Raw genomic sequence first — 139877 nt, 5'->3', positions numbered from 1 at the left:
AAACTGTTCCCACAAGTTGTCGTGTGTGTGTGTGTGTGTGTGTGTGTGTGTGTGTGTGTGTAGATGACAACTTGCAGGAGCCAGTTTTGTCCCTTCATCATGTAGCTCTTGGGGAGTTGTCAGGCTTGTGGCAAGCATCTTTACCTGCTGAGCCATCTTGCAGGGCCCTAAAAACTAATTCTTCACGTGCAACCATGCACCTGCCTTCCTAGGCTCTGAAGCCTCTCAGTCCGTCAGTGACCATAGGTCATGTCCCTTGGCTCTTTCTGCCCCTTCTCTCCGTTGCCCCTAAGATCCTAGATTATAGTGGCTGATCCCCTCCCTCAGAGCCAGACCTTCCTGAGCCGCTGTCTCTGCCTTTCACCAGTGTCCTCACTAGCCTGGGCACTACAGACTGTTTCTTCTGCTGTCACTGGTTTCCCTTAACCTGCTACTTGCCCACATAGGAAGTCTTGAGAACCTGTTCTCCTTATCTACCACAACCTTTAAACCTGGCTGCTGCTTGCCCTCCCTTGGCAAATCTGCACACACCCAGGGTTTAGCTACCAGGTGTCTTACCTGATGCAGAGCTTCCTCCTGTTGGTACAGCTGTTTCCAGCCTCTCCTTACATCAGGTGCTCAATAATTGCCTGGCCAACCAAACCAAAATAACATGAAAGCAAGTTGCTCAAGAACAACCAGGAGTCAGTATGCAACTCCGTTGCCAGAGTGTTTACCTAGCATTCATGAAGCCCTGGGTTCTGTCCTCAGACCACAGAAGCCAGGTGTGGGAGTGCATGCTTGTTATCCCAACATTCAAGATCATCTTTGGCTTCATATTAAGTTTGATGCCTAGGTGACATGACACCCTGTCTCAAAAAAAAAAAAAAATTGTCAAAAGAAGAGGAAGAAGAAGAAGAGGGAGAAGAAGGCAAAGAAGAAGAAACACAGTGTGCCTAAGAAGCAGAGGCAAGTAGATCTCTGTGAGTTCAAGGCCATCTAGGGGTACACAGTGAGACCTTGTCTCAAAAACAAAACAAAACAAAGGAGAAAGAGAAGGTAGGAATGACCAGTTCCTTTCTATACTCCAGGTTTGACACTCTGAATCTGAGAGGGCTGGGAAGCCAGACCAGAAATAAATGCTCTTGCTAAACTGCATACATGACTGTTGGCTTTCTCAGACTCTAGCAGAATCCAAAGCAAAATTTTGATAAATCGTGTCCAACTTGCAGGTTGCATTTGCTAAAGAACGCCCTCTTCTGGCCCCTGAGGGTACTGTACACAGAGACAAACATTCATTCATGTAAACTAAAAATAAATAAATCTTTTTTTTTTAAAGACAGAAAATGAAAAGATCATCGCTGAAATGAAGTCACTGAGCTAAACTGTGGGCTTGGACTTGAATCTCCAGGGAAGGGAAACTTCCACCAATCACAGCAAATCTGACATGCAAATGAGGGTTAATATTTGCACCAATCACAGCATTGCCTCTTTAACCAGCAGTTATCTTGGTAGGCTATTAGGAAAGTACCTCAGGCATCAGTGGAAATAGTTGCAGGGCCATCTAGAGTTCAAATAAACTACTGATAACAAAAGGTCCAGTACCTTTTGAAATATTTCTTGCTGTGGCTGCTCCTTCAGGCATAGAAACAATCAACAGCTATCACTGGGCTGGCAAGATGGCTTGGAGTAAGAGGGCTTGCTGCAAGCTTAATTACCTGAGCTGAATCCCCAGGGCCCACATAATGAAGGGAGAACTAATTGCAAATTGTTCTCAGCCCTTCACACGTGTGCCATGGCACATGTTGCCCCCACCTCATCACACACACACACACACACACACACACACACACACACACACCATCATTATGTCACTTTCTTAAGCTGTCTGGATTTCTGCTGCTGTCTTAAGTGGAACCTGTCTGTCTGACTGACAGTTCTTTAATTCAAGGCAGCCAGGGCTGCACATGAAAGTCCAGAAGCTGCCTAGTCTGGACTCAATTTGCCCCATCCCCAACTTCTTTGCTTATTTACAGTTGAATAACCAGGAACACTAACAATACTTTACAAGAACTAATTGTAAATATTAATAATAAGTCTGGGGGGGTTGGCCAATCCAAGGCTGGGGATGTAACTCCAGACTCTGTGGTGTGTGTGTGTGTGTGTGTGTGTGTAGTAAGCATTTCACTGACTGGGTTATTTCCAAGCACTTCACTAACTGGGCTATCTATCCAGCCCGATATCCCCAACTCCATAATTGAATTCTTCAGATTTCTTCTTAATGGCAAACAAGAAGCACTGTAAATCCAGAAAGATTGCCAAAGACAAAAGTCTGTAAGAAACTGAGTCCTGCTCTCCAGCACCCACATAAATGCCAGGCAGATATGGGGGAGCTTGGGAAGTGGAGGTAGTGGATCCCCTTAGCAAGCTGGTGGGCTAGACTAGCCAAATCAGCAAGCCCTGGGTTCAAGTGAGATGCATTATAATATATAACTTGTAAAGTAATCTAGGAGGCCCTAGACATCAATATCTGGCCTCACAGCACACACATGTACATGCACATACAAACACACATAATAATATTTTTTTTTTAAAAAAGAGGAGGAAGAGGAAAGAAAAGAAGTGGTGGGATTGCTCAGCAGTTAAAGGAGCTTGTCACCAATCCAGACAACTCGATCCAATCCTGGGGACCCTCATGTTGGAAGGAGAGAATGTATCTGATTGGATGTCCTCACACACATCCACAAAGAAATGTACTTTTAAAGATTTGTTTTTGTTATTTCAAGTGTGTGTGTGTGTGTGTGTGTGTGTGTGTGTGTGTGTGTGTGAAGGTGCTCTCAGAGGTCAGAGGTGTCAGATCTAGAGCTGGAGTTACAGGCTATTGTGAGCCTTGGGTTGTGGGTGCTGGGGGTTGAAACCAGGTCTTCTGAAGAAAGCAAGTGCTCTTAACCACTGAGTCATTTCTCCAGCCATAGTGTAATTTTGGGGTGGGGAGTGGGGAAGGTGTTTCAAGACAGGGTTTCTCTTAGCCGGTGGCCCTGGCTATCCTGGAACTCACACTGTAGACCAGGCTGGCCCTCAAACTCACAGAGATCCACCTGCCTCTGCCTCCAAAGTGCTGTGATTACAGGCATGCACCACTACCGCCCGGCTCCTACGGTAATTTTTAATAAAAATTAATAGATTTGGGGTTGGGGATTTAGCTCACTGGTAGAGCGCTTGCCTAGCAAGCGCAAGGCCCTGGGTTCTGTCCTCAGCTCTGGAAAAAAAATAAAATAAAATAACAGATTTTTTTTTATGATTTATTTTTATTTAAAATGTGCGTGTTAGTTTGTGTGTATGTGCACATGAGTGCAGGTGCCCTCAAAGGCCAGAGGCATCGAATCCCCTGGAGCTAGTATTACAGGCATTGGAAGCTGCCCGATGTAAGTGCTGGGAAATGAACTTGGGTCCTATATAGGAGAAGCACGCGTTCATAACCACAGAGATTTTAACAATGCCTACTACCCTCACAATGCCCCAGGAGGGATACCCTTGTTGTCTTAGTAGGGTAGGGGGAAAAAAAGACAATCCTTACAATGGAGTGTCATTTCAAAACTTAAAAAAGGAAGTCGCTGGCATCCGGGCCGAAACACTGGAGACAGAAATTGAGGAGCACTCTAGGTCCTCAGTTAGCAACCCATGCAGGATGTAGGGTCCGGTTGCTCCTGGCTGCTGGGCCTTTAAGGGGAGTGACAGGGGGCGTGGCCCCAGCCGCGCCCGCTCTCCCAGGCTGCCCTGCGCGCACGACGGCAGTTCGGCCACGTCCCTGGCCACGTCGCGCCCGCTCCCGCCATCTTTCACCGGTTCCTCTCTGTGGGGCTGTCGCCGCGTCCTGAGTCGCTGCTGAGCTCCCGGGCCGCCGCGCCGCGCCAACCGCCGCCGCTATGAACATCTTCCGGCTAACTGGGGACCTGTCCCACCTGGCGGCCATCGTCATCCTACTGCTGAAGATCTGGAAGACGCGCTCCTGTGCGGGTGAGCGGTCGCCGGGGCGAGGCGCTAGGGGCAGGACCGCACCGAAGGACCCATTCGGCCCTCGGTCGCTCAGAGGCTTGCGCGGGGCTCGCGATGGTCAGACACACCCACCTCGGCCGGCCCGGCGGGCATTGAACCCCTCAGGGTGGGGTGTCGGTCGCAGCCCTGGGCCCCCGATCTGCGCTTGGTCCGCTCGGGAACTTGATCCGTCCGGGTGCAAAGCCCTACCGCAGCTGCCCCCCTCCCCACCCCCCAGGTCCTGCTGGATCTGAAAAGTTTAGGACGGGGTGTGTGGGGTTCTAGTAGGCGTGTCCCTCTCTTTGTGCTTTTGAGGTCTTCTATGAGTCCCCAGGAATCAATGGGAAACTTGCTCGAGGAGGATGGGTAGGACTGCGGGCGAGCAGGGCCTGACGTGGCAGCCAGGCCACCCGCGAAGGTGGGGCCGGCTGGAGGGAGAGGGCATCCTGCTATTCATCCTGTTCTTTTTAAGGACTGGAGCAGGGGATGGGGTATGGGAGGCAGGATGGTGTCATGTCAGGCCTGTGCTTACAGTGAAGTGGGCTGCACTCAAGTCTTAGGGTCCCGAATCTCACCCATCATAAAGAGATGTGAGTCTTTTGAGTTACTTGGCAGTTTCATGCTACCTTGAGAAGCGAGCTGTTTTTTTCATTCTTGAGTGTGGCCATCCATTAACTGGTTCCCTTAAAGGCTGCAAGCGCTGGGTACCACTGAGGTCTCCTCTGTGTTCTCATCTACTTTCCTGGCTCCACGTCACTAGTGAGTTGGCCCTGTCCCTCCCTCCAAGTACATGCATATTTCATTCGAGTATTGCAGAGAGGCAGTAGAGTGAACTTTCCCCGCACAGTAGCTGTGAATTTCTGCATTTCATTAAATCTTAAGTTTTAGATAATTTCTTGGTGAATGTGATGGTGCTTGCCTGTAATCCCAGCACTTGAGAGGTGGAAGCCTGAGGATCAGGAATTCAAAATCATCATGGACTATATGAGACCCCTTCTCCAAAACCAACCTCTCCCCGAAAACCCAAAATGTATTCTTACAATACATTCTTAAAATACTGTCCTTAAACTTAATGATATGGCCCCCAATGAAATAACTGTGTAAACTCAAATTTAATTTTTTTCAGAGACAGCAGAAGATAGGAGTCCTAGAGGGCCTGGGTGACAGAGACGCCACCTATCTGGTTTATGAATAAACACCTCTTCATCTAAGTTAACACCACCCCTTTGACTCAGCTGTCTGAAGGTCTCATCTCTCTTCCTGAACATAGTTGAGATCCAGGAAGTAAGCACAACCAAAAAAGACCTTTGATCAATCAAAGTGAATGTTACAAAATCCTGTACTGAAAACATCTCGTCTGACTTGGAGGTGACCTGAGAGGCTTGATGGCATGATTTGTGATGAAAGCAGATTAATGGCTGTGATTGTGATAGGTGTGCATTCAGTAGTCAGCGTAGTGTTTTCTATGGCTCATCTCAGGCAGTCCTTAAAATAACCATGTAGCAGGTCCCCATGTGGGAAGCGGGGGAACTGAGTCTTAGAGAGGGAAGCACAGTTAGGATGGAGCCAGGATCGCAACATAAACAGTAGTTCGTAATTTGGAGTTTAAATTAGCATTTGCTTTGTCCTACACAGTTTTAATTATTAATTTTTTATGTGCATATGTGTGTGCCTGAGTGTTTACCACAAGTGTTCAGAAGCCCTTGGAGACAGAAGAGAGTGTCAGGTCCTCTGGAACTGAAGTTCCAGGCAGTTATAAGCCACCAAGTTGTTGCTGAAAACTGTACCTAGATTCTCTGCGAGAGCAGCACATGCTCTTAACCATTGAGCTGTCTCTCCCACCCCCATAAGTACAATTCTCAAGGGAACCTTGAGTAACAAGGAAAAGGAACGGGATGCTATTTAATATCCATTGTTTTCCTGGGAGATGAGAGCATTAATGAGAACAAAGTGTTCCAGCTGCAGTGCCAAGATAAGGTAAGTGGGCAAGCTTGGTTCAGGGGTGTTTCCTAAGGAGCCATGGACATCATTAAACCATCCTTACTCCTGGACTCAAGGTCCTCTTCATTCTGCTATATAAAATTTTCTGGCCTCTCGAAAATGAAAATCACCAAGATCATTTATTATGCATTAAACACTGACTTATCCTAGCTGCTCTGTTATTCAGTTGTCTGGCAACTTTTGAGAGAGGAAGAACTTGATCAGAGTTTCTCAGATATCTGGAACCTGAGCCCATCCATGCAGGTAGTGGTTCTCAGCTTGAAAATTAGAGCTCATTGTAGGATTTCAATACCAGTGCTAAACATTCCAGCAACTCCTGAATCACAGGACATTTTTTCCTAAGGGGAGGATGAAGCAGGTTAGTAAATGGGACATTCTGGTTTTCAGGTATTCAGAAAACTTTGAATCCTCTTGCTTCAGCCTCCCAAGAGCTAGGATTGCAGGTATATCAGCACTCAGGCAGATAGAGGGGAGCAGTGAGCTGATCTTGCTTGAGTGTAAATTCTGTGGCTGCATCTGTTGTCACTACATGTACATGGGTAAATGAAGTGTAGAGAGTGTCTTGTGTTCCTGAACTGCCAGGCATCTTGATGGATGGTCAAGTTGTCTCTCAGATTGTCACTATTTCCCCTAAGCCCTCATCTAGAGTACCTTGGGAGAAGAAGCTGTAATATTTACTTATCTATGGTGCTGGAGTTTGAACCCAGGACCTCGCTGAAGTCAAGCAAGTGCTCTACCAACTGAGCCAAATCCACATCCCAAAGCTGTGTTTTTAGGTGAAGTGCTTTCTAGCTAAGTTTCCCTAAGCCGATAATCACTATCAGTGTTGAGCACGAAGTTTCAATGACTGGTGGAGTCCTGAGATGAGTGACCTCCAGCCTGCCTCCTTTGTTTACTCCTTTCCTCCTAGCCATTGTGTAGTTTATAAACTTTTCAACCTATCAAATTTGACAGGTGCAACTGTCGTTATATTTCACATAACCAAATAGTTTGTTTGAAGCAATAATAAATTGTGCATGCTGGTCAAGCTCTCTACTACTGGGCTGTATCCCCCAGTGGTAACGTTTATATTTGTTGTTGACACTGAATATTTGAAGATTTTGCATCACATTCCTAGCTTCCTCTTAGAGCTGTTTCCTTTGTTCCTTTGTGGGCTGGTCTCTCAGTAGTCATGCCATACATTGATTGACCACTCTGTGTGTACAGCACCTGGACAACTCAGCAGCAGATGGCAGCAAAGTCTCCACTCTCCAGCTGCAATGGCAGAAAGAACCCTTGGTTCCATCTCTGCATCTTATGAACTGTGTGAGACAGAGCATGTTGTAATCCTGGCATTCTGGAAGTAGACATAGGAGGACTAGGCGTTCAAAGCCATGTTTGGCTATGAAGAATCTCGAGAGAATAAAAAGGATGCTGCAGTGGGAGAATGCTTATCTAGCATGTGTGAGGCCTGGGTTTGAGCCTTAACATTACACAAAGAAAGGTGCAGGTCAGGTGAGATGGCAAATCATGTGTGAAGAGTTATAGACATGGATGTCAAGCCATCAGGGCAATAACTTCTGTGAATGTGAAGTGGAAGGAGAGACCCCCAAGGAAACCTCCTGGGACTTCCAACAAGGAGTATAGAGACTGCTGAGGGAAGAGTGCTTAGGTAGCCAAAGATAGCCTTGAACTTACTTTCTGCCTCCACCTCAGAGTGCTAGAGTCACAGGTAGATGTTGTCATGCCCGGTTTATGGAGTGCTGGACTTTGTGCTTGCCAGCCAAGCACTCTATCACTGAGCCACATCTCTAGCCACAAAACACTGTAAATAGAGATGTTTGTGTAGAATTTACAACGAAAACTATAAACAGGCTGGAGAGATGGCTTGTCACTCACTTGCTGCTGTTCAGTTTTCAGCGGCCATATTGGATGGCTCCAGGGGATCTGATGCCCTCTTCTGTCCGCACACATAAGTAGAATCTAGAAAATAAAAATAAGTAGAAAATATAAACATCTATTTAAAAAATTCATGCAAAAATTTTAAATTATTCAAATAGTCTCATAAATTAATGCCCACACTGAACATTGTGAAGACATGAAACAGGATGGAACCAGACATGTGTATTCTTAGAAGGAAAAGGTGATTCCAAGACATGCCTTCAAAACACAAGGTTACTTTAAAGGATAAAAATGTGTGTGTTACACATACAAACACAAATGGAAAGAGAACTTTAAGGGCTGGAGATGTGGCTCAGCAGTTAAGAGCACCTGCTGCTCTTGCAGAGGATTTGGGTTCGCTCCCCGGCATCTACCTGGGGCTAACAATGATCTGTAACTCCAGTTCCAGGACCTCTTGACTACTCCACAGGCACCAGGCACACCAATGGTTCACATACTTGCATGCAGCTAGACACTCATACACATAAAACTCAGTGGGTGCGTTTTTTTCGTTTGTTTGTTTTATTTTTACACAGTTACACTTTAAATGGAGATGGGAGGGCTCTTTATATTTTTGGTTGTGAGCCCCGCCTTTAATGGCTGAGCCATCTCTCTAGGCCATGGGAGGGCTCTTTAAAAGAGTGGGACTGGAGGGGCTGCAGAGATGGCTCAGAGGTTAAGAGCACTGGCTGCTCTTCCAGAGGTCCTGAGTTCAGTTCCCAGCAACCACATGGTGGCTCACAACCATCTGTAACGAGATCTGATGCCTTCTTCTGGCGGACAGAGATACATGCAGACAGAACACTATATACATAATAAATAAAACTTTTTTTTTTTTTTTTTTTTTTTTAAGAGTGGGACTGGAGAGGTGGCTGACATTGAGAGCACTTCCTGCTTTTCTAGAGGACTCTGGTTTGGGTCTGATAGCTTCTTCTGACTTCTGCAGGTACCTGCACTCACAAAGACATGCATAATTAAAAGTAATGAAGATAAATCTTTTCAAAGGGAGAGAAGAACTTATACTCATTCTGTATATTTTAGCCAATCTGAAAAATTTTTAAGAATTGGCATGTATTTTTTTAATATTAACTATTTCTCACGTGTTCATAGCATATGCTATAAAGCACTTTCCTCCATCTTTTCAGCATTCCAACAAGTTGGTGTAATCTGTGTTTGACAAGCTCAGAGAATGGAATTAGGATAGCATATAATAGATGTGGCTAGGGCTGGAGAGATGGCTCAGGTTAAGAGCACTGCTTGTTCTTCCAGAGGTCCTGAGTTCAATTCCTAGCAACCACATGGTGGCTCACAACCATCCGTAATGATATCTGTTGCCGTCTTCTGGCCTACAGGCATACATGCAGATAGAACACTGCATACACAATAAATAAATAAATAAAAAATAAGTATGGCCTTACACAGCACCTCAACTGAGTTTGATCCTAGACCCTCTGGTTCTAAAACTACCTCCCTTCCTGCTGAGACTCTAACCAAGAGCTATGCTAGGTAGTGTACCAGTGAGCTACACTCCCTGCCCTTGGGTTTTTTGAGACAAGATCCTGCCGTGTAGCCCAAGCTGGCTTTAAACTCTGACTCCTGTCTCAGTTTCCTGATTATAGATAGGCTGGGATTACAGGCTTCTGCCATGCCTGGCTGTGAGGCTGTTCCTAAGTATTGAGTTGTGGAGTCCAGGGGAAGGTCGTGAGTTTTAAAAAGAACACACCAAGCTGGGTGTGATGGTGCACATTTGTAATTCCAGCACTTTGAGAGCTGGAGGCAAGAGGATGAGGAGTTCAAGGTCAGCTTGGGCTATTTGTCCTCACCAAAAGAAAAAGTTTTATTTTGTTTTAATTTAGAGTATCTAGATCCTTTCTGAGACTCTCAGGAGTGCAGTCTTTCCCGGTGGCCTGACCCACAGTGCTTGGCAGTATCCCTGCTGTTAGTAGAATCTCCCTTATTTGGATAGGCTTCTTCTGTTCTGTAAACAAGTAGGAATGTCAGAAACCCAACTTTGAACTTCGCTGTAATTTAAAGTCCTGTAAACTCAAGTGTGGAGATGTGGGCTTTTCGTAAACCTTATTGAGCTCTGTGGAGAAAGACAAGAATGAGCAATACTCATTTGAAGAGTTGCTCTTAAATGTGGCTGTCAGATGCATTAGCTACCAGGGTGTCAGTCTGAAAGTGCTGACAGTGAGTGCTCTGTGAGTGCTTGGTACGTGATCACCTTGCAACTTTTTGATCCAAGATCAGGTTGGTATTGCTGGAGATTGTAGCTCAGTAGCAAGGTGCTTGCTCAACATGAGACCCCCAGGAGCAGGAAGGCAGGTAGACAGACAGACTTGATGACTGACGCCTAGCACTGCAGATCCATCCATAGACAGATTCCATCCCACCCTTACCTTCAGGTGATTCTTGCCCATCCCTCCTGCCTTTTGCTTCCTTCTGTGAGATGAGACCTTTCAGTGGTAAAGAGAAAAGCTGTAACTTGCTAGTCAAGCTTCAGGCCAGGGAGAATGGTTGCCACATCCTGTAAGCATCCAAGATTGCCAGATGGTAGTTCCTGTGTGGATTCTGTAACTCCAGTTCAGGGACTCTGACTGCTTCTGGCCTCTACAGGCACCAGGCACACATGTGGTGTACATACATACATCGCACATACCACCTGGCTTCTCCTTTGCCCAATGCTCACTCAGGGAGAATCTCACCCTTTGGCTTGCAGAGCATGGAGCACATTATTTTTTTACTGTTGTAGAAACACGGTAGGACTCCATTTCTGAAAATTTCATCCAGAATAGCACACAACGAGACTGCCTCATGACATGAAGAGGAAATGAATTCCATTTTTTTTTTTTTTTTGAGCATGTATTTTTCTGGTCTAGTGCACAGCACAGGAAACACTAAATGGAATGAGGCACAACTTCCACAAGAGAGTTCTGTGTCTGTTGGAGGTTTTGGAGGGTACTGGAACCAGATCATCGGAGTTGTGAGTGTGAGGCCAAAGGGCAGTCTCAGGTGTCGTTGCCTTCCACGTTGTTTGAGCTTCTTTCTCCTTGTTCTCCATAAGTCAGGCTAGCTAGTCTATGAGCCTCCAGGCATTCTCCTGTCTCTACTTCCCATCTTCGAGTAGAAGTGTTGTGATCACAAATGCCTGCTACTGTTCCTGCCTTTCGTGGGTTCTGGGGGGTCCTGTCACTTGTGTGGTTCATCTGTTGAGCCAGCTTCCACACTGTGGGGAAGCCAGGGTAGCAGCTAGCATAAGGTGCCTGATGAATAAACCCTCAGCACTGAGGCCGGTGTCTCCAAGTGGAGGTGGTCAGAGTCTGATGGCAGTCACCTTCCAGTTGTCAGAAATTGCTCAGTCTGCCACATCCTGAGATTCAATTCACACAGCCATGTGGGCAGATGTACGTCTCCCCTGCTCTGCAGGTGGAAACACGGTGTCAAGGTGTGTCAGTTTTTATTTTGTCTCCCTGTGTAGCCCAGGCAGGCCTGGATCTCAGTCTTCCTGCTTCAGCTTTCCAAGTGTTGGGAATTCAGGCATGTGCTAGGCATATGAAGATAAAGAAGATGTGATGCTGAGTAGCAAGCAGTGAGCTGTTGGAGCGCCATCCTTGGAGGATACACATCTTGGTGTATAGGTGGTAGTGTGACAAAGTTACTTCCTAGATTCATCCACCAGAGAGGACCAGTTAGGAGAGCCAAAAAGGGATGTTAGGAGAAAGAAGAACTTTATTTTCTCTAATTTAATGAGCTGTCCCCAGGCCTGGCCCTTTAACCCCAAGTACTCTCTCCCTGTCTGCGTACTTGCTGTCCAGGGTAATCTCAGCAGCCAAATTCTTCCCCAGGGCTGTTCTAACTCTCACCTTTTGTTTCTTCAGGCATTTCTGGGAAAAGCCAGCTTCTGTTTGCACTGGTCTTCACAACTCGTTACCTGGATCTTTTTACTTCATTCATTTCACTATATAATACATCTATGAAGGTATGGTATGACATCAGCTCCAGTGCATTTATTCACCATGTGTACACCCGTGGGAACTATTAGCTTTTTTTTTTTTTTTTAAATTTAAAATCTCCAAGAATAATAGATACCCTATTCTTTTAAAAATATTTCATTTTCAATGTGTGTATATATAAATGCAGGCAAGCACATGCTGTGGTGCCTGTGTGGCAGCCAGAAGACAGTTTTGGGAATAAGATCTCTCCTTCCACCCAACTCAGGTTGTCAGGCTCAATTGGCAAGGGCTTTTTACCTGCTGAGCCATTCTGCTGGTGTGTGTGTGTGTCTGTCTGCCTGTGTCTGTCTGCCTGTCTCTGTAGAGGTTTGAACTTTCAGTTAGAGTCACCCCATTGCAGTCTCTCGTCCCCCTTCTGCTAGTCCCCTCCTCTTCCCAACCAGCTCCCCTCTGCTTTCTTGTCTTTTTGCTTTATTATTGATTTTGTAGTGCTGGGAATTGACTCATGCTCTTTAAGCACTTTACAGCATTGTTCAGAGAATGTGGTTTAGGGCGTCTTGATAAATATAGGTTAAAGTGGGCATGCAGTATTTGGGTTTATGGTCTTTACTAAAAAAAACAATTTTGAGAACCAGTGAGGTGGCTCAGTGGATAAGGAGACTTGCCAGCAACCTGACAACTTGAGTTCAATCCTGGAGACTCATATGGTAGAAGAAGAGAACCAACTCCCACAAATTGTCCTCACACACACACACACACACATCTATCATATAAATAAGTGGTTAAAAAATTAAGGGGAAGCCGAGTGGTGGTGGCACACGCCTTTAATCCCAGCACTAGGGAGGCAGAGGCAGGTGGATCTCTGAGTTCCAGGCCAGCCTGGTCTACAGAGTGAGTTCCAGGAAAGACGCAAAGCTACACAGAGAAACCCTGTCTCGAAAAACAAAACAAACAAAAGGGGGGCTGGGGAAGCAAGTTTGAGTCACCTATAGTCATTTTGTTCTGAACTCTGGTAATCAGGAAATATTTGGCTGCCTTAAAAATGGCTAGGTTGGGCTGGTAGATGACTCAGTCTGTACAATGCTTCCATGTCATCGTGAGGACCTTAGTTTGATCCTCAGCACCCATGTAAGTTGGGTGTGGTGGCACTCACTTGTAATATCTGCTCTAGGGAGATAGAGACAGGAGGATCCCCAGGGCTCAGAGTCCTGCCAGCCCAGCCTAATTGCTGAGCCCTTTGTCTCAAAGACACCTTAGTTAGAGCGATGTCTCAGCAGTTAGGAACACAGACTGGTCTTGCAGAGAAACTGAGTTTGGTTCCCAGCACCCACATTAAGAGGCTCACAACCGTCTGTAGCTTCAGGGGATATGGCTTTTTTGTGGCTTCTGTTAGGTGTCCCTATACATGTCATATACTTGCACAGACATACACATAAATTAAAATAACTCAAACACCCAAGGTTGACTTCTATCCTGCACATACACAGGAACACAAACCTGGATGAATGCATATATACAGACAGAATGACTAGGATTCTGCTTATCGTCTCAGTAAGATAAAACTGCAGGTACTGGGCGTAGAAGAGTCAGAATCTGCTCTTCCTACTGAGTCCCATCTCTCAGCACAGTGTTCTGCTTGCTTGCTTATAGAGCCAGAGCCCAGCTGTAGGTCACAGGCAGGACCCTGAGAACCTCCCAGCTACAGTAAGCCTGGACTAGGGATGGTCCAGAGGGGGTGCAGTGTGAGTGCACCTACTTGTGTGCTTTCCTTATTAACACATGCGTAGGGTGTAAAACAACAATTTGAATACATGCTGACTATTTACAAACGTAAATACATAATGAGGGGCTGGGAACTGTTTAGTGTCATTGTGGGTTTTTAAACTATGTAAGGGCTTGGTGATTACCCTCATCATAAGTCATTTGCTCCAATGGTTTCCTAATTAAGTTTCTTAAGTTGTATTTCCTCAGGAGAAGGAGTAACAAGGCAGTGTGGTCCTATTCTAGCCATCTCTATTCAGGATTGAGATCTGTGTTTTATTTTTAGGCCTGAGTGTCTGCAGTTTACAGATTGATATAATTTCAGAAGACTAGGCTTTTCCTTGGGGCTGGGCGACCTTTTAAAGATGAAAGAACATAGGACTCATTTGTGAGCCCTTGAACAGCTCTGTTGCTGTGTACCCAAAATTGCTGTCTTTTAGAGGCACAAGTGTTTTACAAATTAGCTTTCAGGGGCTGGGGAGACGGCTCAGCAGTTAAGAGCATTTGCTGCTCTTGCATAAGACCAGAGTTCAGTACCCAGCACCCATCCCTTTTCTGGCCTTTGTAGATATACAAACATGCACATACATATATACATAAATCAAAAATAAAGTAAATTTTGGAGCTGGAGAGATGGCTCATCAATAAAGATGTTGAGTTCATACTGCTTTTAAAAAATTTAGATTTGTTGGGTGGCAGTGGTACACACCTTTGATCCCAGCACTTGGGAGGCAGAGGCAGGTGGATTTCTGAGTTCAAGGCCAGCCTGGTTTACAAAGTGAGTTCCAAGACTACCAGGACTAATACACAGAGAAACCTGGTCTCAAAAAACCAAAATATATATGTGTGTGTGTGTGTGTGTGTGTGTGTGTGTGTGTGTGTGTATTTATTATTATTCTATGTTGTTTTGTCTGCATTTATGTATGTACACCACATGTGTGCCTAGTACCCATGAGATCAGAAGAAGGCATTGGACCCCCTGGGTCTGAAGTTACAGACAGTGGTGAGCTGCCATGTAGGTGCTGGGAATTGAACCCGGGTCCTCTGCAAGAGCAGCCAGTGCTCTTAACAGCTTCTCAACTCATGCTGCTCTTGCAGAGGACACCAGTTCAGTTCTCAGCACCCACATCATGTTGCCTGTAACTCTAATTCCAGGAAATCCAGTACCTTCCAGTCTGCAGGCACCATACTCAAGTGCACAAACCCATAGCCAGACACAAAACAATTAAAATAAAATCTGCTTAAAAATAATAGTAAGGGCTGGAGAGATGGCTCAGTGGATTAGATCCCTTGTTGTCCTTGCAGAGGACCTGACGCCTATAACTCCAGTTCCAGGAACTTCAATCCATTCTGCTCTTGGAGGGCACCAGACAAGCATATGGTGTACATATATACATGCAGGCAAAACATTCACAAAATAATTTTAAAATCTTAAAATAGTAATCTTAAACAAACAAAACTAACTTTTGGCTTATACTACCAGACTGAATTTCATAGCAACAATATGAATAATTATTGTTAAAGTAAACCAATGTTTTGCATTTTTTTAATGTTTTATTTATGTTGTGTATATTTGTGAGTATACGTGTGTGGGTGCAGGATCCAAGTGTGGGGGTCAGGATGCTTTAAGGAGTTGGTTCTCTCCTTTCAGCATGTATGTCCCAGAGATTGACCCCAAGTGCCTTTACCCACTGAGCCATCTTTCTGGCCCCAAACAAAGAAGTGCAGTTTAAGTAAATGCCACTGGGGCAAAAGTTGAACCTGGATTTCAGTGCTTATCTTATCTTTACAAAAAAGCTAGCCAAAGAAGGGTTAGACGGAAGTCCTTGGTCCAGAGCTGCAGTGAACTTCGAATCCTTTCCCCTCTAAAACTGCTGTGTTGTAGTTTAAGATGAGATTAAAAGCCTATTTCTCTGGATTTTCCTACAGTTTTAAAACATATGCTTAACATTGATCCAACACCCTAAGTATAAATGCAAGAAAAATGAAACTTACATTCACACAAAGGCTGTAACCCAATTCATAGCAGCTAATCACCATCTTCCAACTGGAAACAAGACACTTGTCTTTAACTGTGAGTGAGTAAGCAGATTGTGATGTACCTGTACATTAGCTCTCTGCTCAGCACAAAGGAGGAAATGGGCCAGAGATAATGGCTCAGTGGATAAGAGTACTTGCTGCTCAATTGTGATGCCTGGAGTTCAAGTCCCAGCACCCACATTTGGCAGGTTTACGACAAGCTTTACAACAGGCTGTAACTCCCGATTCAAGAGATCTGATACCCTCTTCTGGTCTCCATGGGTACATGTGCACACATACACATACATAAATAAATTTTTTTTTTGATCTCTAAAAATTGGGGAAATTACTAACATATATAGCAACTTTGGCTGGCTCTCAGACATACTGTGCCATCTGAAGATGCCAGGTGCAAAATGCAATGTGTTGTTTGACTTCACTCACGTGGCATTCCAGAAAAGGCATAACTGGAAACAGAACAAGAAGGGCAAAATGAGCCTGGAGGGGCTTAACTAGAAAGAGGCAGCAGGTGAGATTTGAGTGATAGAACTGTCCTGTGTCCTGCTTGTGGTGGCTGTGTGACTAAGGAGTTTATACCAACCAGAAGTAGTCTGAGTGTCGAGAGGGAGAGGTTTAAGGTTGACTGTATGGCGGTGTCATAGTGTTTAGAAACGGTTGCAGTGTGCTCCTAACGTGGTGTCTCTCCTTTGCCTAGCTTATCTACATTGCCTGTTCCTATGCCACAGTGTACCTGATCTACATGAAATTTAAGGCCACCTATGATGGAAATCACGATACCTTCCGAGTGGAGTTTCTAGTAGTTCCTGTGGGAGGCCTCTCATTTCTAGTCAATCATGACTTCTCTCCTCTTGAGGTTGGTTAAGGGTATTTAGTGGTCACATCTGGTTCTGTTAACAGAAAATGGATTCTTGTTGGTTTGTTTTCTTCCTTTGATTTGCTGTTTGACAGACTTCTGGTACAAAATACACTGTTGTAACTAGATTGGTATATGGGAATTATACCACCCAGTACTTGGGTGTCTTCTGACAAATTAAACTTGGTGTTGTGCCAGGCAGCGGTGACACACACCTTTAATCCCAGGAGAGGCAGGAGGATCTCTGTGAGTTCGAGGCCAGCCTGGGCTACAAGTGAGTTCCAGGAAAGGTGCAAAACTACACAGAGAAACCCTGTCTTGAAAAACAAAACAAGGGTTGGGGATTTAGCTCAGTCATAGAGCCCTGGGTTGGATCTTCAGCTCCAAAAAAAAAAAAAAAAGAAAGAAAAACAAACAAAAAACCGTGGTGTTGTGGTACATGCCTGTCAGCCCAACACCTGGGAGGTGGAGGCAGGAGGATCAGGAGTCAAGGTCATCCTCAGCTACATAGTGAGTTTGAGACCAATGTGAGCTATATAAGACCTTATCTCAATAAAGGAAAGTGGGGGATATCTGTTAGAAAGTGTGGAGCACCTGTGTTTGAGCTCCAGAACCCACATGAAAAATGGAGGTGCAGTAGTGCATATAATCCCAAGTGTTAGGAAGGGGAGATAATAGATTGTTGGGGCTCACTGGTGAACCAGCCCAGCTTATGTACAAGACTAGTGAGAGACCCTGCCTCAAAAAAGAGGTGGATGGCACCTAAGGAATGACACCTGAAGCTGTGCTGTTCTCCAGCACTACACACACACACACACACACACACACACACACACACACACACACACACATACACGGGGGTGGGGGGGTGCAGAAGCTCCTTGACTTCTGACAGAGGTATGACCATTTATTGACCAACTCATTGCTAGTTAAAAAAAATGCTGGGCTGTGGTGGTACATGCCTTCAGTTCCAGCACTTGGGAGGAAGAGGCAAGTGAATCTGAGTTCGAGACCAGCTGGTCTATAGAGTGAGTTCCAGGACAGCCAGGACTTACACAGAGAAACCCTGTCTTGAAAACCCAAAAAGAAAAGAAAAGGAAAAACATTTAATATAACTAGCTTACCAACCCAGCACGTTATAGACTATTGTTTCCTATCAGTGCTGACAAAGTGCTGTGACTGAGTGGGATTTACAGCTCTGCTCCTGCCCAGAATCATAGTACATCCTACTAGCCAAACATGAAAATTTAAGTATGGTTTTTATTGCATGTGTGTTGCTTTCAATCTGTTGGAAAGTTGAAGAATTATAAGGCAAAGCCATCTATAGTGGAAAAATACGGTTAGTGGAAGAAAGCAAGGTGGGTTGGGGACTCTGGATTTGGAGTGGGATGAGCCCACACAGTAACACCTTCCATGTGGATTCAAGACATGACAGTTCCCTTACCCAGCTCATCCTAGGCAGCTCATCCAACCTCTTAAGTGGTGTTTGCCGGTCTGTGTTCTGTGTGGTGTCTGGTTGCTCCTCCCAGCTGAAGTCAGCCTCCGTCTTTCAGATCTTATGGACCTTCTCCATCTACCTGGAATCAGTGGCGATCCTTCCACAGCTCTTTATGATCAGCAAGACCGGTGAGGCTGAGACTATCACCACCCACTACCTCTTCTTCCTGGGCCTCTACCGTGCTCTGTACCTCGTCAACTGGATCTGGCGCTTCTACTTCGAGGGTTTCTTTGATCTCATTGCTGTGGTGGCTGGTGTTGTCCAGACCATTCTCTACTGCGACTTCTTTTACTTATACATTACAAAAGGTATGTCATGTCTGGCCTTTAGTTCACAGTTGCAGATTCTGTCAAGGGCTTGCTTGCCTGGCTCCCTTGAGACAGGGTTTCTTTGTGAAACAGTCCTGGCTGTCCTGGAACTCACTCTGTAGCCCAGGCTGGCCTCGAACTCACAGAGATCCTCCTGCCTCTGCCTCCTGAGTGCTGGGATTAAAGGTGAGCGCCACCACCGCCTAGCCTGGCTTTTTTGTTTGTTTGTTTGTTTTTGTTTTTTTTATTGATGTTATTTCCTATATGAGACAAGAACTAGAGAGAAGGAAACTGAACTTGTCCACACAGTGACCTCTTGTTTCTGTTCTTTTCCATCAAATCCCAGTTCTCAAGGGAAAGAAGCTCAGTCTGCCAGCGTAAGTGCCAAAAACCATCAGCAGCCTCTGTCCTTCAGGGTGCTGGGACAGGATTCTCACCACAGCGAGGGTGCGGGATGCTCAGTGCAGAGAAGCAGAGACGGCTCCTCCTGTTGCAGCCGCTCCCTGGTGGCTCTGCAGGGATGCAGAGGAAGAGACCGGAGGCTCTGTCCACTGCATCCTGCCTTATCTTTTTTATTACTATGTACAAAGAGTTTTTACACAAAGAAACTTAATGCTGTGTTAATAAATTCAATGTGTAGATGAATTGGGGCAGTTCCAAAAGTGACAATTTTGTACGGAAGAAGTACAAGCCTTTTTTATTTTTTGAAAATTCGTTGAGATGGTCGATTCTTTGTGTCTTCAGTGGAATTATACTCCTTGACACTTGGTAGATTATTCAAGCATCTGTCAAATTTCCATGCTATTTATTTTATTTCTTTTTTTTTTTTTTTTTGGTTTTGTTTGTTTTTTTGTTTTTTGTTGTTTCTGCTAAGACATAAGTTTTGTTTTTCTGAAATCTGAGACACTGTGTTCCATTTGGTGTTTCTGCCCAAATCAGTCCTCAGTGCCCTGGAAATCCTTCCCCAGACATCAAAACACTACATACACTTCAGCTCTGGGAGGATGGCTGGCAAGTCCTACAATTTTCATTATCAAAACTTGAGGTTCCCAGTGGAAACAGTGTCAGCTAATGCTACCAAACACTCACCCTTCATCCCTGCTAAGACATGGCAGCTTGTGTTTATCCAGAGGGTGTCCAGAGCCCACTGCACCCAGAGGTTCTCAGTCTCCTACTTCTGAATATGGAGAGTGTCGGAGGTGACAGCTCTTTTGGATGGAGGACTCTGCTCCTCTGAGGAATGGAACACAGATGGCTACCTGTCACTTTTAGTCACAAATTCGAAGGATCACTACAACCATGTCAGATTTAAATGTTCTTTTTCATAACACTTTTGGTGATAAAGTGATTGACAATCTTTTCAGTTGGCAACATCAATTACCATTTCTTACATTCTTTTTAGTTTTTTTTTTAAACTGGGCTCTTGCATGACCTATCTTGTGTTAACATCCTAAATAAACATTTTATTAAACAGAACGTGTGGCCTTTTCTATAAATTAGGCTTCTGAACTCTCACGCAGTTCTACAAGGGCCTGGAGACATGGCTCTGTGGTTAAGCACTTGCTGTTCTTGCAGATTTCAGTTCCCAGCACCCACATGATGGTTCACAGCCATCTATAACTCCAGTTCTGGGGCATCTAACACTGTTTTCTGGGCCCCAAGAGCACATAACATGCAGGTATACATCTTCACACACACATAAAAACTAATAATCTGGACATCTTCCTGTGTTTTATGGGAAAAGTAGGGGTTTTTTTTATCATTGGGTTGTTTTTTTTTACTTGAATGTATGACTATTTGATACACCAGAAATATTAGAAGTATTGAATAATTATAATACGCTGGCTGCAAGAACGGAGTAGCTTTGCTTCCTGCAATTTAAAGTGGCTTGTGGAAGACGAAGGCTGGAAGGGTTGTTTTTATTTACTCTGGGGTCTCTATACCTAAGCAGTGTAACTGTCGGCTTGCCTCCTACAGTCCATGTGACTTTGCTCCTGTGCCTGTGTTTTTGCTTTCCCGTTAATGCCCTCTCTCCCAGCATTTTAGACTTGTTTAGTTTCTTGGTCCTGCTTTCATCCTTCTTAAACAATTCTGTCGGTGAGTTGGAATCAGGTCTGTTTGTCTGCCCACACTGGGGGGAAGGTATTGGGGAGCTCACACCTGGATTTCACATGTAAATGAGACGCTGGCTGCAGTTAGGCACACTGCATGGAGCAAGGATCTGAAGCAGGTTGCCAGCACCTTGCTCATGCTACCCTAGTAGAATAAGATTGGCTGTGGTGTTACCTACCATGTGTTTGTGGTCTGCTAGGGTGACATCTTGCTGAGACCAGCACCTGCATCAGAGTGCAGAGCCCTGGCCTTGTGGCATGTTTACACAGCATGGTTTCCTAGTTAACTTTGCTTCCTGAGTAAAGGTTATCAGCTAACATGTTCTCATTGAGATTTATGGGGTACTGTTGAGACGGGGTCTCACTATGTAGACCAGGCTGACTGAACTCACAAAGATGTGCCTGACTCGCTTTCAAGTCCTAGGATTAAAGATAAGTGCCACTATGCCCAGCCCAATATAAAAGTTTTGGGTTTTGACAGTTTTTAATTTAAAATATTGCTCATTGGAACCCCACATAAGAAAAGTGTAAAGTTTTGGACTCAGGCTCATGTGGAGTCTAGCAACTCAAGGCAGAGGATTTTCTATGAATCTCAATTTTGCTCAGTTCTATAAAGACTCAATCTGCAGGATTACAGAGTTTTAAGGAGTCCCCTGGGCCAGCAAGATAAGGCTTAGTGGACAAAACTTTTTGCAGTCACATCTGATGATCCGAATTCACTCCCTGGATCCAACCACATGATGGAGTTTTCCTCTGGCTTCAACACAAGTGCCATGGTGTATCCATGTCCCTCCACCTCTAAAAATGTTTAAAGGACCCCCTGATGGTGAAGCTTCTGATGCAGACCTTGGTATTCTTTGTTTTGGTTTGCTATTTGGTTTGTTGAGACAGGGTTCCTCTGTGTAGCCCTGGCCATCCTGGAACTTGCTCTGTAGACCAGACTGGCCTCAAACTGCGTGCCACCACTGTCCAGCTGAACTTGGCATCCTTAAGAGATGACCTGCAAACTCTCCCCTTTGTTCTTTAGGGACAGCTGCCCTGAAAGCTTTCTGGGAATTGGTATTGCCAGGAGCCTCTCTGGCCCAGATGACAATTGTTAGTTTTGCTAGAAGGTTCAGCATCCTTGTTAGAAACATGTATAGGACTGTGAGATGGCTCAGTAGGCAGAGGTATTTGCTGCATAAATTTGGTGGCTTGAGTTTAATACCTCCGACCTATGTAAAGGTGAAAGGAGAGAACCAACTCCACAAATTGTCCTCTGACCTCTACGTATATGCTATGATGTATGGACAGACAATACCCCCAACACAACAATAAAATACTTAAAATCATATGTATAGGTGTGTGGGTGTATGTGGGTCTCTGCAGAGGCCAGAGACATAAATGCCTTTGGAGCTAGAGTTACAGGGACTGTAAAATGACTGATGTGGGTGCTGGGAATTGAACTCAGAACTTTTTCAAAAGCAGTAGCACTCTTAATCGCTAAGCCTGGAGATGTAACTGTCTTGTTAAATAAGAAACACAGATCCAATTGCAGAGTTAAAAGCCACGAGGTCAGAGCAAGAGCTGAAAACCTTACCCTTCACAGCTTATGCTGTGTTTCCTCTCCGCAAGAGAGCTACTTCTGTGTGTTTTTGTCTTTTTATAGACTTTCTGTTCTGCTTTCTCATTGGTTGTAAACCCAGCCACATGACCTCCTCGTCACTGCCTGTCTGTACAGACCTCCAGGTCTTCTACGGTTGGTATTGAGATTAAAGGTGTGTGTCGCCATGCTGGCTGTATCCTTGAACACACAGACATCTGCCTAGCTCTGCCTCCCAAGTGCTGGGATTAAAGGCATGCACCACCACCGCCCAGCTGCTATGGCTTGCTCTGACCCCAAGGCAACTTTATTAACATACAAATAAAATCACATTTTACAAATATAGTATCACCACACTAAGCCATCTCTTCATCCCCAAATAAATAAAACTTTGAAAAGGAATAGATATATAGAAATGGATTCTTGGGGACCTTCCCAAACCATCGCTCAGGTTTTATGAATAGTGGAAACTCCATGTGGAGTTTTGTTTTGTTTTTCCGCCACCTAGTGGTCAGTTTTGGAATTCCCATGTAGCCTGAGCTCTGAATCGTCCTTTGCTCTCCTGTTTGGGTTAACCTCTGTAGTGTGGAATCCTATATACATGTTTCTCTTTTGTTTTGTTTTGAGACCAGATCTCTTTGTATCCCTAGATGGCCTGGAACTCCCTATGTAGACCAAACTTTTCTGGAATTCATAGAAATCTGCCTGTCTCTGCCTCCAAAGTGCTGGGATTAAAGAAAGGCCTGGTTCATAATTCCAATTTCTTATCCCTGCAATTTAAAAGCTAAGTGAAGCTATGACCCTCATCCTAGCTACACCAGTGTCTGAGGCAGGAATAAATAAATTGAAGTCTATCCTTAAAAAACCTAGTGAGATCCTATCTTTAAAAGTAAAACATGGGGCTGGGGAGATGGCCCAGAGAGTAAACTGAATTTGAGTTCCTAGCACCCACCTGAAAATTGGGTGTGCGCCTGTAACTCCAGCACTGTTGAGTAGAGAGATTTATCTGGGAGCTTGCTAGCAAGCAGCCTAGCTTTAAAAAAAAAAAAAAAAAAAAAAAAAAGAGCTTGAAGTCAGTGAGAGACCATGTCTCAAACAATAAGGTGTTAGGAAGCAGTGCTGGAGAGATGGCTCAGTGGTTAAGAACACTAGCCTCTCTCCCAAGGGCCCAGGTTCAATTCCCAGTACCCACATAGCAGCTCACAATTGTCTGTAACTCCAGTTCTAAGAGATCCAACACTTCTTCTGGCTTCCAAGGGCACAAAGCCCACATTTATGGAGACAAAACACCCATGTACATAAAATGAATTAACTTTAAAAATTAAGTGTGGTGGCACATGCCTTTAGTCAAACATTCAGGAGGCAGAAGCACTCTGAGTTTGAGGCTAGCCTGGTCTATAGAGACAGCCAGGGCTACACAGAGAAAACCTGTCTCAAAATAGACAGACAGACAGATAGATAAATGAAGTAGAGAGTAATGGAGACCCAAAGTTGACCTCTGGATTACACACACATGGGCTAAGACTGTAACTCAATGGTGGATCACTTGCTTAGTATACACAAGGTCCTGGGTTCTATCTTCTGAATTGGGAGAGGAAGAAAAAGGAACAGAAGCATGGACAGGAAGTGGGGGAGGGAGAAAAGCAAACTGCAGCATAACACAACACACACACATACACACACACACACACACACACACACACACACCTGTGTGTGATAATATGATTTTCCAAATCTGCCTGAGTTTTGTCTAAGACATCCTGTTTCATTCTAGGCAAACACCACAATACATGTCAGTACACTGAAATAGAAAGAAAATCCAAACTTGTTTATGCATTAAGTTCCTGTGACCATGTGTCTGCAATAAGGAAACCAGAGTACCCCCGAACTAAAGGAGTAGTTTATTATCTCCTTTAAAGGCGGAGGACTGAGCCTACCAGGACTTTAAAGAATGCTGAAGCCAGGCATGTTGGCACAGCACTATGAGACAGACAGGTGGATCTCTAAGCTGGAAGCTAGCCTGGTATACATAATGAGTTCCAGGCCAGCTAGGGTGACATAGTAAGACCCCGTCTCAAACAAAACAAAACAAAAACCAACTATTTGGGCTGGCAAGATACAACTAAATAAATGTTATCAAACAAAACTCGCCCGTGAAAACACATCTTACTAGAAATAAGTAAAAAGGAAAAAAAGCCTATTCAAATTCTTGAATAATTACCTTGCAAAAGAAATGGACATGCATACACACCACTCCACCATAGGCAACAGTGGTAAAAGTTAAGTGCAAAGATACTAGTTTTATCCAAGATACAGATAGGATTTTATTTGAATCAAAAGAAATTCAAGCCCTACATAGACAAATGGAAGAGGGGGAATCAATCAGTCTGGGGAAATGACAGATTAAAGGACACTTTCTGACTAGTAAGATGGCTCAGTGCTTGAAGTATTTGCTGAACAAGCCATGAGGATCTGAGTTTGGTCCCCCAGAACCACATTAAAGTCTGGCATGGGGATGTGTTCCTATAACCACAGCTCTGTGGGGTAGAGACAGATGGACTCTGGAGACTCACTGTCCAGCCAGTATAGCCTAAATGGAGTTCCAGGTTCAGTGGCTGTGGTAGTTTGAATGTCATTGGCCCCATAATCTCATAGGGAGTGGCACTATTAGGAGATGTGGCCTTGTTGGAAGAAGTGTGTCACTGTGGGGGTGGGCTTTGGGGTCTCCTATATGCTTGGGATACTGCCCAGTATGTCAGATGACTTCCTGTTGCCTGCAAGATGTAGAACTCTCAGCTACTAGCACCACACCTGCCTGTATGCCACTATGCTTCCCGTCATGATGATATTGGACTGAACCTCTGCAACTGTAAATGAGCCACCCCATTGAAATGTTTTCTTTATAGAAGTTGTTGTGGTCATGGTGTCTCTTCACAGCAATAGAAACCCTGACTAAAACAGTGGGAGACCCTGTCTCAGAAAGTGAGGTGGAAAGTGAAAAGGGAAGACACCTAATGTCATCTTCTGGTTTCTACTCATGTCTACAGTGGCAAGTGCCTCTGCATCCATGCATACAAGAGTGAGTGAGAGCCAGGCGGTGGTGACACACGCCTTTAATCCCAGGTCTCGGGAGGCAGAGGCAGGCGGATCTTTGTGAGTTTGAGGCCAGCCTGGCCTACAGAGTGAGTTCCAGGAAAGGCACCAAGCTACATAGAGAAACCCTGTCTAAAAAAAAGAGTGAGTGAGTGTGAACATGTGTGTGTCTGTGCACACAAAAGGATCAGTTTCTCCAATCTCCAAGGTAATATCAGATGCAGGTGAGTTGCCAAGAAAACTTACTGTAAATTTGCAAGTAAGTGTCAGGGCCAGAGGCTATCCTAAAAGGAGGAACAAGGAAAGATATCAAAGATCTCTCCTTTTCCCCAAATCCACAAGGAAGCAAACAACCGGTTGTTTTTATTGTTAAATCTGCATCCCAGGTCCTTAAGTGCCAGGCACCTTCTCTGTATTAAATGTTTCCATTATCATTCAAAAAAAAAAAAAAAAAAAGTAAAGGGCTGGCACAGAGACACACATGGGGTCCCAGGAAGCCAAGATGGAAGGAGCTTGAGTGAGACCCTGTCTCAAGACAATAACAACAAAATCCAATTTTCCCTGATGGACAGTGTAGGGGTGCATGGCAACAACCAGGGAGAAAAGGAGGGGACTTGAGGCCGGGCAGTGGTGGTGCACGCCTGTAATCCCAGCATTCGGGAGGTGGAGGCAGAGGCAGGAGGATCTCTGTGAGTTCGAGGACAGTCTGGTCTACACAGCAAGTTCCAGGACAGCTGGGGCTACACAGAGGAACCCTGTCTCAAAAAACAAACAACAACAACAAAAACAAAACAGAGCAATATAGGAGAGAAAGCATTTATTTTATTTTAGCTCATAGTTCCAGGAAATTGATCATTGAAGTGCAAACAGCTGATCACACGGTACCCACAGTCAAGGAGCAGCCTCTGCCTGGGCAATGGCACTGCCCACAGGTGGGCAGGTCTCCCCACCTCATATGATATAATCAAGGTAACTGCCCACAGACATGGCCACAGGCCAACTTTACTGTAATAGGATCCCTGACCTTAGTAGATCCTGAACCTTAGCACAACTGGCTCCATGATGGAAATGCCATTCAGGCTGTAAAATAAAACTCAGCATGTAGACAGCACCACCTGCCAAAAATGAAAACAAAGACCTAACCCATCAAAGTCCACAGTTCTGGGAAAGTCTCTAATGTACTAACCTTGCTTTTTGACTTCTGTAGTTCTGCTTCTGGCTAACTATTCTTGTTAACTGAAGTATGTGAATCCAGAACACATTTTCATTTTACTTACTTACTATTTGTTTATTTATTTTGTGCTTAAAAACTCATCCTGAGAAAAGCCAGAGGCTACACTGGGATCCTGACCATCCAGTGTAGTCACCAGCCGGCTAATAAAGACTTTCAATTGGCTTAAACCATGTCTGAGCAGTCTCCTCTCTTGACTACCCCACAGCATTTCTGGAGGTTCCACAATAATCAGGTGGTGTATATGTTCTTTTCTTTGTCTATCAGCAAGAGGGTTTAGTGACAGCTATCCTCTTAGGCCTCTCCCTTGTATAAGATGTCACGAAACTCTGGGCAAACTATAGTAGCAAGAACAGTGTGAGGAAATAATGTTTGCTCTTAAGATTTGCAGAACTGAAAAGCATCTTGACAATGGCCAACAGTGCCTGGATTTCCAGAGAAGCAGATGAAATCAACTTGTATTGCAAAATGTGAGCCCAGAGGGAGGTGGCACCAGTACATGAAGTCAGTCCTGGCATGCCAAAGAGTGATGAGGAGTATTATTCTCAGGAAAAGCATCCTCCAGGGAGCAAAGGAATAGCAACATGAATGCTAACAGATGCTTCCTAGGAAGGAGCTACTCATCAAGGCCAGGTTTCTTTTTTTTTTCTTTTTTTGAGCTGAGGATGGAACCCAGGGCCTTGCGCTTGCTAGGCAAGTGCTCTACCACTGAGCTAAATCCCCAACCCGAGGTCAGGTTTCTGAATACGCTATTATCCTCCCACCAGCCTGGGAACACCCATCACTGCTTATATAAAATACTCCTAAATTTGTTGGACTTTGTTTTCAGATTTCTGAGACAAAGTCTCAAGTAGCTCAGGCTAGCCATGAATTTACAATGTAGCTGAGAATGATCTTGACTTTCTGAACCTCTTGTCTTTACCTCCCAACAACTGGGATCACAGGCATGTCTGATCACCTCTGGTTTACTCAGTAACTGGGGTTGGAAACCAAGGCTTTGTGCATGCTAGGCAAGCACTCTGCCAACTGAGTTACATCTCCAGCCTCAGGATGGTCATTTTGACAACTCCTCCATCTTCTCAATTAATTTGAAGTCCAGATTTTAAAATTAATCTCCCTTGCCTCAACACCATCTCTCAATTTATCAGCCTGCCAGGTAGCACTCAACTGGGCTAGTGAGAGATTCAGCACAATAAGGAAACCAGAGTTAGGAAAAGGACCCCAAGATGTGCTATTTATTAGATAAGGGACTCACAGAAGGCTTATTTAAAATAATGACATTACATCTGAGACCTGAACGAAGAGATATAGAAATGCCTGTAGGTAGCAGGAGATAAAGTGGTAAAGTGCTGGCCTAGCAAATGAGGCTTAAATTTAATCCCCAGAACCAACATTTAAAAAAGGGTGTGGGGTGGGGGGCGGACAAAAGAAACAAAGATCTGTAAGAGCAGCATCTCCATTAGTGGAAACAGAAAATATTAAAATTGGGGGGTGAGGGGCTAAGGAGATGGCTCAGGAGTTAAAGCGCTTGCTGCATTAGTGTGAGGACTAAAATCCAGCTCCCCAGAAACCCAAGAAAATGTAGGATGGGCGTGGCAACATACCTGTAATTACAACCCAAGAAGGGGAAATCAGAAGATCCGCACAGCAAGCTGGCTACCAAGACTAGACATATCAGCAAGCTCTGTATTGGATTGAGAGACCCAGCCTCAGTAAACAAAGTGGAAGAGGGTATGATTCTTTTCATCAACCTCAGACCGCCATATGTGTGGGCACATATGCACTAGCATCTACTACACGTGCAACCACCCCACACACATGCAAAAACATGCACACCACCGACACACGAAAAATTGGGGAACTAGAGCCGGGCGGTGGTGGCGCACGCCTTTAGTAAGCTACACAGAGAAACCCTGTCTCAAAAAAAAAAAAAAAAAAAAAAAGGGGGGGGGGAACTAAATTGGACCTGATGTGACGGGGTTGCGGGGGGGGGGTGGGGTGTGACGGGGAACACAGGCATGGATTACAAACTTTTGAAGACTCCGCGAGAGAAATCTCTGAGAAGAGTTAAATGTACTTTATGTCCAAGAGCAGCCTTGCAAGTCTTAGGCATAATTTGGACTAGGTTTGACGGGTCACCTAGGTCACGCGAGGGGACTGTGGGGCAGAAACGGGAACGAGTAAGAGTGAGACCAGCCAGGGGAAGGAATGAAGGTGGCTAGACCACGGTGTGTAGAAGGGAGAACGTGGAGGTGCCAAAAGGAGCCAAACCTTATCTCGCCAACTGCTAGGTGGCGTTTCAGACTTGAACTCAGTAAGTCTTGAGTCCTAAGGGACCACAAGTGACAATAAAGTCGTCGCTAGCGTGGAAGATTCAGAGACCCAAGCATAAGTCCGCGCCTCGCCATTAGTAGCCACGGCTCTGTGGAGAAAAGCATTCTTCCCAGGTCTTTCGAATCCTTATCTATTAAACAGAAATGACCACATCGGCGTGGACTTCAAACACCGGGGACCCTTCTCAAGCTAAGGCTAAGACTTGAGAAGGCGGCAGACTGCAGCGCCGCTAGTCAATGCGCGTGCTCAGGCCTCGGGCCAGAGGGCGCCTGCGCGAGCCTTTACTTAAGCGTGCGCCTGCGCGCAGCTGGGGGCCAGTCCGCCGGCGGAGTCAGAAGGGCGCGTGCGACTTGCGGCGGCGCGGTGGGAGGTGCACCATGCCAGGGATGGTGCTGTTTGGCCGGCGCTGGTCCCTGGCCAGCGACGACCTGGTGTTTCCAGGGTCTTTCGAGCTGTTCCTTCGTGTGCTGTCGTAAGTGAGGCTGCCGTGAGGGCGGGGAGGGCGCACTGTGGCTGGAGAAGGCGACAAAAGTCGCCCTTCCTTGGTGCTTAGCGGCAGCCGCGCCTGCTGAGCACGGTCTGTCTGCACCTAGAACGTAGGTGCAGACGCTTTGTGCATTTGACAGGTGTCCCGGACCTTCAGCGCCGCAGGGCACGAGCGCTAGGGTGCGGCGCCAAGCCCTGGCACTAGGAGCGTGATGGAAGCGGGAACATCCAAAAAAGCCATAGCCTCCAGGTCTCTCCTTTCTGGAGCCCAGCTTTAGAACTTTGCATCACTCCCGTCTTTTTTGCTGGGCGGGTAGCGAAGTACCTGTCTCTGCAAAAATTGCAATTTCAGAGCAATTCACAGAAACCAGTGTAATATAGGTTGGTTTTGCTTAGTGGGAAACGGCACTACTGCGTGAAGTCAGCTCCTGGCATGCCTGGCAACGTGGAATAGCGTTCTTCGGAAAAAGCATTCTCAATGGGGAAAGGAATGGGAACTCTTTCTAGGAACTATCTGCTTCTCAGAGCCGGGTTTGTTTGTTTGTTATGTGTTGTTTGTTGTTTTTCAGCTCATTTTGCCATTATTTCCTGACAGGGAGCCCTGGTGTTTGCAAGACTGACAGAAAAAGTTATCTAGGGGCCGGGGGGTGTAACTCATTTTTGTAGAGTGCTCATCTAGCATGAATGAGGCCCTTGCCTGGATCCCCAGCAGCACACAAAAGTGGTGGTGGCGGTGCACCCCTGTATTTCCATAACTAGGGGAGTGGCAGCAAAAGGATCATCAGTTCAAATCCATCCTTGGATGTGTATTGAGTTGGAGGACAACTGGGCTGCACAAGACCCTATCAAAAAAAAAGAAAAAAAAAGAAAAGCTACCAGTCCTACATCTTCACTTTTTCCCTCTAGTGCTTGAGCCCAGAGCCTCATGCATGCTAGGCAAATGCTTTACAACGGAGCTAAATCCCCATCACCTCAAATGACACCTCTTAGGGCTTTGGATTTTGAATTTTTAATAGGACAGTCTTGGACAGCAAGATAGCTCAGTGGGTAAAGGTGCTTGCTGCCAAGCCCAGTGACCTGAGTTGTACCCCCAGGACTCCACATGGTGGAAGGAGAAAACTGACTCCTTCATATTGCCCTCTGACCTCTCTCTGCAGGCATGCCATGACACACTCCTCCCCAAATAAACAAATCAGTAAATAAATATGACTTTAAAAAGTGGGCCTTCTTGCTAAGTGGTGCCTGCCTTCTCTAGGGTAAGTCAGAATCATCGTTCCCTTCTGGAGGTCTGGGCTATCTGTCATTGTTCACTGCTGAATTACAGAATGTCATCAGGAGCCTGCAGGACTTCTCCTTTTGAATTTATCAGTTATCTTCACAATTTGCTTCGTGCTTACTTAGTTTTGAATTACAGTAGGCTACACTACACATGTACAAACCCTTCTGTGAATAGTTTAGTAAACATATAGTTTGTTGGCTTACCACTCACATGATTCTAAGTCATGATGGGTATTTTCCCACAGAATCAATGATGGTTATTTTCCCACAGACCCTTATATATGCTTGCCTAGGCTTTGTTTAGTGATAGGGTCTCCTACGTCTCTTGCTTGCCTCAAACTCCACTGTGTGTGTGTGTGTGTGTGTGATCTTAAACCTCTCATCCTCCTGTCTCCACCTCCCCAGTGCTGGGATTACAGGTGTGCACACAGTTTGTATAGCACTGGGCATCGAACCTGAGGGCTCCTGCATATCAGGTAAACACCCTACCAACTGAGCTATATCTCCAGCCTGTTTGTCTTTTAAGTGGGGGCTCCTTGTGCAGCTTACAGTTCCTGGAATTCATACATAGCCCAGGCTCAGGCTGGCCTCTAATTTTTGATCTTCCTGCCTCTGCCTCTCAGGTACTGAGATTAAAGGTGTGCACTGCCATGCCCAGTACATGAATTGCAGCAGGTAGAAAGTAAGAACAGAAACCTGCACGTGTGCCACCAGTCTGGCTCTGGCTAGACTTTTTATGGATGAAAATTACATTCCACATTGAACCTTAACCTTGTTTTTGGAGAATATTAACTCCCTTTATTTCTTCATATCATTGTTTTATGAAGCCACTTTCATCTTTGTCCACAGGTGGATTGCCAGTCTGACTTTGTATCTCGTGCATAGAAGGCAGCTAGACTGTCCTGGTGGAGTCCTGCTCAGCACTTACTTGATTGTGCTCCTTATTCTCCTGGCCGTGATCATATGCATCGTGTTGGCCATGGTGTGTGTCAGCGTGAGAGGTAAAGAGCCACGGTTTCTGTGTGAAACCTGGTTTTTATCTTTTTTTTTTTTTTTAAGATTTATTTATTTATTATGTATACAGAAGAGGGCACCTGATCTCATTACAGATGGTTGTAAGCCACCATGTGGTTGCTGGGAATTGAACTCGGGGCCTCTGGAGGAACAGCCAGTGCTCTTAACCTCTGAGCCATCTCTCCAGCCCCCTGGTTTTTATCTTAACAGCCGTATTGCAATACCATTGTCATGCCATACAGTTCACCCACTTAGAGTGTGTTCATTGGTTCTTTCTGCCCTTCTAAATTGCATGTGGGTGTGGGTGTGTGTATGGACAAACACAAGCTTGTAAGTGTCTGCTGTGGTCGGAAGTGGGCATTGGATTGGATCGCCTGGACCTGGAGTTGAGGTGGTAGTGACCTACTCCACACAGGTGGTAGGAACAGGAACAACTCTTCACCACTAAGTCCTCTTCCCAGCCCCACACTACAGTTCTTACTGTTTCCATAGTTGAAAAGCTATCACTTCAGTTGACATCAGAACATTTTCTTGTCTGTGTGTACGTGGTATATATACAAAATTGTGTGGGCATCTGCAGAGGTTGATGCCATTAGCTGCCTCCCTGAATCACTCTTCACCTTATTTTTTGAGGTAGGGTGTTGTCAAAATTCCTTTTCTAGGGCAAAGTTTACCCCACCTCCCAAGGTCTCAACAACAAAGCAAGGCATGATTTTGCTTTTCTTCTTGGTGGGGCTGTCTCCACTCCTGGCCAAGATGAGCCACACAGAGGAATTTGACCTGAGGAAGCCCTGATGTCTGTCCTACCCCTGCATGCCCAGTATTAGTTGATACAGGTCTGTTCAACCAGGTTGAATTGGACTTTCTGTTATTTGTGACTTGAGCTGTTCTCACTGGAACCCAAAACAGTATTTTATGAAAACATATTAAATTGAGCATGTCAGTACAGGCCTGTAACCCCAGTTTCCCAGGGGACTGAGGCAGAAGGATGGCAAGTTCAAAGCTTACCTGAGTCTTTAGACCCCTGATCCTGTTTGAAAACAGAAAAGGGGGCAGTGATATGGGACAGCAGGTAAAGGCACCTGTTGCCAAGCCTGATGACCTGAGGTCCATCTCTGAGTCCCACATCTTAGGAGGAAAGAACTGACTTCTAAAAGTTGTCCTCTGATCTCAGTATGTGTGTGTGACACATGTGCACATATCTGTCTGTCTATCTATCTCAATTTTTTGAAGAGGCTGGAGAGATGGCTCAGCACTTACCGCTCTTAAAGAAGAGTTTCTAGCACCTCCATGAGGTGGCTCATAACCACCTGTAACAATTCCTGGGGCTCTGATGTCATCTGCTGGTCTCCACTGGCATTGCATGCACACAGTGCACATAGAGGCGGCACAAATGCAAGCATAAAAATGAAATTGAGGGTTGGGGATTTAGCTCAGTGGTAGAGCGCTAGCCTAGCAAGCACAAGGCCCTGGGTTCGATCCTCAGCTAAAAAAGAAAAAAAGAAAGAAATTGAAAAAATGTTTAGCTGAGCTGTGATGGCACACCTCAAATCCCAGCACTTGGGAGGCAGGGACAGGTGGAACCCTGAGTTTGAGGCCTGTCTGCCGAGCTAGTCCCAGCACAACCAGGACTACACAGAGAAACTCTGTCTCAAAAAACAAAAAAAGTTCAGAACTGGGGATAAGCTCAGTAGCCTTAGTACCCCTCTCCCAAATAGTTACTTTAACTGCCACATGGTTATAAAGAACACACGTTTTGCTTGAAAGTGCTAGCCAGCATGCTGACCCACACTTGTAGTTGCTGCAGGTTGTAAGTATCAGCTGTCTTCTATGAATTTCTTGTGCACTCATATACTATTAGGCCTTAAGGACAAACCGTATAAGCTTTTCAAACCTACTGCTTATCTGGACTAGGTGACACCCCTACAGCCTAGAAGACAGGAGGACTGTAGATGCACAGTTTTGTTTCTTGTGCAATTGAAGCTCAGACCTTCCTTCCCCAGACTGGCCAAACAGCATTGCAGAGCAATTGACACAGGACAACCGGGTGCAGTGAAGGCTGGGGCAGGATTCCTGGGCTGGGCAGAGTCCATGGCCAGAGAAGAAAGAACAGGGCAGAGTTTTGGGGATAGTAGGATTAGGTCAGATCAAGAGAGGAAGAAAGGAAGGAGTGAGCATGCACGGAGAAATGGAGGACAAAGATGAGATCAATAGCAGAAGAGCTTAGTCAGGGCCATGAGAGGGCAGGAAAAGAAGGGACAGAGAGGAACTGAGCGTCAGGACGGAACTGAAGCTGTGTAGAAAGAATTTTGTCTTAGAGAAATAAAATAAATTGACAAAAGAGCATGGTGTACATAGATTCTTTTCCCTCAGATACCCCACCCTCACCCTAACCCCCACCAGACATAGCATCTTCCCCAGGACCCTGGGAGGGATTTTCTCAAGGCAGGCCCTTGGGAAAATTTTTGTTATGTAGTCTAAGCACTTAGCCAGAGGCAGGAGGATTGCTGTAAGTTTGAGGCTAGAGCTACATAGTAAAATCCTGTCTCAAAAACTTAAATAAATTAATTAAATCAATGTAATGGGTAAGATTTTTGGCTAACAAAATGACTCAGTAGGTAAAGGTGCTTGTAGCCGGGACTGGTGACTGGGTTCATGCCCTGTGACCTACATAGTGGAAGGAGAGAACCTATTCCCACAAGTTGACCTCCGACCTCACAAGCGTGTGATAGTACACATCATTAAAATAAATGTTTAAAGAAAAAGAAAAAACTTCTTTTTTTTTTTTTTTTTTTTTTTTTTGGTTTTTCGAGACAGGGTTTCTCTGTAGCTTTAGAGCCTGTCCTGGAACTTGCTTTGTAGACCAGGCTGGCCTCAAACTCAAGAGATCCACCTGCTTCTGCCTCCCAAATACTGGGATTAAAGGCATGCGCCACCACTGTCCAGAAAGAAAAACTTCTTAAAGGGGTGTTATATGTTGGGCACAGTGGCTCGCAACTTTAAATCTAGCCTCAGAGAGGTAGAGGCAGGTGATTTTATTGAGTTTGAGGCCACCCTGGTCTAAATAGCAAATTTCAGACCAGCCAGGGCTACATGGTAAGACCCTGTCTCAAAATGTATATACAAATTTTAATGAAGAAAAAATTTGCCGGGCGGTGGTGGCGCACACCTTTAATCCCAGCACTCGGGAGGCAGAGCCAGGCGGATCTCTGTGAGTTCAAGGCCAGCCTGGGCTACCAAGTGAGTTCCACACATTAAACTAAGCACATCATTGTATTAGGAGGTGGAATGAATGGGCAACTTGTTTTTTTGTTTTTTTGTTTTTTGGGTTGTTTTTTTTTTTTTTTTTTTGGGTGGGGATGTATTAACCAAATTTTGGGGGAGGTCAGTGTGACAGTGCATGTGTATTAATCAGTTTTTACCTGTACATTTGCATATACACACAGAAGTGCTTGTGATCTTCCTTGTAGTATGCTTTGTAGAAAGAAGAGCCAAGATGATTCTTTTCCATAGTCATAGATATGGTGGCATAGTTAAGAACAGTTTTACTTTTGTTGTGGTGTTTTCTTTGCTTTTTCAGAATATTTCTATGTAGCCCAGGCTGGCCCAAACTCACGATGCTGTTCCTGCTTCCCAATTGAGGGCTAGGATGAAAGGCTTGCACCTCCACACTTAATTCTGTATTTGATTGAAGAACTTCCCCTCATGAAATCCCACAGTGGCTACTAAATGGGGGGATAAGTGGGGGTGGTCTGTATTCAAGGCTGCTGTGTCTTTTGTTTGTTTGGTTTTTGTTTTTATTTTTTTCAAGACAGGGTTTCTCTGTGTAGCTTGGAGCCTATCCTAGATCTCTCTGTAGACCATGCTGGACTCTAACTCACAGAGATCTGCCTGCCTCTGCCTCCAAGTGCTGGGATTAAAGGTGTGCGCTACCATGGCCCGGCCCAAGGCTGCTGTGTCTTAACAGAACCCTTCCCATGTGAGGACTGACATCTGCCTTGTCTAGATAGGGTCCTCTGTCTCTCTGTGTCTTAAGAGCTCATAGCTCAACTTCCGTATCAGAGAAGATGGCTGCAGTGGCTAAGGTGTCTGTCATTCATAAACCTGTGGCATAGACCTTCTCTTTGTTGCTCTTATGCATGTCCCACTCAATGAAGGACCTTAGGTCACTTTAGGAAGTCCTTGTTGAAGATAGCTCAATATGGTGGTGTCTCTGAAGGTGAGTGAGGGTCATCAAATTAGATTATCTGCTGAGGTAACCGGGTCCCTACCAGCCTTTTTATCTTGAGAAAAAAAGTAAATATGGAAAAGTATTTTTCTAGCTAAGCATGGGTGGTGCACATCTTCACTTCCAGCACTCTGGAGGCACAGGCAGGCAGATCTCTCGTGAGTTCGTGGCCAGCCTGATCTACATATGTAATGAAACCTTGTCTAAAAAAAAAAAATTGTGTTTTTCTAAAATCTGAACCAGATGAGGCCATCAACATTCCATTACAGGGTGGAGAGGGACTCATGAGGCCCCCACCTTTAGCTCAGAGACCACTGGCAGTTAATGGTTCCTGAGGGAGAGGGAGTAATTTTTCTTCAGTGATGTAGCCTCGGGTAAATTGCCCGTGTTCCAGGGAATAACTCCGCCTATGCACAGGCAGTCACCCTAATCAAACTCAGTGAATCACAGGGAAGAAACAAGAGTAAAGATAGGAAACTGGGAGGGACTTCTCAGGAAGAGGGGTTCCCGGGGGAGTGGGGGACTAGGGAGGGGCAATGACTAAAATGTACCACATATATACATGACATTGTCAAAGAATTTAAAACAGCATTTCTCTAGGTACATGCGGCCTCTGTCAATATCTCCTTCATTTTCTGAGAACTTCCACACATTCCATCTAAAGAGATGTCTGTCTGTGTATTTGGTAACTGTTGTGTCCGACGCTTTGTGTGGAAGTCCCAATCACTAATGTTGCTGACCACCACGTTAGAATGTGTCTGTATTTAGTGTCCTCCTACCAGCGCAGTGGAGGTCTGGGTTTCCGTTTTTTCAGGGTCTCAGCCACTGTTACTTAGTAACAGGCTTCCTTTGTTTCTCAGAGAGAAAGTGAGAGAACTGTCAGTGAGCCAGATGGCTCAGCAGGTAAAGGTGCTGCTTTGCCAAGCCTGGCGACCTGAGTTTGATCCCACATGATGAATGGAGGAAACTGACTCCAGCTGGTGTCCCCTGACCTCCTCTTTTGTGCCATTGCACACATGTGCTCACACACAATAAATACGTGTAAATAAAAATTTAAAGATTAACATGTAAATGCCAAGCAGGAGGCTTTAACGCCTAATTTAATTGTTTTTCCTTGTTTGAGACAGGGTTTCTCCATGTAACCCCAACTGGCATGAAATTTGCTATGTAGTCCAGGCTGTCCTTGTACTTAAGAGATGTGCCTGTCTCTGACTTTCAAATTCAGGGATTAAAGGTGTGTGCTATCATGTCCAGGACTAAAGATTTATTTTTAATTTTAATTATGTAATGTGTCTGTGTGGAGGAATGCTACATCTGTGGGAGTACCCGTATAGGGCAGAAGGGGGCATTGGGTCCCCTGGAGCTGGAGTTCAGTGAGGTTGTGAGGTTGGTGCTGGGATCCAAACTCAGGTTCTTTGGAAGAACAGAAGTGCTCTTCCCCACTGAGCACTAGCATTTTAAATCACTGTCTTTGTCTCCATCATGTGCCTATAATCCCAGTGCTGAAAGAGTGGAGACAGGCAGATACCTGGAGTTCACTGGCCAGCCAGCCTAGTGAGTTAATAAGGAGAGAGAGCCCCTCAAAAACTAAAGCTTGGAAGGGCTGAGGAAATGGCCCAGAGGTTAAGATCCTGCATTCTCTTGCAGAGGATCCCAGTTCAGTTCCCAGCTCTTACATTGGGCAGCTCACAACTGCCTGCAGCTTCAGGTTAAGAGGGGATCCAAAGCCTCTGGCTTTCCCATGTGTACCTATACCACATGCCACCCCCCACTCCCATACAGACACATACACATAATTAAAAATAAAATATCACCTTTTATAAAACAATATACATACACTATACACACACCACACATATATAAAATAAACACACACACACACACAACACATACACATATCTATTAAGCCTTGGTTTCTTCTTTTATAAAATGAGATAATCACTCGCCCATAATTTGTAAGGATAAAGTTTTTAGTGGTACTGAGTGTTTGGTAAAGTGTTCAGTAGACAGGAAGCTTATTTTCCTGGCTTTTAGAATCTGGGTGACTCTCTCCCTTCCTGCCTGGGACAGTCCTCTTGCATGCCTGTTGCTCCTGTATAATTACCCAGAGTACCACTTTTGGTTCTCAGAAGTATTCCAGTTTGGGCAGTAATTATGTAGTCCTTCCTAGACAGAGCCCAGAAATAGTTTTAACTCTGAGTGTGTCTAAGAGATGGATCTGCAGCTTCTGCCATGCTTCCCATCCTTCACCTTGTCACTTGCTTCCTCTTCTTTTCTGTTTTGCTCCCTCCCCCTTTGGTTTTTTTGAGACAAGGTTTCTCTGTGCAGTCCTGGCTGTCCTGGAACTCACTCTGTAGCCCAGGCTGGCCTCGAACTCACAGAGATCTGCCTGCCTCTGCCTCTGAGTGCTGGGATTGAAGAAGTGCACCACCACTGGCTTTGTCACTGGCTTTCTAATTTAGGCACATGTTGCCAAGTATAAGGAGTCCAATGGTGGGTAGAACAGAATGCAAAGATGTTCAGTAGTGATATTCTTTTCTATTTAAGATGTATTTTCTGGTGCCGGGCGGTGGTGGTGCACGCCTTTAATTCCCAGCACTCGGGAGGCAGAGGCAGGCGGATCTTTGTGAGTTCGAGGCCAGCCTGGGCTACAGAGCGAGATCCAGGAAAGGTGCAAAACTACACAGGGAAACCCTGTCTCGAAAACAAACAAACAAACAAACAAAAGGTGTATTTTCTGTTTAAATTATGTGCATGTGGCTGGGTGTGGTATATGTATAACTGCAGGTACCCATGAGGGCTATAGGGGTCAGATCCGCTGAGGCTGGAGTTATTTATATGGGGTTGTGAACTGCCTGATGTAGGTGTTGGGAACCAATTTCAGATCCTTTACAAGAGCAGTACCTGATCTTACTGCTGAGCAGTCTTTCCAGCCCTATAGCTGTACTCTGTGTGTGTACACATACGTGTGTGTGTGTGTGTGTGTGTGTGTGTATACACGTACTTACTTGTGTACATGTGTATAAGTGTCATGTGGAGGTCTTCAGTCACTCCCCACCTTACCTGTTGAGACTGGGTCTCAGTGACCCTACAGCTCATTGATTCAGCTAGGCTGGTTGGCCAGCAGGCTCCAAGGATCCACCTACCTCCACTCCCACCAGCCCTCAGGTTACAGACACATACCACCTTTTTCTCTCAGCTTTCATGTAGATGCTGGGGATCTGAACTCAGGTCCTCATACTTCTGTGGAAGGCACTTCTGTCAGCCGAGCCATCTCTCCAGCCCCTGGTAGCTGCATTCTTGTGGACAGGCAGCTCTGCATCTTAGGAGGCTCGTGAGCAGTTCATTCTTTTCTGTGTTTCAGGAACCATTTGTAACCCTGGACCTCGGAAGTCTATGGCTAAGCTGCTTTATGTCCGCCTGGCGCTCTTCCTGCCAGAGATGGTCTGGGCTTCTCTAGGGGCCTTCTGGGTGGCAAAAGGTATCCAATGTGACAAGACTGTTGTGATTGGCATCATCACCACCGTCATAGTCAGGTGAGGTCCTTCCTCCTCTTGGCTTCTCTCAGGTGTGTTTCTGAGCATTACAACACCCTGATGTCCTGTGGACTTTCTAGCATAGAGTGGGATCTGAGTAATTTGTGAAGACTTAGAGATGTTTCTTCCTGCTTACATTTGTGAGTGCTCACTTCTTCCCAGTCCTCACTTTTCTGCAAGTTCCCTCTCTCATAAGAAGGAAGAGGGACTGGAGAGACGGCTCAGCGCTTAAAGCACTTGTCAAGCTATTGCAAGGACCAGAGTTCAGTTCCTAGCACCCATGTCAAAAACCAGGCCTCCCATGTACACCTTTAACCCAAGCTCCAAGGACAATGGAGACTGGAAGGTCACTGGGACTTCCTGCCTTCCAGCCTAGCCCAGAAAACATGAGCCCCGGGTTCAGAGAAAGAGATTCCCCCTTAAAGGAATAAGTGGGAATTGATCAAGTAGAATACCTTCTGTCATGTACTTATGTATTCAACAGACAGTTAGCAACTGGCCTGAAGACAGCCGCCAAGAGTGTTGAGTTGAGAAGAGCCCTGGCTACTTATCAATTCATGTATACACAAATAAAATAAATAAATAAATTCTTTAAGAAGATGAGGGGGGACTAGAGAGCACTTGCTGCTCTTGAGACACCTCAGTTTGGTTCCCAGCACCCACATCAGAAGGCTCACAGCTACCTGTAATTCCAGCTGTCGGGGATCTGATGCTCTCTTTTGGCTTTCAGGGACACCTGTGTCCACATGCATATACACACAGACATACGCGTATGCATAATATAAAAATAAATAAATCTTACTGAGAGAAAGAGAAGCTAAAAGCCAAAGGAAGGGTGGAGGTTAAAGGTGAAATGAGAAACAGTGTCAGGAACTGAGATGGTGTATTTGTTTGAGACAGGGTTTTTCTGTGTAGCCCTGGCTGTCCTAGAACTCACTCTGTAGCCCAGGCTGGCCTTGAACTCAGAGATCCATCTGCTTCTGCCTCCCCAATGCTGGGATCCAAGGCATGTGCCACCACTGTCTGGCAGTCTAATAAGGTTTATAGTGCGGTTTTCACATCTTCTTTACTAAAGGTTTTTAATTTTGTCCTTTACTGTCTGAGCCATCTCACCACTAAGCTAAAGATCTTGACAATAGTCTACTTTGTCCCTTTTTGTTATGAATAAGGAGATGGAAGCTGGTGCTACCATCCCTGAGGCACACAGGCAGGGACAGCAGAGTCTGCATCATTGTAGTGGAGAACACACAGAGCCTTGCCACACCCTGGGCAGTGGAGAAATAGTTTAGGCTGAGGAAATGATGCAGTTGGTAAAGCCTGCCATAAGAACATTAGGGCCTGGGTTCAGATCCCCTACACTTTGGGTGGTGGACATAGGCAGCCTCGCCCATCAGTGGGCTCTATGCTCAGTCAGAGCTCTGTATTAGTGGAGAATGATCAAGGAAGAACCTCACCCCCCCCCCAAGTTGACTTCTGACCTCTACACACACAACTCACACACACACACACATATCCACACGAACACATATATACACCACACACAATTAGAAATAGTTAAATGTGGGACAGGGAACACCTATCAGAGTGTTTGATAAGGTAGAAATTCTTTTTGTTTTACTACGAAGAACCTCAGGCACCTGTCGGGCACCTGGAGAACTAGTTCTAGTGAATTCTGTCCAGGCTGCGATGCTGCCCACCATTCATCCCTTTGTTTTTTTTCTGGGCTTTCCTTAGAACTCTCTGGTCTTTGTGGGAGTTAGGTTAGCTATGGATTCATGAGGAACTTTCTGTTTTATTTATGTAGTTAGTCGTATGTATGTACGCGTGTGCATGACATGGTATATGTTGGAGATCAGCGGATAACTTGCAAGAGTGTATTTTCTCCTTGTATGTGTAGACCCTAGAGATCAAATCCAGGTCTTCAGGCTTGGCCAAAAGCACCTTCACTTCCTCAGTCATCTCGCTGACCCTTGGAGGGAACTTTCTAGAAGAAAATGGCTTGTCTCAAGTTCTGAGGTCTGCTTCTCCTTCAGCAGTACAGAAACAGGGCTTAGTTTGTGTGTTTGGAGGGGGCTCAGGCCACCCAGCCTTCCCAGTCACCAAGCCTTTCCCATGCTTTATTCTTTGTAGTTGGATTGTCATGGCAGCCACCATGGTCACCATCATCTTTGTCTTTGACCCGCTGGGCGGGAAGATGTCTTCACATCCCCCAGGCTGCCCCGAACACCTGGATAGTAACAACTCCAGCCGGTTATTGACTGGCCTGAAGACAGCTGCCAAGAGCGTGTGGGAGACCAGAGTGATGGTCTGCTGCTGCTGCGTGGAGCAGGATGATAACAACGCGAGAGTTGCTTTTTCCAGCGCGGCCGACCTTTTCTCGACCTACTTCTCTGTAAGCGGAAGGGATCTGCTGTGGTCTCTTTCTGTTTCTGTAAATGCTTCCATGGGAAGATGAGCACTCTGCACAAAGTCACGTGAGCCACCTAACGTGGCTTTGAGGACCTAGACCCTTTGGGCAGGGGTTTTAGGAGTACACTGCCTGGGTGGGCTTGGCAGGCAGCAGTTATGGCCTGCAAGGTTGGCCAAGGTTTTTCTGCCCCTTGTTTGTTTTGCTTTGTTGAGATGCAGTCTCTTGTAACCCAGGCTGGCCTGAAACTGACTGTGTAGCCAAGGGTGACCTTGAACTTCTGATCCTCCTTCAACTACCTCTTCAGTGCTGGGGTTACACGCATGTACCACCACGCCCAGTTTATTTGGTGCTAAAATGGAACCCAAGGCTTCATGCATCTCGGGAGGCATGTGCTGTACTAGCTAAGCCCCAGCCCAGCTCTCAGCTCCTTTCTCAATGTCTAGGTGTGTCCTTTCATTGACGCTGGTCCATTATAGTCCAGCCTGTGCATTGATTTTTTAAGGGACTAAATAGCATAATGTGTATATTAGGAAAGAATCTGTCTCCTCCATCCAGCTCGGTCAGCAGCTAGACATGTACAGAGGGAGTATCAGAAAGGAATTTCTCAGTTTAGCAAGATGGCTCAGCAGGTAAGGACAGTTGCTGCCAAGACTGATGACCTGAGTTCAATCCTGAGGACCCGCATAAGTAGAAGGGCGGGGCCATTTCCTGCAAATTGTCCTATAACCTCTACACACGCACACACACACACGCGCGCACGCACACGCACACGCACGCACGCACGCACACGCACACGCATGCACGCACGCACGCACACAAAATGTAAAGAGTAAATATTTCTTAACTACTTTCCATGACTAGTGACTGAAGTACAGAGGGAGTCACTGTTCTAGGAAGTGGCCCCAGGACTTGGATTTGCTCATTCTTGCACCTCTCTGTGTTCGTTTGTGTAACGATGTGTTGTAACTACCATTATTTTTGGTATTGAAACCAAGAAGATTCCTTTCAACATCCTGTGCACCTTCCTGTCCCTCTTTCCATCTCTCTTGGCCGCACAGTGGTGGCCTTCTATGGGGATTCAAGAAGTATGCCCTGTAAAACTTTAAGTTGTTTTTATTTTTATTACTTGCATCTGTGTGAGTGTATGCTGCCTGCATGCAGGTACCCCAAGGAGGCCAGAAGAGGGTATCAGCTCCTCTGGAGCTGGAGTTACATGGAGTTACATGGAGTTGTGATGGGGTTACCTAGAGTTACCTGATGGGGGTGCTGGGAACTGAATTTCAGTCCTCTGCGAGAGCAACAAGCACTCTTACCCACTGAGCCATCTTTCCGGCTATGTTCCAGAATTTTACAGGAGTGCTTCAACCCAATCTCAAGATATCTAGGAGAAGAGAAGGTACCTAGTCACTACCTGTCTCCTGCAGCTGAGACTGACCTTGAATTCCTGGTCCTTTTGCCTGTCTCCTGAGTGTGGAGATCCCAGGTGTGCTCTACCAAGCTAGGTTTTTTTGTTATTGATGTTGTTTTGAGACAGGGTTTCTGTGTAGTCCTGGCTGTCGACCCACCTGGCCTCGAACTTGGAGATCCACCTGCCTCTGTCTCCCCAGTGCCAGGATTAAAGGCATGTAGTGCCGCCGCCGCCGCCACCACACCACCACCACCACCGCCTGGCTCCAAGACAGGTTTTATGCAGGGCTGGTGGTGGATCATAGATATCTCTTTGTCTGTCATTAGGCCCAGTGGTCCTTCCTGTGGGCTACAAGTGTCTGCTGATGATGGGAAATTTTAGTTTCTTTCATTTTTAATTATACTTATTTTGTGTATGTGGGTAAATGTATGACATATGTGGAGGCCAGAGGACAACTTGCAGGACTTGGTTCTCTCCTTCTACTCTGTGTGTTCCAGGGATCAGACTCAGGTCATCAGGCTTGATAGCAAGTGCCTTTACCCACTGAGGCATTCATCTGTGGCCTGCTGACTTGCCCGCCTGCCCTCCCTCCTTTCCTTCCTTTCTTTTTGACACAAGGACTCATTGAATAGCTCAGGCTAGTCCTGAACTTGCCATCCTCATGCCTTAGCTGTCTGGGTCTTACAGTTTTGAGCATGTGCCACCAGGCTCAGCTGGTAGAGGATTTCTGACTTCAGTATTTGTCCACCCGGGAAGTCTCATTAGTGCTTTACTGGTTTCTGATTTTTTTCTTGGTACAATGTACCCAGTAATCATATATGCTCAACCTCATGAATCTGCCACAAAGTGTGTATCAATGCAAGCTTCACATCAACTTAAGAAATGAGAATGCCAGGCGTGGCGGTGTACACCTTTAATCCCAACACTCCTATGGTAAGATGGAAGCTCATAGACTAGCTAGCCTGGAATACACAGTTCAGCAAGTATAAGAGAGACCTTGCCTCAAAACAAGCTGGGTGTGGTCCCACATATACTTAGGAAGTGGAGGCAGGAGGATCTGGAATTCCAGATCATCTTTAACTACTTAGTGAGCTGGAGGCCATCCTATGCTGCGAAAGATTGTCTTAGATAAACAAAAATTAATAAATGCCTTTTTCTATGTAATGTACCTGTATACTTGCATATCTGCCTGTGAACTCTATTCAACTGAATGCTAAGGGGTTTCTGGGCAGTCTGATGGGTTTTACGGCAGGCCATTGTGCTTTCCCATCCAGGACACAGACCTGGTGCCCAGTGATATTGCAGCAGGCTTCACCCTTCTCCACCAGCAACAGGACAATATCAACAACAGCCTGGAACCTCGGGAAGTCGTCACCCACTTTCCAGGGCAGTCTCAGGTAATGACAGAAAAAACCTCTGATGTTCTTGTGCTTCTATGTAGGTCTTCAGAGTCATACAGCTAAAGCTGGGCATGGAACTCTCAGGAGGATGAAGCAGGAGGATTGTGAGTAGGAGACTAGCCTGGGCTATATAGTGAGTCCCAGGCTAGAAATAGACCCTGTGTAAGAGAAGAGAAGGAGAGGGAAAGGGGGAGGAATGAGAGAGACAGACAGACAGACAGACAGACGGGAACAGAGAGAAGAGAATAGAGAAGTAGCCAAGAACAGTTTCAGTAGCCTTTGAACTGAAACCCAACTTTCTCACTTAGATTCCAGGTACAGGAAGCCCACTTCCATCTTATTGTCTAGGTTACACTGTAGGAAATTTAATATTTGGTTCTATGTTCCAGAAGAATTCCTTCCAGGGTGGGGTCACATCAGAATGTGTTTTCTTCTCTAGATCTAGGAAACAGAAACAGTTCAAGCTTTGCTTGTTGAAATTTTTCCTGCCATGGGTCTTTATGGTTTCCAAAGAGGACGTCCCGCCAGGCCTGGCAAGCTGCTGTTTGAGCAGTAGGGCAGAGGCAGTAGGGTTGTGAGTTCCAGGCCACCCCAGGTTACACAGTAGAAGGGACAAAACTAACTCACTCTTCTTTCCTTCCCCTTTTTTCCTTCCGTTTCCCTTCCCCCCTTCCTCCCTCTGTCTCTGTCTTCCTCCTTCCCTTCTTGCATTGCTGGGTGCGGAACTCAGAGCCTTGTACATACTAGGCATATTTATACCACTGAGCCGTGTCCCCAGACCCTTGAAAACAAACAACAACAAAAATAAAAATAACACAGAGAAGCCATACTGTGTGTCCCCTCTGCCTTTGCCATGGCGTCCAGGCAGCAACTGCACCCATGATGCTGGGATTCCTCCAGGCAGGAATCCATTTCTTAGTTACTTTTCTGTTGCTGGGATAATATAGTAGGACCAAGGCAACTTATGAAAGAAAGCATTTATTTGGGGCTTACACTTGTCGAGGTCTAGAGCTCATGACTGTCAGCAGCAGGCAGGCAAGCATGGTACTGGAGTAGTGGCTGAGAGCTCACATCTTGAGACACAGCCATAAGGCAAGAGAGCTACTGGGAGACTCATATCTTCTGAAACCTCAAAGTCCTCCCCAGTGACGCTCCTCCTCCAGATGTTGACAGCACCCATGTTTCCAGGTGGAAAGCCATGAAGCACTCCAGGCAGGAAGCTCCCACAGGAGCCAGAAGACTCACCAGGGGTCCCTGCCTTCCTCCCTCACCACATTTCCGGTGGAGTCCACCAGGAACTATTTAAAAACCAGCTTTTCAGAAGCAGGTGGATCTGAGGCCAGCCAGAGATACATACCAAGACCTTGTCTCAAGAAACAAAAGTGCTAGATGTGGTGGTGCAGCCTTTGATCTCAGCACTCAGGAGGCAGAGGTGGGTGGATCTCTCTGAGTTCTAGGCTAGCCTAGTCTATATAGCAAGTTCCAGAACAGGACAGGCAGGGGTACACAGAGAGGCCCTGTCTTTAAAACAAAACAAACAAACAAAGAACAATTTTTCCCCTATAAGAGGCTGGAGAGACAGCTCAGCTGTCAGGTACTTACCACACAGGTGTGCGGGCTGAAGTTTGGGTCCCCAGAACCCATGTCAGTGCTGGGTGGGTGTGGTGGCTCATCTGTGATTCTAGTTTTGCGAGGTGAAGATAGGGGTGAGTATCCTTGAGCAAACTGGCTAGGGAGACTACTCAAATCAGTGACCTTTGGGTTTGAATCAAAGACCCTGCCTGGGTGAATAAGGTGTGAGAGTGTAGAAGATTCTTGATGTAAACCTTGGGCCTACACATGCACACAGATGCACACACAAGTGGCCACACCCTTATGAACACACATGCACGCAGGTACCCCACAGATATACATAGAGAAGGAGTCTTTTTGAGAGTCAAGGTAAAGAGCAGGAAGGGTTAGAAGTTAGAGTTCAGGATTAAGGTCTTAGTGTGGGGGTAGGTGGCCCAGTGGGCTAACTGAGTTCAGATTCACAGAATTCACATAAAGCAGGACTCTGTATGGAGCGCTTCTGAAATCCTGGGGTTCCTACAGCAGGTTGGAGACAGGAGACTGTGAGAGGCTGGAGGACCAGCTAGCTGGGGGGATCCAGCAAACATGATTTTTCCAACAAGGTAGGAGGTGGGGACAGACACCTGAGGCTCGTGCTGTGGGACACATGTGCCCACCCTGAGTGCACACACACAGATCTTTGTGTTCATCCTTTCCATGGCTGTCTCACACAAAAAGGCTTTTTTCCACCTCTCCCCCAGGAGGCCGACTTGGATGCAGAAGTGGAAAATTGTCATCACTACATGCCGTTTGCAGCAGCCGCCTATGGATGGCCCCTCTACATCTACAGAAACCCGTTCACGGGGCTGTGCAGGATCGGTGGCGGCTGGTAGGTCGGCATAGTGCAATGCTTTCATGAAGTTTCTTCTCTAAAAGAAAAAAAAATCTACATTCAAGAATAGGAAGAAGTCCTAAGTCCTTTATCTAGAATCTGCCTAGAGGTGTGACTCACCATGTCCTGTGTCCTCAGACTTCATACTTTAATCTCTAATTTTTTTTTTTTTTTTTTTTTAAAAGACAAGGTCTCACTATTTTGCCCCGGCTGGCCTGAAGGAAATTCGTTATGTAGACCATGCTGGCCTCAAACTTACCAAGATGGCTGCCTCTGCCTCCCAAGTGCTGGGAGTAAAGGCATGGGTTGCCACAACTGGCACTCACAACTTTAAAAAAATTTTTACTGACACCAACTGACCCAGAACAGCACTCAGAACCACATACAGATGTTACCAACCTATATCTACATGTTGCTCCCAACATTTATGAGATAGTCATTGTTTAAGGTCACTCTCAACCTGTTGGCTGCTTCAGCAAATGGTTACCACAGCACACATGGAAGAGTAAATAGTTTAAGAGTGGAACTATGCATTTACTTAGGTTGTAGAAGCTGTTACATGGAAAATACAAGACATATTAAGGTTAGTTCTCTTAAGGGCAGGCTGAGTACACAGAGGGACAGCAGGTTGAGCACTGGGATTAAAGGCATGCGCTACCATGCCCAGCTTTTCAGGGCATATTATTAACTTGATTGCAAGGTCTGGAAAATGTTCACTCTCGAAGGCAAGAGGGATTTTTTTTTTAAAGATTTATTTATTTATTATGTATACAGCATGTATGACTGCAGGCCAAAAGAGGGCACCAGCTCTCATTACAGATGGCTGTGAGCCACCATGTGGTTGCTGGGAATTGAACTCAGGACCTCTGGAAGAGCAGTCAGTGCTCTTAACCTCTGAGCCATCTCTCCAGCCCCAGCAAAAGGGATTTTAAGAAAAATATATTATCACACTCTGCGTGGGTCCTGGGAATCAAACTCGGATCATCAGGCTTGGCGGCAAGTACCTTTCTCATGATTCTCTCTCTATCTGTTAACAACTTGGCTGAATTTCCTCAGGACATTCATTTGCAGTAAAATCATAAAAATTAAAAATATTGCCATTGATTATTAACTAGCTGGTAACTTGTATTTGAATTCTTCTTATCCCAATAATGTGTGTGTGTGTAATATATGAGAGTGGTGCATGTCCAAATGTGTATGATGTGTGTGCACATGCCTGTGTGTGGGTTCGGGGGCCAGAGGAGGGTGTCGGTGACCTGCTCTACTTCTCTCCACTTTATTTTCTTAGAATAGGGTCTCTCCCTGAACCTGGAGCCATCACCTCATAGTGCTGGGTTACAGGCACTTTCACAGCCACACCTGGCATGTTGCATGGACTCTGTGAATTCGAACTCTGGTCCTCTTGCTTGTACAGCAAGCACTCTTTACCCACTGAACCGCCTCATTAGCCCTACTTTTCTTTTTTCTTGCTGCTAGAACCCAGGGCCTTGCACATGCTAAGATGGAATCCCCGCATTAAGCTGAGTCCTCAGCCACCAGGTCCAGATTTAGCATCCCTTTGTTCTTTGACTAGAGTGGGTGGGAACTTGGCTGTTTTTCTCAAATCACTGTTTCTTCTGCTGTACAGCGAACTTCAGTTGCCTGCTCCTTGCTATCGGTTCCCACTCGTGCTTCTTGCTTCATTCACAGCCGTGGTTCATTGCTGTCATTTCTATAATTAGTATCTGGTATTCACATGCCCCGACCTGACTACACAGGCTGGTTCCTGTTCCTGTGTCCTTTTGATGGGTCCCTGTCACTCTGAGCACTTCCCTAGTTGCTTGTTTTAGAGTTGGTTTTTGTTTTTTTTTTTTGGTTTTGTTTTTGTTCTGTTTTGTTTTTTGTTGGGTTTTTTTTTTTTTTTGGTGGTTTTAAGATGGAATTTCATGTAGCCAAGGATAACCTTGAACTCCTGATCCTCCTGCCTCCACCTCCAAGTGCTAGGATTACAAATGTGTGCCACCACATATGGCCTCTTCCTGCATTTCTGATGAGAATTTTTCAAGTTTTATTTATCATTAACATGTGCCAGAGACATGTGGAGGTCAAAAGACAGCATTCAGGAGTTGGCTCACTCCCTTCCCATGGGTTCTGGGATTGAACTCATGTGAAATCACTCAACAAGCACCTTTACCCACTGAGCCATCTTGGCTTTTATGGAAGCTTCCTGATGAAAGGAATTGAAACTATATCCTGTGCTTGCCCTGGAGTGGTTTCTGCCCTTCACCTTGCAATGCTAATTACAAAAGATCTAAGTGCTAGGTGTGTCTGTCCCTCTGTGGTGCTGCAGCCTTCAGGACTTCCTGATGGACAGTTTGACAGTTCAAGAAAAAAAAATTTAATTATGTTTTGTTTGTTTGTTTTGTGTGCATGTGTGTGTATGTGGATGTCAGAGCTTTCAGGAGTTTATCTTGTAGATCCTTCTATCATGTAGATCCCGTCCTAGGGATCAAACTCCAGTCATGAGGCTTGCCAGCAGGTGCCTTAACCTGCTAAACCATTTCCCTGGCCCCAGCCACAGATTTTTGCATGACGTTTCCCATATCATATTTCTGTTACTTTTCACTCTCTGAAGCTCTCAAACCCAGCCACAGGGCAGTTTGTTTTCACACTCAGTCCCCAGTGCTTCTGACTTTGGTATCCTTGCGTCTTATACAAGGTCAGTGAGTAAAGTGCTCGACATTCAAGTATCAGTCCTTGAGTTCAAAGCCCCAGCATCCACATAGAAAAGCTTGTTCAGACTCTGCCTATGTCCCCTGTGGTGGGGTTGAGGGAGAGACAGGAGGATCCCTGGGGCTTGCTGGCTTCCAGCCTTGCTCCAGTTCAGTGAGACACCCTGTCTCAAAGGAATTAATGCAGAATGACAGAGTAGGAAATCCCATGTCCTCAGGCCTCCATGGATGCATGCGTACACACACACACACACACACACACACACACACACACACACACACACACACACAGACGTATGCATGAATGAGTGAGTGAATGAAAGTCAAGAATGTAGCTCAGTGAAAGTGTTTGCCCCATTGCAAGACCATGGATTCCATCCTCTGCTACTCAAGAGAAACCATTAGAATGGCTCAGAAATAGTTGTCCCCTCCTGAATTTTCTAGTTCAATCCTGTAGTGGGGGTCACTGTGCGCTGGGGGGGGGGGGCTCAGACTGCCAGTCACCTCTTTGTCTCCCCTTTAGTTGCAGAAGTACAGAAATAGAATATGATGCAGTCGAAGGGGACCAGCACCACTGCCATTTTGCCTCCATCCTGAAGACGACTGGGCTGCAGTACAGGGACTTCATTCACATCAGCTTTCATGACAAGGTATTGTCTCAGATACGGTGTGTCTAGACGTGGGTCCTAGAGTCCTTTGAGATCTAGTGGTAGGAGGGTGTGTGTGTGTGTGTGTGTGTGTGTGTGTACACATGCATGCATGTGTGCATATGGGTCCTGGATATTGAACTCAGCTTATCAGGCTCAGCAGTGAATGTCTCAATCACTGAACCATCTTGCTAATCCCCATCCTTCTTTTTACTTTTTATTTTGAGATGCCCTCAAAAGTTGCCATGCTGGCCTAGAACTTAGTCTGTGACCCTTGAATTTGTTTTCCTTCTGTCTTAGCCTCAGCTTCTTAAACAACTGGGAATACCAGTCTGTACCACAGCCTGGAATGGATTATTCTTCATAGACGTCACCCTCTATGAGTACACACACACACACCCCTACCTACACACCTACCAACTTCAGGTCTGTGGTTAGTGTTGCTTGGCAGCTCTCTAACCTATTTTCTACTCTAAAACCAATTTGCTGTTTTGGTAGAATGCAACTGTTTCAGACTCTGTGGCCCACAGAAGCTCTTGGCAGAACTTTTAAGATTTCTGTGAGATGGCTCAGTGGGTAAAGGTGTCTGCCTCCAAGACAAGTTCAATCCCTGGGACCCATACAATAGAAGGAGACTGAGCTCTCTCAAGTTGTCTTCTAATTTCTTCACACATGCTGTGACGTGTGTACACACACACACACACACACACACACACACACACACTCTTCACATAGAATAAATGAATAATTTAAAGAAAACAGAAAACCTCCTGAAGTTGCCAAGTGTAGTGGTGTGAGCCTGTAATCCTAGCACTTGGGAGGCTAAGGCGGGAGGGCAGAGGGAGATGCTCTGTGACCCGTGGAGTCAGGCCTTGTGCTGGTCTCTTCTCTCCTAGGTGTATGAGCTGCCCTTCATAGTGGTTCTGGATCACAGGAAGGAGGCCGTTGTGGTCGCCGTGAGAGGGACCATGTCTCTCCAGGTAATGCTGCTGTGTGTGACAGATTCAGATCTGGGCATTGAGTCAGAGCAGAGAATGGGACATGGCAGAGGAGGGGGGGAGGAGGGGGGGGGGGGCTCAGAGGAAAGCTTCGTTAGCAACAGAGAAAGCCACTGTGTGAGGCAGCCGAGGAAAGCCCTGAAGCCAGGAAGCGAGTGTGGGCTGTGAACGCGGACTTAATGAAACATGGGGGGTGGTTCCCAGTTAACTACCAGCTGTTGGCAGCAGAGGTGCCAACACATTCCAAGACAGGCTCAAGGGATACCTTCTTGGGTCACCTCCTGCTGACCCTCCTTAGATGTGCCCAGATGTGTCCCGAGCCTAGGAAGCCTCTGATTTCTGTACCCAGATTAGTAAGATCAGTCTTTCGTCAGAAGACACACTAAGCCATGTATGGTGGTACACTCCTGTGTTTCCACCTCTCTGGAGGCTTGGGAGATGGACCAATGATAAAGTGCTTTGAGGGCAAGGGTGGGGACCTGCATACAATCCCTAGAACCCACATAAAAACCAGGGGCAGTAGCACATCTGTGACCCCAGCTCTCCTACAGCAAAATGGGAGATGAAAACAGGAGAGAGAATCTTTGGAGTCCCAAGAGCCAGATAGCTTGGCGTCTCCATCAGCCAACAAGAGACCCTGCCTCAAACAAGGTGGAGGTAAAGGCTGACATCTGAGTGGTTCTCTGATCCAACCGCCATACCTGGGCCATGGCACACATGCACCTGCATTCATACACACAAATGTGCACATGCACACATACACACAAAAATTAAAAAAAAAAAAAAACAGTCACATACTGTCAAGTTCCTTCTAGGGGTTCTCTTCAAGCCCTCCCTTCCTCCAGGCACCATGTGCTTCTCGGGGTACAGTGAGCCCCTTGTTCACCTCCAGCCCTCTCCCGCCTCCACTTCTTGTCCAGTTCTCTTCCTTCTTTGAACATCTGCTTTCTGGTTTCTTCTCTGCCACCCCTCGCTCTCACTTCCCAGTTCTTCCTTGTGTGTCTGAGAAGGGCCAGTGTTACTGCTGAGCATGCAGGACAGGCGTCTAGTCCAGCTACTTTGAAGGCTGAAACAAGTTTAGGGCCAGCCTGAGCAATTTAGACCCTTTATCAAGGGCTCAGCCCAAGAACACGGGCTGTTCTTTCAGAGGATCTATTCCCTGCACCTACACAGCAGCCCACAGCCATCTGTGACTCTATTTCCAGGGCATCCGGCACCTTTTTCTGGTCTTTGGGTATCAGGCACAGACATATATGTAAGCAAATACTCATACACATAAAATAATAATAAAGTGGGCTGTGGGGTGGACACGGTAGTGTCACAACTTTAATTCTAGCCCTTAGGAGACAGCGATAGGCAGGTCTCTGAGAGTTAGAAGCCATCCTGGTCTACACAGTGAGTTCCAGGCCAGTCAAGGCTCCATAGTGAGAGCTAGTTTAAGATTCCTGGGCATATAATGCAGCAGGGGAGCACGTGCATAGCATCTCCCTTTCAGAGGCTGTGGGTATAACTCAAGGTAGAGCACTAAACATGCCAGGCAGAAGGCCTGAGTTCAGTCCTTAGTGGTATCCATCACTCCTTGATCAGTCATCACCTTAGATCTCACAGCCTCAGGCTCTTTGGCCGTTTCTTCCTTTCCCGGCCTTTGTTCTGACTGGTTTGCTCCCTGCACCAAGAGAAAGGTTCCCATCACCGCAGTCCCTATCTGTGCTCTTCTCATCGTCCTAGTCAGTCCATTTCTTTCCTGTGTTGTCCCCAAGTGCCCCCAAGTGCTGGAATATAAGCTGCACTCAATGCCACCTGCTCTGCTCTGCCCTCTATGCTGTGCACAGTCTCAGCTTCCCCTCCTCTAGAAACCTCCAGTGCACACAGCTTTCCTCAGTGTGCTTGTTCCCTGTCAGTCTCGTGGATGCTCTATGACTTGTCTGTCACAGCACTAAGTATGCCAGGTGTCCTCAGGAAATCTCCTGAGGGTCTTTTTATCATGTAGGAGTAAGCCGGGCATGGTGGTACATGCCTCCGGTCCCAGGATGGAAGGTAGAACCAAGAGGAATTCAAAGCTAGCCTGGGCTATACTGTGAGACCCTGTTTCAAAAAGAAACCAAAATAGTATGGAGCCCAGGAAGGTGCTTGTCCCCCGAAAGGATGGTTATTCTGCTTTCCTTCAGGTTCAGGCCGCCACTCATCCTAACCCTCCTACCAGCATCATTGGTGTGTAGTGAGCCATTGAATGTGGGTTCCCTTTTTTCAAACCCCAGTGTGTGCTCTGGGCTGGAGAGGTCCTTAGATTGCAGTGTGCAAAACAAAGGTGTTTCTAGATGTCCCTCCCATCATGGCCATTCCCGCTTGGCACCTAGCTGGCTTCCTACTTCAGCTGTGTTCTCTGTGGAGGCTGGACACATCTCTCAGCATTCTGACTGCACTGCCTGCTATTGCATAGAGTGTCCTGGCCTTCAGTCCCAACACATGTGGCCATTGTGCAGTTCCACAGGCTGACATTGCTGTCTCCACATTCACAGGATGTCCTGACTGACCTGTCTGCAGAGAGTGAGAACCTCGAGCTGGATATTGAGCTACGGGACTGTATGGCCCACAAGGTATGCTTGTATTGAGAGAGGGAACATCTCAAATAGATGGGGTAATGTGGCTGAAGCCACAAGATGGACTGTCATATCAAACACTTGAAGTGGGCTGTCTTCCCTTCCCTCATTGGTTTTTGTTTGTTTGTTTTTTCAAAACAAGGTTTCTCTGTGTAGTTTCGGTGTCTGCCCTGGATCTTGCTCTGTGGAACTGGCTGACCTCGAACTCACAGAGATCTGCCTGCCTCTGCCTGCAGAGTGCTGGGATTACAGGCGTGCCACTGCCTGGCTCCTCGTTTTGTTTTTGTTTTTGTTGTTGTTGTTGTTTTTCAAGACAGGTTTTCTCTGTGTAGACTTGACTGTCCTGGAATTTACTCTGTAGACTAGGCTGGCCTATAACTCATTTTTAGCTAAGGATAACCTTGAACTTTCTGATCCTCTTGCCTCCACCATCTGAATACTGAGATGACAGGTTAGGGATCAAATCTAGGGTTTGAGGCATGCTACACAAGCATTCCATTAACTGAGCTCTATCCCCAGCCACTTTCCCCTCTAATTAAAGTTTAATATCTTAGTGGGGAAATGCTCAGTCCAGCACAGAGCAGCAGAGCAAGAGCTCTGGCCTTGTGGGCGGCATAGGCTGGACAGCTCACTTCCTACAAGTTCTCTGTGGATGTGGCCAGAGCCTAGTTCTCTGTTTCTCTCTTCCTGTTCTGTGGGGGTGAGTGGGGCAGAGTTCCTCCTGGGAAGAGGAAAAACCCACCTCAAATGGGTGTGTGTGTGTGTGTGAAATGGTTTTTAAACATTGTAAAGTAAGTATAATAACTCCAGACGTGGAGAGTCTTAGGTTGGAGGATCATGAATTTCAGGCTGGATTTGGCTACACAGCGAGGTCCAGGCCATTGTGAGCTATGTAGTGAGACTTTCTCTCAACAAACGAAAAACCAGGACAGATGGGAAGATAGATGCATGGATGATGATGGATGGATAGATGGGTGGATTGGTGGATGATAGATGGATGTGTAACATTTACCATTTTAACCATTTGTGGTGGTTCGATTCAGGTCCATCATGTGTTTGTACAGTATTGTGTGCTCATCTTTTCTATCTGTAACCTAAGTTTTGATGAGCCCTGATGTTGGCTCTGGGCTTATTAAACACTAATGGCCCCAGTCCCAACTCTGATAGCCTCTGTTCTATCCTCTCCCTGTGAGCTTGCTTCTTCTAGTATTCATTGTTGTGTGTATGTGTTCCTATATGTGTACATGATCACATGTGTATATGTGCACATGAAGGTGAGAGGTAGATTTTGTTTGTCTTTTCCAATTGCTTTCCACCTTATTTTTTGAGATGGGGTCTCCCTAAACCTAGATTGGGCGTTTAAATCAGTTTAGTTGAATGGGGCCAGGGAAATGGCTCAGCAGGGAAAGTGCTTGCCAGGCAAGCGTGAGGATCTAAATTTGGATCTCTGGCACTCATGTATAAAAGCTGGGCATGGCAGGGTGCATCTGTAATATCAGCACTGAGTGGGTAGAAGCAGGCTGATTCTGGGGTGTGCTGGCTGGCCAGCCTGGTTTAAATAGCAAGTGGGTACCTGTATTGTCAGCTGTGGGAAAACAGAGACAGGAGAATCTGCAGAAGCTGTAGGGCCAGCTAGCCCAGTGTAGACAGGCAAACAACATGAAACCGTTTCAAAGTAAGAGGCAAGGAAGTATAAAATGGTCTCCCAGACACTTCAGCAAAGTTGAGGTAGCATACCTGCACCTGTTTGCTGTTGCAAGTGTGAGTCCACAACTCACATACATGAACGCTAACACACACACACACACACACACACACACACACACACACACACACACGGTAGCCTTCAGAGCTGTGCCCATTAATGGTATGTTATTTTGAACAATCGTGTTAGCAACTGTTTATGGCAACAAATATCACTAAGGCAGAGCTGGGGTGTGGCTCAGTCAGTAGAGTGTTTGCTTAGCATGCATGAAACCCTAGGTTCAGTGCCCAGCATCACATGACCTGCACATGCTGGTGCACACCTGTAATCCCAGCACTCAGGAGGCCGAAGCTTAAGGCTACATGGAGTGAGTTAGAGGCTGGCTTGTACTATATAAGCAAGTCTCCCACAAATAAATAAATAAATAAATAAATAAATAAATAAATAAGAAAATCCTCCTTTTTCCCATTTTGCTATCTTTCATAACTCATTTCAATCTTGCTGTAGTTCTCAAAATAGTGTCTTTCTAAAAGGTATTTTTATTTCTGTGTGCACACATGGCTGCTTTTCTGTATGGATACCATGTGTTTGCAGTGACCACAGAAGCCAGAAGAGGGCATCAGATCCCTTGGAATTGGAGCTACAGGCTCCAATTGTTATGGGAGTTGGAAATTGAAACTAGTTTCTCTCTGCAAATGCTCTTAACCACTGAGCCACCTCTCCAGCCCCCAAAGTAGTTTCTTACATTCTTCCATATCTTTGTTAACACTACCAGCAAAGTTTTATTTGCTGCTAGATGGGCAACTAGACTTTAACAGAACCCTCTGGAAACAGTTCTCTTTGGTTCTCCTGCATAAACATCAACCTCATGTGGTGGAGCATACATTACAGCATCTGCCTTTCCAACACAAGAGTAAGCCACAGGGCTGGAGAGACTGCTCAGCAGTTATGAACACTAGAAGTAAACCACAAAACCAGAGCTCTTGGACCACTGTTTGGGGATCTTTCATTAACACATAACCTGTAAGTGTACCCCACTTTGAGAATGTTCTCTTCACTTATCAGCTGTCGCTTGAAAAGCTCAAAACACGAATTGACGACTTTCTCAACTTTCTCAAGTCTGCTTTCTTTGGTTCATGATCTTTCCATTTGAAGAAGGGACTCACCTCTTACAACTCAGAACTGTGTGTTTTAAATTGTGTGTGTGTGTGTGTGAGAGAGAGAGAGACAGACAGACAGACAGATGATGTACATTCCAGAGAAGAACTGGCAGTCAGTTCTCTCCTTCCAGCACTTGGGTCTCAAGAATCAAATTCATGTTGTCAGGCTCAGTAGCAGGCACCTTTTTCCACTGTCCCAATGTGACTGTCCCTAAAGGGTGTGTTTTAGTATCTTTATAAAGGGTCATCTGGGCACGGTGGCACAGCACTTGGGAGGCTGAGGCAGGAGGACCAAAAGTGCAAGGCTTGGGGCTGGAAGGGTGGCTCAGTGTGAAGAGCTTGGCATCCCCTGCACCCTTGAAGGAGCCGGTTATGTGACCCCAGTGACAGGCAGACCCCTGGGGCTCACTAGCTAGCCAGTGTAGCAGAGTCAGCATGTTCCAGGTTCAGTGGAAGACTCTGTCTTGAAATATAAGGTAGAGAGCAAAGTAGCCAGAGTTGACCTCTGACCACATGTGCACACACAAGTGACTAAACTCACATATCTGTACATACACCACACACACACACACACACACACACACACACACACACACACAAAGTGCAAGGCCTGGCTGTCTTACATATCAAATTGAGAACCAGACTTGGTAACTTAAAGGCCATCTCAAAAAAAGAATAATTTTTTAGAAGACATATTTATGTTTATGTGTCTGTGTGCACATGTCCATGGAGACCAGAAGAGGGCAACAGATCCCTTGAAGCTGGTGCCTGTGAGCTGCCCGATGTGGGTGCTGGGAACTGAACTTTGGTCCTCTGACCCATTTCTCCAGCCCATAAAAATAAGTTCTAAAGGGTCTGGTGTGACTCAGTGGTAGATTGCTTGTCCAGCTTACATTAGGTTCAGTCCTTGGTCCTGCAGTGTAGTGCAACTATAGACTAGTACACAGCACTACACAGATATGCCTGCTACATAGTTGGATGTTCCTGGTGACACCCACTTCATGGCAGCCAGCCTCTGGACCACAGGCCAAGAATGTATCAGTGAACAGTAAGGCCAGAGACCCTGTCTTCCAAGCCTTGCTGATCCCACCCCATCTGTGTACCTCCAGGGAATTGCTCAAGCAGCCAGATACATTTACCGCAGACTGGTCAGTGACGGGATTCTGAGTCAAGCCTTCAGTGTCGCTCCGGTGAGATGGCTTGTTTTCTATTTTCTGTTCCTGTCACGTTCTATCTGTTCTCCTGGGCCTCAACTCCCTCTGCCCTCTATACCCTAGGAGTACCGGCTTGTTCTGGTGGGGCACAGCCTAGGAGCTGGAGCTGCAGCCCTGTTAGCCATCATGCTTCGGGGGGCCTACCCACAAGTCCGTGCTTATGCCTTCTCCCCGCCCAGGGGCCTGCTGAGGTAAGGCTTCACTCTCCTGCAGGACGAGTCAAGCAGCTGCTCTCTTCATTTACATCATTTAATTCTCTCTCCTCCTTAGAAGTTTGTTTTGAAACACTGTAGTGATGAGATGTGGTCCGGTTGGTAGCTCACCTAGCATGCATGAAGTCCGGGGTAGCCCGTGCCTGTCATCCCAGCTCTGGAGAAGCTGTGTTGAGAGGATTACAAGGTGAAGGTTCTCTTTGGCTACACAGTGGGTTAGACGCCCCCTGAGCCACATGAAACCCTTGTCAGAAGGGAAAAGAAATACTATGTAGTTGAAGGAAGACTATGTAAATTGAACACAGTAGTGCATGCCTGTGATGCAAGCACTCAGGAGGTAGAGGCAAGAGAACCATAGTCCTTACCAGTGTCTGGCCAATAGCTCTAATTTCCTAAACAGCCCAGGCTGGCCTGGAACTTGCTATGGAGCTGAGGGAGACATTGAACTGATTCTCGTGCCTCGGCTTCCAAAATATCTGGGATTATAAACCTGACTAAATAATAGAATTCTAACTTTTTTTGTTGATGTTGTTTAGTTTGTTTTTAAAAGATCTTTTTTGTTATTATGTGTGTGTGTGTACACATGTGTGCAGGTACCTATAGAGGATAGAGGCCCTGGGATACCCTAGAACTGGATTGCAGCAGTTGTGAGCTGCCCAACCTGGGTTCTTCTGGAAGAACAGCATGTGCTTTTAACTGTTGAGGCATCTCTCCAGCCCTGAAGGTGGTTTTTAAAGACACTTTATTTTAGGACTAGGAGTGTAGTTGAGTGGCCAAGCACTTGTCTACCATGTGTGAAGTGCTGGGTTCAGTTCCCAGTACAACTTAAAGAAAAAGAAACTTCAAACTATATTTTATTTATACGAATGTATAGTATGAGTGTCTATAATGTGAGTGTCTACCAAGTATGTGCAGGTGTCTGTGGAAGCCAGAAGAGGGCATCCGTTTTTTCTGCAGCCACCCACTCTTAAGCACTGAGCATTTCTCTGGCCTCAAACTTTCCCATTTTTTTTTTTTTAAGTTTTAATCGCATTTCTTTGTACGAGTGTGCATGCATATGTGTGGTGTGGCTGTGGTATGGTACACATGTGGTATGGTACACATGTGGTATGGTACATGTGGAGGACAGTTTGAAGGTGTTGGTTCTCTTCTTCCACTATCTGGGCACCAGGGTTGAACTCAGATCATCAGGCTTGGTAGTGGGAGTTTCACCCTGCTGAGTCCTTTTGTAACAGAATTCCCACACAGTCTGTGCTCACCATGTGAGCCTCCCCTGCTGCCTGCCACCTCCCCCCACCACAGCTGTACACTTCTTATCCCTGATGGGCCTCCAGTGACACACGGCTGTCACCTAGTGTCATCATATGTATGGGCTTCACTTGGACTGTGCACATTCTCTGGGGTTGAACAAACAGGACATTTGTTTTTATGAGTTGGAAAACTCTTTTCCTTGCTAGTTGAGCATGTTGACTGAATTATGCTATGCAAACTTTTGCCTTGATTATGAAAGAAATTTGTGCCACAACAAAAAAGACTAAAACAAATTAAGGATTAAAAAAATTGAAGGTAAAAACAAAAAAAAAAATCTATATATATATATCTATATATTTTTTATATATCCATATATTTATATATCCATATCTATACATACATATATATCTATACATACATATATATATATATATATATATATCCATCAGAAAATTTGAACAATACAGAAAACAGATCAAAGATCTTTTGTTTTGATTACTGTTTTTGAGACAGGGTCTCACTATGTAGCCCTTGCTAAAACTTGAACTCACAGACATCAGCCTGCCTCTGCCTCCTGAGTTCTGGGATTAAAGCTGTATCATTGCACCATCACACCTGGCAAAAGCTCTTTCCTTTTGTGGTATGGTGGATTAGCATGGGGCCTTAAGTATTCTATCAGTAAGCCACACCCAAAGACCCTAAATAAAGTTCTGTTTGTTTATTTTTTAATGAAACAGCCTTAGCCCAGAACTTAGGAGTCTGAGACAGATTCTTACAAATTTGAGGCCAGCCTGGGGTATGCACACAGTGAATACCAGTCCAGCTTGAACTACATAGCAAGACTGTTTCAAAAATACAAAAATAAAAACCCCAAACAAAAGCAGAGAAGATAACTGGACACGGTCACATATATATCTGTTGTCCTAGCTGGGTACAGTCTGAGGCAAGAGCCCACAAGTTCAAAAAAAGTCTGGGCATGATAGGGAGTACCCCTCCCAAGAAGGAGAAAAAAAAGTATGCTGTAGTTTGTAAACTTCAGTTTAGCCAGTTTCAACCCTCTATCAGTGTACAGCTCTTTCTGTGCCTTCCTTACCTCCCCTGTAGTGTCTGTACATACACACAAGCAGGCATTCGCAAAAGCTAGCTTTAAAGCTGAGATATAGCACTTCATCTGTAAATAACACATCTAAAGATAGAGCACGTTAAATCTTTAATTTCTGGATAGATAATAACTGATCACATTTTCCCAACTGATTCCTAACATTCCCCAGTTTGTCTACATGAGGATCCAGGTGCCATTCATTGGATCTAACATTGGATATGCCAGATTTGCCTTATAATTGTCTTCATGGTTTTTCTCCCAACTCTTTTCAAAACAAAAGTATTACTAGTGTATGAGTGCCAGTGCGCGAGCACACATCATGGTGTCATTTGGAAGTCAGACAACTTTCAGGAGTCAGTTCTCTCTACCATTTTGAGGCAAGGTCTCCTGATTATTCTGCACTGGTCTCTGGTCTCTGCCTCCCATCTCACAGTAGGAGCACTGGGATTATACATACATGCTACTACATCCAGTGTTTCCCTTTTATTTCTTGAAGAAGCCAGGTAATTTGTTGAGAAGAGTTTGTCACATCCTGGGTTTGTGCTGCTGTTTTCTTGTGTCACTGAACGTGTTTCTCGCCATGACCTGCAGAGCTCTGACCTGACTGGGGGCAATGGGGAATGAGAAAGCACAGACGCATGTATAGAAAAACTGGGATTAGGTGGGCTGTGTGCTCTGATGGAGATGCACCAGCATTCCTGACACATTGACTGTAACAGCTGAATGAAAAGACAGGTTTATTATATACAGCTCAAGGGGAGGTTAATGCATCTCAGTAGGGGGTCTTTGTAGGGGAGCAGTCTCAGGCTAGTCATCCAGAAGAGGAAGCTCTCTCTGTTCCATATTTTGTTGCACACACTGTCAACATTCCCATCCCATGGGCCTGAGGCATGGGGTCCTTTACATGATTGTGTTCATGTCCACAATACTCATTCAATCTGGACTTCATTTGCTCCCCACACTGTGTCCACCAACATAGTTTAATTTCACTGAAAATGGAAAGGGGCTGGAGAGATGGCTCTTACAGCTCCGTCATGAGGACCAGAGTTCAGACCCAAGCATGTAATCAGACAGCACTCGACTACCCCTAACTCCAGCTCTAGGGGATCTGATGCCCTCTTTTGGTCTCCGTGGACACTTAAACATGTGTATATACATAGATACATAAAATCTTAAAAAATTAAAAGAAAGTTGTAACAATTACTGAAGATTAGATCTGATTCAAAGTGGATGGTTTTAGCAATATATACTTCCTGTTGGCCATGCTCACGCCAGACTTTGTCACCGTCTCACTCCTTAGTGTTAGCAGTGACAGTCATTGACTTGGATGGACTTTCAGAGGTTAGGGGGTGGAAAGAGGGTTTCTTTTCCTTCTGCACTGATTAGCTGAAAATAACAAAGAACTTGACAAGTATCTGCTTGGGGTGAGGTAGAATTCATGCCAGAAAAATAGAGATGCAGAAATATTGTAGGTTTGCTTTTTGGTTTTGAGACAGTCTCACAGTGTAGCTGAGCCTGACCTAGATCTCATCATGTAGCCCAGGCTAGCCTCAGACTCTTGATGCTCTTCCCACCTCAGCCTCCTAAGGGCTGGGACAGAACAGAACCCTGCTCAGTTTGGAAAATACACTATGAGCTTAATTTTAGGAACTGTTTTTGTTGTTATTTAACTTTGTTTTCTAATTTAGCATACAGGATATCAATATAGTTCCTAAGACAATTCCATAAAACCAGTGCTCCTTGTTATTTTCTGTTCTCATTCTCTTAAAAAAAAAAAAAAAAAGAGAGCCCTTTCATACCAGAAGTAGGCATTTATTAGGTGACTTTTCACCTTCACATTTTATTTACATATTTACTTTTTAGTGATTTCTAGAGTCTTAACTGTGTAGTCCAGGCCCAGGCTAGCCCCAGTTCTCAATCCTCCTCCCTCTACCACTTAAGTGCTTAATAGGAATGCAGGCTGGCCTTGAATCCAGTCTTCTTGCCTTACCCTCCTCAGTGGCAGAAATTACAGGCTGTGCCTCTACACTGGGCCAGCCTCTGCCCTGCAGGTGTACACTGCAGTACCTAGCCTTTTGCCCCTGCCTGCTCATATACTGCCAGGGCACCTTGGTAGATTGTGCCTTCTGGGCCTGCTGGGTCACAGGGATCATTAATAGTTTAGCTGTAGTCTCTTGAATGTGTCCTGTGGCTTTGACTATTCCCTGGAGTCCCCGTGTCACTTCTCTCCTTTAGAGGATTCGGAATGGCAACACCAACATCTGCCCTGGAAACTGTTTTATCATTCCCCCGAAGCCCTGCAGCAACAGAACTTAGACTAACTTAGCTTGTCTCTCGTTTGAAATTTCAGCAAATCCCTTTATGAGTACTCCAAGGACTTCATTGTGTCACTTATCTTAGGAATGGATGTGATTCCCAGGTAAGTGTCCCTTGGTTGGGCCACAGGGTTGGGGTAGTTAGCAGTACCGGGTACTAAGGTGTCTGCTTTTTACTAACTAGGTTAAGCGTGACCAACATGGAAGATCTGAAGAGAAGGATCCTGCGAGTGATTGCTAACTGCAACAAGCCGAAGGTAACCACTCTGTGAGGGTTATATGCTGGAGGGTCTGTGCAAAGGCAGGCAGAGTGCTTACAGCCTCTAGGCTGAACACATTTATGCCCGCGTCTTCTCTGCCCTGTGAACAGACTTTTGTCTGGGGTTCTACATGAGATGCAGGAGTCACATAGAGCACTGATCAGGAAACACTGTTGCCCCAGCTGCTGTTATTTTAGCCCATCTTTCAGTTACATTGCTGGCTCCCAGGCTTCGAGGAAGGCTGACATATACAGACTTCAAGAAATCCTAGGGGCTGGCAAGATGGCTCTGTGGGGAAAGGTGCTTGCTGCCAAACTTTCTGACCTGCATTCAGTCCTTAAGGTGTGTGTGCGTTGGGGGGGGGGGGGGGACCTCCCTCCAGGCGTCATCTCCACATACATACACTTAAATAAATAAATGTAATAGGAAAATTTTAATGGCAGAGGCTTGAGAGTATAGCTCAGTGGTAGAGCACTTCCCTAGCATTCAAGAAAACCCACACACAGGAAAAGAGAGAGTATATTAACCAATAGGAGCTGACTGCCATGAGGTGGTGTAGTGGTGTTGGCCTGTAATCCGGCAGCTGGGAGACTGAGATAGGACTGCCAAAAATGTGAGGCCAAGAGGAAAAGGAAGCCAAGGAGGGGGGGACAAGAGCCCCAGTGGCATAGCAGTTGCCCAGCATGCTGGAGGCTCTAGTTCTATTGCCTGCTATTGGGTAGTTTTGAGAAAAAGAGAGGGCCAGTAAGACAGTTTAGCAGGCATGCCACATGGCGGCACCAAGCCTAGTCTGAGGCTGGTCACTGGAACCCAGGGGTGGAAGAGACATCCCACTCTCACTTTGTCCTGTGAACTCCCAACACACACATACACACACACACACACACCATGCCACCACAGGAACACACAAAATAACAATGATTAAAGTAACTATGGTTAAAAACAATATTCAGAGATCCACCTGCTTCTACCTCCCAAGTTGCTTTTTCTGTTTTAGAGATGGAGTTTCACAGTGTAGTCCTGGCTGTCCTGCAACTCTATCTGTAGACCAGGCTGGCCTTGAATTCAAAATATCTGCCTACCTCTGCCTCCTGAGAGCTGGGATTAAAGGTGAATGTCACTACACGGACTAGTTTGTTTTTGGATTTTTTTTTTTCAGATAAGAGTCTCAGGTATCCTTGAACTGTTGATCATGAACTTCTAATCCTCCTGCCTCTGCCTCCCAGGTGCTGGATTACAGGTGTGCACCACCACACCTGGTTTGATGCAGTACTGGGGATGGAACCCAAGGCTTTCTTCTTAATAGTTTTTTAAGAAGTAGCCCCTGTCTCTTGGGGTGTGGCTAGCTCAGTGGGAGAGCATAGGATCAATCTCCAGCACACACCCCAGGGAAAAAAAAAAACAACTATTTTTCAAAACATATGTATGATTTGGTTTTCAACTATTGCTGCACATATGATGTCTTCATGCCACCACAAGCCCAATTCATGACCTATGGCTGTATAAATACAGGCTAAACCCTGAGGGCTGCCACCCAGTACAGGACTAATTTTGTTCTCGGGTTTCACCTTTCAGTACAAGATCTTGCTGCATGGCTGTTGGTACGGACTGTTTGGAGGAAGCCCCGATAACTCTCCAACTGAACTGGATGAAGGCAACCAGAGAGCCCTGACTCAGCCTCTTCTTGGGGAGCAGAGTCTGCTGACTCGAGGCTCCCCAGGCTACAGCTCCAGCGACTCCCCTCTGGACTCTCCCACCAAGTACCCACATCTGTACCCACCGGGCAGGATCATCCACCTGGAAGAAGAGAGTGGCTCAGGGAGGTAAGTGCGGAGCATGTGGGTCTGACACACCCGTCCACTGGCCCAAGTGCAGCTTCACTAGCTCATGTTCTCTTTTGTTCAAGGTTTGGCTGCTGTTCCGCTGCCCACTACAGGGCAAGGTGGGCACATGAAGCAGAATTTGGCAAGATCCTCATAGGCCCAAAGATGCTGACTGACCACTTGCCTAACATCCTGAATCAGGCCCTGGACAGAGTGGTCGCCGACAGAACAGCCTGTGTTGTCTCCTGCCCAGGGCAAGGTGGCTCTCACACAGCTGTGGTTTAATCCCCTCTACTGGACGCTGCCCAGCACAGTGGGCTTGTGCTTTTTTTTTCCTTCCTTAGACTGACTGAATGTGAGTGGCTTCTGTGAGGCTGGTATGGTGGCATCCATCAGTAGTAATCTGATGAGTCCTAGTAGAATGTCAACAACATGACCAGTTTTTGTTTTGTTTTTTTCCTGAGACAGGATTTCTGTGTAGCCCTGGCTGTCCTGGAATTCGATCTGTAGACTAGGCTGGTCTCAAACTCAGAGATCTGCCTGCCTGGGATTAAAGGCATGCACCACCATCACTGGCCTATAGAACCATTTTAACCACAGTATTAACAGGAGCGGGAGTCTAGAACATGCAGGTGTTGGGGCTTCTAGGACAGCTGGTGGAGCTAGCCTCCTCTGCCCCTAGGACTCCACATCTGAAGACCCTCTGTGGAGCTCTAGCACTCCCGCCCCACTAGGATCCCATCCTGCTGTTTACATGAGTCCGCACTTTATATCCTTTACCAGCATTCTTCCTACAGCACTAAGGACAGCCGGGACTTCCTCGGAGCCCAGCACTATGGCTCATTTATACATGAGCTTAACTTTCATGTATGCTCACTTCTCACATTATTCTAGCTCTGGAGCCACATGTTGGGCTCAAGAGGGAATTTTTAAAATAAAGTAATTGATACACCATCAGTGACTACACGGGAAGGTCTTCTCTATCACTGTGAGACAGAAACTTGCTAAGTAGCCCATGCTAGCCTCCAGTGTACTAATTCCCTGCATCAGCCTTTTGGTGCTAGGATTACAAGCATGCACTACTGTACCCAGGTGGCAATGAGGGGTTTTGCCTTTTTTGTTTTTCGAGACAGGGTTTCTCTGTAGTTTTGGTGCCTGTGCTGGATCTTGCTTTGTAGACCAGGCTGGCCTCAAACTCACAGACATCCCCCCGAGTGCTGGGATTAAAGGCATGCGCCACCACCGCCCGGAGGGGTTTTACCTTTTTATTGAAAACCAAATTTTCTTGTCAGTCTGGTTACTGAGGGCTGCGCATATTCCAAATACAGAGTCCATCAAGGACACTTACAACAAAACAAAACAAAAAAGAAACAGAGGGGCTGGAGAGATGGCTCAGAGGTTGGGAGCACTGACTGTTCTTCCAGAGGACACGGGTTCAATTCCCAGCACCCACATGACAGCTCAAAACTGTCTGTAACTCCCATTCCAGGAGACAACACCAATGAAAAACAAAAACCAGAAAATAAAAAAGCCAAGTGTGGTTAGTGATGACTTAAAGCTGTCAGCACTCAAATAGGGGCAGGAGACCAGGAACTTGGTGGTCTAAGTGAAGGTCACACTCAGCTACTTAAAAAGATCTAGGCTAGCTTGTGCTAACTCGAGATGCTGTCTCCAACAAAACCCAAAAGGGGCTAGACAGACTAAAGGAAAAACTCTCAAGATGTATTAATAAATACAAGGGCCAGGTATGATGGAGCATGCCTTTAATCCCAGCACTCTGGAGCAGAGGCAGGCCATTCTCTACAGGTTCAAGGATAGCCTAGTCTATATAATTCTAGGCCAGCCAGGACCATACCATAGTGACTGTCTGAAAAAGTAAAAGTACACCCCAATATAGGGGAAAAAAAAATCAACCTTGAGGAAAGAAACAAAAATAACTTTGGCCAGGAATCTGAAGGGGCTGGGCATAGTGGTGCACACCATTAATCCCAGCACTTGGGAGGCACAGGCAGGTGGATCTCTATGAGGCCAGCCTGGACTAGAGTGATTTCCAGTATAGCCAGAGCTACACAGTGAGAACTCATCTCAAAACAAAACAAAACAAAAAACAACTGAAGGGAAGTCCCAGGAATTTTAGACCCAGCGAAGTATCCCAGTAGAATGGCCTCTACTGGATGAAAGCCCTCAGACAAAATTAGGGTAAGTAGACTGGTGGAATTGTGTAGGACATAAAGATTTGATGGCCAGATGATCCTGAGACATACCAAAATGCAGACTATCTGAACAGCGTATCTTAAGATTAAACAAGAGGGCTAGCGATGACTTGGTCAACAGTCTTGTCAGGCCAAACATGAGGACGTAAGTTCAAACTGCTGGAATGGTAGACAGGAAGGTCCCTAGGGCATACTGACCAACCAGTCTACCCCAGGTTCAGTGAGAGAGCCTGTCTCCCCGCCCCCCCAAAAAAAAATTCACTGAGAAGGTACCTGGGTCTCTACAGATGTGTGCATACAAACACACACTTTAAATTTCAGTTTCAGTAAGCCAGGAAGTTTAGTTGAACTCTTTACAAATACACAGAACAACTTAAGCATTATCCTAAGGAAACCAGAAGTGCAGGAGAGGTCAAGTTCTATTATTCTAGTATTCACTGGGTACTTGAAGTTTATGTACCTATAAAATCATGTCTACTGGACACTCAATATTTGGAGAGAAATGAAGATGGTGTTGGGATGCCACTGGGGAGGCATCGTCCCTCACATCCTTCCTCGTTGGATCAAGACCTGTGGCCGAACATTGTGGTAAAGGTGAATGTCAAAATTTTGACTGGGGAAACAGCCGGATATGGTGTTGCACACCTTTAATCCCAGCACTCAGGAGAAAGTGGCAGGCAGATCTGTGTTCTAGGCCAGCCTGGTCTACAAAGTTCCAGAACAGCCCAGGGCTACACAGAGAAACCCTGTCTCAAGGAAGAAGAAAAAAAAAAAAAAAGTTTAGACCAAGTGGGGCCTGAAGAGCTGGCTTAGCAGTTAAAAGCACTTACTGCTCTTGCAGAGGACCTAGGTTTAGTTCCCAGCACCTACATGGTAGCTCACAACCACCTGTATCTTCAGTCCCAAGAGATCCAAAGCCCTCTTCTGACCTGTGTGGGCACTGTATACTAGTGCTACACAGACATACACATTTGAGCAAAACACTCATAAAGCTTAAAAAAAAAAAAAAAAAAAAAAAAAAAGGGTCAGGCAGAGCTCATGTTCTTTTAAGAGTTATTTATTTATTATGTATATAGCATGTATGGCTGCAGGCCAGAAGAGGGCGCCAGATCTCATTACAGGTGGTTGTGAGCCACCATGTGGTTGCTGGGAATTGAACTCAGGTCCTCTGGAAGAACAGTCAGTGCTCTTAACCTCTGAGCCATCTCTCCAGCCCCCTCATGTTCTTATAATAAGCCTTTACTGCTGTTTTAAAACTGACCGTTTAAGCTGGGCAGTGGTGGTGCACGCCTTTGATCCCAGCACTGGGGAGGCAGAGGCAGGTAGATCTCCGTGAACTGGAGGCCAGCCTGGTCTACAGAGCTAGTTCCAGGACAGCTAGGGCTGTTACATGGAGAAACCCTGTCTTGAAAATGGAAAAAATAAAAAAATAAATACTGCCTGTTTTAACTCTGGTTAAAAGAAAAATGGTTCGGAGCTGGGTGTGTGGCAGAGTTCTTTAATCATAGCACTAGGAAGGAAGAGCAGGAGCTAGAGGGCAGCCAAAACTACACAGGTCCTGTCTCAAAGAGGAAGGAAAGTAGGTTGGTTTGGTACGAACAATGGCTTCGTAGGTAAGAGCACCTGCCACTGAGCCTGACAGCCTGAGTTCAATGCGTGGGTGGAAAGAGCACTAGTTTCTAAAGCTTGTCCTCTGACCAACCACACATGCTGTGCCATGTTCATACCCATGTACACAAGTAATATAACTTAAAGATTCAAAATACAAGAATAGCCAATGAAGCCAATTCTAACAGGCTGCGAAACAGTGAACGTGCAGGTTCCAAAGATCAAGATGTGGTCCATCCTGCCAAGCCCCGCAGCTCAGCTTCCCCATCTTTAACACTCACTTCTGGCACAACTCCCACAGGCATGTGCTCATGCAAACCATACCCCACTGTGGGCATCTTCACTTGAGCACCTCAACAAGACTGAACACGAATACCACCCCCACTGCATTGTGTGGTTGTGGAGTCACCTACCCTTTTCCCTGAAGGTGGCACACCCTCCACCCCTCCAGTGTGAGAAGCACATCTCCAGCAATCCAGGATTTTAAAGTGAGGCAAACACTTTAAGAGCTTGTTTGTCAAGTTCCAAAAACACAAGCATGACCAGTTGTATGATTCAAGGTTTTATTAAGTCATACATGCAAAACATACTGCTAACTGCATTAGCAAAAGATCAATGTAAAAACACTCCACAATTCTGCAACTGTCAATTGAAAAAAGTTTGTTCTAGTGGTTGGAAGGCCCAACACTGTTCTTGCCAGTGAGTTAGGTTGTACAGAACAGCATTAGCACTAGCAATTGACAGAACCTCACAGACCCAAAGGAACATCTCTAGGCAGAGCCATGACGGGAAGCATGTGTCCACGTGAGTGAGGTCTAGAGGGGCAGCATTAATCACATGACAGTGTTGGTACTCTGGCAAGACAGTGATGTTTAGAAGGTTCATAGTTTAAGAAGAATATCTAAAATAGTTTAAAAACTGTAAAGCTGCAACACATGATTTTTACACCTAGTTACTAGAAAACTAAGGAAAGCACTTATTAGCATTGAATAAAGTAAGGTGAAAATAGGAATGCACTTCCACTAATCTACCAAAAGAAAAAAAAAGAAAAAGAAAAAACTTCAAATGCATTATCAGAAAGATCTTATAGTACAGGTCAGACATATTGCTCATTAAGAAGGGGGTCCTAAAGAAAAGCACTTGCTAAGTTAGCAACTGTGGGCATGGCCAGTTTAAATATGGATTCAACACCCCAGGATCTGAGGAGGGACGGCAGTGTAGGGGACAGGAAAAGCTCAAGAGAGACGCTGATGAGACTGGCCATTTGTCATCTACTGTGTCTGACAGAAATTAACCGTTAAAAATCTTTACCCGTGACACTTTTATTCAGCTGAATTACTCCATGTACAATGTAGTGTAATCTCTACTTCATATTAGTCAAAATACTGTCTTTATCCTTTGACCATGTCGTGTTTCACATGCTCCACCCAGCACACCCACGACTGGGAATAGAATACTTCATTCGAGGCAACACGGGAACCAGATCTGTTCAAAGCCTGCAAAAGCTAGTCAACTGGGATTTTAGAAAAGTCACTATGAAATCAAAGGGCTGAGCTGTTACACCCACTCCTTGTGATGTACAGTACAAAGTTATGTAATGAACATGGGCTGATAAGTTACATGGCAACGTGTCGTTAAGGAGGCTGTGCTGCGTGCATCACATGGTCTGGAAACTAGGGGAGGGTCTGCACCCCGAGTCCAGAAGCTGCAGTCTTCTTAAAAACAAAAGTCTCTCTCAACAGTTTAGTGCTTAAGTGTTCTCAGCACAACGCGACTTAGTTCAGAAGGTATTTTGGCAATTCTTATTCTGAGCAAGAATAGGGGACTTGAAAAATAAGGCTTTAAGAAGGCTTGTCATTTAGGGCTGAATTTTAATAGACCGTAAGTTGGAATTCTTACATTTAAAACAGAACCTTAAAATTATTGACTGGTTCATTGGTTCAAAACGGTTTTATGGAAAAATTAATCTGTAACAAAAAACTTGGCATCAAATGCGAAGGCTCCATCGTTTTTTTTTGAGCAAAGCATACAAAGGTTCCAGGGATAGGACCAAGAATGAGGGACTCAGACATTTACAACAACAGGCATTTTCTCTTCCTCTTCTTGACAGGAGGTGGACAGAGAACCGCTCGGATAGCTTCATCAAACACTGTCTTGAGGCCTCGCTGTGTGAGCGCTGAGCACTCCAGGTATTTGACAGCACCTAGAAAAGACAGCCACAGGGCACTGATAGATACTTACACTCAGAACACAGTTCCCCTTGACTAAGTCGGCACAGTATGGCTCGGCAGCCAACTCCCACACCAACACTAAGACCAGCAAAGGCCTGGCCTGGCTGGGTGCCCTCAGCAAAGAGACCCCCATAGGAGAAACTTTCCTCTCTCGGATGTACTCCAGCCGCTCACCAGGACTGCAAAGCAGACACAAGAAACCAGGGTTTCATACCGATCTCTTTCGCCATGGCTAGCCCCTGCGGGTAGGTGATGGGAGTCAGCTTCTTCTCCTTCAGCTTCTCAATTGTGTCCTTATCATCCCTAAGATCAAGCTTCGTCCCCACTAGGATGATGGGAGTGTTGGGACAGTGGTGTCGCACTTCAGGATACCACTAGATGTGAAGACAGAAACAAGGCCATGCCACTCTCCTCCTGTGCAGACTTCCTTCACCCAGCTCATATGCAGGGAGTATAACCTCTAGGCACAGATGGCCTTACAGAGCTTCCTTGCCTTCTAATTGAGCCTTAAAGAACCATGCAAACCCTGGCTAGCCAGGCCCCCGAGACAGAGGACAACATAACAGACCCCACCTGTCAAGAACCAGGAGAAAGGAGACAAGAGAGAAGGGCAGATGGAAAGTACCCCCAAAGGAAATCACTTTTGTTCTTAGGAAAAGAAGTTTAATTTATAGGATCACCCTAGAAAACTCACCATCAGCTCAGGAATGAGAATATAGAAGCTAGCTCCATTGTCCCCACCATGGTCCCTATCTGTATACTAACAGAGTCTCTCACCCCTTCTCACTAAGTTGGTGCAAGATGCTGGAGCAGAAAGAAATGGTCACTAGGTCAATTCCGAAGTACCACTGTGATGAGAGCCTGCTTCCCAAAGAAATTAGTTCTAGAAACCCATACCCTAAAAAGCCAGACTTAAAAATGGCCCATTCCTCAATACAGTTACTAAAGTCAAGTTAGACAATTCAAAGTTCCCAGCAGCTGATGGCATTCATTTCACTTTGTAATATTTTTTTGAGAGTGACATTATGTAAAAATCGTTCCATAAGTTCCACTTACCTTTGCACGGACATTTTCAAATGATGCAGGGCTCACAAGGGAAAAGCAGATTAAGAACACATCCTACAGAAAGGAAACACAGGCAACATGTAGAGGACACTCTTACACTGCCCAAAAGCTCTGCCTAACACTGCTTGCAATGAACTGTCAGAGTCACTGCATGCTACTGCTACCAGCAGCTAGGTCCTCAATACCTCCCACTTAGCCCCAGCCAGCCCCCCAAGTTAGCCAGATGACTCCCAAACCATTACCAAGCCTGCCAACCAGACTTAAGAAAACTGCTGGAAGCCGTCTGAGGTTTGAAAGGTATCAAATCACATTCCTAGGAGGCTGCTTTCCAATCATGCCCAACTGGGAACCTAATCACCTGTTATCAACACAGAAACTCTTCTGAAAAATAGTGTCTCAGGCTCATGGATGCAGAGTTGATTTTAAATACATCATCTACCAAGATACACTTTTCATGAAGCTCTCCATGTGCACATTAAGTGCAAACCTTACATCATCACTAGCGTCAATCAGCCAGCTTGTCACTGTCCCTGGCACAAAATGGAGTTCAAAGATTGCTCCCTGGCCCTCCAGCCAGTGTGACTTCTCCCAATGACATGCACTGATCACACCCCAGCACTGTCACAGCTTCCCAAACACAGCCAGGGGCCTCTGGGAAACTTGCCCCCAGGGCAGCTGTGGCCCCAGAAAGAATGCAAAGGAAATGCAATGCGAGAGTGCTTGCTCAGGAGCAACTGCTGGCTAAATATAAAATATCTGAGTTTTCTTCCTATCTGGTATTACACATGAAATAAAATTCAGCTATTTACCTGAATAAAATAATGCCCAAGAGTTTCTAAAATGCTAGGCTTATCAAGACACAGCCCTAGAAAATGCAATTATGCTATTTTGTGAAATGCATACAGTTCCCAAGCTAGCACCTTAAACCATCCAGCTGATATCTTGTACCTGGAAAGGAAAGAAACATCCCACACGACAGCTTTTTTTAATAAACAACATTTACTTCAATGCTGGCGCATGCACAAGCCTATCGGAGAATCACCAGGGCCTCCCAACATCCAAGTTGATTCCAAACCCTCTCAAAGCACAGTTGGGTTAGCTCACAAGCACTGCACAGTCACCCCGCAGCCCACCACACAGAACACCAGAGTAAGAGAAAAGGCCCTGGGAGTGAGGTTAGTCTGGCTCAGCACATGACCACCCAGGCAAGCACCAGGTGGACCCTCCACACCTGCACATCCTACCATCCCAGGGGAGGGGCTGCCCGAAGCCCTTCCTTTCACGTGGGAGGAGGGAAGCAAGCAGTTCATGGACTACTTCAATCAACTGGTAGTGAACAGTCAGGCTCCAGTGAAAGTTTATTTCATCAAGTGAAACCTCTCCTTGAGTGAATCAGATAGAAAACACTCAAGGAACCTGAGGCTCAATAGTGTTCCTGGGAAGACTAAGTGAAATGAGAGAGGAGACAAAGCTTGAGGCTGAAGTCGACTGAAAGTCTTACATACGGCAATCGGCTTGTCTCTGCCCCTGGAGGTTCTAGCTTTACCACTTGTGTCTCCAACCTAGTAATGCAGGAGAACTTTGCTTGAGTTCAGTACAAACTAAGAAATACAAAAGTCAATATAACCTGTTAGTCTTCATCAGAAGTTGTCTCAGCCCTCCTGAGGAATCCAAAGGTGTACAATAACTTAACACATCTTAGAGCCACAAAATCATTACTCCATGAAGCCTGGAGCTAAGGGGCTATCCCTTGTACAGCTCAACAAGGAAGTCAAGTGCACACTGGACCTGCCACCAAGGCACTCCCACTGTGATAGCACTTGCCAGAATTTAACACATCCCACAGAGCTCAAAGTGTTCAAAAAGTGTCCCTTAACATACAAAGGCCTGTTGATGGCACCCATTAGTGACAAGATCTTCAAAGACTGAGTTCTCAGAGACACTCGCCAAAGGAAACCTCAAAGATAGGTGAGGTACCTGCCTATAGGCAGTGAGGCTTTCCAGAACAGGGAGCCAAAGGAGCCAAGCAGGCACATCAGCCTCCTGCCGCAGTTCTGGAGTGTGGTGTGGATTCAGACTGCAGTTACTTACTCAAGTGAATAGTGTTATTCAGACTAAGTTCCCTTAGCATCAGAGTTGAGAGGGCACCACTTGATGGCAATTTTCTAAGTGACAACCTTTTCCATTTCCATCATAATACTTTCAGTTTGTTTTTATCCTCAGTAAAATCTGACACGCTTACTCTCCCAATATAGAACCCAGAAATTCTAATAAAGACAAGCAAGGCAATTATTTTAATTTCACCTCACTCAAGCTTTGTATTTACAATTCAAAGAGTACAATTTCCGGACTCCAGGTTTCATCTGTGGACTATTTCTGAAGGTGTCCCATACTGTTTCACTGTGATAGTCATCAGCATAGGTCAGAAAACAGCTGGAGCATCCTCTAGCCTCATCCACTCTACCCCCGCTAGTCCCCCAGCATCTTCCAGATGGAGGAGAGTCACACACAAGTGGAACAACACTTCCAACCTACACGTGCATTATGCTATCTGCCTCCTCCTTTCTTGTTCCTTTTTGGCTTCTTCCCCTTGGCCTAAATACAGCTTTCATTAAATTAGTTGGCTTCTGATGCTTTTTCCCTACCACCAATCCCTTCCAACCTTGCTTTCCTGAACCCAGGGCACAAGGGGTTGTCCTACTCCCCATCCTCGTGACAGCACCCATCTTTCCTGGGGACTTACGACCTTCCTCAGATCACCAGGACACTTGCAATCACCATATACACAACCTGCCTTTAGTGAGTCTTAGTGTGAGTCTCCAATAACTTTATTACTCCTCATCACCAGCTGCTTCTCCCTCACCTGTCAAAAGTACAGCCAGAGCTCAAAGAGACAGTTCAGTTAGTCAAGTGCTTGCTGGGTGGGCATAAGGACACGTAGGGTAAGCCCCAAGACCCAGTGAGAGACCATGTCTCAAGAAGAGCTAAGTGGCTCTTGAAGAACAACCTGAGGTTGACCTCTGTCAGACAGACACACACACACAAGCATACACCACCTACAGCTACGGCAGTCCTCTTGCCACACCTCTGCCTCTCAGTGGAACAGTCCCCAGTATGAGCTAGCTTTTAGAATGAGAGAGAGCAGAGCAAAAGGTGACTGAAACCTCACTACCACAGAACTATGGTAGCTTTTATTCTACTCTCTCCCAAACACTTCCTATCTGTACTTCAAGTGGACATCAGGATTTTTCTTTTGTTTTTTCCTTGTTAATATATTAAATATTATATTTACTATAATAACTATTTCCCCCACACAGGGAAAATGACCAGGGCTTACACACACAGCAAAGGCAGATCTAAAAACAGGCTGGGCAAGCATCCCCAAGAAAATACACCCTGGAAAAAGGCAGGCAGCCCCTAACACCTGGGAGCAGTGGTGGTGTTCCTGTAAACTCTAACAAGCTCCCAGGCCTTCCTGTGACTGTGCCGATGATATGCAAGCACGTGGAAATAAAGACTGAGAGATCATTTCCTAAACCCAAGGTCACTCACTTGGAGAGGCACGGAGTACAAGGAACTGCTGCTTCACCAGTGGAAGTTTCAGCCCCACTGCATCCCACCCCCTTCTAAGTAGAACCTCCTAAAATACAAGGGCGTCACAGCACTCAGCCAGAGCAAACCCCTTTTAATGAGTCCTACACACCTCAAATCACATAATATGGTACCTAGTGTGCTCCCCTCATGGCAAAGAGCAACACACCCTATTCTGGGTAACGGCAAGTAGTTTCTAGTAACCTCTGGCTGGAGGACCAGACATCTTAACAAAGGCTAAACCAACCCTTCAAAAATCAAAACTGTGCCAGGTGGTGGCAGTACTCAGGAGGTAGAGCAGGTGGATCTCTGAGTTCAAAGATAGCCTGACCTACAGAGCAAGATCAAGGACAGGCAGAGCTACACAGAGAAACCCTGTCCAGAAAAAGGAAATCAAAGCTGCAACCAGTGTGGGCACTCACAACTGTAATCCCAGGGGCTGGAGAGATGATGGCTTTGCTCTGTGATTACAAGAACTGGCTGCTCTTCCACAGGACCCAGGTTTGATTCCCAGCACCCATGTGTCAGTTCACAATTGTCCCTAATTCCAGTTCCAAGGGATGTGATCTGGCCCCTGTAGACACCAAGCATGCACATGGTACACAAGCAGACATGTTGGCAAATATTCATACACACAAAAACAAACAAATCTTTAAAATATCACTGTAAGTTGCAGGCCACCCGAGGCTACATATTGAAGGAGACCCTGTCTCAAAACAATGGCCACCAGAAGTGTCAACATCTTTTTTTAGTATGCTCCAAACAAGAATCTTCCACTTGGCTCTTGAGAAGAATACCTGAACACAGTGTTGGTTCAAAGAGCCAAGACGATGTGCCAATCAGCAGAGACACAGAGTAAGGTGCCAGCCGAGAAATCCTTGGTCTCCTCATAGTATGATATCATGGCCCACTGCAAGGCAGACTTCTGGGCACTGGTGTTTGAGCATAACTTCCACATCTCAGAGAGTCCTAGCAAGCAAGTCTTTGGCTGCCGGCTGAGTGCTCTTCCCTCTTTGCTCTTAAGGACCTCCACCTCACCACCCACATGAGAACATGGTATATTAGCAAGAATCTTTTCTTACTCCTGTCTTGCTACTCAGTCCTTACATAAGGAAACCATCCACCTGCTATACATAAATAAGACACAGCAAGTTTACAGCAGCTACTCTGAGTCAGACCTCACACACACCTTTACAGCTTAATCTGGGAAGAGTCCACCTCACTCATCTGTGATACTCAGCACAGAGTCTGACTCCTGCCAAGTCACCTTTGACTTGCTAAGAATGACTCCCTCAGACAGAATGGCCTCGCCCTATTCTGTACCCATTGAGTCACAATAGGGTGGCTCCCATTTCTCAGAAATGATGCCACACCCTTCCAGAAACATCCACTGGGCTGGATCTATACCAACTGCTATATTCTAAAGACCACCTGAAATCTGGAATTATTCAGCACCGATTAGATGCTGAGCGTTTCTAAAGACACCGAAGACTGCAATCATCTCGTGATTGTGCACTGATTTTAAATACTTGATCATAGGTAATTTTTAGCACTAGATTAACGGGGGAAAAAAACACCCAATTCAAACCTTCCTTCTTATATTTTTTATCTTTATTTAGCACTGTTAACTAAAATTCGGCTATAACTCAATTAACAGAAACCTACAATTCAAAAAGACAGTATCTGGCAACATTTCCACTGAGAAATGAAAGGTAACCTCTGACTGCAGAGAAAAAGGATCTTCTACTGTGTAAAACCATCACCAACTAAGCAGGAAGTTCATTTTAAAACACAAAGACACTCCAAAGTAAGAGCTAAGTAGGTACAGCTGCCCAGTCAGTCAGGGTTCAAAGCCTGCCTTTCTCTAAGCTATCTCCCCATCCTAAGCCAGATCCCCAGTAAACAATGAGGGGCACTAAAGAGAGCATAAGGAATGCTCATCCAAGGAAAACCTGGACAGAGGAGCCTTGGCTCATCAAACCTGTAAAGTGGAAGGAGAAGCAAGTGGGTACTAGAGGGTGTGGACTGTGCCCGAACTGGTGTGCACACAACATGTATTATTTTGTTGTTATTTTTGAAACAAGGTCTCACAATATAGGCTAGCCTTCAATTCACAGACATCCACCTGCCTTGTCTCCAAAGCCCTGAGATTATAGGGTTGAACCAACACACCTGGTCTGGGATGTATTAATTCATCTTAAGCTAGTGGCAAGCAGGCAGAGGCCAGAAATGAAGAAATTGCCTGAGGATGTACAGCTAGGTAAAAGTACAGGACCTGAATCCAAGGCATTCACTCTGCTGCCTTTAAGGTTGGCCACTTTATCACCAGAACTGTTCTATGATACGTTCTTATTTCCTTACCTCCCTGTCTATGTATAAAGGCAAATGCTCTACCCTGAGCCATACCCCTGGCCCTAAAATACACTGTCTAAAATGAAGAACATGTATTAAGATAAGCAAATGACATACACATGACAACTGCTTTGCATCATAACACTGTTATGTTCCAAGTACCCACGCTCTTGCCAACCACTGCTCTAATTAGCTTCAGGTAAATGATCAATCACTTGGTTGCCTCATATAGAAGCTGAACTAACTAAAAAATGTTTTTCCTGGCTAGACGTCTACAAAGGACTATTTTACAAAACTGAAACCTTAGCACTGAAGTAAAAAACTACGTGCTTTATGGGGGAGGGGGACAGTATTAAGCCCTAAGGTAAGTTCAGTTTAAAGAAATCATAACTTTTTTTTTTTTTTTTGGGAGACGCCTCATGTAGTCCAGGCTAGAACTTACTATGTAACCAAAGATGACCTTGATCATCTTGCCTTCACTTCTGATTACAGCCACAAGCCACTATGTCCAGTTATGTGGTGCCAGGGATATAACTCAAGATTATGAATGCCAGGCAATCATTCTACCAACTGAGCAACATCCCCAGCCCAAGAAACCTTAACATTAACTCCTTAATTTGTTTTTTTGAGACAAAGTCCGAAACTATAGGCCAAGTCCGCCTCAAACTTATAGCAATGTTGCCTCAGCTGGATGATGGGTATGAGCCACCATGCCCAACCTAACTGCTTAACTTGATTTTACAGTGCAAAACCATCCAAAACAAGCCATCTTTCAAATTAATTGCTGTTAAGAACAGCTTTGCAAAACCAAAAATAAGACAGTACCTGTTCTGTGTGGTTGTCTGGAAACTAAATAAAAGAATGCAAAATAAAAAAGGTTGAATAACTGATAATATAAAAACCCCAATTCTGGCTTGCATGAAAGGAGGTATTTACTACTAAACTAATTTACCTTCACTTACATGCTCACAGGGCCCAGGCACAGCAACACAAGCAGAGCTGTGAGCCCACTAGGTGGACACTGAAGAATTACACACTCTAAGACATGGTAAAAATCAAGCGTGAGCCTTACTGTTTGCGGATAGGAGAGGGGACGCAATCTGTCATAATCTTCTTGTCCAGCTGTATCCCATAAGCCCAGATTCACTGGCTTTCCATCTACCATAACATTGGCAGAATAGTTGTCAAAGCTGTAGGACAGGACAAGAAAAGGTTAGTCATAGACTTGGGGACTAAGTCACAGTCCCACAGCTTCCCAAAAGGTGTGCTATAGCAAAGAGGATGGGCCTGCAGGCTGCTAGTCCAGAAAACATGCCAAGGCATGAGAAGCCGCCTGGTCAAGCTGAAAAATAGGGCACAGGGAATCAAACACACACAACCAGAGAGATGTGAAACCAAGAACAGGCTACTGACTAACAAGGAAACAAACGCACACTCAAAATGAACCTGCCTTTAATAAAGACCAAGGGCTTTCTCTGCAGGAAAAAGACAACATGGAAAGAGTCCCTCTTCCAAATCCTACTAGTCAAGTTTTTCATGGATATATTTTGTTCACTTTCAACCAGTGTCCTCAGTTAGTGTCCACAGCAAAAGTCACCTATGTCTGAGGCCAAAGTGCAGTGGCACAACAAAACACTGCGAGACTTTAGAAGACACCCAAGTTCTCAGAATGAGTACACCTAACCACATAGGTGTATAAATTAGCCTGAAATTGCTATGGACAAATTAGTTAACTTCAGTAAGGGGCACCCCAGAAAAGCCTGCTGACTAACCAGAGAGGAAAAGTCATTTAAAGTGCTGTTATCCCAGCATTAAGAGGCCAAGGCAGAAGGATCACTGCTGTGGAATAATGCTTTTGTATACTGGTTTAATAAAATGCTGATTGGCCAGTAGCCAGGCAGGAAGTATACGCAGGAAAAACAGACAAAGAGAATTCTGGGAAAAGGAAGGCTGAGTCAGGAGACACCAGCCCACTGTCCAGGGAGCAGCATGTAATGGCACACAGGTAAAGCCACAGAAAACGTGAAGATATTAACAGAAATGGGCTGAGTTTAAGTGTAAGAGCTAGTCAGTAGTAAGTCTGAGCTAAATGGCTGAGCAGTTTTAATTAATATTAGCCTGTGTGTGTTTATTTGGGTCCGAGCGGCTGCAGGACTATCGGGTGAGAGAGATTTGTTCAGATCCAGGCCAGGAAACCTTTTATTAGATACAGATCACTAAGAGTTCAAAGTCAACCTAAGCTACAGAGCAAGACCTTATCTTAAAACAAGAACAGAATGCTACTGGTATCACTGACTGCTCAAAAACAAAATAAAACAAAACCAAAAACTCAAGGGCATAGAGCATGATCAGGTCAGGAGTTTTTGGCCAGCATGAGCTACACAATACCCCATTTCCCCCCGCCAAAAAAACCAACCCAAAAACAACTTTACTGTCTTTACCATTGCAACTTAAAACAAAAGTTGTTGTTTTGTTTTGCTGGCATGTATGTATGTACATGCATTAACATGTGTTCCCACAGAGCCAAGTTATCAGACACTCTAACTGCTGTGGTCAGGATCTGGTTTTCTTTACATTTCCCAGCCTATACACTTCATAGTACATAGTGAAATTTTCCTAAATGTCTAAATATCAATCAGAAACTGTACATTCCCTCATATGAGCCTCATATAAGGAAATCATACATTAAGTTGACTCATTTATTTTTGAAGCTCTAAACACCTAACAATTAGATTCCAGTCAATGTTTGAGAGGAAAATAAACACAATTCATTCACATATGGATTGACAAGGGCTTTGCAGAAGAATAGAAAAAAAAACACATTACAGGCAGAATGGTCCCACCCTGAGGAGGGTACTCACACGGTGGGGATGTATTCTCCAGGAAACGCATTGGTCGTGTAACTGATCAACAGGCAGGTTTTACCAACAGCTCTGAAGGGAGAGAAGAGGGCTGTTTAGTCAACATGAACACAATCCTGGCTTCCACGATTCTGCTACAATAATCTACAAAACACCTGGGAACATCCACAACATCCACAACATCCACAGCATAAACAAACTACGTTTTTTTCTAATTTAACATTCTGCCCACTTTTTATCTTAAAACACAACCTTTTTATTTCTCATCAAGGCAATTTAGGCAACCTCCCCTTCTGTTTATGTGGCATCTGGACCAGCAGTCAAGAAGTATTACTAAGGACAAGACTCAGAGGAGCACTTAACATAAAGTTTCTCCTAGAACATCTTCCACTCGGTCGATTACTAATATGTGAACATGGCAGCTGCCTTTGCAACTTACACTGTTCTTTTTCAAGTGCTGACTAATGCTGCTGCCTGACTTTAAGTGGCAAAGCTCTCAAACTCCCATGCCCTGCCCCCCCAAAAAAGCCTGTCCCTAACAGAGCACAGCCAGAGGGCTCTCACTCATATATACACACACACATCATCTCTCCACCCCCAATCCTCACAAGATGTCAAAGGAGGTAGCATCATATATCCTAAACATGTTAACGAAGGGCACAGGGATGGAGCAAACTTCTCAAACAGCTGCAAAGAGAGAGCAAAAGAGAAATGTGCAGAAAAAAGTAACATTAAGGGGACAGTCAGCTATCGCTATCACTAGTGTACCCTCAGGTACAAGTTTAGGGTACTGTTTGAAAAGCTCCCAACAGGATGATGATGGCTCACGCCTTTAATCCTAGCACTTGGGAAGTAGAGGCAGGTGGATCTCCATAAGAAGTTCAAGGCCGGTCCTGGACTACTACAGAGTGAGTTTCAGGACAGGCTCAAAAGCTACACAGAGACCCTATCTCATAAAAAAAGAAAAGCTCCCAACCACCTGAAACTTTTTTTTGAGACTATAACTAAAAATGAAGATTGCTGCACCATTTGCAAAAACAATAAATAAAATGTCTAAGTTTCACCACAGTCCCTAATCAACTACAGGGACATCCTAAAGGCTCAGTCCAAACAGTTCTCTGTTATAAACCCAGCTCGCTGCTGACTTCAGATGGCTTTCTAAGGTCAGGATGATACATCGGTGCTGACTTGTACGATTCTGATGTTCAGCCCAGGCCACTGTAGACCAGGGGTTCACTATCCAGAAGGCAAGCTTTGTATAACTTTCCTTCCACTCTCTGGGGCTAAGGGTTCCACAACCACTCAGTCTTGCCAATACTTGCTTGACTTATGTGCAACATTATTAGAGGTCCTAATGAAGTTGGAACAAACTCCCCACCCTAAAGATCTATCTCACTGTCAAACATTACATCACCAGCAGGTAACTTCCAATCCCTAACGGCTTTCTAAACAGAAATGACTCGAGACATTTATCTTGTGAAAGGCTTAGAATGTCAAAACAAACCTGTATGAGCAAGAGCCTAAGACTTAGAAAGGCCTAGATCGGAGATCCAGAACCAGCTCTATAATTTACTTGTAGTTTCTGGCACATTTGAACTTCCTCTTCGGCCTCTGTTCTTGCTCATTAATCCAATACCAATTTACAGCAACAAAGGAAGGTGCTGGGTGCTGAGATACTGCAGTATACTGCTCAGGGGATAGCCGGGAGTGGGGGCTCAAGCCTGTAACCTTAGCACTTGGGGGCTAAAAAAGATCTCCAGTAGTACCAGGTCAGTCTAGACTACTGAGTGAGAATCTACTTCAAATATACCAACAAAAACCTAGGATGGTGGAAGAGGGTAGAGGATGATCAATGTACATTCCACACATATATGAAAATGTCAGTAAAGGCTCTTAGTACAATTAATATATGTAATAATTAAAAAAATAAAATCTCAGCTGGGGATGTAGCTCAGTGGTAGAATACTTGCCTAGTACACACAAATCCTATGTTCAATCCTTAGCACTTTATCTTCCTCACACCACCACCATGTTCCCCAGCATGCTAGGCAAGCCTTATACCAGATCTGTACCCCATCTAAAGGGATCATCTTTGAAAGGCCCAACTGGGAAGGGACAGGAAAAATCTGACATTGAGAATTTTGTTGTTGCTATTCGTAATAATGTGCCTGTGCATACACATCACAGCATTCATGAGATAAACTTTAAGGGAGCAGTTCTCAACCTGGGGGGGAGGGTCAAATGACTTTCACGGGGTTGTTAAGATCGTCAGAAAACACAGATATTTACATTACAACTCATAACAGTGGCAAAATTACGATTATAAAAGAAGTAACTTTATGGTTTGGGGGTCACCAAACATGAGGAACTGTATTAAAGGGACACAGCATTAGGAAGGATGAGAGCCACTGCTTTAAGGAAATAAATAGGTTCTCCCCGTTACCATGTGTACCCCAGGGATGGAACTCAGGATCTCAGGTTTGTCAATAAGTACCTTCACCTACTGATGTGAGCTCACCACACAAACCTTAATGGCCTTGAACTCACTATGTAGACCGGGCTGGTTTTGAATTTCTGTCTATACTGATCCTTTGACCCATTTACCTCTGCCTCTTCAGTGCTTGGGTTACAGTTGTGATATAATGGCCGGGAATGTAATTATTCATTATTAACTATAACTTACGTTCTATAAAAACATGACTATAGGGTTGGTGATACAGCTCAGTTGGCCTAGCATGCACCAAGTCCTGGGTTTGATCCCCAACACCAAATAAACTCAGGTAGGATGGCACTTGTCTGTAATCCTAGCACCAGGAGGTAGAAAGGAAGATCAGAAGTTCAAGGTCATAGCACATGTAAGGCCAGCCTTGACTATGAGAGCTTGTCTCTATATACTTTTTACTAAGTTCTTAACTTATGGATCAGCATAAATAGAAAGGTTATTACCCTTCTTTTAGTGTATTTACTCATTCCTTGTAAACATATGGCATAAATCAATTCTAGAGGCCAAAGTCAATATCTGAACTTCAGGAAGTAACACCAAGAATTTGTCCACGTGGAGAATGGAAGCCATATTGAGTTGCAGCCATGATGGACAATGCTACAGAATTTCTGTAAGTTTCTGTCAGCTTTGGAATTTTCTGAATTTGTGTATCTTGTCTTTTTTTTTGGGGGGGGGGGAGCCTAAGGATGGAACCCAGGGCCTTGTGCTTGCTAGGCAAGCGCTCTACTACTGAGCTAAATCCCCAACCCCATGAAAGTTTGTTGTTTTGTTTATTTTTTAAGATTTATTTATTATATATACAGCATGTATGTCTGCAGGCCAGAAGAGGGCACCAGATCTCATTACAGGTGGTTGTGAGCCACCATGTGGTTGCTGGGAATTGAACTCAGGACCTCTGGAAGAGCAGTCAATGCTCTTAACTTCTGAGCCATCTCTCCAGCCCGAATTTGTGTGTTTTAAACGCTCAGTTCAACCTCCTTTTTAATCTTTAAACTCCAGAAATGAGCCTTGGTCTATTAGAAGAAACTCCTGTCTGTTCTATATTAGCTCTTCCCCTAGCACATGACACTACTATTTCTTTAACCTATCTGCACTTCCTGCCCTATCCTGCAGAAAGGACTAAGAATGAAGCCCACTAGTGATTTCCGTTTTTACTGTCTTCATTTTCCTGTTAAGAGAACTTTATACTTCATGCTCCCTCTGCTTTGACCAGCTTTATCATTATTTTCTGAAACTACAAACCAAACCTTAAAACACACAAACCAATAACCTGAAAGCACTGACAGTTTCCTCAAATTAAAAAACATGTAGAGATCCCAGCACTTGGAAGGCAGAGACAGACAGATCTCTGAGTTCGAGGCCAGCCTGATGTACAGAATGAGTTCCAAGACAACTCAAAAGCTACCGAGAAACCCTGTCTAAAAATGGCAGCACTTGCTGCTCTTGCAGAGTTTGAGCCCCAACACCCACATCAGAGGGTTCACAATGCTATAACTCTCTTCTGCAGACATCTGTATGTGTGCAAGCATACATTCAGACACTCTTTTTTTAAAAGATTTATTTATTTATTATGTATACAGGGTTCTGTTTGTGTGTATGTCTGCACACCAGAAGAGGGCACCAGATCTCATTATTGATGGTTATGAGCTACCTTGTGGTTGCTGGGAATTGAACTCGGGACCTCTGGAAGAGCAGTCAGTGCTCTTAACCTGAGCCATCTCTCCAGCCCCAGTCACTCTTATATACACATAATGCCTTTAAAGGTATGTAAGAAAACTGGCTGTGTAATCACAGCACTTAGGAGTCTTAAAGAGAAGGGTTGCTTCAAGTTTGAGTCCTGCATGGACTACACAGCAAAAGCCTGTCCAAAAAAAAAAAAAAAAGTTTTCCATTAGCTGTAGCATAATAGCAGGACTGCCTACTATACATAATCCCCTACATTCCATGCCCAGAATTGAAGGATGGGGTATTGATCTAAACAGAATAAAAAACTTTTTGCATGAATACTGAGGAATGTTATTTTTAGGTGTGTTACTTTTGTTCATGTTGCATTTGTTTAACTCTGTGAAGTTGTGTTACTGTGCCTGTCTAAAACACCTGATGGTCTAATAAAGAACTGAACAGCCAATAGCAAAGCAGAAGAAAGGACAGCAGGGCTGGCAGGCAGAAAGGAGAAATAGACAGTGAAATCTGGGAGAAGAAGGAAGTAGCCAGAGAAGGAAGAGGACATCAGGGGCCAGCCACCCAGCTACACAGCCAGCCACAGAGTAGGAAATAATGAAAGGTACACAGAAATAGAGAAAAGTAAAAGCCCAAAGGCAAAAGCTAGATGAGAAAATTTAAGTTAAGGAAAGCTGGCTAGAAACAAGCCAAGGTAAGGCCGGGCATTTATAATTAAGTATAAATGTCCATGTGTGATTTGGGACATGGGTGGCAGGGCCCCAAAAGAGCAAAACCAAACAACTACACATGGCCTACATCGAGACAAAGTATTCCTAAGACTGAAAAACCAGACTCATCCAATACTGTATGTAAACCAAATATACTGTCTAAAAAGCACACAGATCTGACCAACAAGTCAATATTAAGGGTAGTTAAGGTATCCTAAGACTGACTTAACGGTAGTCAAAATCAGACTGCAACCCAGATTGGAGGCTACCTAGCAGGGAGGACTCTAAGATGACTGTGGCTTATAATAGGTTTTGATTTTGCCCAATCACTGGGCAAGCTTTAGTGAAATATTTCACTATTAGGGTAAGAATTTGTACTGTATCAAGCTGACGAAAGAAAATGCTGGCTGTACTTTCAGGAGGGGAGGCTAAAATCTTTTTAGATTAGATTTAGATTAGAAAAATGTCTGCCATAAATCAAACAGTGATGGGGAAGATGAATAAGAATCTCACTTACACAACTTAAATAAAACATAATTCTCTGAATAGATGAAGATAGGTTTCTTCTGTATCCCAGAATCTAATTAATATTTATATGTATAATTCAGCTATTATTTGGCTTAAAAGGGCTAACTGAGAAATGTTATCACTTTTACTATTTTCTATAGAGAAAATATTTTCCAATTTCAAATAACCATGGACTTTTGAATTATAGCCTGTTTTTATGTTCAAACTATCTGTGTATTATTTCTCCTGCAGTTGTACGTAAAATATTTTTACATTCAAAAAAGGGGACAAATACTATATAATTGTATTACATGATATACAGAATATACAAATTCATAAAGACAGTAAGATTAGATGTTATCTCAAGATGGAGAAGAAAGGAAAATAGAGCAATGATTTCCTAAGGTACAGAATCTGTTTTATGTGATGGAGAGCCCCACAAACAGACAGTAGTATCAGGACATAATATCATGAATGTAATAAATCAATATAATTAATGTAAAAAAAAAAGGATAGTCAATGCATACCTGTCTAGGTCTTAGAAGTGAGGCAGGAGGATCCAGAGTTCAAGTCTAGCCTTGGGTACATAGGTAGTTAGGGGGGGTTACCCTGAGCTATATGAAACCTTGTTTCAAAAACTAAGGTGGGAGATGGAGAGATATGGCTGAGAGATTGAGAGCTTCTTGCTCTTCCAGAGGACGCTCCCAGATCAGACAGCTCACAACCACCTGTAACTCTGCCTTCAGAGTATTCAATGTGTTCTCCTGGCCTCTGTGGGCACCCACACACATGGCATTCACTCATAAAAAATACACATAAAAATTTTAAAATAAAAAATGAATTGGAGGATAACTGAGGAAGATGCCTCTCCTTCCATGTTGACATACGTGTGTGCACACCCACAAATATGCACATGCCCTCCTCTCTAATATTTCTCAAGTAACTGAAAGACCTTGAACTAAGGTCCAAAATTTCTCTAAAAAAGAAGGTACAAAGATTCTGTAACAGTCAGTATTCCTTCCACAAATACAAATGAAGAACTGCAAGACTATGTTCAGAAAAACAGATGAATCAGTAAGAGTAGTTCTGTAGCAGGAAAAGACAAACCCAATTCAGAACTCTCAAGTTCACGAGCCAGCCTCATCATAATCAATGGATATAAAGAGTCATCAATGCCACTAAAGACTTCCAATTAAGACTGTACAAAGTTTCTCAGACACTGAAGCCTGAAGACACTGCACATAACAGAGATGAGGCTTCAAGAAGGCTTTATTCTACACTGACCCTTTCTCACTTCCGGAATCAGCAAATCACTGGGGTAGCAAATTAGAGGCCAGTGAAAATACAAAGTTAATTCAGTGATTTATTAAAGAGAAAGGTGCTAGAGAGGTGCTTCAGAGATCAAGAGCACTGGTGGTTCTGCAGGACTCAGGTTCAATTGACAGCACCCACATGGTGGCTCACAACAGTCTGTAACTCAGTTCCAGGGGGATCCAAAGCACTCTTCTGGAAACCAAGGGCACTAGGGACTTGGTGTACAAACATACATGCAGGCGAATACCCATGCATATAAAATAATAATAATAAAATATAAATTTGGAGGCCAGTTCATTATTCAAGGACCTTCATAATAGGCCAAAATAAACACAGAAGTCCATATCACAAGAAAACAAAAACTCAGCAAGAGCTTAAGCAAATTCATGCGTCATGCTATCACTGCTCAACAGAAGCAGAGTAAAATGGGTCCATTCCTGTAAGGATGACATCATAGGAGGCAGAACTAACAAAATTCCTAGACAGCAATATCTAAGTTAGACACCGTACTGGGTCCAAGTCTATATGCAGACAAGGAGGAAACCCCAAGACATTCACTGTCAGCTTTCTGGTGGGCTTAAACTAAAGCAACATTATTTAAAAAGCACTAAGGTAGCTGTGATGGCACATCTCTGCAATCCTAGCACTCAGGAGGTGAAGGCAGAAGAACAAAGCCAGAGGCCAGGTTGGGTGGGGATCTAAAGAAGCAGAACACTTCCCTCCCAAATGTGAGGCCCTGGTAAAGTTTAGTCCACAGCATCAGCACATGCCAGACTACCATCAAGAAAAACAAATGGCTTCTGTTTTCAGAAAGGCCATCTGATAATAAGCTTTAAATCTCTCTATTTTATATCCACTGCCAATTAACTACTGAACAGAGATTGACTCACCAGAAGAATGCAGGCAAACTAATCTAACATGGTCATAACATTTATTCCTTGTTTTGTTTTGAAACAGGGTTTCTCAGTATAGCTTTGCCGCCTGTCCTTGAACTCTCTGTAGACCTGCCTCTGCCTCCCAAGTGCAGGGAATAAAGGCATGCACCACCATTGCCCAGCTTCCTAACAGAATTTTAAACTGTAATTCCTCAAAAGAACATTTAAATAAAGTTGCCAGTTTGTAGGATTTTAGTTTCTCATCATTCCTTCCATTAAAAGGCGCACCAAGAGGCTTTTAGTCCTATAAAACTTAGTGTACTATATATGACATTAGGCTTAACTGCTTCAAATTTTTCAGAATAAAAGGCATCCTCAGACATAGCTTATTTGATGAAAAACAAAAAAATTTTATTGGCATCAAAAGCTATATATCTATACTTGTAAACCAATGGTTCTCAACCTCCCTAATACTGCAACCTTCTAATCCAACTCCTCATGTTATGGTAACCATAGCATTATTTCATTGCTACTTCATAACTGTAATTTTGCTTGTTATGAATCATAATAGGGGGTCACAACCCACAGGTCAAGAACCAATGTTCTAAACCAATGTTTACTGTATATTCAAAGTGTAAATTTCAATCTTTTGGTAAATGTACATTTCCCTTCTGTTAGTGAGCCCCAACAGTATCTACATCAAATACAGTATGAAAAAAACACACTGAAAAGGTCTGGAGAGATACTGATAGTTAGGAGCACTAGCTGCTCTTGCAGAGAACCCAGGTTCAATTCCCAGCATCCACATGGTGACTCATAACCATCTGTCACTCCAGTTCCAGAGGATCCAACACCCTCTTTCTGGCCTCCTTGGACATTAGACACAAATATGGTAAAGACATACACGCAGGCAAAACATTCTTATACATTCAGTATTTTTTAAGTATAGTTAGATGTGGTGATGCACATCTTTAATCCAGCATTCAGATCTCTTTGAGTTCCAGACCAGCCAGAGATAAACAACAAGACTTCATTAAAAAAAAAAAAAAAAAAAAATTACTGGGGGTAGAAAGATAGCTCAGCAGGTAAAGGTAAGTTCAATCCCTGGGACTCACATGATGGAAGGAGAGAGCAAACTCCTTCAGGTTGGCCTCTTACCTTCACAAGCTGGCCATGGCAACGTATGCCTTCCACATATATACAAATAATATTCCACATATATATAAATTCCACATATATATTCCACATATATACAAATAAATAAAGTTTTTTTAGTAGATTGAAAAATTCAAGGCCAAGAACCACATTTCTAACATTCTTCACCGATCCTCATAGTAAAAACAAACCAAAAACCCCACCAATGACAGTAAGAATACTGGCTAGTAGGAATATCTCAGTGGCGACCACTTGTCTAACACAAGAGATAAGGCTCTGGAGTAACAATGGTAACCAGCACTTCTAAGCACTCCACAAGGACCAGGCACTTAAGAGCCTCTTAATATTCAGCATCTTGTTTATAGTCTTGTTTAGCTTTCCCTAGAGGCATCTCTCTTGAGGAAAGAATGCTAGGATGAGAGTTACTCCAAAAATTAAAACAAAAAAAGTGGTTTTAGGGGGCTGGAGAGATGCCTCAGCAGTTAGGTGTACTAGCTGCTCTTCCAGGGGATCTGAGTTTGATTCCTAGCACTTCATGGTGGCTCACAACTGTCATAAGTCCAGTTTCAGGGGATTCTCTGCTTGCACAGACATACATGCAGACAAAATATCCATACACATAAAAAATTAAAAATAGAAAAAGCAGTGGGAATCCAAAGGAAGGATCCAGATCCCACAGTAGGCATTCTGCAAGTATTTGACTTTTTTTGTTTTTTTAAGCCAGTAACAGGCTAAAACGTATCTCAGCTGTTCAGCTGTTTTTGCCAGAAAACAAAAGGCCCTAAATTCCAACTCCAGCACAGGAGGAAAGCAGACTTACAATAGGATCTGTTAGTATTAAATCAACTTAATATCAGCATACCTGTTGCATGTATGTTTCAGTCAGACCTAGAAATTTTCAAACACTGTGATTTGGTACTGGATTAGCAACAATTTGTCTCTTTTTTAAAAAGTAATTTTTTGAGAATGTCTTCCAATGTATTTTGATCATATTCATCCCACTCCTCTTCCTACCTCCTCCCAGCTTTGCACCCCTTAAAAGCCCACCGAGTCCAATTCACGCTGTCCATATACTCCATTGGAGCTAGGTGGATCTACCAAGGCCACATCCATAAGGAAAACTCACTCTCCCACCCCCAGAAGCCAGCCATCAAGGGTCCATTCCTACTCAGCCTAGGCCCTCTCTGCCCTGGGCTAGGATTTTGTACAGCTGCTGTTGAGTTCAGAAAGTGTAGTCCAGATGATATTGTTTCTGTCCAGTGTCCCTGACCTCTGGTTCTTATAGTTTCCATTCTTCCTCTATGGTCCCTAAGCTTTGGGATAACAAAGGACAGTGATACAGCAATTTAACTTACCAAAAAAACAAAACTAGGCATGGGGCAGGACTTCCCGGTCCACAAAAGTATTTTTAACTTTTAAAAGTTCAGATAACTTTCAACCTTCCCCAGGAAAAGTGCTATGTTTAGTTAATTCACAACACAAAAAAATAAAACAAACAGACAACACACAAAAAAACAACCTTCACTTAAAGCAGGCCGGATGGCTCACACCTGTAAACCCAAGGTTGTCTACCAAGTCTGTCTAGTCTTGGGAGAATCATCATCGAGGACCCTGGCTCCAAAACAGAACTTCAACTGCTTTCATTATCAAACTATCTGTCACAAGTAACAAAATAAAGCTTTCTTTTAGGAGGTGAAAGGAAAGCAACACATAAATCCTAGCCAATGAAACTCCCAATGTGTAATTATATACACTGAACCGTGTTCATAAGACTTCCTGTTTGAGACAAGTCCCACAGACTGACATATTCTCATTCTCTCTCTCTCTCTCTCTCTCTCTCTCTCTCTCTCTCTCTCTCTCTCTCACACACACACACACACACACACACACACACACACACACACACACACGGCTGTCTGTCTGACCGTTTGGCTAAATAGTTACAGGGACATCCCAAATACCTAATGTAGAGTTAGGCAAATACACTGAACAATCGAGTCCAGGGGCTGCAATTCAGGAAGATCGGTGATCACTGCCAGCGTGGAAGACATGAAGTTTGCCATGCGTTATACCGGACTTGGAAATGTACCAGTTGCACTGTGTTTGAGGAATCTACTGGTAGTAAACCCCCAAGCTCCCTCGCTAACACGAACCTACACAAGCAACGCTGAGACGCGCAATTTTGCTCAGATTACACTGAGATTCTTGTTTCTACCGAAAGAGGGGAAAACTGCATAAGACCAGTCTTGTCTCCCGCAAGGGCCTGAAACCATCACCAACAGTTATGAAAAGAATTGCCTCGAGTCACAGGGAGCTGGATCTGCTACGTCCACATCTAATCCCTTGAGAAGGCTCCTTTTTTCTTTCTTTTTTTTTTTAATGACCACACTACGTTCAATGGACAGTCTTCATCACACTCACTCTTTCAGCTAGCATTCCAGTAACTTTCTCGGCGCAAAATGTGAAAATGACTATTTTTATAAACACCCTGCAAAGTCCAAGCAACCGAGTCCATTCCTAACTTCCAGGTCACCCAAGTGACCGGTGCAAACATGCATCGAATAAGATCGACTAGGAGGCTGTTAACTAGCCCAGTTCTCGGGGGAACCCTGAGTTATTGAAGAAACTAGACTTCCTTTTCTCAAAAACAATACGGGGGAAAAAAGGAAGCAAAAATTTTCAAACCAGACTCGTCTACGTGCCATCGAGAACAGGGAGACGGGCGGTGTCCGGTAAGGGAAGAAATCAGGAGGGTGGAGTTCACTTTTCCCTCCGGCCGGCTCGCCCAGGCCCTCCCCCAACCAGAAGCCGGAACCAGGCCTGAGAGGGTGGGAGGCCCGCGCCCCCAAGAAAGCCGGGCGCGCGCTCTAGGCTAGCCCGAGGCTTTTCGGGCCTGCGGGGACCCGAGTGCCGCCCGGCCCCGATGGCGCCGCGTACGACACCCACTCCGTAGCCCCCAGCGCGGCCGTGCACTCACCCGTCTCCCACCACCACACACTTGATGGCCTGCATCTGGGCCGCTCCGTGGGCCGCAGCGGCGGCGGCCGGTCACTGAGGCGGGAAGCGGCGGGCTCGGGAAGCGCGCGGTGGGCGGGTGCTAGGTTGTGGGCGGCGGAGCGCCGAGTGCCGGGACCGCTGTCCACGCCGCCTGGCCTTCAACGGACTGGAAGGCGAAGCACAGCTGCAGCCACCACCCAAAGCTGAGGAAAACTGCAGAGAAACAGGAAATGGCCGCTCCACTCACATCCGGCCTCCCCTCCCCCTCAGTGCTGTCGACGCAGCTCCCAGGCTCCGGGCGGGGCCGCTCCCGCCCGCTCCGTTCCTGGGTTCCACGGGCTTTCGGGAAAGCTCGGAAGCACTCGGCTCCAGCCGGCGAACGCGCCTCGAAGGGCCGCGGGGCGGGGCGTCCGCCATCTTGGCACGCTAATGCGTCCCGGGCGTGACCAAGTTTAGGTAGGTGTCTGGAGCTTCGGTTACCAGTTCTCTCTCCTCCACTCCTGCCAATGCCGTGGGGAGATTTTTGAGACTCCTTGTTTTGTGATAACTACAATATGCTATGGCATAAGGCCCTTCTAGAAAATTCCATATAGTTTGTGCTACAATGAGATCCTGTCCCATCCCCCCCCCCACGATGTAGCCCAGTTAGAATTCCTGCCAGCATGTACAACCTGGGGTTCCAACCCTAGCATCACAAACCTGCCCTAGTGGGACACCTGTAATTCCAGCACTAGGGAGGTGGATGCAGTAGAATGCTCAAGGGTGATCAACCTCAAGTACTTGTGGAGTTCAAGACCCAGCCTGGGCTACACGTCTCAAAGCCGGGGCTGGATATGTCGCTCAGTTAGTAGAGTGCTTCCCTAGCATGTATGAAACCCTAGGTTTGCTCCCCCACCACAGGGTGAACAGATAGTGCACACCAGGAATCCCATCTCTGGTTAGGTGGTAGCAGAAGGATCTGAAGTTTATCCAAGGCCAATCTGAGCTACAGTGATACTACTACTTCTTAAAGTGGAGATGGGGCACTAAATAAACGTAAAACTATGAGGAGGGAAAAAAAAATCCATGTACCATATCGTTAAAATAAAATAATAAACATGAGGATAAAGGGCAGGTTGCTGATATAACGGGGTAAGAATATAATTCATCCCCAAATGAGGTGGCCTGTTAGAAGCATTAAAGATATTTTTGGTGTATGTATGTGTGGTGGGTGGGTGTGGGTGTGTGTGCGCGCACATTTTCATGTATGGGCATGTAGAGTGGGCATGTTTGTATGTGCACATGTGTATAGAGGACCAAGGTTGACATCAAATGTATTTGTCAGTTGCTCTCCACTTTATACGTTGAAGCAGGATCTCTTGATGAACACCAAACTCTCCAATTCCGGTTAGTCTAGCCAACCAGCTTGCCCTGAAGATCCCATCTTTACCACCTGTGTGCTGGAATTATAGATGAGTCATCATGCCCTCCTGTTGTACACACAGGTTCTGGATTGGAACTCGTTCTCACACACTGTTCTTCACACTTGCTTGGTAAGTGCCCTACTCACTGAGCTTAAGAGCACAAACTGCTCTTGCAGATGACTGGTCCTGGCACCCACATCACATGGCTTACAGCCATCTGTAACTCCAGCTCCAGGGTGATCTCCAGGAGACCTTTGGCCTCCTCAGACACCTGCATTCACATGTGTGTGTGTACACATGAGCACACACACATAATTTAAAATAAATCTTTTTTTTTTTTTTTAAAGAAAAGAAAACCAGACCAGGGAGTCCCACCATTCTAATATCCTAACACTAGAAAGTAAGAAACAAAGAAAAAACAAATAAGGAAAGCATTTATGGAACTACTCCAAGGGAATTTCCCAGACCTGGAAGATAAGCCATTCACAGATGGAAAGTGCCCACAGGGAAGGAAAGTTGAGCCACTGCACCGTACATACTTGTAAAACTTCAGAGCAGTGTGGACAGATAAGATCCTTCTGGCTTCCCAAGAGAAAACAAAGTCTTAGGGAACAGGAAATTAGAATGGCTTTGGGTTTCTCAGCAGTTACACTTGAGGGACAATGCCTTCAGAATTCCTCAGGAAGGCCAGCAAGATGGCTCAGTAGGTAAAGGTGCTTGCTGCCTAATGATGCAAGTTTGGTGGCCTGAATTCCATCCCTGGAACTCAAGTAAAGGTGGAAGGAGAGAACTGACTCCACACAGTCATCCTCTGACCACACACACACACACACACACACACACACACTCACACACACTCTATGGCACATGCATACACATATAGATATACTCACAAGATAAAATGTAAAACAATATTTTTGTTCATTTTGCTTTGTTTTGTTTTGAGATAGGATTTCTCTATGTTGCCTGGCAGTCCTAGAACTTGCTCTATAGACCTGGCTTCGAACTCACAGAGATCCGCCTGTCTCTGCCTCCTGAGTGCTGGGATTAAAGGCATGTACCAACACTGCCAGTGTAAAATAATTTTTTTTAATGAATACATTTTTTAAAGAACAATTTTTAGGCTGGATGTGGTGGTTTACACTTTTAATCCCAGCGCTTGGGAGGCAGAGACAGGCAAATCTCTGTGAGTTTGAGGCTAGCCTGATCTACATGGTGAGACCTTGTCTCAAAAAACAAATGAAAATAAATTAATAAATAAAAATTCTTTAAGAAAATTATGTTTATGGGGTTGGGGATTTAACTCAGTGGTAGAGCGCTAAGCACAAGGACCTGGGTTCTGTCCTCAGCTCCAGAAAAGAAAAAAAGAAAAAATTATGTTTAAGCTAGGATCCTCCTTATGGCCAATTTATTGATCAAGTGGTTGGGTAAAATAAGAATGCCTCCTGACTAGTCCTCAAAGAAGTTTTACCTCCCACATACCATGTTTAAGGAAGCTTTTGGAACATGTGCTCTTCTAAGAGGAGGAAATGAACCAAAAAAAAGTTACGAAAGACAGAAACTTGAGCTCCAGCAGAGCAGAAGGGAGCCCACACTGGGTGCAGGGAAACTTCGCCTTTAACCCACACAAGGTCTGTGCCCATGGCCACTTCCTTCAAATGAACAAGCCCACACTTTTGTTAACCAGCTGGGTTCCAATGACAGGCTGTGGATGTGACAGTGATGTTCAAGATGAGACAGTAAGGAATGGTCTTCTCAGTACTGCAGTACTGTGCCCCACCCCTAATGTTTTATCATAAAAATCTGGGACAACTGTTGAGATGGCTTTTCACGGGAAGAAGTACTTACTGCCAAGCCTGGTGACCTGCATCAGATCCTCAGGGCTAGATACTGAAAGAAGAGACCCAATTCCTTTAAGTTGTCCTCTGACTTCTGCCTGCATGCTATGGCATGTACACAGTACACACACACACACACACACACACACACACACACACACACAAATATAATTTTTAAAAATTAGTGCCATGTGCTGGCACATGGCTTTAGTTCCAGCACATTAGAGGCAAAGGTAGACCTGTGAATTTGAGTCCAGCCTGGTTTCCATGTGGAGTTGCAAGCTAGCTAGGGCTACATAGTGAAACCCTATCTGAAAAATGGAAGAAAAAAAACAAAACAGTGTTTTGTTTGTTGTTGTTTGAGACGGTTTCACTATGTATCAATGTGAGTTCTGGAACTCACATACATAGACATTTTTGTTTCTTGTTTTTGTTTCTTTGTTTTTTTCCAGATAGGATTTCTCTATGTAGCTTTGGCACCTTTCCTGGAACTCACTCTGTAGATCAGGCTGGCCTCAAACTCACAGAGATCCACCTGGCTCTGCCTCCCGAGTGCTGTGATTAAAGGTGTGCGCCACCCTCCAGCCTTGTTTTGGTTATTCCCCCCGACACACACACACGGGAACCAATGATCACCAAGAAATTATGCTTCCCAAATCTCTTGATGTTGATTCCACATGCAGAGCAATCAGGTTGCCCTATGTGTGCCACTCATGACAGAAGCCCTTTTTTTGTTTTGGTTTTTTGAGACAGGATCTCACTATGTAGCCTTGGGTAGTCTGGAATTTGCCATATAGACCAGGCTGGCACTGAACTCATAAGAGATCTGCTGGCCTCTGTCTCCTGAGTGCTGGGATTTAAGGTATATGTCATCACACCCATTTTATCACGTTAAGGTTTTTTTAGAAGAAACATTAAAATAAAGGCTTATACATCTGGAAATATGGCTTGGAGGTTAAGAGCAGGTACTATTCTTACAAGGGACTAGAGTTTGAGTCCCAGCACCCACTTCAAGTGGCTCATAGCTCATAACTTCTAGTTAGGATCTGATGCCCTCTTCTGGACTGCATAGATACCAGCAAAGACATGGGCACACACATACATAAAGAAAAATGAAAGAAATACTTTGTTTTTAAAAATGAGGATTTATAATAATTAAAGGAGTCCCTATCATTAATGTGAATAGTGATTTAACAGTGTTCTCACAGAATCCAATTCCTACCCAGGTTCCTTTGGGACAGGTGGGTCTCTGGTCTGTTTCACTATGACCCTTTTTTTTTTTTTTTTTCCAAATTAGCTAATTAATCACTCTCTGTCTTCCTTCTTTCTTTCCTTCCTTCCTTCCTTCCTCCCTTCCTTCCTTTATTTATTTTGCATACATGCATGCCCATGATCTGTGGAGATCAAAGCAATACTTTCTAGAGTTATGTTTGTTTTTTAGGGGATTTTTTTTTTTTTTTTTTTGAGCTGAGGATTGAACCCAGGACCTTGTGCTTGCTAGGCAAGCACTCTACCACTTGAGCCAAATCCCCAACCCTGGGATTTTTTTGTTGTTGTTGTTTTGTAGACCATGTCTATGTAACCCTGGCTGTCCTGGAACTCAGCATGTAAACCAGACTGGCCTTGAACTCAGAGATCCTCCTACCTCGGCTTCCTGAGTGTTAGGATTAAAGGTATGGGCCACCATCCTGGCCTCTGAAGCTTGCTCTTGCCTTCTGCCTTGTTAAGACAGGGTTTTCTGTAGCATTGAGCTGTAGGAGTGCTGACATTATAGACCTTTCTACAGCATCTGGCTCTTATGTGGGCTGTGGGAATCAAACTCAGGTCACCAGACTTGGGAAACAAGCACTTTATGCTGAGTGGTCTCCCAGGCCTACAACTTCAATTCTAAAAAAATATGTATTTATTTCATGTGTATGTGTGTGTGTGTGTGAATGTGTGTATGTGTACTATATGCATGCAGGAGACAAAGGAGGTCAGAAGAGGGTGTGTGGGAGCAGGGCTGGAGAGATGGCACCGACAATTTAGAGCACTTGCAGTGGACTATTCCTTTACTCTGTGTAAATATTTGTTGCTGTGATTGGTTTAATAAAGAAGCTGACTGGCCAATAGCTGGACAGGATAAGGTTAGGTGGGAGAACCAGACTAAGGACACAGAGTCAGAGTTGTCAGCCAGACACAGAGAGGAAACAAAAAGTGCAAGATGAAAGAGAGGTAATACCATGTGGCAAAATGTAGATTGAGCCAGGGCAATGGTGGCGCACGCCTTTAATCCCAGCACTCAGGAGTCAGAGCCAGGTGGATGTCTGTGAGTTCAAGGCCAGCCTGGTCTACAGAATGGGATCCAGGACAGGCACCAAAACTACACAGAGAAAACCTGTCTCAAAAAAAAATGTAGATTGATATAAATGAGTTAATTTAAGCTGTAAGAACTGGCTAGAGACAAGCCTAAGCTATAGGTCAATAATTTATAATTAATAGTAAGTCTCTGAATGGTTATTTGGAAGCAGCTGCAGAGACACAGAGAAACTCCACCTACAACTTGTTGCTCTAAGAGGACCTGGGCTTGATTCCCAGCACTCACATGGTGGCTCACCACCATCTGTAATTCCAGTTCCACTGCCTTCTTCTGACCCTCCATAGGCTCCTGGCACACATGTAGTACAGGCACATAACATTTAGGAAAAACACTCATACACATAAAATAAAATCTCTTTTTTAAAGGCTGCTGTAGAAGAGGAGGAAGAGGAGGAAGAAGTCATGAGAATACCTTGAAACTGGAGTTATGGGTGGTTGTGGGTACTGGGAACTCTGCTGCTATAATAAAATACCACATCCTGGGTAATTTATAGATACTAGAAAAATTTTTCTCACAGAGGAGGCTATTAACTCCAATATTGAGGTCTCCGCAGAATGGTGTGCACACACAAATGTACAAACATATAAAATACATCATGTGTATTGTGTAGTTAGCACAGTACACTTATCAAATAATGGGGATGGAGAGATGGTCCATAGAGAAAGGCTTTACCCTGCAAGGGTGAAGATCAGAATTTGGATCCCCAGCATGCAAATAAATGCCATGGATGCCTAGCAGCTTATCTATAACCCCAGTGCACAGGAGGCAGAGGTGAGGGATCCCTAGAGCAAGCTGGCTAGTTAAATCAGAGACTTCTGGATTTAAGGGATAGATCCTACATCAATACATAAGGTTGTGAGTGGTTGAGGAAGACACCCAATGTCAACTCTGGCCTCCATATATATATACATGTGCCCACACACATGCACACATCATACATAAAATCATTGAAACAAGCTTATTCCTCATATTTTTTACAGATTCATTCTATTTTTAATTCTATGTATGTGGGTACATGTGAGTATAGGTATCCTCAGAGTGCAGAAGAGGGCATTAGATCCCCTGAATTGCCTGATGTCACCTGACATGTGTTCTGGGAACCAAACCTGGATCCTTAATCACTTAGACATCTCTCCAAATCCCCCCATCTTTGTGGGGGTAGGTAGAGTCTTTCTCTGTAGACCAGGTTGGCCTGGAACTCACAGAGATCCACCTGCCTCTGCCTCTCCAGCCCTGGGATTAAAGGTAGGAATTACCTTGTCTGGTTCACACCTTTCTTATAGTTATGGCCCTAGTGAACCCGTAATGGAATTGAGAGCACAAGGTTCATGCTTCTCATTTTGCACAGAGGATCAAAAGGACTTACTGACTTGGGTGTTCCAGAGATCAATGATGGCAAGTTGGAGCTAGGCTGGTGACATCAGGGGATCCTACTTCAGGAGTCTATCAACTGTGCCATGCCTCCATATAAAATGACCATAAGGTCTCAGTAACTATTATGTTTCATTTTATTTTAAAGATTTATTTCTTTTTATGTATATTTGTGTTTTACTTGCAGACCATGTATGTGCTGGTGCATGCTTGATGCCTGCAGAGCCAGAAGAAGGCTTTAGATCCCCTGGAACTGAAGTTACAAACTGTTGTGAGTCACCAGGTGGGTGCTCGGAACTGAGCCTGTGCCCTCTGCAAGAACAGGAAGTGTAGCTGGGTAGTGGTGGCAGCGGCAGCAGCAGTGGCAGTGCACGCCTTTAATCCCAGCACTTGGGAGGCAGAGACAGGCGGATCTCTGTAAGTTGGAGGCCTGGGCTACAGAGCAAGATCCAGGCAGGACAGGCACCAAAACTACACAGAGAAACCCTGTCTCAAAAAACAAACAAACAAAAAAGCAGAAAGTGCTCCTAACCGCTGAGCCACCTCTCTAGCCCTAGTCTAATTTTAAAACGGGCAAGAGTGGATTGGGATTGCCCGGGATTGGATGGGTCAGTGGATAAAGGACTTGCTGCCAAATCTGATGACTTGAGTTTTATCCTGGGGTCCCAAACATTAGGAGGAGAGAACTGTCTTCTGGGAGTTCTCTCCTGTCCTGACATGTGCACTATGACACGAACGTGTCCTACACATATGATAAATAAATGTAATAAACCAGGCAGTGGTGGCACACGCCTTTAATCCCAGCACTTGGGAGGCAGAGGCAGTGGATCTCTGTGAGATCGAGGCCAGCCTGGTCTACAGAGTGAGTTCCAGGAAAGGTGTAAAACTACACAGAGAAACCCTGTCTCAAAACAAACAAACAAACAAATAAATAAATAAATAAATGTAATAAAATATTTTTAAAGAATAGATATTAAAAGATGGAAGTGGAGTGGTGCAGGAGGAGGCAGAAGTCCTGGGAGGTAAAAGTCATTCATAACTATGAGGAGAGTTCAAAACCAGGCAGGGCATGGTGGTGACACACACCTTTAATCCCAACACTGGAGAGGCAGAGGCGGGAGGATCTCTGAATTATAGGCCAGCCTGGACTATATAACAAAAACTAAAAATATTTTTTAAAAAAGCCAGCCTAGGCTACATAAGACCCCTGCCTCACACTACCTCCACCTCTCAGTGCACAGGCTGCCCACAACCTTCAGTCTCTATAGCCTACACAGCCAGCTTACATCTGGACTTTTAGACATGGGAGAAATAAACTTTGAGCCTGATGAAGCCATTGTCATTTTGCGTCTGTGTTATTTGTAATCCTTCTGAATCAGTGGAGGGCTTTTTGTGTGTATATGTACATGTACATGTTTGTATGTGGCTGTGCGTGTGCATGTGTGTATGGAAGCCAGAGGTCTGTGTCAGGTATCTTCCTCAATGACTCTTCACTTTATTTATAAATTTCATGGATTTCTTTATTTTGGTTAGGGTCAGTGAGTGGGTCTGTGGGCATGACCCATGGGTGGAAGTCAAAAGATGACCTGCAAGAGTTGGTGCTTGGTGAGATGCAGACATCTCTACCTGCTGAGTCACCTTGCTCCTGTTTCCTACCACACCCCTTTACTTTTTAAGACAAGATCTCTCACTCTACCTGGAGCTGGGTGATTTAATAGACTAGCTGATAGTACACCCCAGGGATGCTCCTGCCTCTGCATCCCCACCACAGGGATCACAGGTGTTTGTACATGGGTCCTGGGGATTGGACTCGGGACCTCCCTCATGTTGGTACTGTAAGCATTTTACCAACTGTGCCATTACCAGGCCCTTTGGTTTTCCCTGCCCAGCCACAACTCCCATTTTCTCACAATACTTCCTCTACCCCATTATTCGTGGTTATGTGACTCACTGAGTCCCTTTCTTTCCTAATGAGTGAGAAGGCACCAGACAACGGAGATTCTCCTTCTCTCTCATCAGGACCTCAAGCAGGAGTTAGGATTGGTAATATCAATACCACCAGAATACAATCCTTCAGGTCCCAAGTCTAGCCTTTGAGTCTTCATTATTTTTTAAATTTTGTAAACATTTACTTGTGTGTGCATGCATACACATGTGTACACACACACACACACACACACACACACACACACACACACAAATAAAAATACAATTAAATGCCGGGTGGTTGTGGTGCACGCCTTTAATCCCAGCACTCAGGAGGCAGAGCCAAGTGGATCTCTGTAAGTTCGAGGCCAGCCTGGTCTCCAAAGCGAGTTCCAGGAAAGGCACAAAGCTACAAAGGGAAACCCTGTCTCAAAAAACCAGAAAAAAAAATTAAGTTTTATTGTTTAAGAAAACATTTCCCCAGCCAGGCGGTGGTGGCGCATGCCTTTAATCAGGCAGAGGCAGGCATATCTCTGTGATTTTGAGGCCAGCCTAATCTACAGAGCTAGTTTCTAAGAAAAAAGAAAAAAAGAAAAAAAAAAGAAAACCTCAGCTTTTTTTCTTTTCTTGGGACAGAGTCTTTCTATGTAGCTCTGGCTATCTGGAAATCACTATGTAGACCAGGCTGGCCTTGAACTCACAGAGATCCATCTGCTTCTGCATCCCAAGTGCTGGGACTAAAGATGTGTACTATCATGACTGTCAGGACTGAACTTTTGAAATGTGGCAACTAGATATGAAGAACTATATTTTAGAGGCTGGACAGGTGGCTCTTCAATAGAGCACCTGCCTAGAATCCCCCAGTGAGGGACTGGGGTGTGGCTCAGTGGTAGAGCACCTGCCTAGAATCCCCCAGTGAGGGGCTGGGGTGTGGCTCAGTGGTAGAGCACCTGCCTAGAATCCCCCAGTAAGAGGCTGGGGTGTGGCTCAGTGGTAGAGCACAAGCCTAAAATCTCCTACTGAGAGGCTGGAGGTGGAGTTCAGTGGTAGAGCACCTCCCTAGTGAGAGGCTAGGGAATAATTACTGAATTATTATAGAGACACACATGCATCGTGGCACTTGTATGTCTGTGAATACACTCACATATGCATTTTTGGTTTTTTTGAAACAGGGTGTGACTATATAGCCTTAGGTGGTCTGGAACTTGATATGTAGGCCTGACTGGCCTTGGACTCGTAGAGATCTGCCCCCTAAGTGCTAGAATCAAAGGTGTGAACCACCACACCCAGCTTAAAAATTAGATTTGAATGCACAGTAAAGTGGAAAGAAATCTACAATGAAGACATCCCCCATAAATCTACAGCAGACATTCTAACTACACTTGCTTTATCTTATTTCTATCCATCTACTCATTCACAATTCATCTCTTTTATGTGTATGTGTGTTGGTGCAGGTATAAGTCTGTGAGTCTATATGTGTGACCACACATGTGTGAGTGCATGTGTATGTAGATAGAGGTCAGAGGTCAATCTCAGGTGTCATTTCTCAGTAACCATGCACTTTAATTTTATTGAATATGTGTATGTGTATGCAGAGACACGTGGAAATTAGAGGACAACTTGTGGGAGTCAGTTCTTTCCTAGTGTGTGGGTTCTCCTTATCAAACTCAGATTGCTGAGGTTGGTGGCAAGCACCATGGAGCCACCATACCAATCCTCATCTTGGAATGTCTCTGTGTTAAATATGTTAAAAGATTTATTTATCTTATTTTATGTGTATAAGTGTTTTGTTTGCATGTATGTATGCACACTATGTGAGTTCCTGGTGCCCATGGAGGTTGGAAGAGAATGTTGGATCCCATAGAACTGGAGTTACATTACGAATGATTGTGAACCACCAATAAGGGTGCTGGGAACCAAACCTGGGTCCTCTGCAGTAGTGATGGATGCTCTTAAACACTGAGCCATCCCTCCAACCCCTCAGTTGTTGTTTTTTTTAAGATTTAAATTTTGTGCATGCATGTGTGTGTACGTGTTTGTGTGAGTTTTTATATGTGTATGTGTTTACATGTGCATGAACTTGTACCAAAGAGGACAAGAGAGGGCATCAGATCCCCCCAGAGTTAGAGTCACAGGCAGTTATGAGCCACCAAGTAGGTGCTGGGAACCAAACTCCAGCCCTCTGCAAGAGCGGGGAGTGCTCTCACCCAGTGATCTCTTGCTCCAGTCCTCACCCTCCTTGTTTCTCATCCAGCCTGGGACTCCTTGAATGGGCTAGCCTGGGTGGCCTGACTCTCCTGTCTCCACCTCACTAGTTCTGGAGATTCCAAACACATCCTGATTTTCACGTGAGTGCAGGGGTAAGAACTCAAGTCCTAGTGCTTACAAGGTAAGCACTTCACTACGGAGCCATTTCCTCAGCCCCACCTCTCATTTTCTGATACATTTCCAAAATCATGGAAATCAGTACATCCATCCTTAAACATGTTTGTATCTGTATCCTTGGAGCTCTGTGTTCATTTATAGTTTCCTCTCTATTTGGGGGTGGGGGGTCATTAAAAACATCACAGACAATGAAATGTATTAGATTTCAGGTTTTCCATGAATGGAATTTTAAAAAATTATTTATTTTTATTTTATGTGTATTGGTGTTTTTGCCTGCATGTCTGTGTGAGGGTGTCAGATCTTGGAGCCATAGACAGTTGTGAGCTGCCATGTGGGTGCTGAATTGAATCTAAGTCCTCTGGAAGAGCAGTCAGTGCTCTTCACTGCTGAACCGTGTCTCCAGCCCCACAAATGGAGTTTTGACAAGTAACCACATCTATGTGACAGAAGCTCATCCAGAAATATAACCTAGGGCCAGCACAGAAGCCCCATAACCTAAGTTTGAGGTATGGAACCTACAGCGGAAGGCGAGAACTGACTCTTGAAAATTGTCCTCTGATCCCTACGTATGCCTCATACACACAATAATAATAAATGAGAAAACATTTAGAAACAAATAAACAGCAGGGCACAGTGGTACATGTCTTTAATCCCAACACTCAGGAGGTAGAGACAGGTAGATCTCTGTGAATCTGAAGCCAGCTTGGTCTACATAGTGAGTTCCTGGCCAGCTAGGACCATATAGCCACACAGTAAGAGCCTATCCTCAAAAACAAAACAAAATACCAACCAAGAAGGCTTTTTATCCCTAGCCCTGACTTTTGGGGCTGGAGAGGTGGCTATTCAGTGAGGAGCACTGGCTGCTCAAGCAGAGGAACCGAGTTCGAGTCTCAACACCCACATGGTGGCATACAACTACCTAGGACTCTACTTCTAGGGTGTATGACACTGTCTCAAAAAGCAGAACAAAATAAAAACAAAGATAACTGAATAAATATTAAAAATAAAGATAAAGCTGAGCATATCTGCAGTCCATGAACTTAAGAGGTAGAGGCAGAAAGATAAAAAAAACTCAAGGTCAACTCTAGCTCCTCAGTGAATCTAAGGCCAGCTGAGATGGCCTGAGACTCTGGCTCCAAAACCAATAGTAAATAAAAATGTGAAATAAGACTACACAGAATTACCTAATATTTCTTAGAAAACAGTTACATTTGGCATTGTTTTTAACTATTTCATCAAAGTCTATATGTTGTTTTTCACTTTTGTATGCATACATGTACATTCGTGATTGTATGTGTACAGATGCACAGATGTATGTGAGTGTGTGTGTATTCATGCACACATGCTTGGAGGCCAGAGATTGATGGTTGATATCTGGTCTTCCACCCCTCCCCTCCCCCTCCTCCTCTTCTTTTTCGAGACAGCTCATTAAACTTGCAAGGATCAGGAAATTTATAAAACTTACAAAGCTCAGGAAATTCATGCAATTTACAAGCTCTGGAAATCACATGATTTACAAGACTCAGGAAGGTAGAAAGTTATAGGATTCATAAGGCTTCTCTCCAAAGTTATATAAGCAGTCAATAATTGCTATGTAGAAAGACTCCCCAGTTGGCTAAGTTAGGTTGTTCAGTGAGCTTCAGGGATGCAGCTCTCCTGAGTCATCACTCATGTTGGGGTGAACTTTTAGATGACAGAGCAGACTTTGAGTCATCCATGCTATTTTAAGTCACCCACATTCCTGTAAGTGACCCAATAAACCCACTGACTGACTAGGCTAGATGGAACAGGGAAGATAGCTCCTTTGTCGTCTGTGACCTAAGAGATGAATAGATGCTCATATCTTCCTAGGAAAAGTCACACAACACCAGGCTAAGCCAATAAAACTATTACAAATGAGGAAATCAGAAAAATTGAGAATATGGTATTTTTGTTTTAAAAACTGGTATTTTAGAAAGGAAGAGGGTTAGAGGGTTGGGGATTTAGCTCAGTGGTAGAGCGCTTGCCTAGCCCTGGGTTCGATTCTCAGCTCAAAAAAAAAAAAGTAGGAAGAGAAACTGGGTGTGGGCTACACACTTGTGGCACAAGTTACTTGGGAGGCTATGGGCAAGATGACTTGAGTCCAGGAGTGTAGGTCTAATCTGGATGGTGTACTTACAAAGCAAGACCCGGGCTCAATAACAACAAAAACCAAGTGAGACTGGAGAGATGGCCCAGCAGTTAAGAGCACTTGCTGTTCTTGCAGAAGACCACATGGTCCTCAGCACCCATGTCAGGTGGCTCACAACCACCTGTAACTCCAGCCTGAGGTGGCCAGATGCCATCTTTAGACAGACATTTGAGTACTCCTGCTCACATGGTGCACATGCATACACACATGTACATAATATCAAACAAAATTTAAAATGTAACACCAATGGAGCTGGAGAGATGGCTCAGTAGTCAAAAGCACTTGTTTGCAGAGGGTCGGGGTTTGGTTCACAGCTCTTACATGGTCACTCACAACCATCCATGACTCCAGTTCTAAGGGATCTGATGTCCTTTTCTGGCTTCCACAGGCCCCAGGTATGCATGTGGTGCATAAATATACACCCAGGCCAAATACCCATATATATAAAAGAAATCTAATTTTAAAATCCAAAAATAATCAAAATATTTATATTGAGCTGCAGAATATCAAGTTATCTTTAACTCAAAAGTTCTCTTTGTTACCAATATTAACCAACAGTAATAATGGTCATAGCACAGAAGTCAATACATTTTTTTCAAATTGTTTTTGAGCAAATTATCACTTTTAGAATGTGTCAGAATGAAAGGGATGACATCGCCAGGTGTGGTGGCCCACACCTTTAATCCCAGCACTCGGGAGGCAGAGGCAGGTGGATCTCTGTGAGTTGGAGACCAGCCTGGACTACCAAGTGAGTTCCAGGACAGCCAGGACTGTTATATAGAGAAACCTTGTCTTGGAAAAAAAAAAAAAAAGATCTGAGTCATTTAGATGAGCAAAGGTTATTATCTTGGTAACTATTATGAAATAAATGTCAAAGTGAAATGATTTAATGTACACAAAATACTTATAATTGTATAGAATTAGCCAGGTGGTGGTGATACATGCCTTTAATCCCAGCACTTGGGAGGCAGAGGCAAGTGGATTTCTGAATTCAAGGCCAACCTGGTTTACAAAGGGAGTTCTAAGACAGCCAGGGATACACAGAGGAAACACTTCTGGGATGACAGGTGTGAACCACTGTATGTAGCTTTAGAAAAAGTTGGTGACCCACATCTTGGATCATGTGTGACCATTCTCTCTTCCTGAATCTTTCTCTTCAGGTTGATTAAATGTGAATGTAAAAAATACTTTCATAGAGCTGGTGAGGTGGCTCAGCAGTTAAGAATGCTTTCAGCCCTTGCAGAGGACCTTGGTTCAGTTCCCAGCACCCATAGGTAGCTTACAACTGTAATTACAGTTCCAGGGTATCTGTGTGATGGCGAAAAGAAACTTCATTTAATGTCAGGCATCCATCTTGGTACACACTAGCTATCTGTCTCTGATTCTAGCCCCGGAAGAAAATTTCCCAGGAACTCTGATTCAGTGACCCCACCTCATCCCAAAATGTATAGCCATGATAATCTACTTGTTCTGATATGACTGCTTTTTTTGCTTTCTATAACTTGTGTATGCAGATACCCCAAGATTGTTCTGGGCACTTAACTTGACAGAACAGACCAGGTTTTGCTTGCTTGAGTAGGTATCAAAAGTCATCCCCCTTCTCATGGCAATCTCAAATTTAGCTCAGAGATTATTCATCCTGCTAGCAGCTAAGCAATAAATCTTTAATTATAATTAGATTGAGTCTATGGTCTTTCCTCATAACATCTGCTGCCCTTTCCTAGCCTCTACAAGTCCCAGGCATGAGCATGGCGTATATATACACACATAGGCAAACCACTCACATACATACAATGGTTGTTTTTTGTTTTTGTTTTTCGAGACAGGGTTTCTCTGTGTAGCTTTGTGCCTTTCCTGGATCTCGCTCTGTAGACCAGGCTGGCCTTGAACTCACAAAGATCTGCCTGGCTCTGCCTCCCGAGTGCTGGGATTAAAGGTGAAAACATTTTTTTTATTTTAAAATATTTCCATACATGGGGCTGAGAATTAGGCTCAGTGGGTAAAGTGTTTGTCATGCTAGTATGAGGACCTGAGGTTGGATCCCCAGCACCCAGATAAAAGCTGGGTATGGGCAGGGTGTGGTAACACATGCCTTAAATCCCAGCATTAGGGATAGAGACGAAGGTGCGCAGATCTCAGTGTATTTGAGGCCAGCCTGGTCAGCGTAGTGAGTTCAAGTCTAGCCAAGACTACATCGTCAGATTCTGTCTAAAAAAACAAAACAAAACAAAGCAAAAACCAACAACAACAAAAACCAAGCTTGTCATTCCAGCACTGGTGGGAGAGAAAAAGGAGGATTCCTGGAGCCCATTGGCCAGATGGCCCAGCCAATTGGTGAGTTCCAGGTTCAGCCAAGACTCTGTCTCAAAAACTGGAAAGCAACTGAGAAAGACACCAGACAGCAAACTGGTCTCCGTGCACAGGCACACATGTTCCCTCCCCCAACACAACACATACAACACACACATACACCAAAAAATACTAAAAACAGCTTCATACAGGTATAAATATGAGAATAAACAAATAAGATTTTGTTGTTGTTTGTTTTCTGCAGTATTTGGGACTGAATCCACTGCTTCATTAAAGCTGGGCTGTCAAGGAAAGTTATTTTATTTATTGATTAGTGTGTGTGTGTGTGTGTGTGTGTGTGTGTGTGTGTGTGTGTGTTGAGCCTGTGAAGGTCAGAGGACAACTTGTATGACTCAGTTCTCTTCTTCTACCATGTGGTTCCTGGGCATTGAACTCATTGGGCTTGGCTGCAAAGTGTCTTTACCTGCTGAGCCATTTCACTGTTCAAGGAAAGTAATTTTATAAACAGCTAATAATTAACCGTTATTAACAGCACATCAATTTCATAAATCCACAGAACTTATACTCTAAGGACTCAAGCGCTATGGCTATAAAAATAGTTACTGTTTTCTGGGTGCCTTCTGTGTGCTTGGAGCTGTGCCCAGTGCTGCAAACCTGATCTCATTCATTTCTCACAAACACCTAGAGGCAGAACAAGGTGGGGTGGGATGAGCATCCACATCCTCCTTTTCTGGAAACAGGTCAGGGGAGCGTGGAAGCTTGTTTCTCTGAGCTGGCTGTCTTCTGAGGCACAGCTCCAAGAGCAGCAGGGAGGAATGTAAGGAAAGCAGACAGGCTTGTTAGTCAGTTTCAATAAGCCTCCCTCCTAGTCCCTTCTTGTCACTCCTTGTGCCTGTACAAAAGTGCTTTTCACACTGACATAACTCTCTCTCTGTCTCTCTCCCTTCTTCCATAAGGTCTCGTGTAACCCAGGTTATCTTTTATTTTTCCCCTCAAGACAGGGTTTCTCTGTAGCTTTGGAGCTTGTCCTGGAACTCACTGTGTAGACCAGGCTGGCCTCGAACTCATGGAGATCCATCTGTCTCTGCCTCCTGAGTGCTGGGATTAAAGGCATGCACCACCCCGCCCAGCTAACCCAGGCTATCTTTAAATTTACTGTGTAGCTAAGGATGACCTTGAACTTCTGATCTTCCTGCCTCCACCTGTTGAGGTTACAGGAGTGAGCCACCATGCCCAGTTAATGAGGTGCTGTGGAATCCTGGGCTTCATGCATGCTAGGCAAGCGCTATCTCAACTGAACTACATCCCCAGCCTTATCTCTCAAACTATAAGCTTTTTTTGGAGGTGGCTAGAGAGATGGCTCAGTGGATAAAGTGTTTGCTGGCCAAGTGTGAGGACTGGAATCAGGAGACCTTGAAGCTGAATAAAAGCTGGGTGGGCATGGCAGCAGAATTAATTTCAGCCTCAGAAGGCAGAGAAAAGGGATTCCTCAGAGCAAGCTTCAGATGCTGCTTCAAAGAATAAACTGGAAGTGTCATTGAGGAAGATTCCTGAGATCAACCCTGGGTTGCTACATGAGCCCAAACCCATGAGACTGCCTCCCAACTCCCTCACACATACACACAAAAAGAATATAACAGCATTTAAAAAAAATCCTAGCCAGGCAGTGGTGGTGCACGATTTTAATCCCAGCAGAGGCAGAGGCAGGTGGGTCTCTGTGAGTTCGAGATCAGCCTAGTCTATAGAGCTAGTTCCAGGACCCCTAGAGCTGTTACACAGAGAAACCCTGTCTCAAAACAACAACAACAACAACAACAACAACAAAAACCAAACAAAAAAATTCTGTCTCAAACAGATCCAGAAAAAAGATTTCTATCAAACCCTTACATTCCAGAATACTGGAATTCTTCAAAATATATATATTTTTACCTCAGAGGCTTTAGTTAATACTATAATTATTTTGATTTGTTTTTTGAGGCAGAGTCTCACTATGTAGCTCTGGGTTCCGGAACCTACTATGTAAACCAGGCTGGCCTTGAGTTTACAGAGATCTGCCTGCCTCTGCTTCCTGAGTGCTTGGATTGGGGTGTATGTCACCCTACCTGGCAGTACTACAATTATTAAAGTATATATGATTGTGGGCTGGAGAGATGGCTCAGTGCTAAAAGTACTGGTTGCTCTTCCAGAGAACCCAGGTTGGATTCCTAGCACCCACTTGGAAGCTCACAGTCTGTCACTCCAGTTCCAGAGGATCTGATATTCTCTTCTGGCCTTTGCAGGCACTGGGCACACACATGGTGCACAGACACACATGCAAGCAAAGTGGTGCATGCAGGCGAAACATTTACACCCATAAAATAATAAATTACTAAAACTTTAAAGTGTATATAATTGAACATTAAACAAGAGTGGCTGGGATGGCAGGCCCTTCACACAGGAACACCGGGCTATTTATTAACCCACAAATACCTTTTTTCTTTCTTTTGGAAATATGGTAAATATACAATGATAGAAAATTTCCCATTGTAACCATTTAAAAATATGTGTGTTTATGAATATATGTGTGCATTTGGGTGCTCATGGAGGCCAGAAGTGGGCATCGGATCCCAGGGAGCTGGAGTTTTAAATCTTTACAAGCTGCCTGATGTGGACACTGCAATCTGGACTCTGGTCCAGAGAGAGCAGGAAGCACTAACTACTGAGCCATCTCTCTAGCCCCCACTGCAACCATTAGAAAAAACATGTAAAGTCACATTTTATTTAGTGTATGTGGGTGTGTGTGCATGTGTGTGTTTGTGAGTTCACGTGCTCATGGTATGCATATGCATAAAACACAGGAAGTGGGAGGATATATTAGTATGCTTTCGATAACTGTGATAATGCACCATTATCAAAAGCAACATGGGGAGGAAAGGATTTATTGGCTTATACAGCAAAACAACAACAAAACCAACCAACTAACCACCACCAACAAAAAACCTGTCTGTCATTGAGGGAAGCCAAGGCAAGCACTCAGGCAGAACAGGAACTGGAGGCAGAAACTGAATTAGAAATTACAGATGAACATCACTTACTGGCTTGCTCTCCATGGCTTCCTTACCTTGCTTTCTTACAGCCCAGGACCACTTGCTCAGGCTTCCCATGTTCTCTGTTGAGGTTCCCTCTTCCAGGATAACTCTAACTTGTGTCAAGTTAACAGAGAAAAACCCTCAAAACCAACCAACCAAACAAAACCAGCATAGAGAACAACTCGCTGGAGTCAGTTGTGTCCTCCCACCATGTGGGTCCCAAGGATTGAACTCATGTTCTCAGGAGTAGTGGAAAGTGTCTTTACCTTCTTCACCGTTTCTCTGGACTCACTGTACCCATTTTAAAGAACGTGGTATAAAGTACCTGTGACCATGGCCATGGTTCATTTCTTTCCTGTTCTTTTTCTAAAGACTATTTATTTTATGTGAATGTGTATCTCAGTATATGTATGTGCAGGGGAGTGCAGATGCTCACGAAGGCCAGAAGGCATCAGATCCCTTGAAGCCAGAGATGTATGTGGCAGTGAGCCACCTAATATGGGCACTGAAAACTGAACTCAGGGTCCTCTGGAGGAGCAGCAAGCGTTCTTAATCGCTGAGTCATCTTCTGAGCCCCTCTTTTCTTTTTTTCTTTCTTGCTCGAGACAGAGCCTTGTTAAGTAGCCCAGGTCCTGCCTCAGTCTCCTGAGTGCTGGAATATTAATAGGCTGTCGCCACCACGCCCGACTTTCCCTCTAGTGTTATCCTTAGCTTCACCATTAGAGGGCGCCAGGACGCAACGCAGCAACTCTTTCCTCCTACTTGCTAGGAAAGCTGTCCGAGAGGCGGGGCGGGAGGGGGCGGAGTCTGCTGCCTGCGCAGGCGCGGGCCGGCTTTGTGACGTCAGGCCGCGCGGCCAGGCGGAGGATCCAGGTGGTGGCTCGCGGAGGCGCTTCCCGACAGTGACGCGCAGACTCAGCTCCCCGCGGCCCGCCCTCCCGCCGGCCTCGCCGCGGTCTCCCTAGCTCCCTGAGATCGCTGAGCTCTGAACAGCGGCCCAGGGAGGAGGCCTTGGACGTCGCGGCGCGGAGAGGGAGGGCGGGCGGGCAGTGGGAGTGCCGCGGGTCTCTATATGGCGACGGCTCTGTCGGGTCTGGCTGTCCGGCTGTCGCGCTCGGCCGCCGCCCGCTCCTATGGGGTCTTCTGCAAGGGGTTGACCCGCACATTGCTCATCTTCTTTGACTTGGCTTGGCGGCTACGCATCAACTTTCCCTACCTCTACATCGTGGCTTCCATGATGCTCAATGTGCGTCTGCAGGTAGGTGAGCCGCCCTCCGCATCCCTGGGTCGCGGCCCTGCCCACCTGGCTCGGCGGGATGCATGTGCTGGGAGGCTTGTGCCATCAGCCGAAGGCTGATTGTGTACCAAGCACCGTGCATTTTCCCTCTGTAACCCCACTTTGCGTAGACGATGCTTCAGAGGACAGGTCCTACATCTGGGGGTGGGGTCCGAGGAAAGATGACAGGAAGGTCCCTTAGACGCTTTGTCCTTAAAAATGACAAATTGTTGGCGATCCAGTAACAGTGAGTTCTTACATGAATTCTGGTTCCCCAAACTTTGTGAAGGTTTATTATGTTATCCTTGTACCATTAGGTTGAAAGTTAATTGTGTTTTGACCAATGCATCTGATTTATTCTGGCCAGGGGTTAGAAATGGCAATGGGGAGGAAGATGAGAGAAAGAGGTAAACAAATTCAGAGGCCTGAAACATTTTGAAATAACAGCATGCCCGTGTCAGAGTTATGGAGGCCGCGTTTGCTGGAAATAACTGACAGTTCCCTATCTCTTGAATTACAAAACGCTTTTCTCTAGTGGAGAGGTTTTGCCAATTTGAGTGTTCTGTCCCAAAAAGTCAGAGAGAGGCTGGATAGTGAGCTTCCTTGGATTCTGTTTACACATCTTGGAGTGGCACAGGCTGTGTTGAAGGACTCAGCTCCACCCCTGGGAAGCATATAATTGGACAATATTGTTCATTTCTTGTGGTTCTGGGAGCTGAACCTGGTGGGTACTTTGCATTTGATGTAGGCAAGGAAAATTGCCCCAGCCCCAGACTTACTGTACATATGTGGTTCCCTGGTGTGCGGAGGAGCCAGCTCTAAGTAGTTTACCTAGTTTTTCTGTAGTTGGGTCAAATTAGAGTGTAATGGACTTAGTATATAAATGGTCCCTGACACAGGTGGTTACACACCATGTGAAATCCAAAGCCAAGCATGATCCAAATTCGTTAAAATGAATTAAGAAAAACCAATTTTAAGGTCCAAATTGGGGGGGGGGGGGGGGGGGGGCAGGGGTGGTGGTGGTGGTGCTGGGGGTGGTGGTGGTGGTGTCGTCAGCTGTGTCAGCTGTGTACCACCATACCTGGTTATGAAGTACTGCTGGGATCAACCTGGGGCTTCCTGCATGCTAGGCAAGCACTTTAACAAATGAGCTATATTGCTGCTCCCAAATCAAGATCTCTTACACCAACAAGGGCTTGTGGCATCTTATGTGATGCCAGGCCATGGGGGCAGAAATAACAAACCTTTACAGCAGGTGTCCCAGATGAGAAAAGAGTGCTGGGTGTGGCCACTGAGAAAAACTAGAACACCTGTGTCCTTGCCAATTACCAACCTGTAGAAACATGGCCCTGGTGTTTCTGCCAGATCTAGTAACCTCCTCTGAGAGCAGTCAGACATCCTGATTCTTAGACGTCAAATTATCTCGAGTTTACAAAGAGTTTACAAAGTTTACGAAGTCTGGGGACATGAGTATCTGTAGTCCATGTTTGACCCGTCGTGTAGACAGATGGACTCTGGTATTTAGAGTTACGTGCGATTTGTGCTCATTGAGAAAATTATGTGGAAGACTACAAGAGATTACCTGCTACATAATGTTATATCTCAAATTGCTGTGTTTTGTACCATTAAAAAAATAACAGGCTAGGGATGTTGCTTAGGTGGGAGAGTGTGTGCCTACTCTGCACAGTGCCCTGGGTTTAATCTCTAGTACTGCATAAACTGGGTGTAATGATCCATGCCTGTAACCCTAGCTTCTGGGAGATGGAGGCATGAGAGGCTCTGGGTCATCTTTGGCTACATAGCAAGACCCTGTCTAAATAACAAAACCCAAAACACTTCCTCTTGTATTGATTTCTCTTTGTACCCTTCTCTAGTCCAAGCTACTCCAATTGCTAGCCTGGATTTTTGTGTATTCTCCATCTGTTTTCCACCAGTCAGAGGTGTCATATTTGTATATATTATGTGTATGCGTGGATCTGTGTGTATCTGCAGCAGGAGGAGGCCAGAAGAGGTCGCTGGATCCCCTGGAGATGTAGTTATGGGCAGTTATGAACTAACCTGACTGTTCTCTGGAAGAGCAGCAGGTACTCCCTAACAGCCGAGCTATTTCTCTGGCTCCCTAGAGAAGTCTTCTAAACATTATAAAGCATGTTCTGTCATCCTCAAACATCAGCACAGCATGTACATGCTTATCCTATGTGGATATGACTGACCTCTCACCTAGCTTACACCTTGATGACTGACTAGACTTTGTTAGGGTCTCCTCTTTACCTAGTTGCAACCATTCCCTTCCTGCTCCTGGGGTGTGATGAATGTCTTCCTTGACTGGGACACTCTCACAGTTTAGTTCTTTCAGAGGGAACTTTTGTAATCTTGCACTGGTTTTCTTCACCACAGGACTGCTGAAGGCTTGTTTGTTTTATAAGTAATAAACAGTGGCAAATTCCATTCCTGGTGTTTTCTAATTGCGCATCTGTTTGTAGGACAGTGAGAACATCTCTGGAAAGGTGATTCAAATCCATATTTCATAACAGGGAGTGTGCACTGTAGTGATTGAAGGCAAGCGCCTTTGGGAGGAGAGCACTTGCCTTCTATCAGAGTGGTGTGAACACTGAGTGAGTGCAGGCCCATCGGTATTGAGGGCAGCTCGGTGGGCTCCAGAGGAGTCATGAGTTAGGTGTAGCCAGCTATAGAGAATCTGGCTGTCTTAATTCAGGGTCAAGTGGGCCCAGGTAGAGGGAAAGGTGTGTCTCCCCCTCCCCCCAACACCTTTTGAGACAGGCTCTTACCATACAACCCTGCTCAGTTTGGCTCTCTTTAGAATTCCTTACGTAGACCAGGCTGGCCTTAAACTCAAAGAGACCCACTTGCCTCTTCCTCAGGTGCTGGAAGTAAAGGTGTGTACCACTGCCCAGCCAGAAAAGGATTTCCTAGGACCCATGTAAGGGTTTTGATCGTGGACCTGGCCAAATGCAGCCTTTTTGTATTGCGGGAGGAAGAGAGAGGTTCTGGGGTACAATGCCATACTTGAAGTCTTTATATCTAATCTTTAAGCTCCCCTGAAGGCTTTAGGATTTTTGTTTATTTGTGAAAAATCACTAACTGAACCTAGCTTGAGGGTTTCAATGTTCTGACCTTTGGATATGGGAAGGTGCAATAAGAAATCGAGCCTGGCTGAAGGGACTCTTGACAGCTCACAGCCTTTTTCCTCCAGTATACTGTTAACTTCCTCTGTAATAGGGGACAGGAATCTGTTTAAACTATTAGACCCTAAGGTTTTGTTAACCCTACACTTAACATCTTGTTCATAGGGCATTGGGGTTTCTCTTACCCTTTTGGCAGTGCTGGGCATAGAACCCAAGATCCCTTAAGTCACCACAGAGCTGCATCCCTAACTCAGCAGTGAGGCGTTCTAACAGTACTAACAGCTCTTTAGTCTGAAAGATGATTGAATGAGAAAATAGACGCAAAGGTGTTTGTAGACTCAGAAAACTCAGGGTTATCATTTTAAAGTACTAGGACTAGAGAGTTGGCTTAGCACTTTGCTGTTTTTGCAGAGGGCCCAGGTTCTGTTCCCAACACCCATATGATGGCTCACAACCATATGTAACTTCAGTTCCAGCTCTGTAAGCACCTTGGAGTGCTTGTGGTACACAAGCTTGCAGACCACTCATACACATAAAACAAATCTTTTTTTTTTTTTTAATTTCTTTTATTTCTTGGAAAACTTAGGGGGAAATGTGTTTCATCTTTTATTTCCAAGGAAAATCTGTATATTATAAAAGCAAACATTTGTGGTAACCAAGTACAGGGCTCACATTGCAAACAGAACCATTTTCATTACGTGACTGATGATCTAAAAATCAAATAACTTTGAAAGGCTTCAGTCTCAACTGTTTCATGAAAATCATGTTATTACATTGTACCCACACACTATTCTTTTAGAGGATCAAGTAGAAATTAAATCCAATAAGTAACCAAATGTACATCATATCCTGTTGCTTGTTTTATAGGATCATAAACACTATACTAAGACTTAGCACTTAGACATAAAACATGTCTTAACTTTCTGAAGAATATTCTAGGAATAAGCAAAACATTTAGAATGCTTTAAAGTCTCCAGTTAACACCATTTGTATCAGTAACTGCAATGTAACTTTCAGCATCTCACATAACTAGTCAATGAAGTTGGTTATTTATAAAACAAATCTTTAAAAAATATTTTTTATTTACTTTTAATTTTTGAGTTATGAATGTTTGGTCAAAGGAAAGAATGACTCCTGTGGATTGCTTTTTGACCACAGGAGGGACCACATACACACACAAACAAATGTAACAAAAAAAAAAAGTTTTTTTAAAAGTGCTGTTTGTAAACTAGTGTACACCTATAATTCCAGCTGCTTGTGAGGCCTAGACAGGAAGATCACTTGAGTCCAGGGATTGGGGGCCTGTGAGTGTGTTGTGTATGCTCAAGCATGCAAATGCATATATGTGTGTATGTATGTATGTATAGGTCAGAGGTCAACCTTGGGTGTCTGTCCTCAGGTGCAAGCCTCTTGATTTTTTTGAGACAAGGTCTCTCATTGGCTTTAGGCTCACTAATTTGACTAGATTGGCTGGCCAGGGAGCCCCAGGGATCTTCTTATTTCTAGTAATTCTCCTGTGTCCATCTCCCCAGTGCTGGGATTATAAAACCGTGGCACCACACCTAGCTTTTTTCCTGTGTACTCTGGAGGATGGAACTTGGGTTCTCATGTTTGCATGGCAAGTACTTGGCCGATTGGGCTGCCTCGTTAGCCAGTTTGTGGTCATTGTGAGCAACATAGTGACAAGATCCCTATCCTAAAATAGAAAAGGATTTGAGAGAGAGCTCTTGCAGAGGACTGGAGTTTGGTATCTGACACTGACACTTAGTGGCTCACAACCGCTTATGATTGTGAGTGTACCTCCAGCCACATAATTAAAAGTAAAAGAATACATTTCTCCCTCCCTCCCTCCCTCCCTCCCTCCCTCCCTCCCTCCCTCCCTCCCTCCCTCTCTCTCTCTCTCTCTCTCTCTCTCTCTCTCTCTCTCGTTTTGTTTTGAGACAGGGTTTTTCTGTGTAGCTTTGGTGCCTGTCCTGGATCTCTCTCTGTAGGCTAGACTGGCCTAGAACTCACAGAGAGCTGCCTGGCTCTGCCTCCCAAGTGCTGGGATTAAGGACATGCGCCACCACCACCTGGCTAAAAAAATAAATCTTAAAAAATAAAGCCAGGCACATCTTTAATCCCAACACTTCGGTGGCAGAGGCAGGCAGATCTCTGTGAATTCAAGGCCAGCCTGGTCTACATAATAAGTTCTAGACTGGCCAAGGCTACATAGTTTCTCTGTCTCAAACAAAACGAAACAAACAAAAAAGCAAAGGAAAGAAAGTACTGTTTTTAAGCAAGCCTCAATCTTTTGAGGTTATTAACATCCCACTGTTTCATACAAGACAGGTGGTAAAAAGTGAGAATCTTTGGGAGGCAGAGGCAGGTGGGTCTAGACCAGCCTGATCTACACAGAGAAACCCTTGTCTCAAAACCAAACCAGACCAAACCCCAAACCCCAAACCCCAAAACAACAAACAAAACAAACAAACAAAAAGTGAGAATCTTTGGGAGGCAGAGGCAGGTGGGTCTAGACCAGCCTGATCTACACAGAGAAATCCTTGTCTCAAAACCAAACCAGACCAAACCCCAAACCCCAAAACAACAAACAAAACAAACAAACAAAAAGTGAGAATCTATACCAATTACTATATATAAGTAAAAACAATCTGGGTGGTCCATGGTAGCATACGCTTGTAATCTCAACACTTGGGAGGTAAAGGCTGGAAGAGCAGGAGTTCAAAGCCAGCCTGGGCTACATGAAACCTTGCCCATTCCCAACTAAAATAAAAATTAAAAATAACTATATAAAATGCTGGGCGGTGGTGGACACCTTTAATTCCAGCATGCAGGAGGCAGAGGCAGAGGCAGAGGCAGGTGGATCTTTGACTTTGAGGCCAGTTTGGTCTACAGAGCTAGTTCCAGGACAGCCAGGGATACATAGAGAAATCTCCTCTTGAAAAACAAAAACCAAACCAACAGACATAACCAGTATCATGAATACCTGCTGGAACAAGCCATGCCTATAACTTTTCACTGGTATGGCTGGAAGAAACATGGATTGGGCTGGAGAGATGGCTCAGAGGATAAGAGCACTGACTGCAGAGGTCCTGAGTTCAGTTCCCAGCAACCACGTGGTTGTTCACAACCATCTGCAATGAGATCTGGTGCCCTCTTCTGGCCTGCAGTCAACTATACATGCTATATACATCATAAATAAACAAACAAACAAACAAATAAATATTAAAAACAGGAAACATGGATCAAGTGTCTTAGTCCTGTGTCCCCCAAAGAGAAGGCCTAAAAAGAAGAGAAAGGATACTATGAAGGCCGACCAAGATGTCCTATTTCACCTTCAGCTCCTCCCTTGCTGCCTGTGCTCAGCAAACCTTCGAATCATTATTTGCCTTCTATGCTCTTAACCATCCTCCTCCTCCTCCTCCTCTTCTTTCTCCTCTTCTTCTTTTTAAGTTTTTTGAGACAAGATTGCCCTGTGTAGCCCTGGCTGGCCTCAAACTCGCTCTGTAGAAATCTGCCTCCCTAGTGTTGGGATTAAAGGTGTGCTCCACCACCACCCAGCTCTGTCCCACTTGTTTAGTACTGGGGATTAGACTCACAGACTCTTGGCCACTGAGCTACATCCCCAGCTCCTAGCTCCAATCTCCTCTTTCTATTGCATCCTATTTACTTATTTTATGTATATGTGCATGAGAGTGTGTGTGTGTGTGTGTGTGTGTGTGTGTGTGTGCACATGGAATGTCATAATGTATGCATAGAGGTCAGAGCACAACCTGCAGGAGTCCCTTGTCTCCTATAGTATGGGTTCCTTTTCTCAAACTCAAGTCAGCAGGCATAGTATCAAGCACATTTCCCCACAGAGCCATCTCAAAAGCCCTCAAAAGGCCTCTTTCTCCACTCTGAACCCCTTTCTAAATCCATAGCTTCATGGGTTTCAGTACCCTCTTACCACGTAGACATCTTTTCCCCCTTGTATTTAATAAGTTTTTGCTTTACCAGACATTGTCCTACAGGTCTGGAATCTCAGCATGTAGAGACACTAAGGGAGGAAAAACTTATAACAAAGCTTATCGTGCAAGCTAGGTATAGTGGTGCAAGCTTATGATCTTAGCAGTTAGGAGCCGGAGGCAGGAGCATCAGGAATTCAAAGTCAGTATCAGCTACAGAGTGAGTTTGAGGTCAGTTTGGGTCACATGAAACTCCATCTCAATAAATAAAAAACCAAATTATCTTGCTAGTTAAGTGTCTAATTTGGGGCATTAACGCCTTTCCATATTGGGCAGTTGTCACACACCCATTCTCAGAACTTCTCTAGCACATGGAAATCTTTCTGTCTTCTAAGGGAAGGGCAGCTGGCTGGCATTCTGAGCAGAACAGAGGACCTCATTGAGTACTTCAGCAAAACCCTGGCCGAGGTGGAGACTGTTGCCACACTGATGTTTGGGTTGGAGGAGTGCAGAGTGGGGACAGAGGGCAGAGCTCTCACAAGGACCCACATGTGGGTCAAGCCTGGAACAGCAGAAAGCTGGAGACTAAAGTAGTGAGCCAGGAAGAAAGTGGTAGATTTGTACAAAGTGCATTGGAGCAGCTCCCCTTCTTGCTTTTCCTTGGTGTTTAAGTGTGTGTGTAGGGTAGAGGATAATTTGTCTGAATCAGTTCTCTCTTTCTATACTGTGGGTCCTGGGCATCGATTGGGGTCATCAGTCTTGGTAGAAAGTGACTTTTGGCCCAACACCTAAATTCCTTTTTTTAAAAAATGTGTATATGGGTGTTTATGCAGATGCATGTGGAAGCAAGAAGAGAGTGTCGGATTCCCTGAGCTGGAGTTATAGGTGATTGTGACCACCCAGTGTGGGTGCTGGGAACTTAACTTGGGTCATTTCCAGGAGCAGCAAACACTCTTAACTCTGGAGTCATCTTCCCTGCCTCTTACCTGTATTCTGTATTCTGGACTTGTTTCATTTTGCTTGTTTTGAGACAGCCTCACCAGGCTGACCTAGAACTCATTTTGTAGCTCAGGGTACTGGAATTCTAGATCCTGCTTTGGCTCCCCGAGCACTAGGATTACAAGCTGTGTCACCACAGCAGCCTCCTTGTTTCTGAAAGAGTTGGAAATAATCCTGTATGGTCCAGGCAGGTGTTAGTGTAAGAATTCTGGCTGCAGAGAAGGCGAGAACCAACACCAGGGTTGTCCTTTGACCTTGGAATGTGCACACACACTTGTATCCATCACACATATAAATACTGTTTCAAAGTATGTGAATTCATTCTATTTTTACTAATAATAAGTAAAAAGAGACCCGTCACATGAGAGATGAAATCTCAGCACTTGGGAAGCACAGGCAGGCAAATCTCTATGAGTTTGAGGCCATCCTGGTCTATAGAGAGAGTTCCAAGATAGCCAAGGATACACAGAGAAACCCTGTCTCAAACAAACAAACAAACAAACAAGCAAACAAACAAAAAACCAAATACCAAAACTGCTTACTGCTGGGGCTGCACTTAGTGTATTGAGCTCTGAGCTCCAGCCCCCACTTGTCTGAGCCAGTTTCTTCACCCCTTGATAGTTTTGTAGGATGCAATAAAATTGAATAAACACAAACTACTTCTACATAAAAAAGAATGAATTTGGAGGAGCTGAGTATGTAGCTCAGTGGTCACATGTTAGCTCAGTGTGGATAAGGCCCTGGGTCCATCTTTAACATCAGGGGGAAGAAAGTAAAAAAGATCACCCACAGAATGGAAAAAAGCGTTTGTTGGTAAATTTGGTAAAGGATTAATACCCTGAATAGAGAAAGACCTCTTACAATTAAGAAACAAACAAACAAACAAACAAACAAAAACCCAAGCAGCCTAATCCAGTCTTTGAAGGAGCTGGCATAGAGATTTATCTAAGCAGATACACAGATGGCAGATGTGTCCTTGAGAAGATCCTGAACTCCTGGAGAAAGCAGATCACTCAGGAGCAGTGAGATGCCACTCCACACCTGTTAGGATGGCTTTGTAAGGTGGAGGGTGGGAGCAGAGGTTGCAGAAGCAGATGTAGGTAAAGGTGCGTGTCCTCAGTCCTTGTGTGCTGCTGGTTGGATTGTAAAATGCTCAGCTGTCATGAAAGCCTTGTGGTTCTTCACACTGTTGAATGTGGACTTAACCCACAGTCAACTAAGTCTGCTTCTGGGTATATACCTGAGAGGTTTGAAAATGATTCAAAGCCCGGTCCTCCAGTGTTGATAAACAGTATCCCAAAGACAGTAGCAACAAGTCCACGGACAGGTGAGTGGATAAGGCACTGGGGATGTGGCCTGGCTGGAAGAGACCTCACCTAACATGCCCTGAGACCTAGGTTCCATCCCCAGCACCACATACAACTAAGGCAAGATGACCTCGCCCTGTAGTCCAAGTATGCAAGAGATCAGGAGTTCAGGGTCGTCTTCCACTATCTGGCCTGTTTGAGGTCAGCCTGGCTATTCAAGACTCTGTGTCTTAAATAAATAAGAAAAGGAAAAAATGATAGTCTTGAGAACCCCTATAGAGTTCCCCACCTCTGGTGTGAGCATGCCACTTAGATGGCTCCAGTTGCCTCCACCAATGTGCTTTTCCACTGCTGGATCCCACTTTGAATCTATTAATAGTTGCCATTACTCCAGATAACTTTCAGTTGGCTACTGGACCTTTGGGTTGTTGTCACTATCTGACTATGCATAATGTTGCTATGGGCATTTGTGTGTGTGTGTGTGTGTGTGTGTGTGTGTGTGTGTGTTTGATGCATGCACATGAGTGTGGATGCATATGCCCAAGTGCACATTGAAACAGCATCTCATTGAACTGGAAGCTTGATGTTTCAGCTAGGCTAGCTGGGGCAACCGCAGGGGATTTTGTTTCCATCCTGGAAATGCTGGGTTTACAGATGCTCATGTGGTCACACCCACCTCATTGGAGTGTTTGTTTAAGTGTGGGAGTTTCTAACTCAGATTCTCGTGCTAGTACAGGAAATGATATTACTCACTGAGCCATCTCCCCAGTCCTACCCCTGCTCTGTCTATACTGCAGGCTGTCCTGGAATATAACCATGTATTCTACACAGGACTTGAACTAAAAATGATTGGTCTGCTTGCTTCAAAGCATCTGAGGCACAAGCCACCCATACCTGGCTGTTAGATTTTTTTTTTTTTTAATAAATACACTGCACTTCTTTATTTTTAAGTTTTTTAAAAAAATTATTATGTATACAACATGTATGACTGCAGGCCAGAAGAGGGCACCAGATCTCATTACAGATGGTTGTGAGCCACCATGTGGTTGCTGGGAATTGAACTCAGGACCTCTGGAAAAGCAGTCAGTGCTCTTAACCTCTGAGCCATCTCTCCAGCCCACAATTTTTTTTAAATGTATTTTTTTTTTGAGGTGAGGCTCGAACCCAGGGCCTTGTGCTTGCTAGGCAAGCGCTCTACCACTGAGCTAAATCCCCAACCCCCCCCTTTTTTTTTTTAAGATTTATTTATTTATTATGCATACAGAAGAGGGTTCCAGATCTCATTACAGATGATTGTGAGCCACCATGTGGTTGCTGGGAATTGAACTCAGGACCTCTGGAAGAACAGTCAGTGCTCTTAACCTCTGAGCCATCTCTCCAGCCCCCGCCTTTTTTTTTTTTTTTTTTTTTTTTAAGAATTATTTATTTATTATGCATACAGAAGAGGGTGCCAGATCTCATTACAGATGGTTGTGAGCCACCATGTGGGTCCTGGGAATTGAACTCAGGACCTCTGAAGAGCAGTTGATGCTCTTAACCTCTGAGCCATCTCTCCAGCCCCTAGATAAACAATTTTTGAGCATATTCTGCTTTGTCTTTGCTTATGATATGTTTTGGTCATGCTTAAGTTTGTTTACTTTTGAGAAAAGGAGGTTTGCGACAGGGCTGGCCTTGAACTAGAATTCTTCCTGCCTCATCCTCCCAAGTGCTGGGATTCAAGGTAGGTACCACCATGCTGAGTCTGAAAATCGTTTTTAAAGATTTATTATTTCTATTTTATGGGTATGTGTAAGTGCCTGCATATATATCTGTGCCCCATTTGCATGCCTGGTGCCCTCGGAGGCCAGAGGAGGGCATCAGATTCACTGGAACTGGAGTTACAGGTGGTCGTAAGCAACCATGTGGGTGCTGTGTTTGAACACCAGTCTTATGCAAGAATAGCAAGTGCTCTTAACTAGCGAATCCTCTATCCAGATCCTTAACGTTTATTTTTGTGGAGTCCAAGTTCAATCTTTTTTCATGTTTGATGTTTGCTGTCATTAGAAAGTCCTTATCCACATATATTCTGGTGCCATTACTTCATATGTTTTTGAGATACATTTCTTGCCATGTAGTCCATGCTGGCCTTAGACTGGAAAGCCGCCTTGTCTTGGCCTCCTCCATACTGGGATTCCAGTCATGTACCACCACACTTGGCTTGTTTTAACTGTGTGTGTGTGTTGTTGTTGAGGTCAAAGCAAGGGCTTAGCCAGGTATTTCGTTTCACACTAGCACTTGGGAAGCAGAGGCAGGCAGATTTCATTGAATTTAAGGTAGCCTGGTCTATCTACATAGTGAACTCTAGACTAGCCAGGGCTGCATAGTGAGACTCTGGTCTCAAAAAAAACAAAACAAAAAACCCAAACTAAGAGCTTGGTGTAATCCAGGGTCAACATTCTACCATGGGGTTATATCTCTTGCCCCTTGTTATTTATTTTGAGAGGAAAGTTAAAGATGGGTTCTTATGTAGCCCTAAGCTGGCCTCAGATTTACTGAATAGCTGAGGATGACCTTGAACTCATGATTCTCCTCTCTATGCTCTCCCTGAGTACTGAGAGTACAGCCATGCACCACCACTTTGGGCTCATCTTAACTTTCGGGGGGGGGGGGTAGTGCACATGTATGTGGAGACTGAGGACAACTTCCGGTGTTATGCTTCCATCTTGACTTTCTCACTGGACTGGAACTTGCCCAGTAGGCTAGGCTAGCTGGCCAGCAAGACTCAGAGATCTGCGTGTCTCCACCTCCCTAGAGCTGTGGATAAAAGTGCCTTCCCTCCCCCATGCACTTGGAAATGGAACTGGACCACTTGGATATGGAACTGGAACTGTATTTTAATTTGAAATTTTTATGTGTGGGATGTGTGCCCATGGAGGCCAGAAGAGGGTATTGGATCCCTAGGCAGTTGTGAGTCCGCCCTTTTTGAGTGCTGGGAATTGATATCAGGTGGAAGAGCAACAAGCATTCTTAACTGCCGGGCCCTCTCCAGTCCCTCACTTAAACAGTTATGAGGCGTGGCTATAGATTGACCTTTGAGCAGTATTACAGTGAGGTTTATGCATATGGGTTAATGATTCACTAGAAAGGAAACCTGGATCTGTTTTGTCTTCTTGTTCCGCTGTCCTGGCATTATGACCTAGAACAGCACCTGACTCGGGGAAAGGCTTGGGGAGCAGCTGATTCTGTAGCAAAGAAATCCTAGGAGCTGAATCCCAGGTAAAGGGGAGACTTCCAACGTTAGCTGCTTGCCTTGGATAGACTGACTGTTCACTATTCACTGCTTCAGCAGCCCCAGTCTGGGCTTTGACCTCTGCTCCCCCACTGAGATGCACTTGTCTGTTGAGGTCCCTTTTCTGCCCTTTGCTTTAACAACCCTCCAGCAGCCCTTCATTCATTCCCTGAGACACTTGTCAGTACTGACAGAAAAGCTGCCACCGCTGTCACTGTGGGATGCTGCTGCCTGGAGAGAGTGCTCAGTGCTTTCCCATGCTCAGCCTCCAACACAGCCTGAGAAATTGTGACCTCTCCTGAGGATACTGACTCATCCAGCTCCTCCAGAGCTGGGTGTAGCTTCTCCTTATTGAATGAACTTTTGAGCAGATGTGTGACCAGGAGACAAGGCGTGACCATAGGGCACAGCTGGCTTTGTGAGATCAGGTGTGATGCAGAGATGCTTGCCAGGTCCGTAGAAGAAACTCAGTGATGTGTTCTCCCAGTCAGCTTCATTCAGAAGGGTGGTGTGAGCGCCTTTCCTCATCCTTGGTATTCAGGGCCCATCAGTACCAGGGTCCACTTCACAGCTCTCCACAGCTGTAGGCTTGTCGTCTTCGAGTGTGTGCTCAAGCCACCAGCCCACAGGATCCTGCTCAACCAAGCCCATTGCCCTACTCACTGTAACTCCTTCCTAGTCCCCTTAGGACTGGCCTTGCTAGCTTGCTTTGCAAAGTATTGGGGGCAGGATATTTTTAGGTTACAGAGCAGTGGTAGTCTGGACGGTCAGGTGCCCGAGGCCATTAATAGCCTGGTTTGGGGAAGGTGAGGAGACAGGCATCCAGCAGGGCAGCAGCTGCCTATCTGGGTCAGGCCTATTGTCATTGAGCAGGTTGGCTGCCTCATACAGGGGAGGGTTTGTTTGGAAGATGCCTTCTGATTGCCCTGAGGATCTTACAGGGAGGGTTTGTGTGGAAGATGCCTTCTGATTGCCCTGAGGATCTTACAGGGAGGGTTTGTGTGGAAGAGGCCTTCTGATTGCCCTGAGGATCTTACAGGGAGGGTTTGTGTGGAGGAGGCCTTCTGATTGCCCTGAGGATCTTGGCCATGCCTTGGAGCCTTTGCTCCTAGCTCTCTGTTGCATTTTGAGTCCTTAGCATCTTCAGCAGGGGTGAAAGGAGTGGAGTTGAGGAACTGGCTCCCAGAACTGCATTTTATTTTTCCCTTGAACTTGGAAATAAACTCCTCTCTCACTCAGCATTTTGGTGGGCAGGTTTGTTTACCATAGCATAACAGTATTGATTTTTTTGTAGACTTAACATGGGGGCTGGGGCTTATAAGACCTGGGGACATGGGGATTGATTGTTTGCCTTTATGTATACTTTGTGTATTTATCTATTTGAGTCAAGGTCTCATATAGCCCAGACTGACTTCAGATTCACTCTGTAGCCAAGGATGGCCTTGAACTTGTGATCTTCCTGTTTCCATCTCTATGCTATAAGCATACGCTAGTCTGGAATTCACTACAAAGCCCAGGCTGGTCTGTGACAGTGGCCAGTGCCTTTCACTCTCTGGTTCCTGTTCAGCTCTGAGGCCTCATTCCTCAAGGAACTAGTATTTGGTGATATTTTGTGTGCTTAAGTGTTTTAATAACCCTCTGTCACAGAATTTTGATTTGATTATCTTTTCTAGGTTCATATTGAGATCCACTGAAGGCCACCCCTGACTGATAGGCATCACCCCGGCTCACTGCATCAGAGGGCGCAAAGCATGAGGGGTGGGAGAGGAACCCTGGGTACTTTCTTGGCAAATGTAAAGAGGTCACAAGGAGGTAACTTGGACAAACTATCATGCGACCTTAAGAAGAGAAGCCAGAAGGGGAGCCCCAGCCGAGCAGATGTGCCTTCCTGGACAGATCAGCCTGTAGCAGATACTGATGGAAAGTCACAGGACACAGTGGTGGCATCCTTGGAAATGAAACATGATCAGAGTGAGGCTGACCGCATACTTCACAGTGGGTACAAAGTGCTTCAGTATCTGAAGGAATCAATGGGAAGAAATTTGGCTCCAGCAGCCTCCATAAGCAAGATTCTGTCACCTGCTTCAGAAGAACATCTGGCTGGGGTATCCTGTGGCATCGGAGATGCACTAGGAAGTAACTGGCCAGGAAAAGGGCCCAGGGCCACAGACAGCTGTGGACAGTACCCCAAAGGAGAGTCCTGGGTGTCAGGATGGCCAGGTCATCCAAAACTGAGGGAAATGGGTTTCCTGAAGTGTAAACTGCTGCTAAGTGTTGTTCTTGAGGGGCTGGGTACCAGGTCGGAACTGTCTTACCCATATTCTGAGCTGTGCCAGCTGCCATATGCTTCTGCCCATTATGAGGTTCTCCCAGAAGATGAGACAAGATGTGTATCTCTTGACTGTTTAAACCCTGTGTTTTCAGAGCAAACAGTAGAATACAACAAAACTCTCTCAAGCTTAAAAAGTACTTCAGAAGGTCTGCAGATAGTCGTGGGGGTCACTGGCTCTGCAATCCTCCAGATTAGCAAGTCTAATGCCATAGATAAGGTACAGGCAGAACAATAAAAATAGCAGATTAATTTTAAAGGTCGTCTTGCAGTTTCTTTTGCATTAATTCTGGTGTATGCTGCAGCCATTCAGTTCCTGCTCTGATTCCTGTGACCAGACACACCTCGCTGATTGATGCAGAGAGACATTCTTGAGCATGTTTTTAATCGTTTTGTAAAGACTCGGAACTTGGAAAACCCTTCTAAGAAATGATTGTCCAGTATAGATCAGACAAAACCATTTAGCGCAGAGTTCTTTATTGCGGAGACCTATTCTAAAGGGCTAACATCCCAGATGCCACCTGTCTCAGCTCACCTCTGGCCACCTGATAGAAGTGGAGCTCTGTAGGCTGCCCCTCCACTTCTTGTAAGCCTTGCTCTGGTCATGACGAGTCTTGCCCTTTCTGCACTGTATGGACTTTCTGACTTGCAAGCACACACGTCCTTTCCTTCAGCTTGAAGCGCAGTTGTCAACGGCGGCACTTTGGAGAAGTTGCAATATTAAATTTAGGATTATCTTAAATCACAGAAGAGTTTGGGACTCTTCTGCTGACAGAACACAGATTGCAAATGAAGTATTTCCCCTTTCCCAGATGCTAGGATTCGTGATCTCTTTTACATTGATTTTTTTCTAAAGTATTTCTCCCTTTGTGGTTTGTTGATAACTTTAATAAAGGTCATTTAAAGAGTGGACATTTTTAAGCTCCCTACCCAAGAGAGTTAAAACAGTCCTGGGGGGAGGAGAACCTGACTATATATGTCATTTATACTGTGTGCTAAATTACTATGCCATGGGCTATTTTAGTGTTTTGGGAAAATAATAAAATCTGCTCTTTAGCATAATAAATGTTTTATTTTGTGTGTGTGCTCATGTTTCCTCATCTTTTTGTTAATATCACTGTCTTCCTAACATTTAAGCATCTGTAGCACCGGGTGAGACAGGTTGCTAATGAAGATGTGAGTCTACTTGAAGAAAGCCAACACATAGACGGATTTGAACTCTTTCCCCCTCCATCCTCCTCTTACCCTCCTCCTCCTTCTTTCTTTGCCCTCCTGTTTCCTCTTCTCTCCTCTCTCTCATAGGTTCAGAAATAGTGCAACATGGTCAAGTATAGTACTGCACACCCAACACTCAGAAGGCTGAGGCATGAGTTCCGGGCTAGCCTGTGCTGATTATGAGTTCAAACACACCCTGGTCTATGAATTGAGTTCTATGCCAACTTGGATTACAAAGCAAGAATGTACCAGGAACAAAACAAAGGGCTAGGGGCACAGGAAATTGCTTTCTGTGCAAGCTGGGCCTGAGTTTGATTCCCAGAACTCACATACCACAGCCCAGCATAGCTGCCATTGTTTACAGTCCCAGCATCAGGGAGGTGATAGAGTCTGTGAAGCTTGTTAGCCATCCAGTCTAGCCTAATTAGTGAACTCCAGGCCAGTGAGAGGGCCTGTATGATAAAGGTGGATGTTAGGAGGCTGGAGAGAATGGCTCAGTGGTTAAGAGCCTGACTGCTCTTCCAGAGGACTCTGGTTCAATTCCCAGAACCCACATGGCAGCTCACAGCTGTCTGTGACTCCAGTTCCAGGGGACCTGACACCCATGGCAAAACACCAATGCACATTTAAAAAAAAGGTAGATGGCCATGGAAAAGTGATATGTAGCGAGCCTCTAAGTGTACATTGAGTTTTTTCAAAATACTCATCTCTGCTTGGGTATGGTGGTACACTCGTGATCCTGGCACTTGAGATGCAGAGAAGAGCCTAGAGGTGAAGACCAGCCTGGGCTATATAATGAGATTATAACTCAAAACCCCAAGAAAGCTGGGCATGGTGGTTCACATCTATAATCTCAGCATTCAGAAGCAGAACAAAGAGTCATATAATTTCAAAGAAGTATAAACATTTGAAACAAATACTACAGAAACATGGTGCTTCAGGACTGGCTGACTGTGGTGGACATCTGTAACCCAAGCACCCCTGAAGCCAAAGTTGTCTGAATTTGAGCCACATGAGGCCTTTTTTTTTTTTTTTTCCCTTCCCCTCAGATGAAGTTTTCATTGAACATGTAGCCTTGGACTTGCAGTATGTAGCTGTGGATGACCTTCAACTCATCTACCTCCTGAGTGCTGGACTACAGGCATGTACCATTACACCTGTTTTATGTAGTGCTGGGGATGGATCACAGGACCTTGTGGGTGCTAGGCAAGAACTGAGTTCCTAGGTTTCTGTGCTGATCCACATCCACATCCTCTACATAACAGTCTTTGCTCTTAAGGACTGAACAATACAATTATTTAAATTTAGGGACTATGCCTAGTAGAAAATGTTGGACTTGTTATTCATATCTGGAAATCATGATTTCCTTTCTTTAAGAAAAATTGGAGCAGATGATGAGGTCTTGAAGTCAGTAGGTGGTTGCAAGACTATGGAGAGTAAAAAGTAAATTAAGAAATGATCACGTGTAAATTGGGCTGGTGAGAGGGCTCAGCAGTTAAAGGTGTCATCAGCAGTCCTGACAACCTGAGTTCGAATCCAGGAATTCACATAGAAGGTGAGAACCAGTTCCTTCAAGTTGCACTTTGACCTCCATACCCAAATAATGAATAAATACATTTTAATGTAGAGAGAATCCCACAGTTCAGTTCTGTTATGTCATATCAGAGCAATCAGTCTATAAATTTGAGTATCCAAGATTTATACTAAGTTGTGTAATAAATGGCTTGTGCCTGTATGTAAAATCAAGTCACAATAGAATAGTCTATTTACACAAGTATTTATTTTTTTTCTGGTCTTTTGAGACAGGTTTTCTCTGTGTAGTTTTGATGCTTGTCCTGGATCTCATTCTGTAGACCAGGCTGGCCTTGAACTCACAGAGATCCACCTGGCTCTGCCTCCCAAGTGCTGGGATCAAAGGCCTGTCACCTGGCCACACAAATATTTCTTTAAAAATTTTTTTTATTTATTGTGTGGATGAGTGAGTGGGTGTGTGTGTTACAGTGCTTATGTGGAGGTCAGTGAATAGTGTGTGTGTGTGTGTGTGTGTGTTATCAGAATTATCAGTTAAACCCGGGCGGTGGTGGCACATGCCTTTGATCCCAGCACTTGGGAGGCAGAGGCAGGCGGATCTCAGTGAATTTGAGGCCTGGTCTACAAAGTAAGATCCAGGACAGCCAGGACTGTTACACAGAGAAACCCTATCTCAGGGAAAAAAAAAAAAAATTTCATCTGTTAAAAGGCATCTACTTCAAGCTTAACCCTTCATTAAAGAACTGTATATTTGTATAATAAAAATCTGAGGAAGGAAACCAGGCCCATGAGAGGCAGAGGCAGGTGGATCTGTGAGTTTGAGGCCATTCTGGTCTACATAGTACTAGGTTACCCAAGAAAAAGTTCTTTTTATTTACTTTTTATTTATTTATTTTGATCTGAAGATCGAACCCAGGGCCTTGCGCTTGATAGGCAAGTGCTCTACCACTGAGCTAAATCCCCAACCCTGAAAAAGTTCTTTTTAAAAGATCCCTTCCCCCATGGGGCGGTGGTGGCACACACCTTTAATCCTAGCATTCAGGAGGCAGAAGCAAGCAGATCTCGAAAGTTGAAGTCTAGCTTGGTCTGTGGAGCTAGTTCCAGGACAACAGGGACACACAGAGAAACCCTGTCTTGAAAAACCAAAAGGAATTTTTTTCGTTACATTACAGGTGTGTGTGTGTGCCACTGCACAGAGGTGGAGTTCAGAGGACAGTTTTAGGAGTTGGTTCCCTGCACGTATTGGGGCAGGGCTTGAACTCAGGCTTGGTAGCAAGCTCACTGCACAGAGGTGGAGTTCAGAGGACAGTTTTAGGAGTTGGTTCCCTGCACGTATGGGGGCAGGGCTTGAACTCAGGCTTGGTAGCAAGCTCACTGCACAGAGGTGGAGTTCAGAGGACAGTTTTAGGAGTTGGTTCCCTGCACGTATGGGGGCAGGGCTTGAACTCAGGCTTGGTAGCAAGCTCACTGCACAGAGGTGGAGTTCAGAGGACAGTTTTAGGAGTTGGTTCCCTGCACGTATGGGGGCAGGGCTTGAACTCAGGCTTGGTAGCAAGCTCCTTTACTGCTGAGTCGTTTCGCCAGTCCAAAAGGCGGTTGGTTGGTTGGTTGTTGTTTTTCTTTTTCCAGAGCTGAGGACAGAACCCAGGGCCTTGCACTTGCTAGGCAAGCGCTCTACCACTGAGCTAAATCCCCAACCCCCAAAAGGTTTTCAAAGTTACTTGTTTAGGAAAGTTCTAAAAGTATAGAAGTTTTTATTTTCGTTTTCCTGGGGCCCATTAAGACTCCTTGCTTTTGAGTCAGGGTCTCATATGATCCGGACTGGGCTCCAACTCCCCACATAGCCATTAGCCAGAGGAGGGCATAAGACTCTCAGGGACTGGAGTTACAGGTGGTTGTGAGCCTCCATGTAAGTGCTTGGAACTGTACTTAGGTCCTCTGGAAGAGCATCCAGGGCTCTTAACACTGAGCCATCTCTCCAGCTCCCTAAGGACAAAGAAAAGAAAAAGAAAGAGAAAAAAAAGCTTTGAGCTATGTCAACAGACTCTTTTCTTCCCCCCAAGACAAGGCATCACTATATAGCCCTAGTTGGCCTGGAACCCTATGTAGATGAGGTTGGTTTCAAACTCACAGAGATCTATCTGCTTCTCCCTCCCAAGTGGTGGGCTTGAAGGTGTGTATCTCTACATCCAACTGGGCATAGTTGTTTTTAAAGATTGTTTTAGAAGTACTTGCCTAGCACACAGGAGACATTGGGTTCAACACAACACACACACACACACACACACACACACACACACACACACACAGAAGTGGAGTATGCCTCTGGTTTCATTCCCCAGTATCACACAAAAAGGATTTCAATAGAAAACTCGAATTCTGAAGGTGACCTGCAAGGAGCCACAGTGGCTGTGATGCCACAGAAAGAAAGGCAAGCATCTTCATGTGCAGCCAGGAAGACAAACTTAGCTCATCAGTGCATGCAAGGGTCAGACCTACCAGAAGAGGGAGCCACATGTCCACCGAGGCAAATGAGCCGCTTTCAAAAAGCCTTCATTTTCCCCACTGGTTAGTTTGTTTATTGCAGTCTTTTTCCCTGTCTCTGTCTTCTTCCCTTCTTCTCTTCCTTCTTCAATTAAACTTCACATATATATATATATATATATAAGACACACACACACATATATATATATAAGACAAACTTTTGATATATAGCTCTGACTGATCTGGAACTCACTGTTTAGCCCAGGCTGGCCAGAACTCTTGGCAATCCTGCTTCACCTACATGGGTGTTGGGATTATAGGCATACATCACTATGCCTGGCGTGTGTGTGTGTGTGTGTGTGTGTGTGTGTGTGTGTGTGTGTGTGTGTGGTGGTGGTGGTGGTGGTGGTGGTGGTGGTGGTTGTGGTGGTTTTTGTTTTTTTTTCTGAGACAGGGTTTACCTGTAGCTCTGAAGCCTGTCCTGGAGCTCAATATGTAGACCAGGCTAGCCTGGAACTCAGATCCACTTGTTTCTGCCTCCCAAGTGCTGGGATTAAAGGCACATGCCACCACCACTCAGCTGTTTCTTGTTTTTTCAAAGGTTTTAAAAATGTGCCATATTGAAGGTTGGAAGACAACTTGTGGGAGTCAGTTCTCTCTTTCCACCATGCAACTTCCAGGGATCAACTCAGGTCATCAGGCTGGCAAGATAAGTGCCTTTACCTGCTGACCCATCTCACTAGCCCCATACCCAGCTTTTAATTCACATTTGATCAGTTTTCCAATTTTATTCTTTTTTGTATTTCAGGATACAATCCATAAAACTACATGGCATATAATATTCATGGAATTGTGCATGCATGCATCCATTGCTGAAGATTGAACCCAGGGCCCTGTGCATACTAGGCAATCAACTGAGGCATACCTGCAACCTTAATATATGTGAACATTTGAGGAGACCATTAAGCACTAGAGTTTACATAGTTTTGCTAATTTGCTCAAACAGAAGGAAGTGGATTGCAGATAGAACAGTTTGCTGAAAGTTAAAGCTTTATTTTGCATAGCAAATTAAACTTAATAAAATAGATTCATGGTTCCGATAGGTTATTCTGAACTCAGTGCCTCATACCACAGAATTGATTTGGCCACCTTGACTTTCTCATCTGTGTATTTTGTTTTAGGAAATACTATATATATATATATATATATATATATATATATATATATAATATTTGTGTGTGTCTGTGTGAGTGAATGCCACATGTATGCAGATACCCACGGAGCCCAGTCAGATCCCCTAGAGTTGGAATTATGGTTAGTTGTGAGCTACCAGATGAGGGTGCTTGGAACTGAATTGGAGTTCTCTGTAAGAGCTGCAAGAGCTTGTAACCATCTCTCTAGTCCCATGAGATTAGATAGATAGATAACATATATGTAGTAAGAATTTATAACATAATGGATTATATCAATACATGTTTTTTGTTTTGTTTTTTCAAGACAGGGTTTCTCTGTGTAGCTTTGTGCCTTTCCTAGAACTCACTTTGGAACTCACAGAGATCCGCCTTGCTCTACCTCCTGGGTGCTGGGATTAAAGGCGTGTGCCACCACCGCCCGGCAATACATATGTTTTTATTTTTTAAGATTTTGGCTTTTTATGTGTATGAATGTTGAGAATGAGTCCTCTGGAAGAACAGTCAATGCTCTTAACCACTGAGCCATCTCTCCAGTTCCCTGACGGCAGTTTTATTACTTTTTGAATGTTTTAATTTTATTTGTTATGTGTATGCACTTTGTTCACACATGTCATGATATGCATGTGGAGGTCAGAGGGCAACTTTCAGGAGTTGATTACAGATGCAGATCATATTTATTTATTTATTTTTATTTATTTAATTAATTAATTTATTTTAGGTTTTTCAAGACAAGGTTTCTGTGTTCAGCCCTGGCTGTCCTGGAACTTGCTCTGTAGATCATGCTGGCCTGGAACTCACAGAGATACACCTGCCTTTGCCTCCCAAGTGCTGGGAGTGCTGAGATTAAAGGTGTAAGACACTACTGCCCAGCCTAAGTCAATTTATTTATTTCTTTTAAGCTTCTAAAGATTTTATTACATTTAGTTAATGCTAATTAACTTAAAGTTGGTTTTGTTTGTTTGAGACAGGTCTCACTAGGCAGCCCTGGTTTACCCTGGAACCCACTGTATAACAGGCTGGCCGATTGGATCAAAGGTGTGTGCCACTATTGCCCAGCCTCGTTTTAGTGTGTGTGGTAGTAGAGTGAGAGTGTTCACTTGCCATAGTGCATGTGTGAAGATCAGAGGACAACTTCCAGGAATCCACTCTTGCTAAGTCAGTTTATTAAAGCAGTTGATTTAGGCATCTCCAATAGAGACTTCAGCTACCACTACTGGCTCAATACTGTTGGAAGCAGTTTTAACAATCGCTGAAGTACTGTGTAAATCAGAGTTGCCTATAGATTCACAATTCAAAATGTTGAACCCTTCACCATTGGTGTTTTTCCTGTAGTGACTCCCGGTGACTCGGTAGGCATTCGAACTGGTCCTTTCAGGTTCAGATTCTTTTCCTGTCTCAGCACACACTTTCCCCAAAGACTTCATGGTGCTGCTGGTGAGTGTAACTGAATTCAGTGCATTGCCACCCCAGGGTTCAACCAGCATTGTTCCATCTTTCCAATATTGTTAAAAGCCACAGCTTGTAGTGACGTGACTTCTAGGATGACCTATTATTGCTGAGAATGAGTCAGGACAGTAACAGACTGAACTTTTACCCTCTGAGCATTCTCCCTGGTTCTTCAGTAGTACTTGATGGAGACCAAGTTTCATTTGGAAAAGATGATCACGTTCTAGAGGTGGACAGAGGGAGCTGCTATTCACTGAAGCTTACAGTTGTAAATATTGACACCACTGAACTATTCACTGAAAAATGGCTAAGGTGGACCTGTTCTTGTCTAAAATCCCAACACTGGGGAAGTGGAGGCAGAAGGGCCAGGAGTTCAAGGCTAGCCCCAGCTACAGAAGAAGTCCAACTTCAACCTGGGCTACATGAGACCCAATCTCAGAAAAGCAAAAAACAGGGCTGTTTGAGATGATTCAGGCCAGTAAAGGCACTTGCCACCAAGCCTAATGACCTGAGTTCAACCCCAGGGACCCACATAGTTGAAGGTGAGAACTGACTCCTTCAGGTCATCCTCTGATCTCCACATGTGCTCTGTGACACCCATGCACAGCTTTAAAATGTAACAAGAAGAGAGCTGCTGGAAGATGGTTTACTGGGTAAAAAAAAAGCTTCCTGTGCAAGCAGAAAGATGTGAGTTTGGGTCCACAGCACTCATCTGTGTAAAAACTGGGTTTTGTGATATATGTCTATTGTCTCACTATAGGGGAGGTGGGGACTGGAACATCCCTGGGACTTGCTGGCCAGCTGGTCTAGCCAAATGGGAGAGCTCTAGATTCAGTGAGAAACTCTGTCTTAAAAAATAAAGTGGAAAGGGGCTTGAAAGATGGCTCAGAGGTTAAGAGCACTGGCTGCTCTTGCAGAGGAGTGGTATTCCATTTCCAGCACCCACAAGGTCTTTTGAAACCAGTCTCAGGGAATCCAGTGCCTTCTTCTGACTTCTGTAGACACCAGGTATGCACATGGTGCACATACATACACACAGGAAAGTACTCATAAACATAAAATAAAAACAACTACAAAGTTAATAAAAAAAATACGGAGTGTCTAGCCTGTGGTGGTACAATCCTCTAATTCTGGCACTCAGGAGGCAGAGGCTGGCTGGTCAGCCTAGTCTACATGATGGCGGAACACTGTTGAGGAAGATGTCTGATGACTGATGGTCTCTGCCTGAATGACATGCGTTAATACCCCGCCACAGGAACACAAACATTCACAGGCACACACAAAAATGATGATTCATGGTGAGTAGTTATGAGAATGTGAAGTATGTAAAATATGCTGTTTACAAATCTTGTAAAGACATGGATGAAAAGTTAATAAAATTGTTTAATAATCTCTGAGGACCCTAGGAGGTCTTAAACTTGTGGGTTTCCAGTTTTCCCTCACAGATAGTGAGCCCAACCCCACCGTTACCAGGTATAGGTAATTAAGCCTAGAGATATTGGGCAAATCTACCATGGGTTCAAAAGAGGTCACTCAGTTTATTCCCGTCATAATTTAGAGGCTTGCTGTGAGACAGAAATTGCTTAAAATAATGTTATTCAAGTGGAAGTGTGGCTCAGTGGAAGGGTGCTTGTCTTGAACGTTCTCCAGCACTGAAATGAAAAAGGTGGTACTCATGGCCAGGCCTGGTGTTACAGGCTCATAACCCTAGCAATCATTAGACCAAGGTGAGAGATGAGAAATCCAAGGCCTTGCCTGGGCCACAGAGGGCATTCAGAGCCACCTTCACCCCTTTACCTTGCTGAGACCTTAAATTAATATAAATAAAGAAGTAAATAAACAAATAGTTGCAAAATCAAAAGTAGAAAGGTATTGGGGGATAACTGTTGCAGTATACTTACCTAGCATGCTTGAGGCTATGAATTCCATCCCTAGCACAACAAACAATAAAAATAGAGACCAGAGCTCAGTGATTAAGAGCTCCAGCAGCTCCTGAGGAGGACTTGACATCCACATGGCAACTCATGACTGCCTGCAACTCTAGTTCCTGAGATCTGATGCCCACTTCAGACCTTCATGAGCACCTGGCATGCCAGAGGTACACATGCATACATGCAGGCAAAAATAATTACACACAAAATAAAAATAAATCTTAAATGAAAAATAGAGTGAGACACTTATGTTCTTGGCTAAGTTATTAGTGTCTAAACTTTCTCTGTATTGAATTTGGGTCTTTCAACTTTATTTTTGCCCCCCAGGTCTATTCAGGGATGATGGACAAATAAGTCAACTTTACTGGTTTACCAGTTATACTTATTTTTTAATTTATTTTTTATTATATTTGTGTTTTAATTTTACATATTAGCCATGGGTTCCCCTGTCCTCCCCCCTAGTGCCCCATCCCCACCTTCCCCCATCCCCTCCCCTCCATTTCTATCTCCTCTAGGGCAAAGACTCCCCTGGGGATTCATTTAAACTTGGTGGATTCAGTACAGGCAGCTCCAGTCCCCTCCTTCCGGGCTATTTATTTATCTATTGGCTTTTCAAGATAGAGTTCCTCTGTGTAGCTCTGGCTGTCCTGGAACTCACTAGACTAGGCTGGCCTCGAACTCAGAGATCCGCCTGCCTCTGCCTCCTGAGTGCTGGGATTACAGGCTGTGCCACCCCGCCTGGCTTGACTTCTTTTAACGATCTATCAGTGTGGCTCATTGTGTTTCCATCATCATCATTACTGTTATTTTGAGTCAAGTTCTCACTAAATTACCCAGGCTAGCCTCAGACTCACCATGTAGCCCAGGCTGGCTGGCTTTGGGATCCCAGCTTCCCCTGCACTTTGCTACATTTTCTTTATCTGACAGAACTCCATGAAGTGAAGGGCAAGCTAGATAGCTTAGTGGTGAAGTGCTTGCCTTGCAAGCCTGATGACCTGAGTTTGACTCCTAGATTCCACATAAGTGTGGGAGGGGGAAGCCCATCCCACAAAGGCATCCTCAGCTCCACATGCACACCATGTGGCAGGTGTGCTCATCTAATATAACGTGTCATGTGGAGTGCACATACAGAATAAGTAAAAGAAAAAAACTCCCCATAAATTCATGGAAAACTGTTCAACTTTCTGGAGCCCTTGTCTCAAAAACCAACAAATAAAGGACATAAGACATCCATATATACTGCTATTTCACGAAGTATAATTAATCTGTGAGTCCTCTGGGATGACAGAAAGACACCAACTGCTGGTTTCACCCAGCCTTGCTAAACCAGACAACAGGGAACGGGATTTGGCTTTCCATGCTTTTGTTAAGTATTTCCAGTTACTATTATGACTGAGCTTTGAGCCATGGGTACAGTTTATACAATGAGAGTTAGAGAACACTCCAAATAAAACAAACATCTTGTAGGGTTTGGAAGACAATACTAGGGAGGTCACCAAAGTGACAATGACCTTATGTAATTTTCTGATGTTAAAAAGAACACAAAATATTCCAAATAGTAACCACAAACATGAATTCTACAAGAATAAAAGTCCCTCAAAATACAATAATTCAACAACCCCAGATCTAGGAAATTGTTGGCATTCATTTTTATTCAATTTCTCCATTTTAAAAACAATTTGTGAGGGGTGTAGTTTTGCAGGTCTCTAGTGACAGCATTCAGGAGGTAGAGACAGGTGGGTCTCTGTGAGTCTGAGGCCAGCCTGGTCTACATATCCAATTCCAGGTCAACCAGGGCTACATAGAGAGACCCTGAGGCAAAAATCCCAAAACCAAACCAAACCAAACCAAAACCTCGGTTTTTGAAAAAACGATTTATTATTATTGTGTTCATGAATGTTGTGTGCACCCCTGCCATGCACTTGGGGGTCAGAGGACAACTCTGGACAGTTCTTCTCCCTTCTACCTTTATGTGGGTCCCACGGATTGAACTCATCTGAGGCTTGTCAGCAAACACCTTTATCAGCTGAGCCATCATCTTGCTAGCGCCCCTAAAATATTTTTTTTAGGTCAGCATACAAAGAGACTTTTATTTTTTTAAGTACTTATTTATTGCCTGAGTGTATGTCTGTGTACCGCATGCAGGAACCCATGGAGGTGAGAAGAGGTATCAGATCCCCAGGAACTGGAATTACAAATGATTGTAAGATGCCATGTGGGTTCTGGGAACCAAGCCCGAGTCTTCTGTGGGAGCAGTACTGAGCCATTGCTCCAATGTCCCCTTCCCCCTTTTTTTTGAGACAGGGTCTCTATGTGCTAGAACTTGCTGTGTAGACCAGGTTGGCCTTGAGCTCACAGAGATTCTCCCACCTCCCCAGTGCTGAGATTAAAGGCATGTGCCACCATGCCTGTCG

At 44.8% G+C, this 139877-nt stretch overlaps 5 protein-coding genes and 1 non-coding gene across 8 annotated transcripts; 4 read left to right on the top strand and 2 right to left on the bottom strand.

The window, feature by feature from the left end:
• The first annotated feature begins 3767 nt into the window (after positions 1–3767).
• On the top strand, positions 3768–19824 carry Kdelr2 (KDEL endoplasmic reticulum protein retention receptor 2). The gene is made up of 5 exons (XM_036172380.1): positions 3768–3996; positions 11814–11914; positions 16384–16542; positions 18096–18348; positions 18695–19824. The coding sequence occupies exons 1-5, from the start codon at positions 3906–3908 to the stop codon at positions 18727–18729; spliced, it is 639 nt and encodes a 212-aa protein (XP_036028273.1). The 5' UTR covers positions 3768–3905; the 3' UTR covers positions 18730–19824.
• A 9074-nt stretch (positions 19825–28898) lies between these two features.
• Daglb (diacylglycerol lipase beta) lies at positions 28899–65388 on the top strand. 2 transcript variants are annotated; one of them, XM_036172685.1, is made up of 15 exons: positions 28899–29171; positions 31313–31464; positions 39070–39241; positions 41372–41633; positions 44334–44456; positions 46772–46899; positions 50137–50263; positions 51157–51240; positions 53778–53855; positions 57833–57913; positions 58001–58128; positions 62853–62921; positions 63002–63074; positions 64653–64900; positions 64984–65388. In XM_036172685.1, the coding sequence occupies exons 1-15, from the start codon at positions 28936–28938 to the stop codon at positions 65183–65185; spliced, it is 2163 nt and encodes a 720-aa protein (XP_036028578.1). In that variant the 5' UTR covers positions 28899–28935; the 3' UTR covers positions 65186–65388. The 2 variants fall into 2 exon arrangements, with proteins under 2 accessions (XP_036028578.1, XP_036028579.1); XM_036172686.1 differs by lacking the exons at positions 41372–41633; positions 46772–46899 and having other exon boundaries at positions 29015–29171.
• Positions 65389–69270: 3882 nt separating this feature from the next.
• Positions 69271–92848, bottom strand: Rac1 (Rac family small GTPase 1). Its single transcript, XM_036172136.1, has 6 exons — positions 92543–92848; positions 80822–80893; positions 79033–79150; positions 72009–72071; positions 71167–71326; positions 69271–70924 (listed from the first exon to the last, which is right to left on the bottom strand). The coding sequence occupies exons 1-6, from the start codon at positions 92575–92577 to the stop codon at positions 70794–70796; spliced, it is 579 nt and encodes a 192-aa protein (XP_036028029.1). The 5' UTR covers positions 92578–92848; the 3' UTR covers positions 69271–70793.
• Positions 92849–96396: 3548 nt separating this feature from the next.
• Positions 96397–96534, bottom strand: LOC118572861. Its single transcript, XR_004943556.1, has one exon. It is a non-coding gene; the product is annotated as a U11 spliceosomal RNA (small nuclear RNA).
• Positions 96535–112239: 15705 nt separating this feature from the next.
• LOC118572778 (small integral membrane protein 10-like protein 2A) lies at positions 112240–130015 on the top strand. Of its 2 annotated transcripts, none has more exons than XM_036172635.1 (2): positions 112240–112650; positions 129929–130015. In XM_036172635.1, the coding sequence occupies exons 1-2, from the start codon at positions 112465–112467 to the stop codon at positions 129950–129952; spliced, it is 210 nt and encodes a 69-aa protein (XP_036028528.1). In that variant the 5' UTR covers positions 112240–112464; the 3' UTR covers positions 129953–130015. The 2 variants fall into 2 exon arrangements, with proteins under 2 accessions (XP_036028528.1, XP_036028529.1); XM_036172636.1 differs by lacking the exon at positions 129929–130015 and adding an exon at positions 127009–127070.
• Fam220a (family with sequence similarity 220 member A) lies at positions 127084–128574 on the top strand. The gene has a single exon (XM_036172634.1). It carries the CDS (start codon positions 127087–127089, stop codon positions 127900–127902), a length of 816 nt encoding a protein of 271 aa, XP_036028527.1. The 5' UTR covers positions 127084–127086; the 3' UTR covers positions 127903–128574.
• Positions 130016–139877: the final 9862 nt, after the last annotated feature.

The sequence above is a fragment of the Onychomys torridus genome, chromosome 22 (assembly GCF_903995425.1).
Source record: "Onychomys torridus chromosome 22, mOncTor1.1, whole genome shotgun sequence".
NCBI classification, from domain to species: domain Eukaryota; kingdom Metazoa; phylum Chordata; class Mammalia; order Rodentia; family Cricetidae; genus Onychomys; species Onychomys torridus.
Note: the sequence above shows the minus strand (reverse complement) of the source record. Positions and strands in the feature narration are given on the sequence as shown.

Bases quoted from the DNA above. Each gene is read 5' to 3' on its own strand.
- Daglb (XM_036172685.1), top strand. From the start codon at position 28,936: ATGCGCGTGCTCAGGCCTCGGGCCAGAGGGCGCCTGCGCGAGCCTTTA. The intron at 39,242-41,371 runs GTGAGGTCCTTC...TATTCTTTGTAG, and splicing joins ATCACCACCGTCATAGTCAG to TTGGATTGTCATGGCAGCCA. The intron at 62,922-63,001 runs GTAAGTGTCCCT...TTTACTAACTAG, and splicing joins GGAATGGATGTGATTCCCAG to GTTAAGCGTGACCAACATGG.
- Rac1 (XM_036172136.1), bottom strand. From the start codon at position 92,577: ATGCAGGCCATCAAGTGTGTGGTGGTGGGAGACGG. The intron at 79,151-80,821 runs GTGAGTACCCTC...CCTGTCCTACAG, and splicing joins GGAGAATACATCCCCACCGT to CTTTGACAACTATTCTGCCA. The intron at 71,327-72,008 runs GTAAGTGGAACT...CTTCACATCTAG, and splicing joins TTGAAAATGTCCGTGCAAAG to TGGTATCCTGAAGTGCGACA.
- LOC118572778 (XM_036172635.1), top strand. From the start codon at position 112,465: ATGGCGACGGCTCTGTCGGGTCTGGCTGTCCGGCTGTCGCGCTCGGCC. The intron at 112,651-129,928 runs GTAGGTGAGCCG...CCTTCCCCTCAG, and splicing joins TGCTCAATGTGCGTCTGCAG to ATGAAGTTTTCATTGAACAT.
- Fam220a (XM_036172634.1), top strand. From the start codon at position 127,087: ATGAGGGGTGGGAGAGGAACCCTGGGTACTTTCTTGGCAAATGTAAAG.
- Kdelr2 (XM_036172380.1), top strand. From the start codon at position 3,906: ATGAACATCTTCCGGCTAACTGGGGACCTGTCCCACCTGGCGGCCATC. The intron at 3,997-11,813 runs GTGAGCGGTCGC...TTGTTTCTTCAG, and splicing joins GAAGACGCGCTCCTGTGCGG to GCATTTCTGGGAAAAGCCAG. The intron at 11,915-16,383 runs GTATGGTATGAC...TCCTTTGCCTAG, and splicing joins TATATAATACATCTATGAAG to CTTATCTACATTGCCTGTTC.